We start from the raw sequence: 144,179 nt of genomic DNA on the forward strand, positions 1-144,179 counted from the left end.
GTTAGCAGTCATTGTACAGGAGGGGGAGGTGAGCTGTGACATCTTCTGTTGTGAATGGGGTATCCTGTGATATCTACTGGGATGTTATTGTACAGGAGGGAAAGGTGGTGAGTCTGTGCCAGGCTGCTAATTTAACCCCTTTACCCCCAAGGGTGGTTTGCACGTTATGGACCGGGTCAATTTTTACAATTCTGACCACTGTCCCTTTATGAGGTTATAACTCTGGAACGCTTCAACGGATCCCGGTGATTCTGACATTGTTTTCTCGTGACATATTGTACTTCATGATAGTGGTAAAATTTCTTTGATATTACCTGCGTTTATTTGTGAAAAAAACGGAAATTTGGCGAAAATTTTGAAAATTTTGCAATTTTCCAACTTTGAATTTTTATGCAATTAAATCACAGAGATATGTCACACAAAATACTTAATAAGTAACATTTCCCACATGTCTACTTTACATCAGCACAATTTTGGAACCAAAAATTTTTTTTTGTTAGGGAGTTATAAGGGTTAAAAGTTGACCAGCAATTTCTCATTTTTACAACACCATTTTATTTTAGGGACCACATCTCATTTGAAGTCATTTTGAGGGGTCTATATGATAGAAAATACCCAAGTGTGACACCATTCTAAAAACTGCACCCCTCAAGGTTCTCAAAACCACATTCAAGAAGTTTATTAACCCTTCAGGTGCTTCACAGGAATTTTTGGAATGTTTAAATAAAAATTAACATTTAACTTTTTTTCACAAAAAATTTACTTCAGCTCCAATTTGTTTTATTTTGCCAAGGGTAACAGGAGAAAATGGACCCCAAAAGTTGTTGTACAATTTGTCCTGAGTACGCTGATACCCCATATGTAGGGGTTAACCACAGTTTGTGCGCATGGCAGAGCTCGGAAGGGAAGGAGCGCCATTTGACTTTTCAATGCAAAGTTGACTGGAATTGAGATGGGACGCCATGTTGCGTTTGGAGAGCCACTGATGTGCCTAAACATTGAAACCCCCCACAAGTGACACCATTTTGGAAAGTAGACCCCCTAAGGAACTTATCTAGAGGTGTGGTGAGCACTTTGACCCACCAAGTGCTTCACAGAAGTTAATAATGCAGAACCGTAAAAATAAAAAATCATTTTTTTTCACAAACATTATCTTTTCGCCCCAAATTTTTTATTTTCCCAATGGTAAGAGAAGAAATTGGACCACAAAAGTTGTGGCACAATTTGTCCTGAGTACTCTGATACCCCATATGTGGGGGTAAACCATTGTTTGGGCGCATGGGAGAGCTCGGAAGGGAAGGAGCGCCGTTTGACCTTTCAATGCAAAATTGACAGGAATTGAGATTGGACGCCATGTTGCATTTGGAGAGCCACTGATGTACCTAAACATTGAAACCCCCCACAAGTGACACCATTTTGAAAAGTAGACCCCCTAAGGAACTTATCTAGATGTGTGGTGAGCACTTTGACCCAATAAGAGCTTCACAGAAGTTTATAATGCAGAGCCGTAAAAATAAAACAAAATTTTTTTCCCACAAAAATAATTTTTTAGCCCCCAGTTTTGTATTTTCCTGAGGGTAACAGGAGAAATTGGACCCCAAAAGTTGTTGTGCAATTTGTCCTGAGTGCGCTGATACCCTATATGTGGGGGAGAACCAGCGTTTGGGCGCATGGGAGGGCTCGGAAGGGAAGGAGAGCCATTTGGAATACAGACTTAGATGGAATGGTCTGCAGGCGTCACATTGTGTTTGCAGAGCCCCTAATGTACCTAAACAGTAGAAACCCCCCACAAGTGACCCCATATTGGAAACTAGACCCCCCAAGGAACTTATTTAGATGTGTTGTGAGAACTTTGAGCCCCCAAGTATTTCACTACAGTTTATAACGCAGAGCCGTGAAAATAAAATAAAAAATTTCCCCTCAAAATTATTTTTTAGCCCCCAGTTTTGTATTTTCTCGAGGGTAAAAGGAGAAATTGGACCCCAAAAGTTGTTGTCCAATTTGTCCTGAGTGCGTTGATACCCCATATGTGGGGTGAACCAGCGTTTGGGCGCATGGGAGGGCTCGGAAGGGAAGGAGTGCCATTTGGAATGCAGACTTAAATGGAATGGTCTGCAGGCGTCACATTGCGTTTGCAGAGCCCCTAATATACCTAAACAGTAGAAACCCCCACAAGTGACCCCATGTTGGAAACTAGACCCCCCCACGAACTTATCTAGATGTGTTGTGAGAACTTTGAGCCCCCAAGTGTTTCACTACAGTTTATAACGCAGAGCCGTGAAAATAAAAAATCTCTTTTTTTCCCACAAAAATTATTTTTTAGCCCCCAGTTTTGTATTTTCCCAAGGGTAACAGGAGAAATTGGACCCCAAAAGTTGTTGTCCAATTTGTCCTGAGTACGCTGATACCCCATATGTTGGGGTAAACTCCTGTTTGGGCACACGGGAGAGCTCGGAAGGGAAGGAGCACTGTTTTACTTTTTCAATGCAGAATTGGATGGAATTGAGATCGGTCGCCATGTCGCGTTTGGAGATCCCCCTGATGTGCCTAAATAGTGGAAACCCCCCAATTATAACTGAAACCCTAATCCAAACACACCCCTAACCCTAATCCCAACGGTAACCCTAACCACACCTCTAACCCAGACACACCCCTAATCCTAATCCCAATCGCAAATGTAATCCAAACCCTAACCCTAACTTTAGCCCCAACCCTAACTGTAGCCTTAACCCTAACCCTAGCCCTTACCCTAGCCCTAACCCTAGCCCCAACCCTAACCCTAGCCCTAACCATAACCCTAATCCTAGTCCCAACCCTAACCCTAGCCCTAACCCTAGCCCTAACCCTAGCCCTAACCCTAGCCCTAACTCTAGCCCTAACCCTAGCCCTAACCCTAGCCCTAATCCTAGCCCTAACCCTAGCCCTAGCCCTAACCCTAGCCCTAGCCCTAACCCTAGCCCTAACCCTAATGGGAAAATGGAAATAAATACATTTTTTTCATTTACTTTTATAGCGGGTTTTTTAGCGGATTTTTATGATTGGCAGCCGTCACACACTGAAAGACGCTTTTTATTGCAAAAAATATTTTTTGCGTTACCACATTTTGAGAGCTATAATTTTTCCATATTTGAGTCCACAGAGTCATGTGAGGTCTTGTTTTTTGCGAGACGAGTTGACGTTTTTATTGGTAACATTTTCGGGCACGTGACATTTTTTGATCGCTTTTTATTCCGATTTTTGTGAGGCAGAATGACCAAAAACCAGCTATTCATGAATTTCTTTTGGGGGAGGCGTTTATACCGTTCCGCGTTTGATAAAATTGATAAAGCAGTTTTAATCTTCGGTTCAGTACGATTACAGCGACACCTCATTTATATCATTTTTTTATGTTTTGGCGCTTTTATACGATAAAAACTATTTTATAGAAAAAAATAATTATTTTTTCATCGCTTTATTCTGAGGACTATAACTTTTTTATTTTTTTGCTGTTGTCGCTGTATGGTGGCTCGTTTTTTGCGGGACAAGATGACGCTTTCAGCGGTACCATGGTTATTTATATCCGTCTTTTTGATCGCGTGTTATTCCACTTTATGTTTGGCGGTATGATAATAAAGCGTTGTTTTTTGCCTCGTTTTTTTTTTTTTTTTCTTACGGTGTTTACTGAAGGGGTTAACTAGTGGGCCAGTTTTATAGGTCGGGTCGTTACGGACGCGGAGATACTAAATATGTGTACTTTTATTGTTTTGTTTTTTTTATTTAGATAAAGAAATGTATTTATGGGAATAATATATTTTTTTTTTTTTCATTATTTAGGATTTTTTTTTTATTTTTTTTTTACACACTTGGAAATTTTTTTTTTTACTTTTTTACTTTGCCCCAGGGGGGGACAATACAGATCGGTGATCTGCCAGTTTGCACAGCACTCTGACAGATCACCGATCTGTCTGAGAGCAGTGCAGCGTTACCAAATGCCTGCTCTGAGCAGGCACTTGGTAAGCCACCTCCCTCCCTGCAGGACCCGGATCCGCGGCCATTTTGGATCCGGGACTTACTGCAGGGAGGGAGGTAGGAGACCCCCGGAGCAACGCGATCACATCGCGTTGCTGCGGGGGTCTCAGGGAAGCCCGCAGGGAGCCCCCTCCCTGCGCGGTGCTTCCCTGCACCGCCGGCACATCGCGATCATCTTTGATCGCGGTGTGCCAGGGGTTAATGTGCCGGGGGCGGTCCGTGACCGCTCCTGGCACATAGTGCCGGATGTCAGCTGCGATAAGCAGCTGACACCCGGCCGCGATCGGCGGCGCTCCCCCCGTGAGCGCGGCCGATCGCGCTGGACGTAATATTCCGTCCTTGGGAATTAAGGCCCACCCCACATGGACGGAATATTACGTCCAATGGCAGAAAGGGGTTAACATAGGAGTCAGAGATGACTGCAGATAGGAGTTGTTTTGCAGGGACCCCCACCAATCTAGAAAGAGTCATTAAAGGCTTTTAAGCATGATGGTCGATTCTCTATTTTTGTCTCTGGAATTGTTGGAGATAGCTGAACACGGTACTTGGCTATCTCCAGCAGTTCCGTTGCTTTCAGTCTTAGCATTTATGTGCCTGATTCTCAAGTTGGGACAAGACATTTGAGAACTAGGATTGCAGGTAAGTTACATCTGATCCCTCTTAGCTCTGCTGATTGGCTAAGCGGTGTAATAAAAATAATAAGTGATCTAATAATGACAGTGCATGTGAGTGAGACTGACGCAATAGAAGGTGGCAATACTGTCCAGTATTATTAGGACATATATACAAGATGTAGGGGTTGTATAGCAAGATGAAGTGGTGCCAGATTCCCCTTAATGCACATTTTATAGGTCCATCCTCGTTAGTATAGTGGCTAGTTTCCTCGCCTGTCACACGTGAGACCAAAGTTTGATTACCCAACCTTGAGCCATTTTAATCCCAAAAATATAATTTGGGATATATGTCATTCAGGAAAATGTCTCCCGGCTCCAGATTTTCCAGGACAATTCCATGAGATGCAATGGAGGACTGACCCACTCATACTGCTGTATAGGATAGTCTCATCATGTCGGCTCCACCCTAAAAACAATTGTGATTATAGTTCTGATCGATCACGTGAGATGACGTGGCGTGACGTCATCACCCCACACTCTGTATTAGAAACAAGTCACAAAATGTAAAATAAAATTTAATGAACCGAGTTATAACTGTATTAAATATATAAACAAAGGAAACAGACGAAACTGGATCATCAAAATAGAACTCTTCTGTCCAGACGTAAAAGTAGGAATCTCTTGGCACCTCGTATATTCACATCCTATGTAATGAAGACACTTATAAAGGCACATAGGAGATGAACCGCACGCCTCTCTCCACAACATGGCGGCTTCTGATTGCAGGTACAAAAATATATATTAATTTTTCCAAGCACCTGTGTGTGAGGGCGTTTAGAAATGTGATAAAGTTGGCACCGATTTTCAGCTGTTTTTAACTCTTTAGTTAGTAAACCATTTCGTTCTGCATTTTCAGAATCCAATGTAAGGTGAAGTGGACGTCTTCATCCATGTGGCCCTGGGGTGAGGAGGGAAGAGAAAGATTCCTAGTTACATTGGACAATTACAGAAGGTTCCTAGGCAGAGGGTAACTAGGGCACATGTTATGCCTGATTATCTAGTATTCTAGTAATGCCCCTTTACATTTATAGACAGGCACACATCAAAATAGGGCGGCAAACAACCAACAATTCAGTAAAATGCTTGTTTGTCGTGTGGGATTATTTTTAAGCCTGCTTAAAAATTATCCCTCTCAACAGCACACTGCCCTATGTAAACAGGATTTGTGCTGCCGAAAAAATGCTATTCTGTGGCCACAGAACAATTATTCTGTGCGTACAGATTGTTCATGCGCCTGTCTATCCAAGCTAGTAAAGGAACAATCGATCAGCACGCATGTCACCAATCTCCAGGCAATCAACGGACTAGATCAGGGGTGTCAAACTGCATTCCTCGAGGGCTGCAAACAGGTCATGTTTTCAGGATTTCCTTGTACTGCACAGGTGATAATTTAATCACCAACTCATTATTTGTGTAGGTGATTAAATTATCACCTGTGCAGTTCAAGGAAATCCTGAAAACATGACCTGTTTGCAGCCCTCGAGGAATGCAGTTTGACACCCCTGGACTAGATCATCCCATGTAACAGGACATTAGAAGTCCTTGCACCATACAAACAAGCGATCTGTTTAGATGGGAATATAGCCAGAATGATCGCTTCTAGATTATTGGCTGCTCCAAATAGACCATTACTCAACACATTATCCATACAAATGTGATAAATTCTAGTAAAGCATATGTAGTGAAGCAAATTCCTTCAATGCGATGCATTGCACCAACACCAAGATACAAGGTGCCATTTATAATTTGAGGCCAGAGAAAACAAGTGCCAGGATCTAACTCGAAAAAGAGACTAATGCGGGTAAATGATTAACATTAGGGAATGGCATTGGCAGTGCTTACAAGCCTTGAGTCCCTGTAAGTCCATATGGACATTTTACAGGATATGTGTGCAAAAACCCTAGCAAGACTATAGTGAATAATGTTGTAAGACTCCTTGGATGAGGAGAAGACTATCCTCTGAATAACCAGCTTCAGATTCTTTTTCCCGTTCCCCCATGGTGCTCTGTACCTGAGCTGCGTTGAGGAGGTGCGATCTGTAAATGGAGATTATTTCCTGGTGACGTTTATTGGTATCCTGTTTGATAAAGAATATAACCGGAAAAGAAGCGTCAAAGTCACAGCTGTAAATGGATAAACGCATATCTAGGCATTATCTATGTGCTGTTGTTCTATGTTGTCAGACATTTAGGAAGGTTGCTGCTACATGGGCTGGAAGTTGCTAGTGTAAGACAACATCAATTAAATGGACATAGCAAAATAAAAATGTTGTACCTATTCCTATTTCTCGTATGTTGGAAACGTATTGAAACATATTAATATAATTGATGATGATATAATATTTACAACTTTGATATTTCACTGCAGGAGAAGCCGATATACAGTGACTTGCAAAAGTCACTCAAAAATCCACTTGTTGATTCTTCACCAAAAATTTACATTTGGTATCTTTATGTTTGAAGCATGATATGTGGGAAAAGGTTGAAAAGTTCCAGGGGGCCGAATACTTTCGCAAGGTACTGTAGAAGCCAACCACTGACTGTAATAAAAGGCTGCCCCCTGGTGGAGGAATGTTAATGGGAAAACAAGTCATATTCTGTAGATGTAAATTCAAATACTGTGATAATAAATCCTTTTCTGAACGTTTGTTTGAAAACATCAAGGTAGAGATAATTGCTATAAGCAAAAATGTCATTCCAACCATACCAATCGTGAAGTGCTTCAGGGCTCTCCCAAGCTGACAATGCGTCTGTAGTCAGCGACTTAATCACATACCTCAAGTTTGCTGGTCAATTCTTCGCATCGCTTATGTTGCAGGACGATTTCTTTAGTCAAGGACTCCACCTCCTTCATGGATGCCACAATCTTAAAAAGAAAGAAAGAATAATAACATTTAGACAAGTGTGCTGCACCAGTAAATTATATACAATTGCAAAATAAAGGTAGTTTGTCTGCAACTTTTTCACATCAAGGTTCACAACCATTTATTCTTGGTGTCATGTGAACAAAGGTGTTTCACGATAGTCTTCCTATGTTATAAAGTGTGACTCCACTCTCAGAGGTGGCTGGGATTAGGAGTAGTGATGAGAACAAGCGCTCGGGTATGCACCGAGTATAGCGAGTGCTCAAGTGAGATGTTCAAGTCCCCGCACCAGCATGTTTCGTGGCTGTTAGCCACAGACATGTGGGGATTGCCTGGCATACACGGACAATCCCCACATATTATGTGGCTGGCTAACAGCGGGCGTGGGGACTCAAACATGTCACTCGAGCACCTGCAATATTGTGTGAATACCCGAGCCCCCTAAGCAAACTCAAGTAAGGAGCACTTACGCTCATTACTATTTACGAGGTTAATGAGAAAGGGAAGTCTCACATCCCATTTTTTGCAGTGGTAGGCTTTTGATGACACATCTGCTTCTGTCCATCAATTTGCCAACATAACTAAAAAGCACTCAAAAACCTCACTCTATTTACATAGCCCCCAGTTCTTCCCGGTGATGGAAAGAACGTTTCGCTCACCTTCGCCTGTTTCTCCTTGGTATCTTTGCAGATATGTTCATACTTTTCATTAAGGTGACCATTTTCTTCCTCATACTTCTGGGATTTGATCCTCAGTTCATTGACTTCTTTGTTAAGCTCGTGAATTTTCCCCTCTAGAAGAACTCCCTTCTCCTTCTCAGATGAAAGTACTCCTTGGCAGCCCTCAGCTTCTATTGAAACCTGGATATATTTCTCAGAAAGACCCTGAACTTCAGCTTGTAAAGCTTGTATCTGGATCTCCAGACCAGTCCTGATGTGCTCAACCTCCTGGACCATGCTGGTTTCCTTATGTCGTAAAGTCTGTCCTTCTTCAGACTCTTGTTCCAGTTGTTGTTTCAGGACGATGACTTCTTCGCATTTCCCCTCCAGAGCAACTTTACAAGCCTCATTCTCATCCTTCATAGCTGTAACTATCCTTTCCAGGTCCACCAAGCGGTTCTCAAATTCTTCTTTTGGAATGGAGTTGGAAGTCTGAGCTGCCAATTGTTCTTTAAGTTCGACCACGCTGCCCGTTGTTTGGAACAACTTTTGTTTTACATCCTCCGTTTCCATGATCTTAGCATGCAACTGGTTTTTTATCTCATTGAGAATGTTTTTGTGTTCAGTCATTGATATAGTTTGCACCTGATCATCCAGAAGCTTGAGGTTTTCCTTCTGCAAAGCAGCCGCCTCCTGCATAGAATCGTTGTATTTCCTTACGAGGGTTCCAACATTCCAATATAACTCCTCCAAGATGTCAGAACTGAACATTTCTACAGATCTGCGGTTTTCATCCCGAATGATCTCTGGAGGAAAACTGTCCCGTAACACAATCATTTCATTCTGCTGAGCTTCCAATCTGGTGTTCAACTTCTTCAACTTGTCTTGTTCCGTCAGCAGCTCTTCTGACAGGACCAAGATCTGGTGTTTGTAGTCTTTGCATCGTTTTTCAGTTTCCTGTCTCATGGTATATTCCGACTGCATGCTTTCTTGCAGAGCGAGGAGCCCTTCTTCTAGATTCTGCTTTTCTTGAACGACGTGGTTCATGTGGGTGAGGAGATTGCCATGGGTCACCTTGAGAGATGACAACTGTGCTTCTAATTCTGTAATCTTCTGCTTTAAAGAGTCTGTGCTCTTTGCCAGGTCGTTGGCCTGTGCTGACCCACTCTCCAGCTGGTTTATGCTGTTTTTACTCTGGTGCAGGTCATTTGCGTGTAGGCAAGCTATGTTATTTTCTACTTGTCTGTAGTGTTCGTTGGTATTTCTCGATAGACGCTGCTCACTGCTTTGCTGCCCAGTGGCACCATTAATAAGTACAGGGTCTAAACTCTCAGTCCTGATAGCGACTACGTCCTGCTGCAGTCTCTCTACTGCCATCATGTAGTTCTCTAACCCTGTGACCAATGACTTCCAATCATCAACATTTTTTTTCAGGACATCTTTTGGCACATAACCGGAGCATCCTTGGGATGTTCCATTGCTTTGTTTTATATCTATATAAATGCAATTACTTTTCATTTTTTTAATTAAATAACTGAGTACATTGTGATCCGGTAAAGCTTGTTCATTTTCAAGTCTCTTTGGGTAGATATTGTCCACATTTTCTTCTTGCTCCTGTAGTTTCTGTAGAAGAACCAGGAGCTCTTCCTTTTCACGTGTGGCTTCTGAGATCTGTTCCTGCAGATCTTCAACCACTGTGCTCTGTATTCGCTTCCTCTTCTCAAACTGTGACAGCACTTCTCTCATGTTCTCCAGGTGACCCTCCAGCTCCGTCACTCTCCTGCGCGCACCTTCTTCCTTTTCTCTGGCAGCAGCTGCTTCACTCTGCAGACGTCGCATCTCTTCTTGGTGCAGTTTTTCCATTAATCCAGTCTTGGTAGATTTGGCATGTAGGTTTTCGATCGTTTCTTCTTGACGATTACGTTCTTTCAGCTGCTGATCTTTGAAGGACTTAACCTGCTCAAGAAGTTGTGTCAGCAGAGCATACGTGTCAGATATATGGTAATCTTCTGTCTTGGGTTTAAATTTTTCACTGTCACCCTCTAGTAGAATATCTAGTGTGTCAGTCAGGTCTCTGATTCGGCTGCATTCAACACTATGTTCCTCAGATATCCTTTCAAGTTCTTGAGTTTTCATCATCAGCTCTCCTTGAAGCCACACGCCACGTTTTTGTTCTTCCTCATATCTTTTCTTCCACATGTTGCCCAGCTCCTGCTCTCTGCTAGGGGCCTGACCAACAGCCTAAAATACAAACACACAGTTAATTAGATTTCAGTATGTGTTTTCTGTCTGTGCTCAGACCTACCCACACTTATCATCCTATACGCTATCTACTATATAATTGTCTAAGGGTCACTTCCGTCTTTCTGTCACGGATATTCATTGGTCGCGGCCTCTGTCTGTCATGCAAATCCAAGTCTCTGATTGGTTGCGGCAAAACAGCCACGACCAATCAGCGCCAGGCACAATCCAGAAGAAAATGGCTGCTCCTTACTCCCCGCATTCAGTGCCCAATGCCCGGCACCCGCATACTCCCCTCTGGTCACCGCTCACACAGGGTTAATGCCGGCGGTAATGAACCGCGTTATGCCGCGGGTAACGCACTCCGTTACCACCGCTATTAACCCTGTGTGTCCCCAACTTTTTACTATTGATGCTGCCTATGCGGCATCAATAGTAAAAAAATGTAATTTTAAAAATAATAAAAAAACAAAAAACCTGCTATACTCACCCTCCGTTGTCTGCTGAGCCGCTCGCGCCTGCCGCCATCTTCCATTCCCAGCGATGCATTGCGAAATTACCCAGAAGACTTAGCGGTCTCGCGAGACCGCTAAGTCATCTGGGTAATTTCGCAATGCAACCTGGGAACGGAAGATGGCGGCAGCCGCGCGCTCATCGCCTGCGCCAGAGCCTCGCTGGATTCGATCCCGGCGGGTGAGTATATAACTATTTTTTTATTTTAATTATTTTTTTAACAGGGATATGGTGCCCACACTGCTGTATACTACGTGAGCTGTGTTAGATACCGCGTGGCTCTGTGCTGTATACTACATAGGCAGTGTTATACACTATGTGGGCTGTGTGATATACTCCTTGGGCTGTGCTAGATATTACGTGGCCACTGTTATATACTGTGTGGGCTGCGCTATATACTACGTCGCTGGGCAATATACTACGTGGCTGGGAAATATACTACGTGGCTCTGTGCTGTATACTACGTGGCTGGGCAATATACTACGTGGGCCGGGCAATATACTACGTGGACATGCATATTCTAGAATACCCGATGCGTTAGAATCGGCCTCCATCTAGTTCCTCATAAACATCAGACTAGTTCATCTTGGATACATGACAGCTGCACACATAATTCCTACTTTTATTACTTCATGCAGACATACTTTCCGGCTTGTGAATGAGCACTTTCATTTTTGCAAGCTACCAGAGTAAAAAGACTTCTTTATTACACAAGTATATTTATAGAGGCGCGAAAAAACCGAGTTTGTGATTTGCAGGGGGCGGCAGACGAAAGATTAAATATTAGATGACGGGATTGTCACTACTGATGTGGGTGTGGTGAGTCAGTGTGTAATTATCTGTAACGCAAGCTGAGGGGTGGTTCATCCAGATCAGTATTTTCTCTCTCCTCTCCATCCATCTTTATGGTAATACATACCTTGGAGCCAGCAGGGCTGTCATGATTTCGATGCAGCTCTGCCAAGAAAATGGAACAAATATATTAGGATGTTTGTCTTTTTCTTTATGTACCAGTGTGATACATAATATGAGATGTTATTAATATAGAGCAGGGCAAAAATTAAGAGACCACTGCAAAATGTTCAGTTTGTCTGATTTTTCTCTTTATAGGTATATTTTTGAGTAAAATGTAAATTGTTCTTCTATTCTATAAACTTCTGACAATATGTCTTCGAATTTCCAAGCACTAAATTTTGTATTTATTTTCTGACAAAGAAAAATGCTCAAAATTACAAAAAAAATAAAAAAAGGCTTTCAGACCTCAAATAATGCAAAGAAGACAAGTTCATAATCATTTAGAAACAACAATACTAATGTTTTAACTCAGGAAGAGTTCAGAAATCAATATTTTGTGGAATAACCATGATTATTAATCACAGCTTTCATGCGTCTTGGCATGCTTTCCACCAGTCTTTTACACTGCTCCTGGCACAAATATGTAAGCAGTTCTTCTTTGTTTGATGGCTTGTGACTATCCGTCATCCTCCTGATTACATTCCAGAGGTTTCCAATGGGGTTCAGGTCTGGAGATTGGGCTGCCCATGACAGGGTTTTGATGTGGTGGCCTCTTAATTTTTGCCAGAGCTTTATATTAGTTATTTATTTTACCTTGTAAGTCTGACTGATTTAATATTAACCCTACGTGAAAATTCCCTCATGTGAACACTCTTCCAGATAAGTCTTTTTTTTTTTTTTTTTACAATAGGAGACCATCCACATCGATGTTCACACCCTTCCTGCCTTGAATAGTAAAGGGCATTGATTAGGATAGTGTATTTGTTCTGTAAATTATCACCATTATTTTTCCTCCGGTCCAGTGCAGTTTGGACCAGTTTTCTTAGCGCCTCGTCCCTGAACAGGCTGGTGTAATGCAGGGCATCGCAGCCTTTGCTATCGTGCAGTGTCGGGTCCGCTCCTCTGGTGATCAGAGTTTCGGCAGCCTGGATGTTGCCCTTCTCACAGGCCAGAAGCAGTGCTGTCCTGGAGATTGAAACAAAGAATGAGCGCCATCCCAGAAGTTGGAGGCTCTTCTAATCACTCAGTGGAGACACTCACTTCCTGTCCCGGTCACACAGGTCTACCCGAGCTCCTCGATCCAGCAGCAGAGAGCACACCGTTGGGTGGTTGCGTTGGGCGGCAATCATAAGCGGCGTCCTTCCATCCTAATGACAGGAAAAAGCAAAGTGGTTTAAAAAAAAAAAAAAACTTCAGTCCTGTATCATTTCTGACACAAAAAATTCCCCCCACGTTCTAGGATTGACCCTTCCTCTACATACTATATGGATAAACCACACAACCCCACAAACATCAGCCCTGTGAGTGTGGGACCAGCTGCAGACACCGATAAGGAGCCGCCTGGAATTTCCTGTTGGTCTGACACCAGAGAGACAGGCTGCACAAGGAAGAAACATAAGACAGGCCGAGAAATGGACTCACATCATCTGCAGCATCCAGAACTGTGTCTTCGGCATCACAGAAGAGGAGCACGCTGGAAACGCACCCTGAGGTGGCTGCGAGACAAGACGGAGAGACCCACAGCCGAATCAATATAGAGAATAAGGGAAGGAATAAGGGAAAGAATAAGGGAAGGAATAAGAGAAGGAATAAGGGAAGGAATAAGGGAAGGAATAAGGGAAGGAATAAGGGAAGGAATAAGGGAAGGAATAAGCGAAGGAATAAGGGAAGGAATAAGGGAAGGAATAAGGGAAGGAATAAGGGAAGGAATAAGGGAAGGAAGGAAGGAATAAGGGAAGGAATAAGGGAAGGAATAAGGGAAGGAATAAGAGAAGGAATAAGAGAAGGAATAAGAGAAGGAATAAGAGAAGGAATAAGGGAAGGAATAAGAGAAGGAATAAGAGAAGGAATAAGAGAAGGAATAAGGGAAGGAATATGGGAAGGAATAAGGGAAGGAAGGAAGGAAGGAATAAGGGAAGGAAGGAAGGAATAAGGGAAGGAAGGAATAAGGGAAGGAATAAGGGAAGGAAGGAAGGAATAAGGGAAGGAATAAGGGAAGGAATAAGGGAAGGAATAAGGGAAGGAATAAGAGAAGGAATAAGAGAAGGAATAAGAGAAGGAATAAGGGAAGGAATAAGGGAAGGAATAAGGGAAGGAATAAGAGAAGGAATAAGGGAAGGAATATGGGAAGGAATAAGGGAAGGAAGGAAGGAATAAGGGAAGGAAGGAAGGAATAAGGGAAGGAAGGAAGGAATAAGGGAAGGAAGGAATAAGGGAAGGAAGGAAGGAATAAGGGAAGGAATAAGGGAAGGAATAAGAGAAGGAATAAGAAAAGGAATAAGGGAAGGAAGGAAGGAATAAGGGAAGGAATAAGGGAAGGAATAAGGGAAGGAATAAGGGAAGGAATAAGGGAAGGAATAAGGGAAGGAATAAGAGAAGGAATAAGGGAAGGAATAAGAGAAGGAATAAGGGAAGGAATATGGGAAGGAAGGAAGGAATAAGGGAAGGAAGGAATAAGGGAAGGAAGGAAGGAATAAGGGAAGGAATAAGGGAAGGAATAAGAGAAGGAATAAGAGAAGGAATAAGAGAAGGAATAAGGGAAGGAATAAGGGAAGGAAGGAAGGAATAAGGGAAGGAAGGAAGGAATAAGGGAAGGAAGGAATAAGGGAAGGAAGGAAGGAATAAGGGAAGGAAGGAAGGAATAAGGGAAGGAAGGAATAAGGGAAGGAATAAGGGATGGATGGATGGATGGACGGACTCACCAGCACAGTGTAATGGTGTTCGACTGTGGAAATCTATGGAGTCTTCATGGGCTCCGCGCTAAAGGAACAAATGTCAGTAGAGAAAAGAATCAGACACTTTTAGGTAAAAAAAAAAGAAGTAAAGAATAACTGAGATTTATTTGGGGCATCCACAAATGTGAAGCACCCGACACCTACCTGCAGCAGAAGCTTCACACACTCGGGGTGACAGTTACTTGCTGCCAGGTGGAGAGCGGTACAACCTGCCGGAGGAGATACAGACCGTTACACATCAGAGACGAGGTGGCTGTAATGACTGTGACACAAAGGGAGATGAGGGGACAATAATCAGTGTAACACATGGAGTTTACCATCGTCGGTCTTGGCGTTGATCTCAACCTTATGGGATAAGATGACACTGACGCAGTCTACGAGTCCCCTGGAGGCAGCAAGATGGAACCTGTAGACAAGAGGACGTCAGTGGTGACAGATATTACTAATCCTCACATTGCACGGATTACAAGTAGCGTGTGTCTTGTGTGGGACACTCACATCTAGGTGTGTCTGACAGAATATTCCTTCTTAGAGGATTGTAATGATCATATTAATGACTTGTGCAGAAGCTGGTTATATACTATACAGCCTATGCTATAAAATCACAAAACAGAACGGCAGCCAATCACATTCCAGCTCTCGTCATTCCACTGAAATCAGAAACTGAAAGGGACAATCTGATTGGCTGTTTTGCTCGCTTCTCAAGCTGGGATATGGCTGGTGTTCACATCTGTGTTCTGCATTAATAAAAAAAAGTTATTATTACCTCCTATTTATAAGAAGGTGGAAACTTAAAGAAATATCACTCTTAATTGAACATTTCGAGGGATTCTTGTCATGCTTAATTTGAAGCAAACTGCCGCTAATGCCCCTCTGTCATGTGCAACCGGATCACATGTTCAATCTCTGGAATAAAAGCAGCAGCCAATCAGTTCATATCTAGTCCCATCACGTGTGATACTGTCTGCTGAGCCGTGTATCTAATCTTATCATGTCTGATACAGAGGATCTTACGCTGACTGTCCGTTCGGCCCGGTTTTGGTGGCACTAATCTGTTTCTTGGACAAGATGGAGGACACTTTCTTGGCATCTCCCTTTTCCACCGCTTCTAAAACCTTCTGGTCATGTCGGTTCCACTTATCCACCTGTCGAAGAGAGTGGACTGGTCACAGAAGAACAGAAATCAGAAAAAGTACACCATGTGCTGATGGGAAGCCATGAGGAACACGACCCACCAAGCCTCCCTGCAGGTTATTACTGCTTAGTCCATATTCCCTGACAGCAAGCCGGATTATTCACACAGTTGTGGAAATTAAACACAAAATCCAGAATTTAATGTACAGCAAAACCTTATATGTATATATACACACACACATGACGGAGGACTGAAGCCCAAAAGGGCAGTATATCCTGAACTGCCAGAAGAGGTACTGCTGAAAATAATGACACTGCGAATGATCAAGGTTCAGACTGCAAATCCCCAGTGATTGCTGCATATTTAAAATGAGCACATATAGACCAGGAACTCCCATATTATCACTTATTTTACATTTAATAAAGATCCTATTGTTCTCAGACAGGATACAGCAATTTCCTCAGAAAATAACAAATGAGCCTAGAATAGAAAGTACAGCAAAAAATATAATATTCCCATATATTAATAGAAGTATCAATACCTATGTGATAACTGAACAGTGCTACTAGTCCTGTCTACCAGGTGTAATTATCAGTATCTGTATATATACATTGCACAGTACCACTTCTCCTGTCCTGTATACTGGGTGTAATTCTCAGTATCTGTATTATTCTGTATATACACACTGCACAGTACCACTTCTCCTGTCCTGTATACTGGGTGTAATTCTCAGTATATGTATTATTCTGTATATACACACTGCACAGTACCACTTCTCCTGTCCTGTATACTGGGTGTAATTCTCAGTATCTGTATTATTCTGTATATACACACTGCACAGTACCACTTCTCCTGTCCTGTATACTGGGTGTAATTCTCAGTATCTGTATTATTCTGTATATACACACTGCACAGTACCACTTCTCCTGTCCTGTATACTGGGTGTAATTCTCAGTATCTGTATTATTCTGTATATACACTGCACAGTACCACTTCTCCTGTCCTGTATACTGGGTGTAATTCTCAGTATCTGTATTATTCTGTATATACACACTGCACAGTACCACTTCTCCTGTCCTGTATACTGGGTGTAATTCTCACTATCTGTATTATTCTGTATATACACTGCACAGTACCACTTCTCCTGTCCTGTATACTGGGTGTAATTCTCACTATCTGTATTATTCTGTATATATACACTGCACAGTACCACTTCTCCGGTCCTGTATACTGGGTGTAATTCTCAGTATCTGTATTATTCTGTATATATACACTGCACAGTACCACTTCTCCTGTCCTGTATACTGGGTGTAATTCTCAGTATCTGTATTATTCTGTATATATACATTGCACAGTACCACTTCTCCTGTCCTGTATACTGGGTGTAATTCTCACTATCTGTATTATTCTGTATATATACACTGCACAGTACCACTTCTCCTGTCCTGTATACTGGGTGTAATTCTCACTATCTGTATTATTCTGTATATACACTGCACAGTACCACTTCTCCTGTCCTGTATACTGGGTGTAATTCTCACTATCTGTATTATTCTGTGTATATACACTGCACAGTACCACTTCTCCTGTCCTGTATACTGGGTGTAATTCTCAGTATCTGTATTATTCTGTATATATACACTGCACAGTACCACTTCTCCTGTCCTGTATACTGGGTGTAATTCTCACTATCTGTATTATTCTGTATATACACTGCACAGTACCACTTCTCCTGTCCTGTATACTGGGTGTAATTCTCACTATCTGTATTATTCTGTATATATACACTGCACAGTACCACTTCTCCTGTCCTGTATACTGGGTGTAATCCTCAGTATCTGTATTATTCTGTATATATACACTGCACAGTACCACTTCTCCTGTCCTGTATACTGGGTGTAATTCTCAGTATCTGTATTATTCTGTTTATATACACTGCACAGTACCACTTCTCCTGTCCTGTATACTGGGTGTAATTCTCAGTATCTGTATTATTCTCTATATATACACTGCACAGTACCACTTCTCCTGTCCTGTATACTGGGTGTAATTCTGAGTATCTGTATTATTCTGTATATATACACTGCACAGTACCACTTCTCCTGTCCTGTATACTAAGTGTAATTCTCAATATCTGTATTATTCTGTATATACACACTGCACAGTACCACTTCTCCTGACCTGTATACTGGGTGTAATTCTCAGTATCTGTATTATTCTGTATATATACACTGCACAGTACCACTTCTCCTGTCCTGTATACTGGGTGTAATTCTCAATATCTGTATTATTCTGTATATACACACTGCACAGTACCACTTCTCCTGTCCTGTATACTGGGTGAAATTCTCAATATCTGTATTATTCTGTATATACACACTGCACAGTACCACTTCTCCTGACCTGTATACTGGGTGTAATTCTCAGTATCTGTATATATACACTGCACAGTACCACTTCTCCTGTCCTGTATACTGGGTGTAATTCTCAGTATCTGTATTATTCTGTATATATACACTGCACAGTACCACTTCTCCTGTCCTGTATACTGGGTGTAATCCTCAGTATCTGTATTATTCTGTATATATACATTGCACAGTACCACTTCTCCTGTCCTGTATACTGGGTGTAATTCTCAGTATCTGTATTATTCTGTTTATATACACTGCACAGTACCACTTCTCCTGTCCTGTATACTGGGTGTAATTCTCAGTATCTGTATTATTCTGTATATATACACTGCACAGTACCACTTCTCCTGTCCTGTATACTGGGTATAATTCTCAGTATCTGTATTATTCTGTATATATATACACTGCACAGTACCACTTCTCCGGTCCTGTATACTGGGTGTAATTCTCAGTATCTGTATTATTCTGTTTATATACACTGCACAGTACCACTTCTCCTGTCCTGTATACTGGGTATAATTCTCAGTATCTGTATTATTCTGTATATATACACTGCACAGTACCACTTCTCCTGTCCTGTATACTGGGTGTAATCCTCAGTATCTGTATTATTCTGTATATATACATTGCACAGTACCACTTCTCCTGTCCTGTATACTGGGTGTAATTCTCAGTATCTATTATTCTGTTTATATACACTGCACAGTACCACTTCTCATGTCCTGTATACTGGGTGTAATTCTGAGTATCTGTATTATTCTGTATATATACACTGCACAGTACCACTTCTCCTGTCCTGTATACTGGGTGTAATTCTCAGTATCTGTATTATTCTGTATATATACACTGCACAGTACCACTTCTACTGTCCTGTATACTGGGTGTAATTCTGAGTATCTGTATTATTCTGTATATATACACTGCACAGTACCACTTCTCCTGTCCTGTATACTGAGTGTAATTCTCAATATCTGTATTATTCTGTATATATACACTGCACAGTACCACTTCTCCTGACCTGTATACTGGGTGTAATTCTCAGTATCTGTATATATACACTGCACAGTACCACTTCTCCTGTCCTGTATACTGGGTGTAATTCTCAATATCTGTATTATTCTGTATATACACACTGCACAGTACCACTTCTCCTGTCCTGTATACTGGGTGTAATTCTCAATATCTGTATTATTCTGTATATACACACTGCACAGTACCACTTCTCCTGACCTGTATACTGGGTGTAATTCTCAGTATCTGTATATATACACTGCACAGTACCACTTCTCCTGTCCTGTATACTGAGTGTAATTCTCAATATCTGTATTATTCTGTATATACACACTGCACAGTACCACTTCTCCTGTCCTGTATACTGGGTGTAATTCTCAGTATCTGTATTATTCTGTATATATACACTGCACAGTACCACTTCTCCTGTCCTGTATACTGGGTGTAATCCTCAGTATCTGTATTATTCTGTATATATACATTGCACAGTACCACTTCTCCTGTCCTGTATACTGGGTGTAATTCTCAGTATCTGTATTATTCTGTTTATATACACTGCACAGTACCACTTCTCCTGTCCTGTATACTGGGTGTAATTCTCAGTATCTGTATTATTCTGTATATATACACTGCACAGTACCACTTCTCCTGTCCTGTATACTGGGTGTAATTCTGAGTATCTGTATTATTCTGTATATATACACTGCACAGTACCACTTCTCCTGTCCTGTATACTGGGTGTAATTCTCAGTATCTGTATTATTCTGTATATATACACTGCACAGTACCACTTCTACTGTCCTGTATACTGGGTGTAATTCTGAGTATCTGTATTATTCTGTATATATACACTGCACAGTACCACTTCTCCTGTCCTGTATACTGAGTGTAATTCTCAATATCTGTATTATTCTGTATATACACACTGCACAGTACCACTTCTCCTGACCTGTATACTGGGTGTAATTCTCAGTATCTGTATATATACACTGCACAGTACCACTTCTCCTGTCCTGTATACTGGGTGTAATTCTCAATATCTGTATTATTCTGTATATACACACTGCACAGTACCACTTCTCCTGTCCTGTATACTGGGTGTAATTCTCAATATCTGTATTATTCTGTATATACACACTGCACAGTACCACTTCTCCTGACCTGTATACTGGGTGTAATTCTCAGTATCTGTATATATACACTGCACAGTACCACTTCTCCTGTCCTGTATACTGAGTGTAATTCTCAATATCTGTATTACCGTATTCTGTATATACACACTGCACAGTACCACTTCTCCTGTCCTGTATACTGGGTGTAATTCTCAGTATCTGTATTATTCTGTTTATATACACTGCACAGTACCACTTCTCCTGTCCTGTATACTGGGTGTAATTCTCAGTATCTGTATTATTCTGTTTATATACACTGCACAGTACCACTTCTCCTGTCCTGTATACTGGGTGTAATTCTCAGTATCTGTATTATTCTGTATATATACACTGCACAGTACCACTTCTCCTGTCCTGTATACTGGGTGTAATTCTGAGTATCTGTATTATTCTGTATATATACACTGCACAGTACCACTTCTCCTGTCCTGTATACTGGGTGTAATTCTCAGTATCTGTATTATTCTGTATATATACACTGCACAGTACCACTTCTCCTGTCCTGTATACTGAGTGTAATTCTCAATATCTGTATTATTCTGTATATACACACTGCACAGTACCACTTCTCCTGACCTGTATACTGGGTGTAATTCTCAGTATCTGTATATATACACTGCACAGTACCACTTCTCCTGTCCTGTATACTGGGTGTAATTCTCAATATCTGTATTATTCTGTATATACACACTGCACAGTACCACTTCTCCTGTCCTGTATACTGGGTGTAATTCTCAATATCTGTATTATTCTGTATATACACACTGCACAGTACCACTTCTCCTGACCTGTATACTGGGTGTAATTCTCAGTATCTGTATATATACACTGCACAGTACCACTTCTCCTGTCCTGTATACTGAGTGTAATTCTCAATATCTGTATTATTCTGTATATACACACTGCACAGTACCACTTCTCCTGTCCTGTATACTGGGTGTAATTCTCAGTATCTGTATTATTCTGTATATATACACACACTGCACAGTACCACTTCTCCTGTCCTGTATACTGGGTGTAATTCTCAGTATCTGTATTATTCTGTATATATATACACTACACAGTACCACTTCTCCTGTCCTGTATACTGGGTGCAATTCTCAGTGTCTGTATTATTCTGTATATATACCCTGCACAGTACCACTTCTCCTGTCCTGTATACTGGGTGTAATTCTCAGTATCTGTATTATTCTGTATATATACACTGCACAGTACCACTTCTCCTGTCCTGTATACTGGGTGTAATTCTCAGTATCTGTATTATTCTGTATATACACTGCACAGTACCACTTCTCCTGTCCTGTATACTGGGTGTAATTCTCAGTACCTGTATTATTCTGTATATATACCCTGCACAGTACCACTTCTCCTGTCCTGTATACTGGGTGTAATCCTCAGTATCAGTATTATTCTGTATATACACTGCACAGTACCACTTCTCCTGTCCTGTATACTGGGTGTAATTCTCACTATCTGTATTATTCTGTATATATACACTGCACAGTACCACTTCTCCTGTCCTGTATACTGGGTGTAATCCTCAGTATCTGTATTATTCTGTATATATACACTGCACAGTACCACTTCTCCTGTCCTGTATACTGGGTGTAATTCTCAGTATCTGTATTATTCTGTTTATATACACTGCACAGTACCACTTCTCCTGTCCTGTATACTGGGTGTAATTCTCAGTATCTGTATTATTCTCTATATATACACTGCACAGTACCACTTCTCCTGTCCTGTATACTGGGTGTAATTCTGAGTATCTGTATTATTCTGTATATATACACTGCACAGTACCACTTCTCCTGTCCTGTATACTAAGTGTAATTCTCAATATCTGTATTATTCTGTATATACACACTGCACAGTACCACTTCTCCTGACCTGTATACTGGGTGTAATTCTCAGTATCTGTATTATTCTGTATATATACACTGCACAGTACCACTTCTCCTGTCCTGTATACTGGGTGTAATTCTCAATATCTGTATTATTCTGTATATACACACTGCACAGTACCACTTCTCCTGTCCTGTATACTGGGTGAAATTCTCAATATCTGTATTATTCTGTATATACACACTGCACAGTACCACTTCTCCTGACCTGTATACTGGGTGTAATTCTCAGTATCTGTATATATACACTGCACAGTACCACTTCTCCTGTCCTGTATACTGGGTGTAATTCTCAGTATCTGTATTATTCTGTATATATACACTGCACAGTACCACTTCTCCTGTCCTGTATACTGGGTGTAATCCTCAGTATCTGTATTATTCTGTATATATACATTGCACAGTACCACTTCTCCTGTCCTGTATACTGGGTGTAATTCTCAGTATCTGTATTATTCTGTTTATATACACTGCACAGTACCACTTCTCCTGTCCTGTATACTGGGTGTAATTCTCAGTATCTGTATTATTCTGTATATATACACTGCACAGTACCACTTCTCCTGTCCTGTATACTGGGTATAATTCTCAGTATCTGTATTATTCTGTATATATATACACTGCACAGTACCACTTCTCCGGTCCTGTATACTGGGTGTAATTCTCAGTATCTGTATTATTCTGTTTATATACACTGCACAGTACCACTTCTCCTGTCCTGTATACTGGGTATAATTCTCAGTATCTGTATTATTCTGTATATATACACTGCACAGTACCACTTCTCCTGTCCTGTATACTGGGTGTAATCCTCAGTATCTGTATTATTCTGTATATATACATTGCACAGTACCACTTCTCCTGTCCTGTATACTGGGTGTAATTCTCAGTATCTATTATTCTGTTTATATACACTGCACAGTACCACTTCTCATGTCCTGTATACTGGGTGTAATTCTGAGTATCTGTATTATTCTGTATATATACACTGCACAGTACCACTTCTCCTGTCCTGTATACTGGGTGTAATTCTCAGTATCTGTATTATTCTGTATATATACACTGCACAGTACCACTTCTACTGTCCTGTATACTGGGTGTAATTCTGAGTATCTGTATTATTCTGTATATATACACTGCACAGTACCACTTCTCCTGTCCTGTATACTGAGTGTAATTCTCAATATCTGTATTATTCTGTATATATACACTGCACAGTACCACTTCTCCTGACCTGTATACTGGGTGTAATTCTCAGTATCTGTATATATACACTGCACAGTACCACTTCTCCTGTCCTGTATACTGGGTGTAATTCTCAATATCTGTATTATTCTGTATATACACACTGCACAGTACCACTTCTCCTGTCCTGTATACTGGGTGTAATTCTCAATATCTGTATTATTCTGTATATACACACTGCACAGTACCACTTCTCCTGACCTGTATACTGGGTGTAATTCTCAGTATCTGTATATATACACTGCACAGTACCACTTCTCCTGTCCTGTATACTGAGTGTAATTCTCAATATCTGTATTATTCTGTATATACACACTGCACAGTACCACTTCTCCTGTCCTGTATACTGGGTGTAATTCTCAGTATCTGTATTATTCTGTATATATACACTGCACAGTACCACTTCTCCTGTCCTGTATACTGGGTGTAATCCTCAGTATCTGTATTATTCTGTATATATACATTGCACAGTACCACTTCTCCTGTCCTGTATACTGGGTGTAATTCTCAGTATCTGTATTATTCTGTTTATATACACTGCACAGTACCACTTCTCCTGTCCTGTATACTGGGTGTAATTCTCAGTATCTGTATTATTCTGTATATATACACTGCACAGTACCACTTCTCCTGTCCTGTATACTGGGTGTAATTCTGAGTATCTGTATTATTCTGTATATATACACTGCACAGTACCACTTCTCCTGTCCTGTATACTGGGTGTAATTCTCAGTATCTGTATTATTCTGTATATATACACTGCACAGTACCACTTCTACTGTCCTGTATACTGGGTGTAATTCTGAGTATCTGTATTATTCTGTATATATACACTGCACAGTACCACTTCTCCTGTCCTGTATACTGAGTGTAATTCTCAATATCTGTATTATTCTGTATATACACACTGCACAGTACCACTTCTCCTGACCTGTATACTGGGTGTAATTCTCAGTATCTGTATATATACACTGCACAGTACCACTTCTCCTGTCCTGTATACTGGGTGTAATTCTCAATATCTGTATTATTCTGTATATACACACTGCACAGTACCACTTCTCCTGTCCTGTATACTGGGTGTAATTCTCAATATCTGTATTATTCTGTATATACACACTGCACAGTACCACTTCTCCTGACCTGTATACTGGGTGTAATTCTCAGTATCTGTATATATACACTGCACAGTACCACTTCTCCTGTCCTGTATACTGAGTGTAATTCTCAATATCTGTATTACCGTATTCTGTATATACACACTGCACAGTACCACTTCTCCTGTCCTGTATACTGGGTGTAATTCTCAGTATCTGTATTATTCTGTTTATATACACTGCACAGTACCACTTCTCCTGTCCTGTATACTGGGTGTAATTCTCAGTATCTGTATTATTCTGTTTATATACACTGCACAGTACCACTTCTCCTGTCCTGTATACTGGGTGTAATTCTCAGTATCTGTATTATTCTGTATATATACACTGCACAGTACCACTTCTCCTGTCCTGTATACTGGGTGTAATTCTGAGTATCTGTATTATTCTGTATATATACACTGCACAGTACCACTTCTCCTGTCCTGTATACTGGGTGTAATTCTCAGTATCTGTATTATTCTGTATATATACACTGCACAGTACCACTTCTCCTGTCCTGTATACTGAGTGTAATTCTCAATATCTGTATTATTCTGTATATACACACTGCACAGTACCACTTCTCCTGACCTGTATACTGGGTGTAATTCTCAGTATCTGTATATATACACTGCACAGTACCACTTCTCCTGTCCTGTATACTGGGTGTAATTCTCAATATCTGTATTATTCTGTATATACACACTGCACAGTACCACTTCTCCTGTCCTGTATACTGGGTGTAATTCTCAATATCTGTATTATTCTGTATATACACACTGCACAGTACCACTTCTCCTGACCTGTATACTGGGTGTAATTCTCAGTATCTGTATATATACACTGCACAGTACCACTTCTCCTGTCCTGTATACTGAGTGTAATTCTCAATATCTGTATTATTCTGTATATACACACTGCACAGTACCACTTCTCCTGTCCTGTATACTGGGTGTAATTCTCAGTATCTGTATTATTCTGTATATATACACACACTGCACAGTACCACTTCTCCTGTCCTGTATACTGGGTGTAATTCTCAGTATCTGTATTATTCTGTATATATATACACTACACAGTACCACTTCTCCTGTCCTGTATACTGGGTGCAATTCTCAGTGTCTGTATTATTCTGTATATATACCCTGCACAGTACCACTTCTCCTGTCCTGTATACTGGGTGTAATTCTCAGTATCTGTATTATTCTGTATATATACACTGCACAGTACCACTTCTCCTGTCCTGTATACTGGGTGTAATTCTCAGTATCTGTATTATTCTGTATATACACTGCACAGTACCACTTCTCCTGTCCTGTATACTGGGTGTAATTCTCAGTACCTGTATTATTCTGTATATATACCCTGCACAGTACCACTTCTCCTGTCCTGTATACTGGGTGTAATCCTCAGTATCAGTATTATTCTGTTTATATACACTACACAGTACCACTTCTCCTGTCCTGTACACTGGGTGTAATTCTCAGTATCTGTATTATTCTGTATATATACACTGTACAGTACCACTTCTCCTGTCCTGTATACTGGGTGTAATTCTCAGTATCTGTATTATTCTGTATATATACACTGCACAGTACCACTTCTCCTGTCCTGTATACTGGGTGTAATTCTCAGTATCTGTATTATTCTGTATATATACACTGCACAGTACCACTTCTCCTGTCCTGTATACCGGGTGTAATTCTCAGTATCAGTATTATTCTGTATATATACACTGCACAGTACCACTTCTCCTGTCCTGTACACTAGGTGTAATTCTTAGTATCAGTATTATTCTGTATATATACACTGCACAGTACCACTTCTCCTGTCCTGTATACCGGGTGTAATTCTCAGTATCAGTATTATTCTGTATATATACACTGCACAGTACCACTTCTTCTGTCCTGTATACTGGGTGTAATTCTCAGTATCTGTATTATAATGTATATATACACTGCACAGTACCACTTCTCCTGTCCTGTATACTGGGTGTAATTCTCAATATCTGTATTATTCTGCATATATACACTGCACAGTACCACTTCTCCTGTCCTGTATACCGAGTGTCATTCTCAGTATCTGTATTATTCTGTATATATACACTGCACAGTACCACTTCTCCTGTCCTGTGTACTGGGTGTAATTCTCAGTATCTGTATTATTCTGTATATATACACTGCACAGTACCACTTCTCCTGTCCTGTATACTGGGTGTAATCCTCAGTATCTGTATTATTCTGTATATATACACTGCACAGTACCACTTCTCCTGTCCTGTATACTGGGTGTAATTCTTAGTATCTGTATTATTCTGTATATATACACTGCACAGTACCACTTCTCCTGTCCTGTATACTGGGTGTAATTCTCAGTATCTGTATTATTCTGTATGTATACAATGCACAGTACCACTTCTCCTGTCCTGTATACTGGGTGTAATTCTCAGTATCTGTATTATTCTGTATATATACACTGCACAGTACCACTTCTCCTATCCTGTATACTGGGTGTAATTCTCAGTATCTGTATTATTCTGTATATACACTGCACAGTACCCCTTCTCCTGTCCTGTATACTGGGTGTAATTCTCAGTATCTGTATTATTCTGTATATATACACTGCACAGTACCACTTCTCCTATCCTGTATACTGGGTGTAATTCTCAGTATCTCTATTATTCTGTATATACACTGCACAGTACCACTTCTCCTGTCCTGTATACTGGGTGTAATTCTCAGTATCTGTATTATTCTGTATATATACACTGCACAGTACCACTTCTCCTGTCCTGTATACTGGGTGTAATTCTCAGTATCTGTATTATTCTGTATATATACACTGCACAGTACCACTTCTCATGTCATGTATACTGGGTGTAATTCTCAGTATCTGTATTATTCTGTATGTATATACACTGTACAGTACCACTTCTCCTGTCCTGTATACTGGGTGTAATTCTCAGTATCTGTATTATTCTGTATATATACACTGCACAGTACCACTTCTCCTGTCCTGTATACTGGGTGTAATTCTCAGTATCTGTATTATTCTGTATATATACACTGCACAGTACCACTTCTCCTGTCCTGTATACTGGGTGTAATTCTCAGTATCTGTATTATTCTGTATATATACTGCACAGTACCACTTCTCCTGTCCTGTATACTGGGTGTAATTCTCAGTATCTGTATTATTCTGTATATATACACTGCACAGTACCACTTCTCCTGTCCTGTATACTGGGTGTAATCCTCAGTATCTGTATTATTCTGTATATATACACTGCACAGTACCACTTCTCCTGTCCTGTATACTGGGTGTAATTCTTAGTATCTGTATTATTCTGTATATATACACTGCACAGTACCACTTCTCCTGTCCTGTATACTGGGTGTAATTCTCAGTATCTGTATTATTCTGTATGTATACAATGCACAGTACCACTTCTCCTGTCCTGTATACTGGGTGTAATTCTCAGTATCTGTATTATTCTGTATATATACACTGCACAGTACCACTTCTCCTATCCTGTATACTGGGTGTAATTCTCAGTATCTGTATTATTCTGTATATACACTGCACAGTACCCCTTCTCCTGTCCTGTATACTGGGTGTAATTCTCAGTATCTGTATTATTCTGTATATATACACTGCACAGTACCACTTCTCCTATCCTGTATACTGGGTGTAATTCTCAGTATCTCTATTATTCTGTATATACACTGCACAGTACCACTTCTCCTGTCCTGTATACTGGGTGTAATTCTCAGTATCTGTATTATTCTGTATATATACACTGCACAGTACCACTTCTCCTGTCCTGTATACTGGGTGTAATTCTCAGTATCTGTATTATTCTGTATATATACACTGCACAGTACCACTTCTCATGTCATGTATACTGGGTGTAATTCTCAGTATCTGTATTATTCTGTATGTATATACACTGTACAGTACCACTTCTCCTGTCCTGTATACTGGGTGTAATTCTCAGTATCTGTATTATTCTGTATATATACACTGCACAGTACCACTTCTCCTGTCCTGTATACTGGGTGTAATTCTCAGTATCTGTATTATTCTGTATATATACACTGCACAGTACCACTTCTCCTGTCCTGTATACTGGGTGTAATTCTCAGTATCTGTATTATTCTGTATATATACTGCACAGTACCACTTCTCCTGTCCTGTATACTGGGTGTAATTCTCAGTATCTGTATTAGGTTACTCTCACACTTGGGTATCTTGGCTTTGAGGATGGCTGCATACTTCCTCCCTGAAGCTCCGCCCACTCTAGCACTTCTTCCATTTAGGTCCGCATACTTCTGCATGCGTCCTGCGTGCCTATCTTTAAAGGGAACCTGTCACCCCGAAAGTCGCGGGTGAGGTAATCCCACCGGCATCAGGGGCTTATCTGCAGCATTCTGTAATGCTGTAGATAAGCCCCCGATGTTACCTGAAAAAGGAGAAAAAGACGTTAGATTATACTCACCCAGGGGCGGTCCCGCTGCTGGTCAGGTCGGATGGGTGTCTCTGGTCCGCTGCGGCGCCTCCTATCTTCTTTCCATGACGTGCTCTTCTGATCTTCAGCCACGGCTCCGGCGCAGGCGTACTTTGCTCTGCCCTGTTGAGGGCAGACAAAGTACTGCAGTGCGCAGGCGCCGGGCCTCTGACCTTTCCGGCGCCTGCGCACTGCAGTACTATCCTCTGCCCTCAAGAGGGCAGAGCAAAGTACGCCTGCGCCGGAGCCGTGGCTGAAGATCAGAAGAGGACGTCATGGAAAGAAGATAGGAGGCGCCGCAGCGGATCGGAGACGCCCATCCGACCTGACCAGCAGCGGGACCGCCCCTGGGTGAGTATAATCTAACGTCTTTTTCTCCTTTTTCAGGTAACATCGGTGGCTTATCTACATCATTACAGAATGCTGCAGATAAGCCCCTGATGCCGGTGGGATTACCTCACCCGCGATTTTCGGGGTGACAGGTTCCCTTTAACATTGAGTACGCAGGACATGTGGATGCGTCGTTTTAACGCGCCCGCAGACATCTATCGGTGAATAATTATTTTATTAACAAAATCTTTTATGTATAACATGGCTAAAACTATGGTATAAAACCATTAGTTTAGAAAAAGGCTAGTAACCCGGGAAACTCATGGCCTGACGTAATCACACTGAACCATGATTAAGAACCAGTCGGTTTCAGACGCGTCAGGCCATGAGTTTCCCGGGTTACTTGCCTTTTTCTAAACTAATGGTTTTATACCATAGTTTTAGCCATGTTATACATTAAAGATTTTTGTTGAAATCATTATTCTCTGATGGATTTGTTGCTGGATACCTTTCCTTCTTTGATACCGCTCATTTGCTACTAACACGGACTTCTTTCCGTGCACGGCCATTGGATTCTACTGCGGGGAGCTGGATTTTTTCTACAAAGTTTTGTTTTTTTCCATTGTTGTTGGGTATGATTTTCATTATAATTTCCTCCTCAATGATTTATGGCGGAGGTGCATAATCCTGAAGTTTATAGACCAGGAACAATCCTAGAAGTGGTAATAATCTGACATCTGTTCTCTATAAGTGACGGCTTCGCCCATCTACCCGCCCACACTCAAATGTCTTATCACTCCAACAAACATCACCATCCGGGCAGCTGGTATAACCGCCACACTCTGACCTTATACAGTCAGGCATTGTAGGATTGTAGTTAGGTGTATGGGTGACAAATAATGCCAAAAGGTGATCATGATCTTCATTTTCATTAACTGAAATAGAAACAGGTGTGTTGGAGGCTTAAAGGGAACCTGTCAGCAGGATTGTGCACAGTAACTACACACAGTGTCAGGTGGGTGCCATTATACTGATTACAGTGATACCTGGTGATGAAATCCGTCTTGTGGTTGTTGTGTAATCTTTATTTTCAGTTTCAGTTAATGATATGCTCGTGCCCCGGGGCAGCCTCTGGATGTGGTGCTCTAATTAGGTATTCATGTGTATGGCTTCTGACAGGCACCTGCCCCCTAGTTTACATAATGAATATTATATGTACATATTGAAAAAAAATACGTAGGCGCGTCGGCGCCATTTTCAAATGAATTATTTATTTATTTTTTTTATATCAGGATAGCCTCAACAATATTAATTATAAAAACAGTACACATGCGATTATGCTGCAGTGCAGGGGCCACGGCTGGTGCCTGCATGCAGAAGCGTTTTTTTTTTAATTTGTATATATAATATTCATCATGTAAACTAGGGGGCAGGTCAGTGAGGGATCAGTGACCTGTCAGCAGTCTGCATTATGAATAGCTAATCAGAGCAAGAAGACTTCCACAGGCCGCCCCGGAGCACGAGCATATCATTAACTCAAAACTGAAAACAAAGATTACACAACAACCACAAGACGGATTCCATCACCAGGTATCATTGTAATCAGTATAACAGCGCTGACCTGACACTGTCTGTAGGTTACTGTGCACAATCCTGCTGATAGGTTCCCTTTAAAGCTCTTTTGAAGAAGCATCCAGAAGTGGACAACGTTGAGGACCGTAGATGCAGTGATTGGTCAAAGAAACACAGTGCACATCATGTTAACTTCCCTTTGAAATAGGAAGATGTCCGACAATGCCATCAGCTCAGAACTGGCAACCACCAGTGGGATCCAACGACACCAATCTACTGTTCAGAGAAGTATGGCCAAAAGTGGTCTTAATAGAAGCATTGCTATTAAAAAGCCATACCTTCCACATTGAAACAAGGCCAAGTCAGCTATGCATAACATGGGTATGAACTGGGGTGCAGGGAAATGGCAGCTGGTGCTCTGGCTGTAGCAGATGGTAGATTATACTCCGAAGGACTGGAAGGCAGCATAATAATGAGAGTCTGCAGGAAGCATGGTGGAGGATCCTTGTAAGGCAGATACTTACCCATCGTGTAATATCAGGTAGGCGACTGATTTCAGCGCAAAAAAGAACAAGAAGAGATGATACGACCCCACAGTGTCCTGATCTCAGCATCAAACAGTCTGGGATCACAAGAAGAGACAGAAGTGCCATATATAGAAGATCTGTGGTGGGTTCTCCAAGATGTTTGGAACGACCTCCTGCAGAGTTCCTTCCATATAGGATTATAGCAACCAATGAAATCTCCGCTTTCATTAAATGGTGGAGGGAACTATTCGCTTGCTATGGTTTCACTCCCGCCTTTTCCTCAGCCTCATTTTTTATGATATATGACACGCGCTTGCTCTAGTTTGGAGGTGACAATTATTAGACAATTAGTGTTTATCCCTGGACACAGATGTGACAAGTCACATACCATAAGTCTCCTCTCCTCTGCCCGAGGCCTCAAGGACATCAACACCAATTATGCTTAGATACAGTCACAAGTCATGCATGTCTACATGATAAAGTAAAATATCTAATTTTATCATGTGTGATACTGACTGCTGAGCTGCTGTATCTAAGCCTATCCTGTGTGATACTATCTCCTGAGCTGTGTATCTAATCCTATCATGTGGGATACTATCTGCTGAGCTGTGTATCTAATCCTATCCTGTGTGATACTGTCTGCTGAGCCGTGTATCTAATCCTATCCTGTGTGATACTATCTGCTGAGCCGTGTATCTAATCCTATCCTGTGTGATACTGTCTGCTGAGCCGTGTATCTAATCCTACCATGTGTGATACTGACTGCTGAGCTGTGTATCTAATCCTATCCTGTGTGATACTGTCTGCTGAGCTGTGTATCTAATCCTATCCTGTGTGATACTATCTGCTGAGCCGTGTATCTAATCCTATCCTGTGTGATACTGTCTGCTGAGCTGTGTATCTAATCCTATCCTGTGTGATACTGTCTGCTGAGCTGTGTATCTAATCCTATCCTGTGTGATACTGACTGCTGAGCTGCTGTATCTAATCCTATCCTGTGTGATACTGTCTGCTGAGCTGTGTATCTAATCCTATCCTGTGTGATGCTGTCTGCTGAGCTGTGTATCTAATCCTATCCTGTGTGATAGTCTGCTGAGCCGTGTATCTAATCCTCTCCTGTGTGATGCTGTCTGCTGAGCATTGTATCTAATCCTATCCTGTGTGATACTGTCTGCTGAGCTGTGTATCTAATCTTATCCTGTGTGATACTGTCTGCTGAGCATTGTATCTAATCCTATCCTGTGTGATACTGTCTGCTGAGCTGTGTATCTAATCCTCTCCTGTGTGATACTGTCTGCTGAGCCGTGTATCTAATCCTATCCTGTGTGATGCTGTCTGCTGAGCTGTGTATCTAATCCTCTCCTGTGTGATACTGTCTGCTGAGCCGTGTATCTAATCCTATCCTGTGTGATACTGTCTGCTGAGCTGTGTATCTAATCCTATCCTGTGTGATACTGTCTGCTGAGCTGTGTATCTAATCCTATCCTGTGTGATGCTGTCTGCTGAGCCGTGTATCTAATCCTCTCCTGTGTGATGCTGTCTGCTGAGCTGTGTATCTAATCCTACATGTCTCGTAGTATCCTGACTTTCCGTTGTGTAGTCAGCAGTTGCTTCATCGTCAGCCCATATTTACCGTTATTGATCAGTGTACAGACAGTCAGGTACGAGGTCAGGGGTCGGCCCTGACAATAGCTGCCATGTGCAGAGGATTAGAACGCACGTTCCTTGTACTGTTTACATCACAATCTGATTGGTCGCTACGGGCAGTGTCACACGTTGACTGTTTGTACTACTGTATTCCAACGCGTTTTGGTTACCGGAAACCATACAATGACTTATCTGGATGACAAGACTTTTCCCTTTTATAATAATCCGATCTCTTGGCCTCTAATAATAATCTTTATTTTTATATAGCGCTAACATATTCCGCAGCGCTTTACAGACATTATCTCTGAGTCTGATGCAGTCGCACATAAAAATACCGTATCCTAACCTTGTGACTGTCCACTCCCTGCCCAAACCCTGGCAATCTCCTGTAAGTTTTCTTCCACTCCGTTAACCATGAATCATTGCATTAAATGGGTATTGCCATCTTCAAGATCCTAACCTAATATGCAGTAGGTGTAAGAATAATAAATTTATTAGCAAATACCTCCAATTAGAAGTGTAGTATAGTTGTACTGATTCACCATGTCACTTACCCCATGTGCAGGGCATTGCAGTAGCTTCGGTATCCATGGTGATGACCACTCATATAGTGAAAGTTAGTTAGTTCTTAGTGGTCGGAGCCTAAGCTACTGTACCGCCCTGCACATGGGGTAATGAGAAGAACCATACTTCATTTGTAATTGGAGGTAATTGCTAATATTATTATTACACCTACTACATATTGGGATAGGATCTTGGAGATGGGAATATCCCTTTCACCATCATTCAACATACAGTTTGGATCAATCCTTATTAAAGGGGCTTCAAATGAGTGCCTATCTACTTGCTATGTCATTGATCGATGCTTGTTCTGCCCATGTGAACACATGTTAAGGTGGAGAGTGAAGAGGAAACTGGGCCCCTTACAGGAGCACATGGCGATTTAAAGGCCAGAGATGACAGATACATCTTCTATGCATGTGTAGCTATGGTCTGGGTAAGTAAGCAGCTCTGCCATAACGCCACACTGCCTTGAGGTTCCGAAATGAATCGATCTGGTTGTAATTATTGCTTTGTGCTCTTCTCCTACCACAAACAATCATTTTGGCATAAAAGAAAAAAGTAAAGAATTCTTTAATATCATGCGATTAAACCCTAAACAGTGCACAGTATGGAATGCGTCCGTGCTCCCGAGCCAAGTGCAGATTGGATTCAGATTTACAGGTTGGATCCAGATGTGGGAATGAAGCCCGAGTGTCCAAGAACACCGACCACAACATAGACAGACTGTAAAAGGACCCGCCCGGACCGCAAGTCTGCATGTGACCAGGCCTAACCAGCCGATCACCGCTGTCCTCACACAATCTCGCCAATAAACCAAGATTTTTGAAATTTCAAAATGGCAAATATAGGAGAGGATTCCATAACTGGGCAAAACTGGAATTACACAAGGGGGCATTCTTTGCGTCTGGAGGAGAGAAGGTTTTTCCACCAACATAGAAGAGGATTCTTTACTGTTAGGGCAGTGAGAATCTGGAATTGCTTGCCTGAGGAGGTGGTGATGGCGAACTCAGTCGAGGGGTTCAAGAGAGGCCTGGATGTCTTCCTGGAGCAGAACAATATTGTATCATACAATTATTAGGTTCTGTAGAAGGACGTAGATCTGGGGATTTATTATGATGGAATATAGGCTGAACTGGATGGACAAATGTCTTTTTTCGGCCTTACTAACTATGTTACTATGTTACACAGTATGGCAGACAGGGAGAGTGGCGCTCACTGCCATTGAGTTGGTTTCCTCTGGTAAGACTTGTCACGTCTGTAATGCCCACCCCATTCTTTTCTGCATCGATCACTGTTATAATCCACAATTAACGTGTTAGGACTGCGCCTCTATCCAGATCTTAGGGAACAACATTGCAAGAAGCAGTTTTCTTATTCCTCTTATGTCACATTTACTGGTAAAAAAAAACAACTTTTGGCGCCAGAAAATGTTGAACGCAACCTCTAATTAAGTGACAAACAGAGCAAGATGACATGAAAGTAAAATTGTACAGCCATGTAAAAAGAGGTATAATCGTGTTTACACAGAGAGGACGAAGCTGGAATCTAAGATCACAGGAGGCCGACAGCATATATTTCATCTATGGAACGGAATATAACTACTATAATACTGCCCCTATGTACAAGGATATACCTACCATAATACTGCCCCCTATGTACAAGAATATAACTACTATAATACTGCTCCTATGTACAAGAATATATCTACTATAATACTGCCCCTATGTACAAGGATATAACTACTATAATACTGCTCCTAAGTATAAGAATATATCTACTATAATACTGCCCCTATGTACAAGAATATAACTACTATAATACTGCTCCTATGTACAAGAATATAACTACTATAATACTGCCCCTATGTACAAGAATATAACTACTATAATACTGCTCCTAAGTACAAGAATATAACTACTATAATACTGAGCAATAGAGAGAAAATATGCGGCACTCACCCCAATATAGGAGTGGAAACGTGAGCTTTAATGGAGAAAATGAGTTAATACATACATCCGTCAGGACATCAGGTAAGCAGGAGGGTGCGGTATTGGAGCTTGGACGACGGCCGTTTCGCACGCTAGGTGCTTCGACGGGTCCAGTGCCGCATATTTTCTCTCTATTGCTCATATGGACTCTTAGTTCACATTTTGTATGCAGAGCACCGCAACCCCCAGCATTCGTGACACCTGACAGTTGGGATTCCGTTATCAGTCCTGATCATTGGATATTGTATCGCTCTAGTGCCGTCTTTTTCCATTTATTTTTACGGCTCAATATCTACTATAATACTGCCCCTATGTACAAGAATATAACTACTATAATACTGATCCTATGTACAAGAATATAACTACTATAATACTGCTCCTATGTACAAGAATATAACTACTATAATACTGCTCCTATGTACAAGAATATAACGCTCCTATGTACAAGAATATAACTACTATAATACTGCTCCTATGTACAAGAATATAACTACTATAATACTGCTCCTATGTACAAGAATATAACACTCCTATGTACAAGAATATAACTACTATAATACTGCCCTATGTACAAGAATATAACTACTATAATACTGCCCCTATGTACAAGAATATAACTACTATAATACTGCTCCTATGTACAAGAATATAACTACTGTAATACTGCTCATATGTACAAGAATATAACGCTCCTATGTACAAGAATATAACTACTATAATACTGCCCTATGTACAAGAATATACCTACCATAATACTGCTCCTATGTACAAGAATATAACTACTATAATACTGCCCCATGTACAAGAATATACCTACCATAATACTGCCCCTATGTACAAGAATATAACTACTATAATACTGCTCCTATGTACAAGAATATAACTACTATAATAATTCCCTCTATGTACAAGATTATAACTACTATAATACTGCCCCTATGTACAAGAATATAACTACTATAATACTGCTCCTATGTACAAGAATATAACTACTATAATACTGCCCCTATGTACAAGAATATAACTACTATAATACTGCCCCCTATGTACAAGAATATAACTACTATAATACTGCCCCTATGTACAAGAATATTACTACTATAATACTGCTCCTAAGTACAAGAATATAACTACTATAATACTGCTCCTATGTACAAGAATAAAACTACTATAATACTCCCCCTATGTACAAGAATATAACTACTATAATACTGCTCCTATGTACAAGAATATAACTACTATAATACTTCCCTCTATGTACAAGAATATAACTACTATAATACTGCTCCTATGTACAAGAATAAAACTACTATAATACTCCCCCTATGTACAATAATATAACTACTATCATACTGCCCCTATGTACAAGAATATAACTACTGTAATACTGGTCCTATGTACAAGAAAAAAACTACTATAATACTGCTTCTAGGTACAAGAATATAACTACTATAATAGTGCTCCTATGTCCAAGAATATAACTACTATAATACTGCCCCCTATGTACAAGAATATAACTACTATAATACTGCCCCCTATGTACAAGAATATAACTACTATAATACTGCCCCTATGTACAAGAATATAACTACTATAATACTGCTTCTAGGTACAAGAATATAACTACTATAATAGTGCTCCTATGTGCAAGAATATAACTACTATAATACTGCCCCTATGTACAAGAATATAACTACTATAATACTGCTCCTATGTGCAAGAATATAACTACTATAATACTGCTCCTATGTGCAAGAATATAACTACTATAATACTGCTCCCTATGTACAAGAATATAACTACTATAATACTGCCCCCTATGTACAAGAATATAACTACTATAATACTGCCCCTATGTACAAGAATATAAGTACTATAATACCGCTCCTATGTACAAGAATATAACTACTATAATACCGCTCCTATGTACAATAATATAACTACTGTAATACTGCTTCTAGGTACAAGAATATAACTACTATAATACTGCTCATAGGTACAAGAATATAACTACTGTAATACTGCTTCTAGGTACAAGAATATAACTACTATAATACTGCTCCTATGTACAAGAATATAACTACTATAATACTGCTCCTATGTACAATAATATAACTACTGTAATACTGCTTCTAGGTACAAGAATATAACTACTATAATACTGCTCCTATGTACAAGAATATAACTACTATAATACTGCCCCCTATGTACAAGAATATAACTACTATAATACTGCCCCCTATGTACAAGAATATAACTACTATAATACTGCCCCTATGTACAAGAATATAACTACTATAATACTGCCCCCTATGTACAAGAATATAACTACTATAATACTGCTCCCTATGTACAAGAATATAAGTACTATAATACTGCTCCTATGTACAAGAATATAACTACTATAATACTGCTCCTATGTACAATAATATAACTACTGTAATACTGCTTCTAGGTACAAGAATATAACTACTATAATACTGCTCATATGTACAAGAATATAACTACTGTAATACTGCTCCTATGTACAATAATATAACTACTATAATACTGCCCCCTATGTACAAGAATATAACTACTATAATACTGCCCCTATGTACAAGAATATAACTACTATAATACTGCCCCTATGTACAAGAATATAACTACTATAATACTGGCCCCTATGTACAAGAATATAACTACTATAATACTGCCCCTATGTACAAGAATATAACTACTATAATACTGCCCCTATGTACAAGAATATAACTACTATAATACTGCTCCTATGTACAAGAATATAACTACTATAATACTGGCCCCTATGTACAAGAATATAACTACTATAATACTGCCCCTATGTACAAGAATATAACTACTATAATACTGCCCCTATGTACAAGAATAGAACTACTATAATACTGATCCTATGTACAAGAATAGAACTACTATAATACTGCTCCTATGTACAAGAATATAACTACTATAATACTGCTCCTATGTACAAGAATATAACGCTCCTATGTACAAGAATATAACTACTATAATACTGCTCCTATGTACAAGAATATAACTACTATAATACTGCTCCTATGTACAAGAATATAACACTCCTATGTACAAGAATATAACTACTATAATACTGCCCTATGTACAAGAATATAACTACTATAATACTGCCCCTATGTACAAGAATATAACTACTATAATACTGCTCCTATGTACAAGAATATAACTACTGTAATACTGCTCATATGTACAAGAATATAACTCTCCTATGTACAAGAATATAACTACTATAATACTGCTCCTATGTACAAGAATATAACTACTATAATACTGCTCCTATGTACAAGAATATAACTACTATAATACTGCCCCTATGTACAAGAATATAACTACTATAATACTGCTCCTATGTACAAGAATATAACTACTATAATACTGCCCCTATGTACAAGAATATAACTACTATAATACTGCCCCTATGTACAAGAATATAACTACTATAATACTGCCCCTATGTACAAGAATATTACTACTATAATACTGCTCCTAAGTACAAGAATATAACTACTATAATACTGCTCCTATGTACAAGAATAAAACTACTATAATACTCCCCCTATGTACAAGAATATAACTACTATAATACTGCTCCTATGTACAAGAATAAAACTACTATAATACTCCCCCTATGTACAATAATATAACTACTATCATACTGCCCCTATGTACAAGAATATAATTACTGTAATACTGCCCCTATGTACAAGAATATAACTACTATAATACTGCCCCTATGTACAAGAATATAACTACTATAATACTGCTCCTATGTGCAAGAATATAACTACTATAATACTGCTCCCTATGTACAAGAATATAACTACTATAATACTGCCCCCTATGTACAAGAATATAACTACTATAATACCGCCCCTATGTACAAGAATATAAGTACTATAATACCGCTCCTATGTACAAGAATATAACTACTATAATACCGCTCCTATGTACAATAATATAACTACTGTAATACTGCTTCTAGGTACAAGAATATAACTACTATAATACTGCTCATATGTACAAGAATATAACTACTGTAATACTGCTTCTAGGTACAAGAATATAACTACTATAATACTGCTCCTATGTACAAGAATATAACTACTATAATACTGCTCCTATGTACAATAATATAACTACTGTAATACTGCTTCTAGGTACAAGAATATAACTACTATAATACTGCTCATATGTACAAGAATATAACTACTGTAATACTGCTCCTATGTACAATAATATAACTACTGTAATACTGCCCCCTATGTACAATAATATAACTACTATAATACTGCCCCCTATGTACAAGAATATAACTACTATAATACTGCCCCTATGTACAAGAATATAACTACTATAATACTGGCCCCTATGTACAAGAATATAACTACTATAATACTGCCCCTATGTACAAGAATATAACTACTATAATACTGCCCCTATGTACAAGAATATAACTACTATAATACTGCTCCTATGTACAAGAATATAACTACTATAATACTGGCCCCTATGTACAAGAATATAACTACTATAATACTGCCCCTATGTACAAGAATATAACTACTATAATACTGCCCCTATGTACAAGAATATAACTACTATAATACTGCCCCATGTACAAGAATATAACTACTATAATACTGCTCCTATGTACAAGAATATAACTACTATAATACTGCCCCTATGTACAAGAATATAACTACTATAATACTGCTCCTATGTACAAGAATATAACTACTATAACACTGCTCCCTATATACAAGAATATAACTAATATAATACTGCCCCTATGTACAAGAATATAACTACTATAATACTGCTCCTATGTACAAGAATATAACTACTATAATACTGCCCCTATGTACAAGAATATAACTACTATAATAGTGCCTCCTATGTACAAGAATATAACTACTATAATACTGCTCCTATGTACAAGAATATAACTACTATAATAGTGCCTCCTATGTACAAGAATATAACTACTATAAGACTGCTCCTATGTACAAGAATATAACTACTATAAGGCTGCTCCTATGTACAAGAATATAACTACTATAAGACTGCTCCTATGTACAAGAATATAACTACCTCCTATGTACAAGAATATAACTACTATAATACTGCTCCTATGTACAATATTATAAATACTATAAGTGCCTCCTATGTACAAGAATATAACTACTATAATACTGCTCCTATGTACAATAATATAACTACTATAATACTGCCTCTATGTACAAGAATATAACTACTATAATACTGCCCCTATGTACAAGAATATAAATACTATAATACTGCTCCTATGTACAAGAATATAACTACTATAATACTGCTCCTATGTACAAGAATATAACTACTATAAGACTGCTCCTATGTACAAGAATGTAACTACTATAAGACTGCCCCTATATGCAGTAATATAACTACTATAATACTGCCCCTATGTACAAGAATATAACTACTATAATACTGCCCCTATGTACAAGAATATAACTACTATAATACTGATCCTATGTACAAGAATATAACTACTATAATACTGCTCCTATGTACAAGAATATAACTACTATAATACTGCTCCTATGTACAAGAATATAACGCTCCTATGTACAAGAATATAACTACTATAATACTGCCCCTATGTGCAAGAATATAACTACTATAATACTACTCCTATATACAAGAATATAACTAGTATAATACTGCTCCTATGTACAAGAATATAACTACTATAATACTGCTCCTATGTACAAGAATATAACTACTATAATACTGCACCTATGTACAATAATATAACTAGTATAATACTGCCTATATGTACAAGAATATAACTACTATAATACTGCCCCCTATGTACAAGAATATAACTACTATAATACTGCACCTATGTACAATAATATAACTAGTATAATACTGCCCTATGTACAAGAATATAACTACTATAATACTACTCCTATATACAAGAATATAACTACTATAATACTGCCTCCTAGCTGTGAGGTTGTGTGTCTGTTGCTCTCCTGATGTCTGGAGCAAGCCCAGGGAGGGGCCACCCTGGGCGGGGAAGCTCCCCAGGCAAGGCCCAGGCTTCTCGGCCTACACTGGGACAAGGCTCCCAGGCCTCTCTGAATGGGAATGTTAATCCCAAAGCCACTGTGAGACCAGTGAATGCAGCGAGCCAAAGCTGCAGCAGTTCTGTGAAGGAAGAAAAACCAGCAAGTAAAGTTTTGGGAGGAAAATCTACTCCAAGTCCAGCAAAGAAGCCAGAAGGTAAAGTGTTGGTGAGTGATGTTCCACAGCACAGTATGAAGTCCTGTAACTCCCCGGTCAGTAAGCAGCCCCTGCCTGAGGCACAGGTGAAATCACTCTCAGGTGTGCAGATCACCTCTCCTGCTTCCAGGCAGAGACGGACGTCTTTGGAAAGACAAACTATCCAGGAGAACTTGCAGCAACAGGGCAGTGTGGCGCTGTCAGGACGCACCCGGTGACAGTCAGGTGGCAGCGATAAATCTGCTGCGGAGCCGGCATCCAGCCGAGGAGCCACAAAGCCATCTGTGGTGGAACCGCACAAGTCTGTGTTCAAAACCCCTGTTCCCGTGGTGAAGACAAAACCTGTGCAGCCGGCGCGTGCACCCGAGCTGCAGCTAGCGGACGAGATACCGGGACTTGTCAGAAAACTGGGTGAGTTACAGCAGCAAAAAAAAGCGCTGCAAATGGAAGTAGACTTCATCTATAGTCTAAAGACCACTAATCCTGCCAGTAATGATGTGTATGACCTGAGACTGAACACACTGGGGGTGCAGCTGGCAAGTGTGGTGCAGGACATTGAATCTGTGCTGGAGGGCATGGGGCCCCTGGCGGAGACCTACAGGAACCGGGAGCGGTTCGCCTCCTATAAGCAGGACTGTGCTGTAGAGACCAGGACCCCTGATGTTCAGGACGGGACCCCCCAGCAGCGGACACGGCCTGTGTTACAGGCTGCCCGCTTCTGCTTCCAAGAAGGAAAAAAACTGCAGCAGCAAGCAGCTGAGTGTGAACAGGAGCATGCACTTCAGACTCCAACAGAGGCACCACAGGTCCCAGAATGCCCCACGCAGGAGCAGGACAGTGTTTGTGAGACTGTTTGTGCTGATGAGGCCGAGGCTGAGGCTGAGGCACAGACTGGGGCTGGTGATGTTGTGCCCATGGGGTCGGGGGTTGGGGAGGTTTCACATTCTGTCATGGACGTGGCACTGTCTGATGATAATGATGCTGCTAATAATAATATGTATGATATGTGTGATTATCCCCCGTTACCATCTAGTCCACAAGGTGTGGCAGCCCCCCCTGCTGCAGACCCTCTCCCTGTCAGTCGGCCCAGTGTGACCCGGCAGGTGCCCCCCAGGAATGCCTGGAGCCGCGGCGCCCCATCCTTCACTTCCAGCGCCAGGTATACCGGCCAGACATTTAAGCGCATTAATGTGGTGCGGTTTAAGTACATAGGTGCCAAGGAGGATCTGCCACAGCGCAGGTATGTGGTGAGAGCTGCTATGCGGCCAGATGGGGTTTGTGGCAAATGAGATACTGGCGGTGTCCAATCTTCTGGACAGACAGGGCTACGAGGTCAGCTTCAAGCTGCAGTGTGACCTGGACAGGTTCTGGTCCAATTACCCCAGGTTCAGAGACGCTGAAGGCTGGAATAAATTTATATTGGTTCCTATCTCCAGGCCGGACACTGTTACAGTAAACATCACCTTCTGGAATGAGGCCGTTCCCCCACAGGACATCGAGGTGTGGCTCCGGAGACACTGTGACCTCGCCTCTGGACTCTCCAAGGTCAGAGATGAGGATGGTATCTGGACAATGGGGTGGAAAGCTGTGGTGAAACTGCGGCAATTTAATAACATTACTGCCCATTTACCCAACTCCTTCATTGGGAGGGAGAAGGGAAGATGTTATTACCCCGGGCAGCCCAGAAAATGCTTCAAATGTGGTGAGAAAGGTCATCTGGCCAACGCCTGTACTGTGGTGAAGTGCAGCCTGTGTGGGGATATCGGCCATGTCGCTGTGGATTGCCGGGATGTTAGGTGCAACCTCTGCGGTAAGATGGGCCACCCTCACAGGGACTGTCCAGACGCCTGGCATAATATCTGCAGAGTCTTCCCTGATGAGGCTGTACTGGCAGGGGCAGAGGCTCAGGAGGATGAGGATGTGGTGGCAGGGGCGCATGAGGGGGAGGATTTAATTTCAGGAGAGATGGTGACCAGCCCAGATGCCCAGCAGGAGTCCACTCATAAGCAGGGTATAGAGGGTGCAGAGGGGAACTTGGAGGTCGCTCCTCGGGTCCAGCAGCCTCAGGTAGCCCCCCCTTCAGCATCACTGTCTGAATCTGATGACTGGAGCGTTAATCACAATAAAAGGAAGAAAAAGAGCACGTCCTCCCGTAAACCTGAGGCAGAATATGACACCGGTCAGAGCACTACTAAGAAGGTTCAGAATTGTGCAGGAGTGATGGTTGTGTCCAACAAGTATGGAGTTTTATCGGAGTCTAATGATGATGATTATGAGACAGAGTTGAGGAAAGTTGATGCAGAGTGTGACAGGGACATAGAGGACCACCCTCCGTCAAAGCGGAAGCCTTTATCTGTGGACCCTCAGGTAGAGTCTGACATGGACACCGGTGGTGGACAGAACATCCCTGACTCATGATGATGGCAGTTACTGTGCTCCTTCTCTATTGTGTTGTGATGGCGGGGTTCTCATTAACACTAACCTCAAGTAATGTCAACAGTATTAAGGCAAGGAGGACGAGACATGTGGTGTATGAACATCTGACACATCTGGACACCGATGTCATTTTCCTGCAGGAGACACGACTGACATCTCTGGGGCTTATGAGAGAGGCTGAGAGGGAATGGCGGTGCGGTCCTTCTTTCTGGTCACTGGCTGTGGAGCCTTACGCCGGAGTCGCTGTCCTGTTTAACACCAATGATGTGACTGTGCATAGGATGACGGAGGTGGTCATGGGAAGATGTTTGGTCCTGGAAGTCACTATTCATGGGAGGCGACTCCGGCTTATTAACATCTATGGGCCACAGACAGTGACTGACAGGATTCAGCTATTTAATAACGTTAAGCCATACCTCTTCACTTCTCTTCCGGTGGTGATGGCAGGGGATTTTAATGCCATACTGACATCGGGTGACAGTTCCTCGGGCAGGACAGTGACCAGGGACGGTAAGGTCCTACATAACATTATAATGCAGGCTGGACTGACTGACGTTTTCGCACGGGGAGGTCGACAGCCAAAATTCACATATTCATGTTCCAACAGGAGCAGTAGGATAGATTTTGCTTTTGTGAGTCCTACTGAGGCTGTTGACACCCTGAGTGAGAAGGTCGTCCCTTACTCTGATCATCTCGCCTTGTGCTTCTGTCTGGGGACCTCTAACCGTCCGGACATTGGTAGAGGACTGTGGAAGCTCAATTCCAGTCTCCTGGATGATGCTTATGTTCAGAGTCGTGTCTACTCCCTTATCCAGCTTCATCTAGATAGGGTTGACTTCTATGATAACATGACCGACTGGTGGGAGGACGTCAAGGAGGATATCAGATCCCTCTTAAAGAGACTGTCAGTTAATAAAGGGAGGAATAAGTACAGCCAGTACCTAAAGCTGCGTAAAGAATTGGAGTCACTATATTCGGCGGGCGGGGATGACAAAGTGAAGATCGACCAACTGAAATCTGAGATAAGGCAGTATCAGTATAGTAGGTATACCTCCCTGGTTCTTGAACGGGATTATGGGTCCTTGGGGGCCCCTGATCCCTTTGAGAATTGCAGGGAGAGGGTAGTCAAAAAAATAGTCACGGGTCTCACTGACTTCCAGGGTGTATTGCAGGATTCACGGGAGGGTATCCTGGAGGTGGTGAGATCTTACTATGCTGACTTGTTTCAGAGGAAAGTTTTGGATAAAGATAAGATGGCTCAATTCTTGGAGGCAACTCCTGCGCCTGATACTAATGATCTGGACTTTTCTCCTTTGACAGCGGAGTTAACGGTGGAGGAAGTTAAGGAGGCTATTGATAAATTACATCTGAAGAAGGCACCAGGTCCAGATGGCATAACAGCAGAATTTTATAGGAAATTCAGAGACCTCCTGGCTCCAATCCTCGTGGATGTGTATAAAAGTTGTCTAGAAAATCACCTGATGCCTCCATCCATGAGAGTGTCCTCGTTGATTCTGCTGTCTAAAGGTAAAGAGCCGAGCGACATCAAGAACTGGAGGCCGATTGCCCTCTTGAATGTGGACAGGAAGATTCTAGCAAAGATCCTGTTTTCTAGATTAGTCTGTTTGTCCCCAGCACTGTTGGCAGGCTCTCAGTTTGGCACAGTAAAAGGGCGGAACATCTCTGGAGCAGTCATCTCGATACGGGAGATGTTTGAGAGATGTAAAGCTCTGCGGTGTGGGAAATATATTGTTAGTCTGGACCAAGCTAAAGCCTTTGACAGGGTTGATCATGACTATCTGTGGGCCACTTTGTCAAAGTACGGTATTCCGGGACAATTTGTGGATTGGCTGAAGACATTGTACAGAGAGGCGGTGAGCTTTCCTCTGATTAATGGTTGGCAGGGTGACACTTTTGGAGTTGAGGCAGGGGTGAGACAGGGTTGCCCACTGAGTCCCCTCCTGTACGTTTTTGCCCTAGACCCGTTTCTGAGGTCACTGCAGGAGTGTGATTTTCAGGGGGTGCCGGTCCCCCATTGCCTGCCTCTGAATGTTGTTGCCTATGCGGATGATGTGACGTTGGTGATCTCTAATCCTCGAGAGGTGCAGATGTTATCTGTGTCTATCAGAAGTTACTCAGAGGCCTCCGGGTCTCTGGTCAACCTTGAGAAGAGTCAAGCTCTGTGGACATTAGATACTGATCCCAGCTATGATCTGTGGCAGTTTGCCAAAGCCTCCACCCATATTAAGATCCTCGGGGTTATATTTGGGAGGAGAAATTGGAAGCCGGAAATGCAAAGGTTCAGCGATGGAAGAACTGGAGGCTGACCTACAGAGAAAGGGTCGCAATGTTGAAGACTTACCTGGTCCCTGTTTTCTTGTATGTCTCTGTCATTTTCCCTTTGCCAGAATCTTTCTCAGCGAGGCTCTTCAGCCTGTTCTTCCAGCTCTTGTGGGGGAATAGGTTGAACCTAATAAAGAGGGGAATAACCTACCTACGGCGGAGAGAGGGTGGGCTGGATATGTTGAATCCAAGGGTTTTCTTTGACTCCTTGTTTCTAAAGGTAAATTTTGGGAACATGGACTCAAACAGTAGCTCTCTGTGGGTAAATAGTATCAGGTACTGGATATTGCCTTTTGCAGAATCTTGGGTGCGAGGCGGCAGTCTCAAGAGGAGGAGATGGACAGGTGACCACCTCCCCCAGTATCTGGACTATGGTCTGAAGTGTGTTAGGAGGTGGGGACTGGAGAAGTCTTACATTGAGAGCAGTACGAGAAGAGACCTGTATGCTCATGTATGTAGGACTTTCTTTTACTCTCCACTGGCCCTGAGAGATTGTGTCACCACCACCCTGCAGGAAAGCCTTAGGTTCCTAAACGGGAAAAGACTTCCTCCTAAACTGTTTGACATCACTTGGCTTTCGCTGCATAGTCGGCTCTTTGTCAGGGGGAACCTGAAACACTTGAGTGTCTCCGATCGGAATTGTCCCCTTGGTTGTCAGCAGGAGGAGACTATGGAGCACTTTATATGTGATTGCAGGGGAGGGAGGAAGATCTGGGAGGAAGTGTCTGATAATCTAAAAATCCCCAGACTGCGGACTCTAAAGTATCCTGACATTATCTATGGTGTCCCCTCCACTGTTAGTAACATCGACAGAGAGACAATGTACATCATCATAAGTGTCGTCAAATACTATCATTGGCACATGAGAACCCGGGTGTCACTGCACAATGAGCTGTTCGATCACACCGCTGCGGCTGCTCAGGTTATGTCAGAACTCCGGTGGATAAAATCGCTAGAAGTTGGAAGGAGTCAGAGAAATATTAAGTTATGGAGCAATGTAAAATTCAGTTAGAAAATATGATATGACTTTTTTTTTTTTTTTTAAATTTTCTTCTACCTCCAGGTGTGGACACTTTAATTTATGTATCAATATGATCTGATTATTTAGTACTTGTGTATATATGACCAAAGTGAATTGTGTTTTGTAATTCTTGTAATTCTGGGTGATTTTTTGTTTTTATTATAATTGTATTTATGTTTGGTTTTTATAATAAAAATTGCCCCTATGTGCAAGAATATAACTACTATAATACTACTCCTATATACAAGAATATAACTAGTATAATACTGCTCCTATGTACAAGAATATAACTACTATAATACTGCTCCTATGTACAAGAATATAACTACTATAATACTGCCCTATGTACAAGAATATAACTACTATAATACTGCCCTATGTACAAGAATATAACTACTATAATACTACTCCTATATACAAGAATATAACTACTGTGATACTGCTCCTATGTACAAGAATATAACTACTATAATACTGCTCCTATGTACAAGAATATAACTACTATAATACTACTCCTATATACAAGAATATAACTAGTATAATACTGCTCCTATGTACAAGAATATAACTACTATAATACTACTCCTATATACAACAATATAACTACTATAATACTGCCCCTATGTACAATAATATAACTACTATAATACTGCTCCTATGTACAAAGAATATAACTACTATAATACTGCTCCTATGTACAAGAATATAACTACTATAATACTGCCTCCTATATACAAGAATATAACTACTATAATACTACTCCTATGTACAAGAATATAACTACTATAATACTGCTCCTATGTACAAGAATATAACTACTATAATACTGCCTCCTATGTACAAGAATATAACTACTATAATACTGCTCCTATGTACAAGAATATAACTACTATAATACTGCCTCCTATGTACAAGAATATAACTACTATAATACTGCCTCCTATGTACAAGAATATAACTACTATAATACTGCTCCTATATACAAGAATATAACTACTATAATACTGCTCCTATGTACAAGAATATAACTACTATAATACTGCCTCCTATGTACAAGAATATAACTACTATAATACTGCTCCTATGTACAAGAATATAACTACTATAATACTGCCCCCTATGTAAAGGAATGAGATAAATGTGTGCAGTAATCAAGTATGTTGTCTCCGATGTCAGGACACCGGTCAGAAGACAATAATGTCTCTACCTAAATATTATTACTAAGCACCAACGCCGATCACTGAGCAAACACCTCTCACTGGGACCCAGGCCACCCCGCACAGTGAGGACACCAGTGGATGCAGCTGAGGCGACCACCAGGCAGGGAGCTACTGTAGATGTTGCATGAAGTCCTCACATAACAGCAGATACCTGACCATCTCAGCTCTGCTATTTCAATAAGAACAATGCCAAACATGACCAGATATCGTCCAGCATATAACAAGTTAACCCCCTCATGCATGTCCTGCTATCCCCATCATGTACCTCAGAGATTCTTCAGCCAACTCACATTTTGCAGTAAAGTAATCCAGGACTACCACCCCCATCCTCACATCACAGCAACAGGAGTCACATGACTTACAGGGAACTGAGAGGTGGAACAGGAGAAGATCTTCTTCATGTTGGAGAAAGTGCAAAGAGGAACCTGGAGCCGAAGACTAAGAAGAGCTCATCCTGCCCAAGCCACAGAGAGCACAGCCTGAGAGACATGCCTCCCCGGGAAATGGGTGTCACCACCGAGCGTCCTCCCCCAGCACCCAGATTAACACCTGGAGCGCCGCAGTCACCCTGCGCTGATGTCAGCTGGTCACTGTACTCACTGTTTGTACCCCTAGAGTCATCATTATCCCGCACCCCAAGTGTCAGCGTCATTATCCTGTACCCCGAGTGTCAGCGCCATTATCCCGTACCCGAGTGTCAGCGCCATTATCCCGTACCCCGAGTGTCGGCGTCATTATCCTGTACCCCGAGTGTCGGCGCCATTATCCTGTATCCCGAGTGTCAGCGCCATTATCCCGTACCCCGAGTGTCGGCGTCATTATCCTGTAACCCGAGTGTCAGCGCCATTATCCTGTACCCCGAGTGTCAGTGCCATTATCCCGTCTCCCGAGTGTCAGCGCCATTATCCTGTATCCCGAGTGTCAGTGCCATTATCCCGTCCCCCGAGTGTCAGCGTCATTATCCTGTACCCCGAGTGTCAGTGTCATTATCCTGTATCCCGAGTGTCAGTGCCATTATCCCGTCCCCCGAGTGTCAGCGCCATTATCCTGTATCCCGAGTGTCAGTGCCATTATCCCGTCCCCCGAGTGTCAGCGTCATTATCCTGTACCCCGAGTGTCAGCGTTATTATCCTGTACCCCGAGAGTCAGCGTCATTATCCTGTACCCCGAGTGTCAGCGTCATTATCCTGTACCCCGAGTGTCAGCGCCATTATCCTGTACCCCAAGTGTCAGCGTCATTATCCTGTACCCCAAGTGTCAGCATCATTATCCTGTACCTCGAGTGTCAGCGTCATTATCCTGTACCCTGAGTGACATTATCCTGCACCCCGAGTGTCAGTGTCATTATCTTGTACCCCAAGTGTCAGTGCCATGATCCTTTACCCCAAATGTTATTATCCTGTACCCCAAGAGTCAGCGTCATTATCTCGTAGCCCAAGTATCAGCGTCATTATCCTGTACTACGAGTGTGTCATCATCCTACATTATTCTGTACCCCTAGTGTCATTGTCCTGTACCCCAGTGTCACTCTCCTATACTCCGAGTGTCAGTGTTTTGTTTTTTACCCTGAGTATCAGTGTCATTATCCTGTACCCCAGTGTCAGTGTCCTATACTCCCAGTGTCAGTGTTTTGTTTTGTACCCTGAGTGTCAGTGTCATCATCCTGTACCCCCTGTGCCCGTGTCATTTTCCTGTAACCCAAGTTTTATTTTCCTAGTATCCTGTATAGAGCATGTTCAGTGGGTGTGAGCGGCTCACAGTGGGGTGTTCATTGTCTGTAGAGGAGTGGGCGCGCTCAGGAATTTGTGTTGGGAGATGAACTGATGATGAGGTGACATGAAGCAGGAAATCTGGCACTACTCTGACACTGAAGTCATGCTGTATATTTTGCATACAGGGTGTGCACTGACACCGCCATTTTACATGTTGCGCAATGGTTCTAAATCTAAAATTATGGGGTTTTTTTTATCAGTCTCATTTAAAAACATTACAGCTTTATATATACGGCTCACATGCAAACCTAAATGTCTCCATGGTTACAGACTACAATCAAACCTTGCGTAGTCAGACCCTTCAGTCCTGTATTCCTCACATTGGTCTGCATAGTAGCTGCATACACAAAGTATTAGTGGAATTTCAGTGCTGTGTTTCCGACTCTGCACATCCCGTATTTAGCCGTAATCACAGGCTGCTAGTAGAGTGGTGTTTGGCTGCGTGCCCACGATTAGGAATAGTAGAGTTTTGGATGCAGGGTATTCTCGCTGCGTTCTGCATTATGCACTTGTCTTTGGAAATTTGGAGATTTATCTCATCGAACGATAATCTATTGTGGAAAACACGTAGCGGAGACTACCGCCTCCGCTACACAGATTGACATGCCGGGACTCGTACATAGAAGCACAGTGGGCCGGAGATTTCTAGAAATCCATCCACTGTGCTGTAATGTAGAACGCACGGACAATACGCTACTATTCCTGATCGTGGGCACGCAGCCTTATTAGGGTTGAGATGGCCACAGCAGCTACAATCTGAATTCAGGCATAACACTGATAAAACCCTCAATCCAAGGCTTCAAAAATATGGTGAGCTTCCACCGACCATGACGACTATCCTAAGGGCCACAGATAACCGCCTAAGCAGATAAGAGGTTAACCTGGATACGCTGGGGGCTATGAGGCGGCCATATGTCCCTGACGAACAGGGCCGGGCGTGCCCGGCAGGTGATGATGGTGTACTCTTTATTACCTAGCTGAAGTACTGAGGCCCAGAAACAAAACACCCCGTCACAGGGTGTCAGCGACCGAAACTGGAGCACGCAGGTCGGGGCATGTAAGGAGAGGAGGGCACCCTGCACGTGGGGCGGGTGATACATCTGCAACCTTCCCAAATATTCACTGTAGATAGAGGAAGGCTGCAGATGTCCAGGATGGGAGATGTCCCCGATATGGTCTGCAGATCTCTGGGGAGGGCGGTGGTGTAATCACCTGCAGAACAAGCACAGAACAAGCACTTTATATCTGGGTTTTGGAATTGTTGATTTTGGAGCAGGTCGTGGACTTAGACACTCGCCTGTATCCGTCTGATTGTGATTTACAAAGCAAAGAACGTTGCATGCAAATACTGAATGTCATCATCAGGCGTCAGGACATTTACAGTCATGGCCAAATGTATTGACACCCCTGCAATTCTGTCAGATAATACTCAGTTTCTTCCTGAAAATTATTGCAAACACAAATTATTTGGTATTATTATCTTCATTTAATTTCTCTTAAATGAAAAAAAAACAAAAAGAATTGTCCTAAAGCCAAATTGGATATCATTCCACACCAAACATAAAAAAGGGGGTGGACAAAAGTATTGGCACTGTTTGAAAAATCATGTGATGCTTCTCTAATTTGTGTAATGAACAGCACCTGTAACTTACCTGTGGCACCTAACAGGTGTTGGCAATAACTAAATCACACTTGCAGCCAGTTGACATGGATTAAAGCTGACTCAACCTCTGTCCTGTGTCCTTGAGTGTACCACATTGAGCATGGAGAAAAGAAAGAAGACCAAAGAACTGTCTGAGGACTTGAGAAACCAAATTGTGAGGAAGCATGAGCAATCTCAAGGCTACAAGTCCATCTCCAAAGACCTGAATGTTCCTGTGTCTACCGTGCGTAGTGTCATCAAGAAGTTTAAAGCCCATGGCACTGTGGCTAACCTCCCTAGATGTGGACGGAAAAGAAAAATTGACAAGAGATTTCAACGCAAGATTGTGCGGATGTTGGATAAAGAACCTCGACTAACATCCAAACAAGTTCAAGCTGCCCTGCAGTCCGAGGGTACAACAGTGTCAACCCGTACTATCCGTCGGCGTCTGAATGAAAAGGGACTGTATGGTAAGAGACCCAGGAAGACCCCACTTCTTACCCAGAGACATAAAAAAGGCAGGCTGGAGTTTGCCAAAACTTACCTGAAAGAGCCTAAAACGTTTTGGAAGAATGTTCTCTGGTCAGATGAGACAAAAGTAGAGCTTTTTGGGCAAAGGCATCAACATAGAGTTTACAGGAGAAAAAAGAGGCATTCAAAGAAAAGAACACGGTCCCTACAGTCAAACATGGCGGAGGTACCCTGATGTTTTGGGGTTGCTTTGCTGCATCTGGCACTGGACTGCTTGCCCGTGTGCATGGCATTATGAAGTCTGAAGACTACCTACAAATTTTGCAGCATAATGTAGGGCCCAGTGTGAGAAAGCTGGGTCTCCCTCAGAGGTCATGGGTCTTCCAGTAGGACAATGACCCAAAACACACTTCAAAAAGCACTAGAAAATGGTTTGAGAGAAAGCACTGGAGACTTCCAAGGTAGCCAGCAATGAGTCCAGACCTGAATCCCATAGAACACCTCTGGAGAGATCTAAAAATGGCAGTTTGGAGAAGGCACCCTTCAAATATCATGGACCTGGAGCAGTTTGCCAAAGAAGAATGGTCTAAAATTCCAGCAGAGCATTGTAAGAAACTCATTGATGGTTACCGGAAGCGGTTGGTCGTAGTTATTTTGGCTAAAGGTTGTGCAACCAAGTATTAGGCTGAGGGTGCCAATACTTTTGTCTGGCCCATTTTTGGAGTTTTGTGTGAAATGATCAATGATTTGCTTTTTGCTTCATTCTCTTTTGTGTTTTTTTCATTTAAGACAGATTAAATGAAGATAATAATACCAAATAATTTGTGTTTGCAATCATGTTCAGGAAGAAAATGAGTATTATCTGACAGAATTGCAGGGGTGTCAATACTTTTGGCCATGACTGTATATGTGGCCATAAAAGTCACTGCTCGCCCCTATACCCTCTGACGAGGGACCCCGACATTGCCAGATGGGTCCAACAGAGGGGACCAATAGTAATTATGGGCAACCTAATCCCAGAGGAGACCCAGAAAAGGAGCCCCTAAACACTTGGGCATCTGAAGCTCACCAGTGCCTGCTCATGTATCTAAACTCCTCCATATCCAAGACTAGCACCGTGCCCAGGTTATACCAGCTGTACATATATAATTACATACAGGAGAAACCCAGGTTATACCAGCTGTACATATATAATTATATACAGGAGATGCCCAGGTTATACCAGCTGTACATATATAATTATATACAGGAGATGCTCAGGTTATACCAGCTGTGCATATATAATTATATACAGGAGATGCCCAGGTTATACCAGCTGTACATATATAATTATATACAAGAGATGCCCAGGTTATACCAGCTGTACATATATAATTATATACAGGAGATGCCCAGGTTACACCGGCTGTGCATATATAATTATATACAGGAGATGCTCAGGTTATACCAGCTGTGCATATATAATTATATACGGGAGATTCCCAGGTTACACTGGCTGTGCATATATAATTATATACAGGAGATGCCCAGGTTATACCAGCTGTACATATACAATTATATACAGGAGATACCCGGGTTATACCAGCTTTACATATATAATTATGTGCAGCAGATGCTCAGGTTATAGCAGCTGTACATATTATATACAGGAGATGCCCAGGTTATACCAGCTGTACGTATATAATTATACACAGTGTGAGATAGTGCTCACTAGCGTATTGGGGAATACCCGTTTGGCAGCAGGATAAACATAGACAGGCACGTTTTTTTTTACATAAATAGTCCATGTGGTTTACTGCCCACTCAGCATAAACCACGGAAGGCCATGTTCCACATCACAGACCTCACATAATACTTAGCACTTCACAGTATACGGCTTTGAAGCACAGTAAGTAAACATGCAGGACCTTACTTTGTCCAGTTGTCCTGGGTGACTGCATGCCGCAAAGTTCAGTAACTGACCTTCATTAAGGCACATAGTCCTTTCCCCATACCCGGGGTTACCTCATAGGAGCTCCTGCTCCACAGGCTGACTCCTCGTCAGTCCATGGTCCTCACCACAGGTGACCTGTCTGGGTGATATTCAGGACGGCCGTCACCCGGCTGGGACCGTCCAACACCCCAGGCCACCAGTACCAGAGTCCCTCCACGTGCTCTTCAGGGAGTCAACACTCCCAACACTTAGGCTTCCAGGACCTTCCAGCACAGAACCACTCAGGTCCACACTCAGAGAGCATACAGGAACATGTGACCCACACCCTGGTCACATTATGTACCTGTAACCACTCCCACAGGTGAGGTATGGATCACATGGGCTGGTCACGTGATCCTGTCATCATTGCAGGTTCTCAAACACCCGCAGTGCCGAATAGGATAAAGGGGGTACAGTGAGCACCCTCACCCAGTGGTGAGGTATGTGGGTAGCCAGACCCTCCCATCTCTCATAGCTACCCGAAACCCGGACCCAGGTGCACTAAATGCCATGTTTAGTGCTCACATGCACTAAAGACAAAATACTCCGGGTTGCATTGTAGGGAGCATCTCCCCATATCAAGGGAGACTCACAGCGCAGAAGCCCTCCTCCTCTGCGACACATACCGGCCATTCACCACAATACCAGACACTGTCTCACTATCCCCATTATGCCTCCATGCATGTCCTGGGGAGCACATACAGCGCCCCCTAGCTATAACAGGGGTCACTGCATCACAACAGGAGATGCTCAGGTTATACCAGCTGTACATATATAATTATATACAGGAGATGCCCAGGTTATACCAGCTGTACATATATAATTACATACAGGAGATCCCTAGGTTATAGCAATTGTACATATACACTGTATATACTCGAGTATAAGCTGACCCGAGTATAAGCCGAGACCCCTAATTTTGCCACAAAAAAAACTGGGAAGACTTAATGACTCCAGTATAAGCCTAGGGTGGAAAATGCAGCAACTACCGGTAAATGTCAAAAATGTTGGTAAATGTTGAGGGCAGAGGAAAGTACTGCAGTGCGCAGGCGCCGGAAAGGTAAGAGAGGCCCGGCGCCTGCGCACTGCAGTACTTTGCTCTGCCTTCAACAGGGCAGACAAAGTACGCCTGTGCCGGAGCCGCGGCAAGAAGACCAGAAGAGGACGTCATGGTATGAAGATGGGAGGCGCCAGAGCGGACCTGAGACACTCATTTGACCGGACAGCAGCGGGACCGCCCCTGAGTGAGTATAATCTAACGTCTTTTTCTCCTCTTTCAGGTAACATCGGGGGCTTATCTACAGCATTACAGAATGCTGTAGATAAGCCCCTGATGACGGTGAACTTACCTCACCATCGATTTTGGGGGTGACAGGTTCCCTTTAAGAGACAATTTGCACATAAAATTTCCCAGAGAAGCATTGCATGGCCTATAAGTCTCCTTACACCAGATGGCACTCTCCACGAGCAAACTGTTTTACTCCACAGAGCCCCATCGGAGGCCTCTCATCCATCCAAATCAGAACGCTTGCTTTGCACTGAGGAGGAGTAAACACTCTGAAACACGTGCCTACGAATAAAGTGCTTGGTCTGGCTATTATGTCAAGTGTCAAGATTAGTCAAAGGGTCCATGTTGACTTAAATTGGTCCTTCCGATAGGTGGTGCTAGAGTTCAAGCTCTTTTTCTCTCTGAAGAGCCAATTTGCATATTTAATTTCCCAGAGGAGCTTTGCATGGCCTAGTCCTGCTTGGCGCTCTCCACGATGAGATGTTGCCTAGAGACATCAATCGTTGTGTTATCCTGCCTATCTAGTCTCCAGTAGAACAGAAATGCTGCCAGCCATTATGACTCCACCCTTATTTAGTCATACAACGTGAATTTTCTGTTAATCAATTTGCACAGCAATGCTGTAAAGTGAGTTTTCCGCCATGTTACAGTTGGCCCTCTAGTGGCACAGAGTTCTAATTTCTTTTATTTCTATAATTTCCTAACCCTGTGTCTGCACGTAAGATTGCAGTGAATCATTTTAGCGCATGGGTTGGGAGCAATCATAGAGGGATTGTATGGGGTCTCATTCATGTGCTGACTGGCCGAGATAAGAATCCTATTCACCGCACATTGCTCCAGGGGGCTCCTGACGGAGATCAGCAGATGGAGGGAAGAACAAGACTTATACTATTTTTTTATAGCTGGCAATTACAAGGAGAGCCGTAGTGGGGACCTCATAGCTTCCAGCATAGGAATGCTGAGACTTTTAGTTCTACACAAACAGGTTCTGCAATGTCTTCTCAGTCCATGCTATAACTCATCTCATGATGGCCAGGAAAATAAATAGGATCTGGTAAGTAAATGATTGTTTAAAACATTGAAAATCAAAGCCATAGTGTTTCTGGTGTAGAAGTTGCAATATCTTCTACTAATCCTGAGTTACATCCTGTATTATACCCCAGAGCTGCACTCACTATTCTGCTGGTGCAGTCACTGTGTACATACATTACATTACTGATCCTGTACTGATCCTGAATTACATCCTGTATTATACCCCAGAGCTGCACTCACTATTCTGCTGGTGCAGTCACTGTGTACATACATTACATTACTGATCCTGAGTTACATCCTGTATTATACTCCAGAGCTGCACTCACTATTCTGCTGGTGCAGTCACTGTGTACATACATTACATTACTGATCCTGAGTTACATCCTGTATTATACTCCAGAGCTGCACTCACTATTCTACTGGTGCAGTCACTGTGTACATACATTACATTACTGATCCTGTACTGATCCTGAATTACATCCTGTATTATACCCCAGAGCTGCACTCACTATTCTGCTTGTGCAGTCACTGTGTACATACATTACATTACTGATCCTGAGTTACATCCTGTATTATACTCCAGAGCTGCACTCACTATTCTCCTGGTGCAGTCACTGTGTACATACATTACATTATATTACTGATCCTGTACTGATCCTGAGTTACATCCTGTATTATACTCCAGAGCTGCATTCATTATTCTGCTGGTGCAGTCACTGTGTACATACATTACATTACTGATCCTGTACTGATCCTGGGTTACATCCTGTGTTATACCGCAGAGCTGCACTCACTATTCTGCTGGAGCAGTCACTGTGTACATATATTACATTACTGATCCTGAGTTACATCCTGTATTATACTCCAGAGCTGCACTCACTATTCTGCTGGTGCAGTCACTGCGTACGTATATTACATTACTGATCCTGAGTTACATCCTGTATTATACTCCAGAGCTGCACTCACTATTCTCCTGGTGCAGTCACTGTATACATACATTACATTACTGATCCTGAGTTACCTCCTGTATTATACTCCAGAGCTGCACTCACTATTCTCCTGGTGCAGTCATTGTATACATACATTACATTACTGATCCTGAGTTACATCCTGTATTATACTCCAGAGCTGCACTCACTATTCTGCTGGTGCAGTCACTGTGTACATACATTACATTACTGATCCTGAGTTACATCCTGTATTATACTCCAGAGCTGCACTCACTATTCTCCTGGTGCAGTCACTGTGTACATACATTACATTACTGATCCTGAGTTACATCCTGTGTTATACCCCAGAGCTGCACTCACTATTCTGCTGGTGCAGTCACTGTGTACATATATTACATTACTGATCCTGAGTTACATCCTGTATTATACTCCAGAGCTGCACTCACTATTCTCCTGGTGCAGTCACTGTGTACATACATTACATTACTGATCCTGAGTTACATCCTGTATTATACTCCAGAGCTGCACTCACTATTCTCCTGGTGCAGTCACTGTGTACATACATTACATTACTGATCCTGAGTTACATCCTGTATTATACCCCAGAGCTGCACTCACTATTCTGCTGGTGCAGTCACTGTGTACATACATTACATTACTAATCCTCAGTTACATCCTGTGTTATACCCCAGAGCTGCACTCACTATTCTGCTGGTGCAGTCACTGTGTACATATATTACATTACTGATCCTGAGTTACATCCTGTATTATACTCCAGAGCTGCACTCACTATTCTGCTGGTGCAGTCACTGTGTACATACATTACATTACTGATCCTGTACAGATCCTGAATTACATCCTGTATTATACTCCAGAGCTGCACTCACTATTCTCCTGGTGCAGTCACTGTGTACATACATTACATTACTGATCCTGAGTTACATCCTGTATTATACCCCAGAGCTGCACTCACTATTCTGCTGGTGCAGTCACTGTGTACATACATTACATTACTGATCCTGAGTTACATCCTGTGTTATACCCCAGAGCTGCACTCACTATTCTGCTGGTGCATTCACTGTGTACATATATTACATTACTGATCCTGAGTTACATCCTGTATTATACTCCAGAGCTGCACTCACTATTCTGCTGGTGCAGTCACTGTGTACATACATTACATTACTGATCCTGAGTTACATCCTGTATTATACTCCAGAGCTGCACTCACTATTCTGCTGGTGCAGTCACTGTGTACATACATTACATTACTGATCCTGTACAGATCCTGAATTACATCCTGTATTATACTCCAGAGCTGCACTCACTTTTCTCCTGGTGCAGTCACTGTGTACATACATTACATTACTGATCCTTAGTTACATCCTGTATTATACTCCAGAGCTGCACTCACTATTCTGCTGGTGCAGTCACTGTGTAAATACATTACATTACTGACCAGGAAAGCAGAAAAATATGCGGCACTCACCCAGAAGAAGCTGTATTAACGTGCTCTTTATTGGAACAAGAATGTACATACATCCATTTAGGACATCATGTGGACCCGTTGAAGCACATTTAGTTGCGAAACGGCCGTCGTCCAGCCTCCATCACCGCACCCTCCGCTCCACCTGATGTCCTAAATGGATGTATGTACATTCTTGTTCCAATAAAGAGCACGTTAATACAGCTTCTTCTGGGTGAGTGCCGCATATTTTTCTGCTTTCCTGGACTATATATCTTTTTGCTTTTTATGCAGAGCACCAATATACCCATAGCTTACGTGACGCCTAGTTGTCAGAAGTTGTGAAGTCCATAGCCTGTGTGGTGTTGTACTCTTGTGCCATCCAAGTGCTTCTCTTTTTCGTGTTCATTACATTACTGATCCTGAGTTACATCCTGTATTATACCCCAGAACTGCACTCACTATTCTGCTGGTGCAGTCACTGTGTACATACATTACATTACTGATCCTGTACAGATCCTGAATTACATCCTGTATTATACTCCAGAGCTACACTCACTATTCTGCTGGTGCTGTCACTGTGTACATACATTACATTACTGATCCTGTACAGATCCTGAATTACATCCTGTATTATACTCCAGAGCTGCACTCACTATTCTGCTGGTGCTGTCACTGTGTACATACATTACATTACTGATCCTGTACAGATCCTGAATTACATCCTGTATTATACTCCAGAGCTACACTCACTATTCTGCTGGTGCAGTCACTGTGTACATACATTACATTACTGATCCTGAGTTACATCCTGTATTATACTCCAGAGCTGCACTCACTATTCTGCTGGTGCAGTCACTGTGTACATACATTACATTACTGATCCTGTACAGATCCTGAATTACATCCTGTATTATACTCCAGATCTGCACTCACTATTCTGCTGGTGCAGTCACTGTGTACATACATTACATTACTGATCCTGGCAGACGCGGTACTGAATAAGGAACGCGTCTCTGACTGGGGAGCACACAGAGAGCTGCACGAAAAGGTGGTCTGTGCCAGATCCCCCCTAGCATCACTCCCCCTTAGTGATGCATTAATTGGAAGACCCCCAGCCGGCCAGTGGGCACTAGAGGGGAGGGGTCCTACGGCCACTCCTACAGGGGTTAAATCCAGGTGTCCGGCCGAGAACTTTCTCTTTCACTCTCGGCAGGACACCTGGAAGCTTTTGTCTGTCCCTGCTGTGATGTCGGACCCCCTTCTTGTTGAGGCCCTGCTGAACAGAGCGGTGCAGGAAGGTGAGCACTGGCTTCAGGCCGTTTTCATAGGCAGCAGGGCTCACCTCCCTGGGCCCTCTCCTGACCCCCTGCTCACTGTTCCCTTGTCCGGTCCAGAAAATTTGTCCTCCCTCACGCCTGCGTCTCCGGGTCCCCCCCCCCAGGCCTAGGTCACCCCCGCTGCGTGCCAGCACGCCGGCTCCCGACGGGTTGGAGGTCGGAGCTGTACAGAGCCATGTGCGAAGGCTCTCTGCTGCCGGCTGTTCTCCCTTACCCCTCCGCCATCGAGCCCAGCTCACCTCCAATACCTTCGGGAGCACCAGCACCCTGCGGTCCGTCGTTTGGTCCGGCCCCGATCGCTGGGCAGGGGCCCCTCTCTGCGCCGCTGTCGGTGACGGGCCCCTCGGCTGTAGATGGTCTGGGGGCCTCTCGAGGGCGGCGGGGTAGAGCCGGGCGTCGCACCCGTCGGAGGGTGGCCGGCATCTCCTCGCCGGCTCTGGTCCGGACTCCGGTGGGGGCAGAGGGAGGCGATGGGCAGCCGGCGCCGGTGGCTCCGTCCCGGCTGTGCGGGGCTACATCCGGCGGCGCCCGGCGGCGTGCGGTGTCGACCCCTTCCCCGGCCGCTACGGAGAGGCCGGTGGTGGCGCCGGGTGGCGGGTGATCCGCCCGCTTGCCCCGCGCCCCGGAGCGGCTCCAGGTCGGGGAGGGGAGGGCCTCGCAGCTGCAGGCTTCTTCCGGAGGCCTCGGACACTGCTCGGAGTGCTGGGGAGGCTCCGCCCAGCCACTTCCGGTCCCCGCCCACCCACTTCCGGTCGCGGCAGATCAGCGCTGACCACAGCGCTGGCCAGTCCTCGGTTGCCTTCCCTGCGGGCACATATACGCCGCCCGCAGGGGGTAACCTGGGGGCTGGTTTTAATCCCTCACTTTCCCCACAGTGCGCTGATCGGTCGAAATCGACCGATCAGCGTGCTGATTTGTCACCTGGTCTGACCTCCAGCCTACCCCAGGCAGACGCAGCCCTGATGCCTGTACGGGGGTATCAGGGGTCAGGCCAGAGAGGTCACAGGGCGGCTGAAGAGCGCGTTGTTCGGTCCCATGGGACCGAGCAAGGCGCTCAACAGCCGCGCAGCGGGAATCACGGCGACATCGCAGTAAACGCACCAAGCACAGACACATCCACACCTCCCCCCACTGCCCAAAACCTAAATAAAAATTATCCGGTAACCGCCGCCCCGTCAAATCCCAGCAATGGGGAGGAATATGGTTACCTACTGACGCCCCCCCCTTCCGATTAGCGTTACAGGACCATCTACGGCCAATTATCCCCCTCTGTCTACTGATAGAATCCCCCCCATTGCACCGCATAATAACGGCGGATAACTCCCGTCGCCGTTCCCGCCACTCCTCTAAACGCCCCTCCCGTCACCGTCGCAGACGCAGCTCCCATAGGAGCCGCCGCAGATCCCGGGCCACAGGATGGCTGTCATCAGCAACATCCGAGGGGTCCGAGGTGTCGCTAAGTCCGGATAAGAGTCATCGTGCACGTGGCAAGTCCTCTAAATCGTGGGCACCCTCTAGGGCTTTCAGCCGGGGAGAACAATCCCCCGCGGCTTCCAGCCACAACAACCACCACGCAGCGGGAGCCAGAGTTTCCCCGTCCTGCGACATCACCCTGTCAACATCTGCGGGGGTTCCTCCAGGATCGGTGTACACTCGTCCAGAATCACGCAGCGGTGAGTGTTAGCCAGGGAAGAACAATCCCCCGCGGCTTCCAGCCACGACAACTGCAATGCAGTCGCTGAAGACAGAGCCATTAATCCGCCACTATGTGGTAGTAATCGGGCTCCAACGCACGATATTCAGTGCATCGGCCAGCACATCGGCCAATCCCTCGCTGTAGCGGGAGCCAGAGTTTCCCCGTCCTGCGACATCCCCCCGTCAACATCTGCGGGGGTTCCTCCAGGATCGGTGTACACTCGTCCAGAATCACGCAGCGGTGAGTGTTCCAAGGGTAGCGAATCAGCCAGGGAAGAACAATCCCCCGCGGCTTCCAGCCACGACAACTGCAATGCAGTCGCTGAAGACAGAGCCATTAATCCGCCACTATGTGGTAGTAATCGGGCTCCAACGCACGATATTCTGTGCATCGGACAGCACATCGGCCAATCCCTCGCTGTAGCGGGAGCCAGAGTTTCCCCGTCCTGCGACATCCCCCCGTCAACATCTGCGGGGGTTCCTCCAGGATCGGAGCACACTCGTCCAGAGTCACACAGCGGTGAGTGTACCAAGGGTAACGAGGAAATCTTACGTTACAGGGTTAACATAAAGGAAATGGAGCTAACTTCAGCGGTATAGGAGTTACGCCTACAACTATCACATCCAAACGGATAAGTGGTGAACAAAGATCTGGATCAAAAATAGCTTTAACTATAGATCAGGAAACTAGACAGAAAATCAGGAGCAACGATTATATTGACATATGGTCGCTGTTATCAGCGGACCAACAAACGGTGGATAAAGCTAACGATAGGGTTTTCGATAGGGGGAGATCAAAAATCGGATTAACCATGAATAATTGGCTCCAGGCCTTCGTAGTATTGGGCTGTATTATGGGTGGCCCCCTGGCTAAAGCTTTACCCCAATAAGGAAGCGGCTCAGCAACTGCAATCAGGCTTCTCCGACGGGTTCTTTATTCCCTTTAGGCTAACAAGAACGCCAACCCTATCCGATAACCTAAAATCGGCTCGCGAATTCCCAAAATTCTTAGACAAAAATTGGGAAGGAGGTAGAATTGGGTAGAATAGCAGGCCCCTTTAAGTCGCTCCCCTTCAAAAACATTACAATTTCTCCGTTAGGCATCATACCAAAAAAGGAACCCGGTAAATACCGTTTAATCCATCATTTTCACCCAAAGGGCGATTCGGTTAACGATGCTATTTCCCCAGAAAAAGCTTCTGTCTCGTATGTGTCTTTCGATACAGCGGTAGAACTAGTCCGGGCAGCCGGACCAGGCGCCCTGCTAGCCAAATACGACATTGAATCGGCATTCCGTTTGCTACCCATGCACCCCGAATGTTTCCACCTTCTGGGCTGCAAAGTGGACCAACACTATTACTTCGACATGTGCCTCCCGATGGGATGTTCCATCTCATGTCACTATTTCGAGCTGTTCAGCACCTTCCTAGATTGGGTAGTTCAGTACGAAACGGGCAGTAAATCCCTAATTCACTACCTCGACGATTTCCTGTTCGTCGGCCCCAGTGATTTTAATCTCTGCTCCGATTTACAAGAAAAATTCAAATCTATCTCACTCAAATTCGCCGTGCCATGGTCACAAAAAAAAAACAAAAAAAAAAAAACATGTAATGTATTGCCCTTCTTGGGCATCGAAATAGATACCAACATGATGGTGTTCCGCTTACCAGAGGATAGAATACAAAAAACCCAACAAATGTCGAAAGGCTTCCGCGAATTTAAGAAGGTAACCCTACAGCAAATGCAGGCGTTATCGGGTTTACTGACGTTCGCCTGCCGCGTAATGCCGGCCGGCAGAGCATTCTCACGCAGACTATCTTTGGCAACAAAAGGCGCTTCTCAGCACGGCCATAGAATTAGGCTCACTCGTTCGCTAAAAGCAGATCTGCTGGTATGGCAGACGTTCCTACATTCGTACAACGGTCACACGTGCGTCATGGTTAGAGAGATCGCAAGCAAAGAATTAGGGCTGACATTAGGGTGGAACAAAACAGAGGGTTTTGCAACAATCTATAAAAAACAATGGTGCCAATCTGATTGGCCAGAGAATTGGACGACAACAAAGTGGGGGCAAGACCCAGCCCTATGGGAATTGTTTGCGGTAGTAGCAGCGGTGGAGATATGGGCCGATCAGTTGAGAAACATGAACATTCGTTTCCAAACTAAAAATACGAAAACAGCGAAGAGTTTAAATCACATGTCTTCTTCATCCTTGCCCATACTCGCTCTCTTGCGCCGGCTCGCACTGATATGCCTTGAAAACAATATCTGGTGTAGAGCCACCGTGGTGGCGGAAGTAGATGATAATATCATTAACCCATTGTTGTTTTCCAATTGGCAGGCTTTCAGAATCCAGCAGCCCAACGCGCAACCCTTGGGTATCCTGTGTCCACTGTCCCTGTGGGATACAGTGGACAATCATTGATGCCCTTAATCCGGGCCTAGCAGGTGTATGGTAAGGCTTGGGAGGAGTGGCGCTCACTAATTCAGCCAGTTCAGCTGATGGCTGAGTGGTTAAGCTCTTTCACTGAAGAGTGGGAAACATGGGTTCTATCCCCAGTAAAAGTAAATTTCTTCTTTATTTATTGGTAGGCCAGTCGACGAATGCGACGGAGCACGAAGCGCGGTTACAAGCGAATTTTTATTACGGATGAGGGAAGGCTCGGCGTCGGGTACCTCGGCACAACGGAAATTATCGGGGCTAGCATTTTTCTTTCAACTATTGGGATGGGTAGACGTAACTAAGTCCTTCTGCATAAGACAAGCCATAAAAGGTGGGAAAAGGCTTCAGCCAAGCCAAGAATGTCGCCGCCCCATTTCACTGAGACTATTGCAGGAACTGATTGCTGCGTCGGAAGGAGGCCTAATTAATGAGGGCATAGTTATATGCAGCGACGCCCTGCGCATATATGCAGCGACGCCCTGCGCATCAGGGTTCGAAAGTCCAAATGCGATCCCACCGGTAGGGGCACATGGGTCCTAGTTAACTCTACAGATGGCCCAGCTTGTCCGCTAAAAATGGTTAGAAGATACGCCGGGATAAGACACGCTGGTAGATTTTTTCTTCACTCATAAAGACATGTCCCCTCTGACCAAGTACCAATTCCAGGCAATGTTCAAGCTATGCTTGGGAAAAACCGGTGCTAATCCAAAGGAGTACGGAACACATTCGTTCCGCATAGGGGCGGCCACAGCGGCAGCTAAGGCAGGAGTGTCAGAGGCCGAGGCGCAGAGAATGGGTCGCTGGAAGTCCGCATACTTCGCCAGATACATAAGACCTGACTTGCTTTATTAACATGTGTTGTCTCTTACAGGGGTGGAAGTGTGGGTTGTAGGAGATTCCTACGTTTACTGGGCCAAGGAGAGGGCCAAACTGCGGCCAGGAGGAACAAATCTTTACCTCCCGGGCATAAAAGTTAACTGGAGGGGTATCAGAGGCCTCCAGTGGAAACAGGTGTTCAAGGAGATGGTTGGCATAGCAAGGAGGGCGGAAAGCCCTGTGGTAATGGTGGTACACACGGGTGGCAATGACCTTGGCAAACAAAAGGTGGCCGAATTGTACAAATGGTTGACAACGGATATGGATACAAAAGGTGGCCGAATTGTACAAATGGGTGACAACGGATATGGATTGGTTCAGCTGTCTTTACAGGAACATGATCCTGGTGTGGTCGGATATAACACCACGGGCCGTCTGGCGAAGAGCAAGAGATAAAAGAGCCATAGAACGGACAAGGGGTAAATTCAATGCTCGGATTGGAAAATATGTGAGAGGAAGAGGCGGTATCGTGATTCGTCACCTCCCGTTACAAGGGGATAACACGCCACAATTAAGACCGGACGGAGTTCACCTAACGGACATTGGCCTCGATATTTTTCTGTCTGGTTTACAGGATGGGGTTGAACAGGCCCTAACATCGAGGGGTGGGGTCGGAGTCCCGCGTAGATAATACACGGGATCCTCCGTGGCGGAAAAAGCGGAGGAGGGCAAAGGTTGTAACCGCTCGTTGGGCCAATTCCCCTGTCGATCACGGACAGGAGCTCGGCGCGAGCCGCTCGTTACGATATGTAATTGCCCTTTCTCCGATTATTTAATTAATAAACTGTGACCGACCTGTTCAACCCACCTAGGACTGTGTGTGTTTCATTACGGGACTGATGGGAGGGGGGAAGGCACTGGTTACGACACCCAGGTCTCCACAGTCTGGCAGACGCGGTACTGAATAAGGAACGCGTCTCTGACTGGGGAGCACACAGAGAGCTGCACGAAAAGGTGGTCTGTGCCAGATCCCCCCTAGCATCACTCCCCCTTAGTGATGCATTAATTGGAAGACCCCCAGCCGGCCAGTGGGCACTAGAGGGGAGGGGTCCTACGGCCACTCCTACAGGGGTTAAATCCAGGTGTCCGGCCGAGAACTTTCTCTTTCACTCTCGGCAGGACACCTGGAAGCTTTTGTCCCACCCACCCTCCCTTTTAAAGGCTAATTATGATACTAACCCGCAGGAGAATGTAAATGTGTGAATTATGTTGTAAGTTTAAAAAAAAAAAAAAAAAAAAAATTAATTATTACGTATGTTGATAGAACTAAACCCTGGTAACCTTTATTAAGTCACAGCGGAAAAAGCGGAGGAGGGCAAAGGTCGTAACCGCTCGTTGGGCCAATTCCCCTGTCGATCACGGACAGGAGCTCGGCGCGAGCCGCTCGTTACGATATGTAATTGCCCTTTCTCCGATTATTTAATTAATAAACTGTGACCGACCTGTTCAACCCACCTAGGACTGTGTGTGTTTCATTACGGGACTGATGGGAGGGGGGAAGGCACTGGTTACGACACCCAGGTCTCCACAGTCTGAGTTACATCCTGTATTATACTCCAGAGCTGCACTCACTATTCTGCTGGTGCAGTCACTGTGTACATACATTACATTACTGATCCTGTACAGATCCTGAATTACATCCTGTATTATACCCCAGAGCTGCACTCACTATTCTGCTGGTGCAGTCACTGTGTACATACATTACATTACTGATCCTGAGTTACATCCTGTATTATACTCCAGAGCTGCACTCACTATTCTGCTGCTGCAGTCACTGTGTACATACATTACATTACTGATCCTGTACAGATCCTGAATTACATCCTGTATTATACTCCAGAGCTGCACTCACTATTCTCCTGGTGCAGTCACTGTGTACATACATTACATTACTGATCCTGAGTTACATCCTGTATTATACTCCAGAACTGCACTCACTATTCTGTTGGTGCAGTCACTGTGTACATACATTACATTACTGATCCTGAGTTACATCCTGTATTATACTCCAGAGCTGCACTCACTATGCTGCTGGTGCTGTCACTGTGTACATACATTACATTACTGATCCTGTACAGATCCTTAATTACATCCTGTATTATACTCCAGAGCTGCACTCACTATTCTGCTGGTGCAGTCACTGTGTACATACATTACATTACTGATCCTGAGTTACATCCTGTATTATACTCCAGAGCTGCACTCACTATTCTGCTGGTGCAGTCACTGTGTACATACATTACATTACTGATCCTGTACAGATCCTGAATTACATCCTGTATTATACTCCAGAGCTGCACTCACTATTCTGCTGGTGCAGTCACTGTGTACATACATTACATTACTGATCCTGAGTTACATCCTGTATTATACTCCAGAGCTGCACTCACTATTCTGCTGCTGCAGTCACTGTGTACATACATTACATTACTGATCCTGTACAGATCCTGAATTACATCCTGTATTATACTCCAGAGCTGCACTCACTATTCTGCTGGTGCAGTCACTGTGTACATACATTACTGATCCTGAGTTATATCCTGTATTATACTCCAGAGCTGCACTCACTATTCTGCTGGTGCAGTCACTGTGTACATACATTACTGATCCTGAGTTACCGCCTGTATTATACTCCAGAGCTGCACTCACTATTCTGCTGGTGCAGTCACTGTGTACATACATTACTGATCCTGAGTTATATCCTGTATTATACTCCAGAGCTGCACTCACTATTCTGCTGGTGCAGTCACTGTGGACATACATTACTGATCCTGAGTTACCTCCTGTATTATACTCCAGAGCTGCACTCACTATTCTGCTGGTGCAGTCACTGTGTACATACATTACTGATCCTGAGTTATATCCTGTATTATACTCCAGAGCTGCACTCACTATTCTGCTGGTGCAGTCACTGTGTACATACATTACTGATCCTGAGTTATATCCTGTATTATACTCCAGAGCTGCACTCACTATTCTGCTGGTGCAGTCACTGTGTACATACATTACTGATCCTGAGTTACCGCCTGTATTATACTCCAGAGCTGCACTCACTATTCTGCTGGTGCAGTCACTGTGTACATACATTACTGATCCTGAGTTATATCCTGTATTATACTCCAGAGCTGCACTCACTATTCTGCTGGTGCAGTCACTGTGTACATACATTACTGATCCTGAGTTACCGCCTGTATTATACTCCAGAGCTGCACTCACTATTCTGCTGGTGCAGTCACTGTGTACATACATTACTGATCCTGAGTTACCGCCTGTATTTATACTCCAGAGCTGCACTCACTATTCTGCTGGTGCAGTCACTGTGTACATACATTACTGATCCTGAGTTACCGCCTGTATTATACTCCAGAGCTGCACTCACTATTCTGCTGGTGCAGTCACTGTGTACATACATTACTGATCCTGAGTTACCTCCTGTATCTCTTTTTATTATAAAAGTACCAAACAAAACTTACAGGCAAAGCTTACAGACAAACTCAAAACAAATTATTTACAATCCCCAAAAAGTCCAATGTCCAGCAGATTTATACAAACAAAATGTTCCTCCATTTCATTAATACCCCCAGCAAGGGAAGAGACCTCAACCTATATCCTTTTTCCCCTCATACACACATACCCACGCATTCATCCCTAGAAAAATAAACAAGTCGGCCAACTGCCCTAAACAAAGTAAATAGGCCACCTGGCCGAACTTAATCATATATTTTTATATATTTTTAAATTTTATATATTTTTTTTTTTTTTTTTCCTCCTAAACTATACCACCACCATTCCCCCAAAGGTCCCACGAAAGTTTGTGGCCTATCACACCAGGTCCCACGAGAGTTTGTGGCCTATCACACCAGGTCCCACCAAAGTTTGTGGCCTTTCCTATACAGCAAGGTCCATAAAAGTTTATGGCCTTTTTTTCCTCTTCTTGGCATCCCGCCGGACGTCCATTCTCCAAAACCCATCCCCCCACCCCCCAAGAAACCCCCCACCCCACCTAAACTAAATCCCCCTACACGCATCATAATACACATGTAACATATATATACAACCTTATAATAACATATCAATAATAACATAATAATAATAACCACTACACACCTTAACCATGACCAAAGAACAGGCCCAAGTTCAATGCTTGCAAGCCCTATACCCAGGTTACCAATTACAAAACAAAAATCTGTAAGTGAGGGTTACAGCCCACCACCAGGAACTGGAGACCAGAGGCTCTCACCCTAATCTACCGCACATCACCCTGACCCTCCCTAACAACACAAAAGAGAAAATCCTGTCCCTATAACCCTACCAATCTCACCCTACCTGCCCCTATCTGTCCCTCACTGACCCTCACTACCAACCTAATACTAACTACCTGTCCCTAAAGACTGTCCCCATCTGTCCCTCCCTGTCCCTACACATCTATCTGACCCTACAAAATAAAGATAAAAGGATAAAACTCAACCCTATCACAGGCACACAGAACCTAACTCTCCCTAGGGCACATTAAAGGAGAAACCCCTCCATAGAAGAGAGGCCCTCCCTGCACCCAGCCTCTCAAACTCCAGCAAGCGCACTTTTGCCAGGTCACCCAGGATGTTCCTAATCACCTCTTCCCTGGGGAGGACTTTCCGCTGAGTAGACACTAGACACCGTGCATTCCACGTGTGGAACCTAGTTACTAAACTAACTAAGAAAACAGTGCCCCGATCTCGGCCACCAAGGGACCTGAATGCCCCATAGGCCCACTCCGCATAGGAAAGGCCTGCCAGCCTGGGCCAGCCAATGGAAGCACCCACCCTGCTATAGACCTCTGTATTAAAGGGACACCGAAGCAGGAAATGCTCCATGCTTTCAAGCATGCCGCCACACTCCTCGCGGGGACAATCCCGGTCATCAGATCGTCTGCACTTCAGGTTGTCCCTCACATACAGCTTCCCATGGAAGCAGCGCCAAGCCAAGTCCCAAAACTTCAAGGGGATCCGCTTAGAGTTCAATAACCCGAGCCCCACCTCCAGATCCCAGCTTGGGCAATCCCTGAGCGCCAGGGGCTTCTGAAAGTGGGTCAACAGGACCCTATTGTCAAGAAACCTTCTCAACATGGTCCTGATCTCCCACACTCCCAGACCCCACCGACGGATCACCTTCAGAACTGGGGTAGCATAAGCCGGAAGATGCCCATGAGGTGTACGAAGGTCCTTCACCTGCCCTCCTGTCTCCCATTCCTGGAAGAAAGGCCGAAACCACCCCCTACAGGAGAATACCCACAGAGGAGCCCTCTCTAACCAGAGGTTGGCGATGTTTGCCTTAAGAAAGGTGTTTACTAGAAACACCACTGGGTTGACCATACCCATCCCTCCTAGTCTCCTCGTGCGGTACGTGACCTCCCTCTTGATTAGGTTCAGCCTATTTCCCCATAATAATTGGAAAAACAGGCTGTAAACCCGTGTCCAAAGAGGCTCTGGCAAGATGCAGACGCTGCCCAGATATATTAGCAAAGGAAGCAAATAGCCCTTGGCAAGACTAACCCTTTCCCTTAGGGTCAAAGACCAACCCTTCCACTGATTCACCTTCTGAGCGGCAATCTTAAGTCTGCCCTCCCAGTTTTGCTGGGGATAGTCCCCCGGGCCGAAACTGATGCCTAATATTTTTGCTGTGGCCTGAGGCCCTGGAAGGGTGTCCGGGAGATCAAAACTTGGATCTCCCCCTCCCAGCCAGAGACTCTCACACTTGTCCCGGTTGATCATGGATCCGGATGCCACCGAGTAGCGTTCAACCTCAGACATCACCCAATCTGCCTCCTCTCTCGAGGATACAAAAAGGGAAACATCGTCAGCGTACGCCACTACCCTCAAGGCGGCCTCAGGATCCGCCTGGTCCATCCTGACTCCCACCAACGGTCCACGCTCCACCCTCCTTAAAAGGGGGTCGATCGCAAACACGTATAACAGTGGGCTCAGAGGACAGCCCTGGCGGACACCAGACCTCACCTCAAAAGGGTGTCCGACCCAACCGTTCACGAGCGGAAAAGTCTCTGCCCCATTGTATAAAACTCTCAACCAATCAACAAACCTCCCAGGCAGACCATATCTCAGAAGGACGGACCAGAGGTACTCATGGTTAACCCGGTCAAAGGCCTTCGCCTGATCTAAGGACAGCAAGTACCCCTTCCAGTGACCCGCCCTGCCCTGCTCCACTGCCTCCCGGACACCGAGCACAGCACTAAATGTACTGCGGCCTGGAACAGAGCAGTGCTGGGCCCCCGAAAGGAGCCGGGGCGCAAACTGCACCAACCGATTAAAAAGCACCTTTGCCAGAACCTTTCGGTCCGTATTGAGAAGCGCTATGGGACGCCAATTCTCAATACGGGACGAGTCTTTACCCTTTGACAGGATAATCAGGGCTGACTTCCTCATTGAACTGGGCAGAATGTCCGAGGAGAGACACTCATTAAACATCTCAGTCAAGAGGGGGACCAAAGAGTCCCTAAAAGTCTTGTAGAACTCGGATGTTAAGCCATCCGGACCGGGCGACTTTTTGGGCCGGAGCCCATCAATCGCCCGTCTCACTTCCTCTTCCCTGATTGCTTCTGTCAAAACATGAAGAGAGGGGTCATCCCCTGGCTCAGGGATGGTTTCAGTCAGGAAAGCCGACATCTCATCTCGATCAGGATCCCTCCTCCCCAAGAGGTGCAAGTAGAAGGATCTGACCACCTCCAGAATCCCCGATTTGGATCTGTTCAGGGACCCCGTACTGTCAATCAGTCCTCTCACCATCTTACAATTCACTGACAACCTGCAGTTTCTGTAAGGGTCGGGTGAGCGGTACCTCCCGAAATCCCTCTCAAAAACCAAGGATGTGTGCCTATCATACTGGCACCCCTTGAGCAAGGTCTTCACCCTGGAGATTTCCTCTCGGTCCCCTCCAGTCGAGACGAGCTGCTCGAGTTTCCTCCCCAGCTCCCGATACAGGCGGTACCTGTTCAGGCCCCTGAGGCTCGAGAGCTGACGGAAGAACCCCGCGACCCTTCTTTTGAAGATCTCCCACCACTCAGACTTACTGCTACAAAGACCCAAGAGAGGTACCTGGCTCTGAAGAAATTCCTCAAAGGACTGTCTTACTTCCGCCTCTTCCAGAAGGGACGAATTCAGCTTCCATAGGCCTCTCCCCATGCGGGGGGTCTCTGTAACATTCAAAGTAAAGAAAATGAAACAGTGATCGGAGAACTCCACCTCAACAGCGGACACTGCAGAAGAGACGGCTTCCTCCTTTAACCCTGCTGTTCTGTTCGGTCTGGGGAGACCTATTTTGAACTTTGGTATTTTTTGGGGTGTTCAAGGATGCGGTTCTGAAACTTGTGGTTGATTGACTTAAATGAGGATGGGTCGGTCGGCCACGGGTTTCAGAGCCGCATCTTGAATATTTTAAAGAATATTGAAGTTCAAGGTCGGTCATTTTTGACCAACAGAACAGCAGGGTTAAAAAAAACCTGTCTATCCTAGACCTACTGCTTCCCCTAAAAAAGGTGAAACCCCCGTGACCTGGGGTGTGCCGGATGTGGACATCCACCAGGCGAGCTTCGCTTACTATGCTATTCAAGGCTACGCTATCATAAGCCAGCCGGTCTCCGGGGCCTCCCCTATCACGGAGTCTGGTTACAGTATTAAAATCCCCACCGAAGACCACCTGCCGGCTTGTAAAAAGATAGGGCTTGATCCTCAGGAAGAGACATTTACGGTCCCACTTAGATTGCGGGCCATAGATATTGATGAGCCGAAGCTCCTGTCCCCTCATGAAGACGTCAAGGACCAAACATCTCCCCATTTCTACCTCAATCACCCGTCTGCATTCCACCTCCGCGGTCTTAAAAAGGACCGCTACCCCGCTATCCGGCTCGGCCGCAAGAGACCAGTATGAGGGCCCACTCCTCCATTCCCTCTTTGCTTTGTAGATGGACCCCAGGTCCGTTAGTCTGGTCTCCTGCAAAAATAAAATATCAGCCTCAACCCGGGTGAAAAAATCAAAGGCCGTAAATCTAGCCGTATCTGACTTTATGCTGGCGACATTAATTGACGCCAGAGTCAACGGGGTAGGTTCCGCCATCATGGGTGATTGAGTTAGATGGCCTGTTTTTTAACCGTACCCCCTGATTTCCTCTTCCCCTCTGAGGAGGAGCCCGATTCACCCCTCCTCTTTAAAGACACCGAGGTGTCCATATTCTCCTTTACAGTACAGGACTTCCCAGAAATAGATTCCTCGCCCCTGGACCCCGAGGTAGTCCCCCCCCCAGAGGAGTGTGAATCCCCCGGAGGACAGACCTCACCATTCCCCGAAGGCACCCCAGATGTTGCGTCCGGCCCCTCACCCCCGACCTCCGACACAGCAGAGTCATCGAGGGCTTGGAACCGATTGGAGAGGGGGATCAGAGGGGAGTCGGTGAGCCCTTCCGTAGGCACCCCAGTGGCCGGGGGGGGGCTTAGATTTTTTAGCCTTGTTCTTCTTCTTCTTCCGACTCTTACCGGTACGATTGTCACCCGTTTTTTTAGGCTGCTCCACCACCTCTTCATCCAGACTTTCATACTGGGAAGAGTTATCAGAAGCAGCCAACTCCTCCCTCTCCATCCTCCGGATCTCCTCGCTCACCGCCTTCTCCCCCAGGGCCTCAGAGGCTTCGGCTGCCGCGTCCAGGCTGGGGGCAGTCATCACCCCAGTTGCCTGAGGCTTATCCTGCCCCCTGCCCTTACGACGCCTCACCTGTTGCCACTGGTGGGCAGATGTACCAGCCTCGCCTTTCCTCACTGACCCCTCAGCTCCCCTCAAGCCTCCACCCTCAGCCCCAGCAGAAGCTGCACCACCAGGGACCCCCCCGGGGCTCCCCCCTGCCGGGCCAGAGATGGTGCTGGAAAAGGAACGGGGGCAGCGGCTATACGGGTGACCTAGGTCACCACACAGGTGACACCTAATGTCACCACAGGCTGCGGCAAGATGGCCTACCCCGCCACACAAGGCACATTTCTGCACCTTGCAGCCTGCGCTGAAGTGGCGGGGATCACCGCACCTGTGGCAGACCTTCGGTTGCCCCTGGTAGAAGATCTGGATTCTGTCCCTCCCCAGAAATGCTGAGGAGGGGATGTGGGTGACCGTACCTCCTGAAACCTTCAACTTTACCATGAAGGTCCAGCCCCCTGACCAAATGCCAAACTCGTCCCTATTTTTCTTAGGGACCTCGGTGACATCCCCATAACGGGAAAGCCACGTCATTATGTCGACCCCAGAGAGTGACTCGTTACCTGTCAGAACGGTCACCCTCTTTACACTATTTTGACGAGACACCGCCTGCACGGCAAAGTCTCGCCAGCCGGGCTCCCCCTTTGCCAGTTCAAAATTCGACCAGAAAAGCTCCAAGCCCTCCGGCCGAACAAAACTGACATCGAAGAAGGAGGTGCCAAACAGATGAATCAGGGCAAAGATGTCCGTTGCCCTGAAGTCCATCTTCAGAAGGAGCTCCACAACCCTCGCTCTTGGCGGGCACGCTTCACTGCCCCTCCACCGAAGACGGACCACATTCCGCCTGGCCACCCCCTGCCCGGCTGTCGGGAGGGACCAAACCGTTTCCCCTTCCCTTTTATCTTGGAAGGCAGCCAGGCCGTGTCTATCCAGCCAAAAGGCCAAGTCCACCACTCTTCCCTCTACTTCGATCGTCCGTTCTCCCTTTTTGAGGGCCTCCAGGAAACGGCGCCGCAAGACGCTATCCCTGAGGTCCAGAGGCGAGGAAACCCCTTGATTAGGCCCCGAGGCTCCAGCCACCACCCCCGAATAACTCAGAGGACCTGTGGCCGGGGGGGCAGATGGACCGAGCCCCTCCCCCCTTCTCCCACTACCATCAGACACCGTACTCACACTTGCCACGATATTCACACTTGCCACCTCAGACGCACTACCACTCGCATCCTCAACCACAGACACTTCCATACCCACACCCTCCTCATCCACTCCATCAGTCACCCCACTCTCACTCACATGCACACTGGGGTCAGTATTATTTTGCCTCACCTTTTGGGTATTTCCAGGTTTTGTTTTCCCACTGCTACCGCCACCTACTGGTGGCATCTTCCCTGCTGGGGGGTTTGGAACACACAGTGCTACTGTCCCTTTAAGAGTCCTGCTGCCATTGGGTTTAAGCAGCACTGTCTTACCTTCCACCACAGCAGGCACAGAGCTTCCTCCCTCACTGGCAGGTAGGAAGTCAGGAGCAGACCCGCCTCCAGCTCCATCCTGCCTTGTGGCCAGAGCCCCCACCGCAGGTAAGCCCCCCGACACAGGGGACCCCGCCAGGCAGGCGCCCTTGCTGCTATCTGCTGCAGCTGCAGTTCCTGCACCATTGCTGACCGCAGCTAAGACCATTTTTTTTTCTTTGGCTTGGGAAGCCACGCCCCCAGCCTCCAGCCGCACAGCACAGCTATCCAAAGCTGCTCCTACATGGGCAGCGGGTGCCGAGGAGGCCACGCCCCCTGAGACCGGCCGCAGCGGGACCCCCAGAGCCGACCCAGAGCTGGATCCACCCCCAGGAATCCCCCCAGCGGTACCAGTCCCCCGAGGCACAGCACCCCCCACCACCACACCCTGGGCCACAAACAGCCTGGCCACAGCAACTCCAGCGGCTGGCCCCAGGCTAGGCCACTCCCCCTCAGCATCCACCAGCGGCGGTGCCCCCAATGCAGGAGACCCCGACTTCACCGCAGACCCCGCCAGGGGAGCTTCCACCATTTTCTTTTTATGAGCCTGTTCAGCCGGAGCCGCAGGCCCCTCACCCTTTACTTTACTAGGTGCCTGGGTCCCCAGAAGCGATCCAGCTTTAACGGATCCGTAAGTGGGGGACCCGGACACCCCAGCGCTCACCGCCGGAGATGCGGTCCCGGCTGTCACTCTCCTGCCCACCACTGGGCCGCCCTCCACATCATGCTCCATATCAGACACATCACTACCCCCTCTGTTACCACAAACAGAGGCAGCGCCCTGCGTGTCATGGCCTGTAATCTCCCCGCTCCCTCGCTGCGGACCCACAACAGAGGCCGAGCCGGGGTGGGTAGCGGGTGCCGCACAGCGGGACCGGGGGGCCCCAGAGAGGGGGACATACACAAATTTCTGCACAGTAGATGTTTTCTGCTTATTCCTCTTCTTAGCCTTTCTCTTCATCCCCCTCCTGGTTGCCTCGTCCTCGCAGATCTCATCCCCGAACCTCAGCTGGTTAAAACGGACCGGGGACTCGATCTGCCGGATCTGCTGCATGACGAGGCAGCCCCCCTCACTGCTACTACTCCCACCATCCTCATCCTCCCCTTCGCTCCCGCTGTCCCCTGAAGGGCCAGAATCTGATGGGAGAGCCACCTGCTCGGGGGCTATCCCGCTATGCGACGCCTGGAGATCTCTTACCAGGCCACCAGGCGGTGGGTAGGGCACGACCTCCTCCTCGCATTCCTCTTCCTCATCATCCTCCTCCACCACCTCCTCCACCACCTGGCCGGAGCTCCGTGACCCCTCCAGAGCCCCACCGGCCATGGCTCTGAACCGGTCATCGTTCTCCAGCTTTTCACGGAAGGCCCCGCTACCATCCAGGATCTCACATCTCCGGCTTTCCAGGTCTTGTATGGATTTCTTGATCTTCTTGACCGCGGCGGATAGCTCGGCCTTCTTATTGCCGGAGGCCCTGTCAGACCTCTCCTTAGCTACCCTCAACTCCCCCCAGAGGGATTTTAGCTTCCTTGAGGCGTCCTCATACTCGCAGAGGTGCGCATGGACGCGGGAACCATAGACCAGGGCGGATTCTCTAGCCGCCTTGGTGCCCCAACCAAGAGGCACCGCTGCAGCACCCCTGCTCGTACTCGGCCTACCTCCGGGGGAAGGAGCCGCCGCGGCGTCAGGGGTCCTCTGGGTCTTCGTGTTGGATCCTTGGCCAGATCTTGTGGCCCTAGCCGGAGTTGGAGTCCTCCCACCCCCCGCCGGCTTGGACCGGGAGGTGGGAGCCGGGGGCCCAGCCCCGGAGGCCAGTCCCAAAATGAGCCTTCTTTCCTGGGAAGGGGGCAGACAAAAAGTCCTGGATGGAAAACTTTACCTCCCTTCCCAGGAGCTCTCTCTAGGCAGCACACAGAGCACACGGCAAACAGGCTCCGCCTCTTCCTGTATGACACCCCAGAGCTGCACTCACTATTCTGCTGGTGCAGTCACTGTGTACATACATTACTGATCCTGAGTTATATCCTGTATTATACTCCAGAGCTGCACTCACTATTCTGCTGGTGCAGTCACTGTGGACATACATTACTGATCCTGAGTTACCTCCTGTATTATACTCCAGAGCTGCACTCACTATTCTGCTGGTGCAGTCACTGTGTACATACATTACTGATCCTGAGTTATATCCTGTATTATACTCCAGAGCTGCACTCACTATTCTGCTGGTGCAGTCACTGTGTACATACATTACTGATCCTGAGTTATATTCTGTATTATACTCCAGAGCTGCACTCACTATTCTGCTGGTGCAGTCACTGTGTACATACATTACTGATCCTGAGTTACCGCCTGTATTATACTCCAGAGCTGCACTCACTATTCTGCTGGTGCAGTCACTGTGTACATACATTACTGATCCTGAGTTATATCCTGTATTATACTCCAGAGCTGCACTCACTATTCTGCTGGTGCAGTCACTGTGTACATACATTACTGATCCTGAGTTACCGCCTGTATTATACTCCAGAGCTGCACTCACTATTCTGCTGGTGCAGTCACTGTGTACATACATTACTGATCCTGAGTTACCGCCTGTATTTATACTCCAGAGCTGCACTCACTATTCTGCTGGTGCAGTCACTGTGTACATACATTACTGATCCTGAGTTACCGCCTGTATTATACTCCAGAGCTGCACTCACTATTCTGCTGGTGCAGTCACTGTGTACATACATTACTGATCCTGAGTTACCTCCTGTATTATACTCCAGAGCTGCACTCACTATTCTGCCTGTGCAGTCACTGTGTACAACATACATTACTGATCCTGAGTTACATTATGCATTAATAACATGGTGAATCCAAACGTTGACCCCTAAGGTCAGCTATCAGACAGTGACCTCCGGCCGGACAGGATCTCCTGGGGTGAACCTCGGACATTACACCCCGGACACTATTGTAGCAGTGCAGTATAATAGATCTGTAGGTGTCCCGGGCTGGCTGGTTGTGTACACAGGTGCTAGGTAGAATGAGTCCTATTCTGTACACAGCGCATACTCTTACACAAAGGCCTTAGGGACATGTTGAAAAGCCTTTTGTGTCGTGTAACACAATCTTAATGCGTCGCTCAGTGCGGATTCACATTATAAAGAGTCTCGGCCATTTTGTGCCAGCCGGGGGCAACCTGAAAGAAATAGAGCTCAGCCTCCACCCAGCACCTGGAGGGGCAGGAGAATCCAGAAACCCAACATGTCCGTCGGAGGATATATCACACGGGAATGACAGCACTGATGTGGTACCTGTGCGGTATACAGCAGTCCAGCAGTTCTAAAATAGGTTCTGTGCGGATCTCAGATCATAGTGGACAAATGCCACCGTTACAGAGAGGGGTCACCAACACTGTGCTGACCCCATAACTGCAGAATCCAGACGTCGTCAGGTATAACATCAGCACCAACACTGCCCCTGCCGGGAACTTCATGGCTAAATAACTACATGCAGCCTTACATCACCAAGCACAATGCCGAGCGTCGGATGGAGTGCTGTAAAGCCGCCACCACTGGACTCTGGAGAAAACGTGGTCTGTGCAGTGAAGCTGCGTCTGATGGAGGGGTCTGGGTTTGGTGATTCCAGGAGAACGTTACCTGCCTTGCCCAAGTCAATAGCGGTTAATAACATCTTGCCCAATATTTAGATCAAAGTATTCAAGAAAGCGCAGACGCCCCACATATAGTAAGGAGGTCTTCTGTGTAACCACCATAACAGTGATTACTCCCTCAAAAAGTGTTTCTTTCAGTGTAGATATATAATAATGGTCCCATCCGGGCACCCCTCATCTGAAAAAGTAATTCCCCATGGGAAGAAAAATCATTATATTGGAACAAACATCATACACCCCGGCACAGATCGCAGGACGAGATTACTGCCTTTAAGGCTACGTCCCCATGATCAGGAATAGCGATGCTTTGGAGACAGCGTATTTTCACTGCGTCCAAATCGCTGCGTTCTAATTGCCGCACTTGTCTGTCATCCAATTGGTCAAAATCCACAGCGGACACTAGGTCCTTCTACAGAGACTGGCATGCTGCGGCTCGTAAACCCGCACTGTCGGGCATGGGATTTCTATAAAGCCCATTCACACTGTGCTGTAATGTAGAACGCAGCGTTCTGGACGCAGCACAGGATACGCTGCTATTTCCTGACCGTGGGCACGCATCCTAGGGAATCCTGCCATATCCTGTACAGTGGCTGTGGTAAATCGCTCTGCCCTTCACACCAACATAACATGTCTAGGAGAACAGCGCCCCCTCGTGGGCAAACATGGAGCTTTATCCTACCAGTTAAATAAGCTGTACTGGTTTTACTGCTGAAAAGTAAGGTACAAGATAATAGTGATGGGAAATCTAGTTCATTTTGGTGATTAGTTCACCATGAACTAGTTCACTGAAAAGATTAGTTCAAAAGATTAGTTCATTTAGCTCAGTATTTCTCTGGATTCTGCTGAGAAGAGATGGATCAGTTCTAGTTCGTTGCACGGAAGCTGTGGCTCCTAGGATGAGTTATAGTTTTGTTAAAATGATCAGAAATAGTTAATACATCTGATCATTACATAACAAACTCTTGTTAAAGGGGTACTCAGTCTGGAGAAAAAAAATTCAAAAGTTATTTATTCAAGTTAATAATTTCTTTTTTTTTCTTTGTGAAATATTTATTATTATTAATATTATTTAAATGGCGTGACAGATTACCCACAGAACCGCAAGCTACACTTATCACCTTTGAGCAGTAGGAACATTTTGCTTTCTTCTCCACTAAGGCTATGTGCACACGTTCAGGATTTCTCGCAGAAAATTCCTGAGAAAAACCGGACATTTTCTGCAAGAAATCCACAAAAAAAACCACACGCGTTTTGCCGCGGTTTTGACACGTTTTTGCTGCGTTTTTTTCCGGACACTTCCCAATGCATTTTGTAGTGGGAAATCCGCAAAAAAAACGCAAAATTAATGAACATGCTGCGTTTTTTACCGCGATCCCTTTTTTTTTAGCGGAAAAAAACGCATCATGTGCACAAAACACATGCATATTTTTTTGTGGTTTTATAGCGTTTTTATTGTGAGAAACCGCGAAAAAAACGCAATGTGTGCACACAGCCTAGGTGTGAAATGATTCCATACCTGGCTTCTCTTTCTCTTCAGTGTATTATCTGCGCACATTACGGTCACTTGCAGTCTCTGGTATTGAGCACTGAGCAGTCAGACAGGATTCGTTTCCTGTCCTGGGAGGAGCTGATAGGGAATGCATCATGTCATGTGACCTGTGAACTAACTGAACTATGTGAACTAAATGAACTAGATGTTCTGTATTGAGGCTGATCCTCTGCAGGAGGCGGATCTTATCACAGACTGGTGAGGGGCATGAACCACCACAGAACACTCTCTCACACACACATGATCTGTGTCCGTCTACTGTACAATTTCAGTTTGTATTATTACTATTATATTTGTATTTCCTATTTGATGTGTGGTATAGTGTTTTACTAACTTCTTTTCCAGCATCAGGAGCTATAAAGAGCAAGTGTGAGACCAGGGATCTTCAGTGTGAGGAGCTGTGTGAGGGATCACTCTCTGTCTCCTCCCACTTGCTGTTTAGTTCACAATGAACTAATCTCTGTCAGGATGGTGAACTAGATGAACTAGTTCACTCTGAAGATTAGTTCATTTTGAACTACTCACTCACTAACTACCCATCACTACAAGATAACTACCCTGCCACTCGGGGTACAGGGTAACTACGCTGCCACTCGGGGTACAGGATAATGACACTGGGGTACAGGATAATGACGCTGCCACTCGGGGTACAGGGTAACTACAATGCAACTCGGGGTACAGGATAATGACACTGGGGTACAAGATAATGACACTGACACTCAGGGTGCAGGATAATGATGCTGACTCAGGGTGTGGGATAATGACACTGACACTCAGGGTACAGGATAATGACACTGACACTCGGAGTACAGGATAATGACGCTGACACTCGGGGTACAGGATAATGACACTGACACTCGGGGTACAGGATAATGACACTGACACTCGGGGTACAGGATAATGACACTGACACTCGGGGTACAGGATAATGGCACTGACACTTGGGGTACAGGATAATGACGCTGACACTCAGGGTACAGGATAATAACACTGACACTCGGGGTACAGGATAATGACACTGACACTCGGGGTACAGGATAATGACGCTGACACTCAGGGTACAGGATAATGACACTGACACTCGGAGTACGGGATAATGACGCTGACACTCGGGGTACAGGATAATGACACTGACACTCGGGGTACAGGATAATGACACTGACACTCGGGGTACAGGATAATGACACTGACACTCGGGGTACAGGATAATGGCACTGACACTTGGGGTACAGGATAATGACGCTGACACTCAGGGTACAGGATAATAACACTGACACTCGGGGTACAGGATAATGACACTGACACTCGGGGTACAGGATAATGACGCTGACACTCGGGGTACAGGATAATGATGCTGATACTCGGGGTACAGGATAATGACACTGATAGTTGGGGTACAAGATAATGACACTGACACTCAGGGTACAGGATAATGACACCGACACTCGGGGTACAGGATAATGACACTGACACTCGGAGTACAGGATAATGACGCTGACACTCGGGGTACAGGATAATGACGCTGACACTCGGGGTACAGGATAATGACACTGACACTCGGGGTACAGGATAATGACACTGACACTCGGGGTACAGGATAATGGCACTGACACTTGGGGTACAGGATAATGACGCTGACACTCAGGGTACAGGATAATAACACTGACACTCGGGGTACAGGATAATGACACTGACACTCGGGGTACAGGATAATGACGCTGACACTCAGGGTACAGGATAATGACACTGACACTCGGAGTACGGGATAATGACGCTGACACTCGGGGTACAGGATAATGACACTGACACTCGGGGTACAGGATAATGACACTGACACTCGGGGTACAGGATAATGACACTGACACTCGGGGTACAGGATAATGGCACTGACACTTGGGGTACAGGATAATGACGCTGACACTCAGGGTACAGGATAATAACACTGACACTCGGGGTACAGGATAATGACACTGACACTCGGGGTACAGGATAATGACGCTGACACTCGGGGTACAGGATAATGATGCTGATACTCGGGGTACAGGATAATGACACTGATAGTTGGGGTACAAGATAATGACACTGACACTCAGGGTACAGGATAATGACACCGACACTCGGGGTACAGGATAATGATGCTGATACTCGGGGTACAGGATAATGACGCTGACACTCGGGGTACAGGATAATGATGCTGATACTCGGGGTACAGGATAATGACACTGACACTCGGGGTACAGGATAATGACACTGACACTCGGGGTACAGGATAATGGCACTGACACTTGGGGTACAGGATAATGACGCTGACACTCAGGGTACAGGATAATAACACTGACACTCGGGGTACAGGATAATGACACTGACACTCGGGGTACAGTATAATGACGCTGACACTCGGGGTACAGGATAATGATGCTGATACTCGGGGTACAGGATAATGACACTGATAGTTGGGGTACAAGATAATGACACTGACACTCAGGGTACAGGATAATGACACTGACACTCGGGGTACAGGATAATGACACCGACACTCGGGGTACAGGATAATGATGCTGATACTCGGGGTACAGGATAATGACGCTGACACTCGGGGTACAGGATAATGATGCTGATACTCGGGGTACAGGATAATGACACTGACACTCGGGGTACAGGATAATGACACTGACACTCGGGGTACAGGATAATGACGCTGACACTCGGGGTACAGGATAATGACGCTGACACTCGGGGTACAGGATAATGACGCTGATACTCGGGGTACAGGATAATGACACTGATAGTTGGGGTACAAGATAATGACACTGACACTCAGGGTACAGGATAATGACACTGACACTCGGGGTACGGGATAATGACACTGACACTCGGGGTACGGGACACTGACACTCGGGGTACAGGATAATGACACCGACACTCGGGGTACAGGATAATGATGCTGATACTCGGGGTACAGGATAATGACGCTGACACTCGGGGTACAGGATAATGACGCTGACACTCGGGGTACAGGATAATGACGCTGACACTCGGGGTACAGGATAATGACGCTGACACTAAGGGTATATGATAATGACGCTGACACTCGGGGTACAGGATAATGACGCTGACACTCGGGGTACAGGATAATGACACCGACACTCGGGGTACAGGATAATGATGCTGATACTCGGGGTACAGGATAATGACGCTGACACTCGGGGTACAGGATAATGACGCTGACACTCGGGGTACAGGATAATGACGCTGACACTCGGGGTACAGGATAATGACGCTGACACTAAGGGTATATGATAATGACACTGACACTCGGGGTACAGGATAATGACACTGACACTCGGGGTACAGGATAATGGCACTGACACTTGGGGTACAGGATAATGACGCTGACACTCAGGGTACAGGATAATAACACTGACACTCGGGGTACAGGATAATGACACTGACACTCGGGGTACAGTATAATGACGCTGACACTCGGGGTACAGGATAATGATGCTGATACTCGGGGTACAGGATAATGACACTGATAGTTGGGGTACAAGATAATGACACTGACACTCAGGGTACAGGATAATGACACTGACACTCGGGGTACAGGATAATGACACCGACACTCGGGGTACAGGATAATGATGCTGATACTCGGGGTACAGGATAATGACGCTGACACTCGGGGTACAGGATAATGACGCTGACACTCGGGGTACAGGATAATGACGCTGACACTCGGGGTACAGGATAATGACGCTGACACTAAGGGTATATGATAATGACACTGACACTCGGGGTACAGGATAATGACACTGACACTCGGGGTACAGGATAATGGCACTGACACTTGGGGTACAGGATAATGACGCTGACACTCAGGGTACAGGATAATAACACTGACACTCGGGGTACAGGATAATGACACTGACACTCGGGGTACAGTATAATGACGCTGACACTCGGGGTACAGGATAATGATGCTGATACTCGGGGTACAGGATAATGACACTGATAGTTGGGGTACAAGATAATGACACTGACACTCAGGGTACAGGATAATGACACTGACACTCGGGGTACAGGATAATGACACCGACACTCGGGGTACAGGATAATGATGCTGATACTCGGGGTACAGGATAATGACGCTGACACTCGGGGTACAGGATAATGATGCTGATACTCGGGGTACAGGATAATGACACTGACACTCGGGGTACAGGATAATGACACTGACACTCGGGGTACAGGATAATGACGCTGACACTCGGGGTACAGGATAATGACGCTGACACTCGGGGTACAGGATAATGATGCTGATACTCGGGGTACTGGATAATGACACTGATAGTTGGGGTACAAGATAATGACACTGACACTCAGGGTACAGGATAATGACACTGACACTTGGGGTACAGAATAATGACACTGACACTCGGGGTACGGGATAATGACACTGACACTCGGGGTACGGGACACTGACACTCGGGGTACAGGATAATGACACCGACACTCGGGGTACAGGATAATGATGCTGATACTCGGGGTACAGGATAATGACGCTGACACTCGGGGTACAGGATAATGACGCTGACACTCGGGGTACAGGATAATGACGCTGACACTCGGGGTACAGGATAATGACGCTGACACTAAGGGTATATGATAATGACGCTGACACTCGGGGTACAGGATAATGACGCTGACACTTGGGGTACAGGATAATAACGCTGACACTCGGGGTATACGATAATGACGCTGACACTCGGGGTACAGGATAATGACACTGACACTCGGGATACGGGATAATGACGCTGACACTCAGGGTACGGGATAATGGTGCTGACACTCGGGGTACAGGATGACACTGAAACTCTGGGTATGGGATAATGGCGCTGACACTCGGGGTACAGGATAATGACACTGGGGTACGGGATAATGACGCTGACACTCAGGGAACAGGATCAAGACTCTGACACTCAGGGTACAGGATAATGGTGCTGACACTCGGGTTACAGTATAATGACGGTAACACTTGGGGCACAGGATAATGGCACTGACACTTGGGATACAGGATAATGATGCTGACACTCGGGGTACAGGATAGTGATGCTGACACTCGGGGTACAGGATAATGGCACTGACACTTGGGGTACAGGATAATGACGCTGACACTCAGGGTACAGGATAATAACACTGACACTCGGGGTACAGGATAATGACACTGACACTCGGGGTACAGGATAATGACGCTGACACTCAGGGTACAGGATAATGACACTGACACTCGGAGTACGGGATAATGACGCTGACACTCGGGGTACAGGATAATGACACTGACACTCGGGGTACAGGATAATGACACTGACACTCGGGGTACAGGATAATGACACTGACACTCGGGGTACAGGATAATGGCACTGACACTTGGGGTACAGGATAATGACGCTGACACTCAGGGTACAGGATAATAACACTGACACTCGGGGTACAGGATAATGACACTGACACTCGGGGTACACGATAATGACGCTGACACTCGGGGTACAGGATAATGATGCTGATACTCGGGGTACAGGATAATGACACTGATAGTTGGGGTACAAGATAATGACACTGACACTCAGGGTACAGGATAATGACACCGACACTCGGGGTACAGGATAATGATGCTGATACTCGGGGTACAGGATAATGACGCTGACACTCGGGGTACAGGATAATGATGCTGATACTCGGGGTACAGGATAATGACACTGACACTCGGGGTACAGGATAATGACACTGACACTCGGGGTACAGGATAATGACGCTGACACTCAGGGTACAGGATAATAACACTGACACTCGGGGTACAGGATAATGACACTGACACTCGGGGTACAGTATAATGACGCTGACACTCGGGGTACAGGATAATGATGCTGATACTCGGGGTACAGGATAATGACACTGATAGTTGGGGTACAAGATAATGACACTGACACTCAGGGTACAGGATAATGACACTGACACTCGGGGTACAGGATAATGACACCGACACTCGGGATACAGGATAATGATGCTGATACTCGGGGTACAGGATAATGACGCTGACACTCGGGGTACAGGATAATGATGCTGATACTCGGGGTACAGGATAATGACACTGACACTCGGGGTACAGGATAATGACACTGACACTCGGGGTACAGGATAATGACGCTGACACTCGGGGTACAGGATAATGATGCTGATACTCGGGGTACAGGATAATGACACTGATAGTTGGGGTACAAGATAATGACACTGACACTCAGGGTACAGGATAATGACACTGACACTCGGGGTACGGGATAATGACACTGACACTCGGGGTACGGGACACTGACACTCGGGGTACAGGATAATGACACCGACACTCGGGGTACAGGATAATGATGCTGATACTCGGGGTACAGGATAATGACGCTGACACTCGGGGTACAGGATAATGACGCTGACACTCGGGGTACAGGATAATGACGCTGACACTCGGGGTACAGGATAATGACGCTGACACTAAGGGTATATGATAATGACGCTGACACTCGGGGTACAGGATAATGACGCTGACACTTGGGGTACAGGATAATAACGCTGACACTCGGGGTATACGATAATGACGCTGACACTCGGGGTACAGGATAATGACACTGACACTCGGGATACGGGATAATGACGCTGACACTCAGGGTACGGGATAATGGTGCTGACACTCGGGGTACAGGATGACACTGAAACTCTGGGTATGGGATAATGGCGCTGACACTCGGGGTACAGGATAATGACACTGGGGTACGGGATAATGACGCTGACACTCAGGGAACAGGATCAAGACTCTGACACTCAGGGTACAGGATAATGGTGCTGACACTCGGGTTACAGTATAATGACGGTAACACTTGGGGCACAGGATAATGGCACTGACACTTGGGATACAGGATAATGATGCTGACACTCGGGGTACAGGATAGTGATGCTGACATCTGGGGCACAGGATAATGACACCGATACTCAAGGTAGAGGATGTTGTGAAGATGGTAGAATCTCATACCAAGTTAAAATGGAGCAGTTTCCCATACAACCAGAAAGGTTGCAAATGCTAAATATAAAGAAAATGGGATGTGATTGGCTGCCAAGATCAGTTGTGATGATTGGTTGCTATCATCTATATCAATTAACCCCTTCCCGACCTTTGACGCCATGTAGGCGTCATGAAAGTCGGTGCCAATCCGACCCATGACGCCCATGTGGCGTCATGGAAAGATTGCGTCCCTGCAGGCCGGGTGAAAGGGTTAACTCCCATTTCACCCGATCTGCAGGGACAGGGGGAGTGGTAGTTTAGCCCAGGGGGGGTGGCTTCACCCCCTCGTGGCTACGATCGCTCTGATTGGCTGTTGAAAGTGAAACTGCCAATCAGAGCGATTTGTAATATTTCACCTATTATAACGGGTGAAATATTACAATCCAGCCATGGCCGATGCTGCAATATCATCGGCCATGGCTGGAAATACTAATGTGCCCCCACCCCACCCCACCGATCGCCCCCCCAGCCCCCCGATCTGGCCGGTACACTGCTCCGGCTCCCCTCCATCCAGTGCTCCGCTCCCCCCCGTGCTCTTGTCCGTGCTCCAATCACCCCCCGTGCTCCAATCACCCCCCCTGCATTCCGATCCACCACCCCCGTGCTCCGTTCCACCCCCCGTGCTCCATTCCACGCCCCCCGTGCTCCGTTCCACGCCTGCCGCGCTCTGATTCCCCACCCCCCGTGCTCCGATCCCACCCCCCGTGCTCCGATATCCCCCCCCCCTGGGTCCCCCCCCAACCCCATCATACTTACCGATCCTGCCGGGGTCCCGTCCGTCTTCTCCCTGGGCGCCGCCATCATCCAAAATGGCGGGCGCATGCGCAGTGCGCCCGCCGAATCTGCCGGCCGGCAGATTCGTTCCAAAGTTCATTTTGATCACTGAGATAGATTATATCTCAGTGATCAAAATAAAAAAAAATAATAAATGACCCCCCCTTTGTCACCCCCATAGGTAGGGACAATAAAAAAAATAAAGACATTTTTTTTTTTCCACTAATGTTAGAATAGGGTTAGGGGTAGGGGTAGGGGTAGGGGTAGGGTTAGGGTTAGGGGTAGGGTTAGGGGTAGGGTTAGGGCTAGGGTTAGGGTTAGGGCTAGGGTTTCGGTATGTGCACACGTATTCTGGTCCTCTGCGGATTTTTCCGCTGCGGATTTGATAAATCCGCAGTGCTAAACCGCTGCGGATTTACCGCGTTTTTTTCTGCGCATTTCACTGCGGTTTTACAATTGCGATTTTCTATTTGAGCAGTTGTAAAACCGCTGCGGAATCCGCACAAAGAAGTGACATGCTGCGGAATGTAAACCGCTGCGTTTCCGTGCAGTTTTTCCGCAGCATGTGTACAGCGATTTTTGTTTCCCATAGGTCTACATTGAACTGTAAACTCATGGGAAACTGCTGCGGATCCGCAGCGTTTTCCGCAGCATTAGCACATACCTTTAGAATTAGGCTATGTGCACACGGTGCGGATTTGGCTGCGGATTGGCCGCTGCGGATTCGCAGCAGTATTCCATCAGGTTTACAGTACCCTGTTCCTCAATAGGAATCCGCAGGTGAAATCCGCACAAAAAACACTGGAAATCCGCGGAAAATCCGCAGGTAAAACGCAGTGCCTTTTACCCGCGGATTTTTCAAAAATGGTGCGGAAATATCTCACACGAATCCGCAACGTGGGCACATAGCCTTAGGGTTAGGGTTGGAATTAGGGTTGTGGTTAGGGTTGTGATTAGGGTTATGGCTACAGTTGGGATTAGGGTTAGGGGTGTGTTGGGGTTAGTGTTGGAGGTAGAATTGAGGGGTTACCACTGTTTAGGCACATCAGGGGTCTCCAAACGCAACATGGCGCCACCATTGATTCCAGCCAATCTCGTATTCAAAAAGTCAAATGGTGCTCCCTCACTTCCGAGCCCCGACGTGTGCCCAAACAGTGGTTTACCCCCACATATGGGGTATCAGTGTACTCAGGATAAACTGCGAAACAATTACTGGGGTCCAATTTCTCCTGTTACCCTTGTGAATCTAAAAAAATGCTTGCTAAAACATCATTTTTGAGGAAAGAAAAATGATTTTTTATTTTCACGGCTCTGCGTTGTAAACGTCTGTGAAGCACTTGGGGGTTCAAAGTGCTCACCACATATCTAGATAAGTTCCTTGGGGGGTCTAGTTTCTAAAATGTGGTCACTTGTGGGGGGTTTCTACTGTTTAGGCACACCAGGGGCTCTGCAAACGCAATGTGACGCCCGCAGACCACTACTTCCCTTCTGAGCCCCGACGTGTGCCCAAACAGTGGTTTACCCCCACATATGGGGTATCACCGTACTCCGGAGAAACTGGACAACAAATATTGGGGTCAAATTTCTCCTGTTACCCTTGGGAAAATTAAAAAATTCTGGGCTAAATAATTATTTTTGAGGAAAGAAAACGTATTTATTATTTTCACGGCTCTGCATTATAAACTTCTATGAAGCACTTGGGCGTTCAAAGTGCTCACCACACATCTAGATAAGTTCCTTTCGGGGTCTAGTTTCCAAAATGGGGTCACTTGTTGGGGGTTTCTACTGTTAAGCCACATCAGGGGCTCTGCAAACGCAACGTGACGCCCACAGAGCATTCCATCAAAGTCTGCATTTCAAAACGTCACTACTTCAATTCCAAGCCCCGGCATGTGCCCAAACAGTGATTTACCCCCACATATGGGGTATCAGCGTACTCAGGAGAAACTGGACAACAACTTTTGGGGTCAAATTTCTCCTGTTACCCTTGGGAAAATAAAAAATTGCAGGCTAAAAGATCATTTTTGAGAAAATAATTTTTTTATTTTATTTTCATGGCTCTGCGTTATAAACTTCTGTGAAGCACTTGGGGGTTCAAAGTCCTCACCACACATCTAGATTAGTTCCTTTGGGGGTCTAGTTTCCAAAATGGGGTCATTTCTGGGGGATCTCCAATGTTTAGGCACACAGGGGCTCTCCAAACGTGACATGGTGTCCGCTAATGATTGGAGCTAATTTTCCATTTAAAAAGCCAAATGGCGTGCCATCCCTTCCGAGCCCTGCCGTGCGCCCAAACAGTGGTTTACCCCCACATATGGGGTATCAGCGTACTCCGGACAAACTGGACAACAATATTTGGGGTCCAATTTCTCCTATTATCCTTGGCAAAATAGGAAATTCCAGGCTAAAAAATCATTTTTGAGGAAAGAAAAATTATTTTTTATTTTCATGGCTCTGCGTTATAAACTTCTGTGAAGCACCTGGGGGTTTAAAGTGCTCAATATGCATCTAGATAAGTTCCTTGGGGGGTCTAGTTTCCAAAATGGGGTCACTTGTGGGGGAGCTCCAATGTTTAGGCACACAGGGGCTCTCCAAACGCGACATGGTGTCCGCTAACAATTGGAGCTAATTTTCCATTCAAAAAGTCAAATGGCGCGCCTTCCCTTCCGAGCCCTGCCGAGTGCCCAAACAGTGGTTTACCCCCACATATGAGGTATCGGCGTACTCGGGAGAAATTGCCCAACAAATTTTATGATCCATTTTATCCTACTGCCCATGTGAAAATGAAAAAATTGAGGCGAAAAGAATTTTTTTGTGAAAAAAAAGTACTTTTTCATTTTTACAGATCAATTTGTGAAGCACCTGAGGGTTTAAAGTGCTCACTAGGCATCTAAATAAGTTCCTTGGGGGGTCTAGTTTCCAAAATGGGGTCACTTGTGGGGGAGCGCCAATGTTTAGGCACACAGGAGCTATCCAAACGCGACATGGTGTCCGCTAACGATGGAAATAATTTTTCATTCAAAAAGTCAAATGGCGCTCCTTCCCTTCCGAGCCTTACCATGTGCCCAAACAGTGGTTTACCCCCACATGTGAGGTATTGGTGTACTCAGGAGAAATTGCCCAACACATTTTAGGATCCATTTTATCCTGTTGCCCATGTGAAAATGAAAACATTGAGGCTAAAAGAATTTTTTTGTGAAAAAAAAGTACTTTTTCATATTTACGGATCAATTTGTGAAGCACCTGGGGGTTCAAAGTGCTCACTATGCATCTAGATAAGTTCCTTGGGGCGTCTAGTTTCCAAAATGGGGTCACTTGTGGGGGAGCTCCAATTTTTAGGCACACGGGTGCTCTCCAAACTTGACATGGTGTCCGCTAAAGAGTGCAGCCAATTTTTGATTCAAAAAGTCAAATGGCGCTCCTTCCCTTCCAAGCCCTGCCGTGCGCCCAAACAGTGGTTTACCCCCACATATGAGGTATCAGCGTACTCAGGACAAATTGGACAACAACTTTCGTGGTTCAGTTTCTCCTTTTACCATTGGGAAAATAAAAAAATTGTTGCTAAAAAATAATTTTTGTGACTAAAAAGTTAAATGTTCATTTTTTCCCTCCATGTTGCTTCTGCTGCTGTGAAGCACCTGAAGGGTTAATAAACTTCTTGAATGTGGTTTTGAGTACCTTGAGGGGTGCAGTTTTTAGAATGGTGTCACTTTTGGGTATTTTCAGCCATATAGACCCCTCAAACTGACTTCAAATGTGAGGTGGTCCCTAAAAAAAATGGTTTTGTAAATTTCGTTGTAAAAATGACAAATCGCTGGTCAAATTTTAACCCTTATAACTTCCTAACAAAAAAAAATGTTGTTTCCAAAATTGTGCTGATGTAAAGTAAACATGTGGGAAATGTTATTTATTAACTATTTTGTGTCACATATCTCTCTGGTTTAACAGAATAAAAATTCAAAATGTGAAAATTGCGAAATTTTCAAAATTTTCGCCAAATTTCCGTTATTATCACAAATAAACGCAGAATTTATTGACCTAAATTTACCACTAACATGAAGCCCAATATGTCACGAAAAAACAATCTCAGAACCGCTAGGATCCGTTGAAGCGTTCCTGAGTTATTACCTCATAAAGGGACACTGGTCAGAATTGCAAAAAACGGCAAGGTCTTTAAGGTCAAAATAGGCTGGGTCATGAAGGGGTTAAGGGAAGCCCTCCTCAGACATTGTGGGGGCGTCACAACCAGGCACCAGACCTCTATCTGTGGACAATAAGGGTAAGTTCCACGTTCCGGATTGCCGGCGCTTTGGACGGAGCGGAAAACTCGCTCCTCCCAAAGCTCCGCCCCCCTCTATACGCGCGGTGATTCCGGATGTGTTCATTGCACACATCTGGAATCTCCGCACCCCATACATAGGGCCCTGTGATTTACCTTGCAGCGACGGAGCGTCGCTGCAAGGTAAACAGACGCGCTGCATGTCCGAAAACGCATAAAATCCCCTCCACTATGCTGTAACATCTGGACGCTGTGGGTTGAACGCTCCGGTTGTACGCAGCCTTCAATCTGCATCTAATCCAGATGTAATCCGGACAGTGGACACGCACCCTAAAACTTTCACCCTCATTATCCATGAACTGCAGCGATATTTCCTGCCCCTGTCTCTCCCTTCCCCACACTGATAGGTCTGCTTCCCATCACTTGTCTGATGACTGCACTATTCCTGTGCACTGTTGTGTAGAATATGTGACGCCTCCAATACTGTGTTAGGCTGCTGTCACACTATCAGTATTTGGTCAGTATTTTACATTAGTATTTGTAAGCCAAAACCAGGAGTGGGTGATAAATGCAGAAGTGGTGCATATGTTTCTATTATACTTTTCCTCTATTTGTTCCACTCCTGGTTTTGGCTTACAAATACTGATGTAAAATACTGACCAAATACTGCTAGTGTGACGGCAGCCTAATACTGAGCCTGATGACACCGGAGGAAAGTGGGTGGCTGCTCTGCTCGTCTATTCGGATCCACCACTGAGGACTCACAATTTTGTCTATTTTGTTTGCTATGTGTAACTTCTCCCCATGGTAGCAGGTTTGAGGAATTTCCTGGGGTTGTCGACAGATGATGTTTATTTGGGGTTTAAATAACTGTTTGGTGTCAACAAAAAAAACCCAAAACATTTCCACAGAATTCCCATCAGCCACTGCATCTTGGTACTGTACTGACGGGCCTCATAATCATAATGAGGTTCTCAGCACTGGGATCTGTATCATAAACTTCCTGACACTCATTCTGTCGAGGGATCATTACGGTTGTCTTCTCCTGGCCGGTAAGAGGCAGCAAGTCACAAAGAGTTAGATGTGAGATTGTAGACTGTGAGCCCTCGCAGACAGGGCCCTCTCTCCTCCTGTACCAGTCCTGACTTGTATTGTTCAGGATGATTGAACGTGTTTTTATTATGTACACCCCTCCTCACATGTAAAGCTCCATGGAATAAATGACGCTATAATAAATAATATTAATGTGAGGGCAGTGTCTCTGAACCATATGCATGTAGTACACTTATGCCCCCTTCACGCCAGGTCGTACTCGTCACCCTCTCCGCAGACCCTTGTGTCCTCATGCCACCTCTCCTGTTTTACTCACCGCTGACGGGCTGTATGTCTGCTTGCCGAATAAGGTCTGCCACTTCCTCATTGCTGCCATGCCCTCCTCGACGATCCTCCCTGGCATACAGGTGGCGATGGCAGACACCGGCGCTACCTGCAGACAAGCTCAGCCGACTCACATTTAATAGAGGCGAAACCTTTCCTGGCAGCAGGACTATGTAGGGGGGCAGGGAGCGATTCTCTGTGTGCGGACACCTGCCGTCATAACACAATGACACATTACTTGGATCCCTCCCACCGAATGGGTCTGAATATCCCAGAAGTCACCGCTTTGTGGCTATTGGTGGGTTAATATCTTCCTTAGGACCATTCTCATTTCAGCAGATTCATCCCATTTAGGACACCACTTCTTGACCTCCAACTTTTGTAAGGTTGTACGTGGTGGGATGACCAGGAGGGGCGCTGTGGGACCGCTCACAGCACGACTATTTTAAGCCTCTGACAATCGCTCCGAGGGACGCCCTTGTGTATGATAATAGCAGGGTTGGGCTGAGTTACACAATATGGTGGTGATTATTTAACCTTTTCCTTCCCGTGTTAAACTTAGAAAAAAAAGACCTCAGGTCACCACCATGCTTCGAGCAGTAGATATTACATTGTCACGCTTACACACAGAAGATCGGCTTTGATCTACGTTCACACAGGACTTTCCACAGCAAAAAGTCCCACAACTAAATCTGTATAAAAAAATAACAGTCGGGATTTTGTTTCTGATTTTTCCTCACTGTATCTGCAGAAACTCTTTGCTTTCAGATGTATTGATTTAACGGTCTGCTCGATCTCAGGCCATGGTGACTTCATGGATGAACAAACTGTAGGAAGTCCGATCTCATGCAAGCCTAGATATGTCCATCAGGGTCTTCTCTGTTATCTTTATAGTATCAAGCCATGGGTTGCTGGTCTTCCTCTTCGCCTTGTTCCTTCTATTCCAACAATGATGTCCAGTTTATACTGCAGATTTTCTTGTGGATTTGCTGCTATTGTAATCCCACCGAGAATTGCCAAGCTGCAGACTTTAAAATCAGAATCTAGTGAGGAAAATGATCACTAAGGTGCAGATGAAATCTGTACGGGGTTACAGCGACAGTGTGGAGCCAGATAACCGCACCATCTGATTATTGCTCCTACTCTGCCGCTGAGAAGAAGCACTTCTTAATTTTTAATGTGTTTATCCCCTCTGGCAGAACAATAGTTAATCGGCCATGTTGGAAATCTCTATGCTCACAGCAGTGCTCGGGTTAGCCACTCCTTTTCCCTTTATAATCTACGCTCTGGTACTAATCCTTGTCAGAGCTAGCATTTGCTGCATGGCTAATGGAGGGAGAGGAGTTTGTATGAGAAGGAGAGTTGGAGGAGTTATCAGTGACTGTTGCTTGGTTTGTATGCATGGTAATTCCTTATCCTACTCTATTTTTGTTTATTCCCCTACCTCTACACCCCGGTACATTACTCTGTTATATGTGAGTGAATAGTTTGTATGCCTGGAGTTTTCTGTTAACCCTTGTCTGTGTTGCCCCGTTTGTCTGGTTGGTGTACTACGGTGCACAGTAGCACCCCCTCTTCCCTGGATGGGGGAAGAGAACAGACGGAGGGCTAACTGAGGGGATAAGGCAAGGGTGGAGGCCCCGGCATCTTCACCATCTGAAGTATCCCGGGGAGCAAGGTGCCCCCTAGTGTTAGGGACAGGGAAGTCCCAGATCACCCGACAGCTGTGCCATGAATGACAGCAGACTTTCCACATGGGGACCAACACACATCACGGCATTTCCGCACTTTACGTTGCAGACTGTGCATATGATTTTGTAAAATCCCATCCCTGATGGTGGCACCGTTATACTATTGTCAGCAAATGCCAAACAGGAAAATCCGGATATTTTTTCCTTAGAAATACAATGAGCATTTACTGCGAAGGGTAGAGCCTTGCTGACTAATCCTGAGTCATGGACTGAGACTGGTTTTGCTGTGAGACACTGACTTCCCGGGTGCTGAGGATGTAAGAATTTGGAGCGTTTACCCTCATGACATGTAATTAGTGATGAGTGAGTAGACTCGTTGCTCGGGTAATCGCCGAGTATTTGTTATTGCTTGGAGACATAGTTTTCATTGCCTGCTGGACTGGCTGAATACATGTGGGAATTCCATAACAAACAGGTATTCCTCACATGTATTCAGCGTTTCTGGAAGCCGTAAATCATGCAACTGAGGTGATGAAAACTAAATCTCCGAGCAATAACAAATACTCGGATATCTCCCGAGCGTGCTCTGGAAAACCCGAGCGTGCTCTGGAAAACCCGAGCAACGAGTATACTCACTCATCACTACATCTAATGTGTTATATTTACAGTGAGAGACTCATGTATATAGCGGTATGTGATGACAGGGTTAGCCCACATTATTTTTAATATGTCCTTTATATGTAATCTTTAAGTGGTTTTCCATTTTTGGAGCTTGGAGTGTTTAGGGTTCCTTGTATCTGAGAGGCAGAGATGTCATTGGGTGCCATGCCTGTGAGAAAGCTTGGTCTTATGGTATAGGGCACCACAAGAGAAAGCGGAGAAGTGAGGATGTTGGATATTACAGGAGACCACTAGATGGGCTATAGAGGGGACCATTGACTTACACTGCGTGCAGAGTTATTAGCCAAGTTGTATTTTGATCACATGATACTTTTTATACATATTCTGCCACCGATATACGTGGATGAGATGTGTCTGAGGGATGTGATCACAAATCGCTATATAAACAATGGCAGGTAGCGTTACTCGCCAACCTGTGCCACCAGTCTCTATCAGCCGCGCGTGGTGATCCGGAAGGATGATGCAGTGATACAGTCAACAGGTTTATTTACAGTACCTTGGTGAGAGTGAGGACTGTAGGTTAGAGCTGTTACAGAATCACCAGATAGAGATAATAGAAGCTTCAGGTTAGAGGTAACAAGAGAATCCTTTCTCCAGCTCTGCAGCACATGTGGGATCCAAGATGGCACGGAGTACAAAACAGGAAGAGAAGGAAAAAGATAGGAGGAGCTAAAGACAGAAAGGTGTTGTGGGAAAATTCCATAACAAATATTACAGTGATATAGCAAACGGCCAGTAGATGGCAGCAAAGTATAACAAATGATAGAACCAGGCTTATTAGCACTACATAATGTCCATGTATGGCTGAAAGTCTATCATAATAAACTGAGCAGCACACTCCCCGTCTGAAATCCTTGGATTTCACTATACCATAAGTCTCGAATTGGGAGTGTTCACCAGAAGTGCATGGAGGGATACCTCAACCTGTAAGATAAAAACAACGCATGCAATGCAACAATAACATATTGAATAACAAGTCTAGAACGATTTCTTGAAGTAATCCAAAGGATAACCCATCTTCGGATTGGAGAAGCCGCGCTAGGCCAAACTGTCTCCAACCCATTTGTAATCCAAAGGTCGAAGTTCCTTGAAAGAGTTCCTACTGATTGAATGGATAATCAATCCTCAACCGGTATGAGTAAAATAATCTCTGATATAGGCCTAATGAAAGTTTTGGGGTCACCTTGCTTAGTAACTGTCACTTCTACCTTGCGTACCTTGCCATCATCACTTGGAAAGGTTTTAGATATAAGTCCCATAGGCCATTTGTTTCTTTCCTCCTTCTGGTCTTTCATGAGGATAATATCTCCTACTTGTAAATTTGGCTTTACTTGTTGCCATTTTCTTCATTTTTGGAGAAGTGTCAGGTACTCCCTCTTCCATCTATTCCAGAAACAATTAGCCAGATGTTGCACATATTTCCACCGTCTCTGATATTTGTTACCAGACACAGAGTCTTCAGGCGGGTTAGGAACAGTTCCAAGTTTCTGGGTGAGGAGAGTTGCCGGAGTGAGAATTGTAGGAGATTCTGGATCCGTAGATATGGGTACAAGAGGTCTTGAGTTTACTATAGCAGAGACTTCTGCTAAGAAAGTGGTCAAGGTCTCGTGAGTGAGTCTTGAAAGATTTGAGTCCATCAGCATAGATTCCAGTTCCTTGTGAAAAACATTCTGCTGCACATTGCGTATCACAATGAGTTCACTCAGAGCAATGTCTTCAGCAGAGAGAGTCTTATGGCAGATATGACAACCATGACAATCAGTGTTACTGTCCTTATTGCGATAGCATTGTACAATGTGTACTAACCTTGCAATGGCACGAACCAGCCTCGTCCATCTTGAGAAGCGATCAAAACGCTGACAGTCCAAGCCAACCTTCTCCTTGAATTTGGTGATGAAGGTGCTGACATCAGGACGGATCTCTGGGTCGACATCTGGATCCTCAAGGCTGAAGCTGTCTTCAACGGCAGTCTCTTTGCACTGTTCGTGAAGGAACTCCGGTCCGGTCAACCAAGAAGAGCTTGCGAAGGCACCAATAGACAATGGTCTAGTAGCAAGGTCCGCAGGGTTAAGATGGGATGGGACGTGCTGCCATTGCTGGGGTTTCGAGGATTTCCTGATCCTTTCCACTCGGTTACTGACATAGACGTAGAAGCGTTTCGTCTGGTTGTATATGTAGCCTAGAACTACCTTACTGTCTGTGTAGAATTTTGTGTCATCCACGTGAATAGCTAGTTCGCTCTGTATGAAGTCTGCAATCTCTATGGCTAGTACAGCCCCACAGAGCTCGAGTCTGGGTATGGTGTGCTCGGGTTTAGGAGCCAGTTTAGCCTTTCCAAACAGAAATCCAACATGGGCTTCATTATTAGAGTCTACAACCTTCAAGTAAGCGACAGCGGCAATAGCTTCAGTGGAGGCATCAGCGAATACATGAATCTCCTTCCTTTGACTTGTAGTTAGGGATGCCGGAGTGTAACAACGTGGTATGTGGATCTTATCCAAGGCGCAAAGAGATTCTCTCCATGACTTCCACTTTAGTTGTTTGTCTGCAGGGAGTGGTATATCCCAGTCCTTAATGTACTCTGAGAGTTGTCTCAGCAGGAGCTTGCCTTGTATAGTCAGGGGTGCGACAAACCCAAGTGGATCATATAGACTGTTCACCACTGACAGAACCCCACGCTTAGTAAATGGTTTTTCTGCACCACTAACCTGAAAGCTGAAGGAGTCATTTAGCAAGTTCCACCTCAGGCCTAGACTTCTCTGTACTGGTGGATTGTCTGAGCCTAGGTTCAAGTCCCTAAATTCTGCGGCATGATCATTAGGGTGAAAGGCCTTCATGACAACAGCACTATTGGAGGCAATTTTATGCAATCTTAAATGAGCTTTAGAAAGCATACCTTGTGTCCGTTTGAGCAGATCTGTGGCTTCTTCCGCCGTGGGCAGGGATTTAAGACCGTCGTCCACGTAAAAGTCCTTTTCAACGAACTGTTGGGCATCCTTCCCGAACTCTGCTGCACCATTGGAGGCGGTCCTACGTAGGCCGTAGGTAGCAACTGCAGGAGAAGGACTGTTTCCGAAAACGTGCACCTTCATGCGGTATTCGATCATTTCCTTGTTGGTGTCGTTGTCTCGGTGCCATAGAAAACGGAGATAATTTCTGTGATCTTGTTGCACGATGAAACAATGGAACATTTGTTCGATGTCGGCGGTAATGGCGACCGGTTCCTTTCTGAATCTCATGAGCACTCCAACCAGGTTGTTAGTCAGGTTCGGACCAGTGAGGAGAACGTCATTCAGAGATACGCCGTCATGTTTGGCGCTTGAATCGAACACCACCCTGATTTGTTTCGGCTTTCTTGGATGATACACTCCAAAGGAAGGTAGATACCAGCATTCTTCATCAGCTTGCAATGGTGGAGCTGGCTCTGCGTGATCATTGCGAAATATCTTGTCCATAAAAGCTATGAAATGTTCTTTCATTTCAGGCTTGTTCCTTAATGTTCTCTGCAGTGAGATGAATCTAGATAAGGCCTGTTCTCTGTTGTTAGGAAGCCTGGTCCTTGAAGCCTTGAAGGGTAAGGGAGCCACCCAGCGGTCAGATTCATTTTTGAAGAATCCACTGTCCATGATTTTAAGAAACTCCTTGTCTTCTATGGATAAGGCGACTTTGTTGTCATCTTTTGTTGTGTGAAACACTGTTCTCCCTAAGTCATCACCGTAGGGAGTGGGAATGATGTCAGGCTCCTGGATGCAATCAGAGAACCTCTCTTTCACTTCGTAGTGATGAAGGCATGGCTTAAAGTGAGTTGCTCGACCATTTTGGAGCACATACGTTTTACAGGCGTTGACTTCGGATGCCTTGTGACTCCTATCCAGACATACATCGCCCACGATTACCCAGCCTAGGTCGAGTCTTTGGGCGTATGGAGCATCATCTGGGCCGTTGCATTGTTGGCGTACCTTGTGGACCTTCAGAATGTCCCTTCCGAGTAGGATTAGAATATCAGCATTCATGTCCAGAGGAGGAATTTCATTAGTCAGGTGCCTCAAGTGGCGATGATGAAGTGCGGCTTCCGGAGTGGGAATCTCCTCCCTGTTATCAGGTATCTGGTCACATTCAATTAGGGTTGGCAAGGGTATATGCACGTTTCCCTTGATTGAAGAGACTATGCACCCAGAGGCTCTCCTGCCAGAAGTCTCAATACGACCAGAGCAGGTGTTGAGGATGTATGGAGTCGTTTGTCCCTTTATGTTGAAGATCTCAAAGAATTTGGGCCTTGCTAGAGATCGGTTACTTTGCTCATCTATTATGGCATACATTTTGGAGGCCTTGTCGGGTTGTTCTTCTGGATAGACCTCAATCAGACATACCTTGGCACAGCATTTAGGATCAGTCCCTTCTCCACATTCCTCAGTACATGAGGAGGAAACAGCGGTTGCAGTTGGGTCAGGGACCTGTGGCTCCTCGCCATGCTTTTGAGCAGGGTTAGATGCTGCAGAAGGTTGTGAGTTGTATGGAGCTAGCGTGGGATGCGTGGCTGTGACGTGTTTATCACTGCTGCATTCAGTGCACTTAATGGCGGCCTTACAGTCCTTAGCGAGGTGGTCTGAGGAGGTGCAACACTTATAACATATCCCAAGCTCCTTAAGGGTATCTTTACGTTCCTGCAAATTCCTTGCTCTGAATCCACGGCATTCTTTAAGTGGGTGAGGCCTTTTGTGGATAGGGCACATACGGTTATTGTCCATGACTTTAGGAGCAACATTAATTGTCTTAGTGAAGGCAGGTGTAGTAAGTGGAACGTCAGTCTTTCTCACAGATACTGTGTTCCTTGAATCTCTACGTTTGGCAATGTTATCATACCTTGTAGATGATGATGATGCTGGTGGAGTAGGCTCAGCGAAGTCAAAGCTGGGATCATTCTTCTTCCGAGCTTGGTCACTGATGAACCTGGAAAAATATGAAAAGGGGGGAAAGGACACATCATGCTGCCTTTTATACCGTGAGCCGTGGTCTGCCCATTTATCCTGCATGCCGTGTGGCAACTTGGACACTGTTGGATTAACGCCATGAGCAGTATCTAGGTAGCTCAGTCCTGAGAGACGTGGGTCTAATTTTGCCAATTCTATTTCCTTTAGCAGGTCGCTCAGATCTTGAAGTTTTCTATTGTCCTTGTTAGTTATCTTTGGGAAGGTTTGCAGTCTTTTAAATAAGGCACATTCTATAGCTTCTGAGCTGCCATAGGTTTGTTCTAGTCTCTCCCAGGCTGCAATAAGACCTGCATCTGAATAGTCCACATGAACTGCCCTTATTGTCTTTATGCGCTCTGCTGATTCAGGGCCTAACCAGTTAACAAGCAAATCCAGTTGTTCCTTGCCGGTAAGATTAAGGTCCTGGATCACTGCTTGAAAGGTGGATTTCCAGGCTCTATAATTCTCAGCACGATCATCAAACTTTGAGAGACTAATGTTTATTAACTCCCGGCGAATCATGTATCTGGCGAAGTCAGACATATCCGATCTCCCGGTCATTGTTGCAGGATGAACTTGTGGTATCCGTAGGGAATGTAAGTTCTCTGGCTTATATGACTGCGACAAATCAGGACGAAATGATGCGGCATAAGGGTTAAACTGTGGTTTAGTCTCTATAGGTTCTGCTGGCTGTGGCCTAAATTGTGAGTTAGTGCTGGAAGTTACCTTGTCGGCAGTAAGTGGCGACATTTCTTGACTTGCGGGCGCATCCGTGTTAGAAACTGGAGGTGGTGCTGGTGCAGATGTTACATGTCTTAGCACGTAGTCTGAAGTTCGATCAACTGCGTCTTCCATTTCTTCTGGAATAAGACAGTCCGGATTATCATCTTGTCCCAGTGCTTGTTCAAGGACCTTCAGTTTAGCAAGGGCTGTTGCTTCTTCCCTTTCTGCTTGGAGTATTTTTAATTTCCTTTGAGCTTCCATCTCATTTCTTTGAGCTTCCACTTCCACTTCAGCCTCCCTTTTAGCAAAGGAGCTTTTTACTCTAGCTTCCTCTGCAGCTGCACGGATCTCCAGTAGCTTGTCGGACAATGTTGACTTCCTGGAGTGAGATGATCTGGAAGACCGAGCTGTGATTTTGGTCGATGTTGTGCGATGTGACCTAACCTCTTGGAGGTGAGCAATGCGGAGTTCTGCTTTATCCTGGGCATCTCGCACTAATGAGGTCTTTTCTTGGAGAAGAGTTTCCCTTTCAGTTACTTCTGCTGGGGCATCTTCCATGTCACAGTTACTCAGGAATGTGATGTGCTTTGCAGACAGTCTCTGGTAGCGATCATAGGCGGCAGATAAACTCTTCAATGTGGCGGTTAAACCTGCAGCGTCACTGTGGTAACGTGGAAGAGCTGCTAAATAGTGATCAACTCTGCCCCATAAATGTTCTAGGTTATCATGGAACTCGTCTCTAGTAGTCTCAAAGTTCTCTCTGGCCTTTTGTGTCGGCTTGGTTACACGTTTGGGTCGTACGTTCTGCTCTGCAGTAAGTGTGGACTCTGCTCCTGCAGCATCTATGGTGTCGGGAACCTGATGTGCTTCACTTGCAGATGGGTCCACGGTGCCCTTTGTGGACATGTTTTAGCTAAGATGGCGGACGGTTAAGACTTGCTAGCAGACAATGCATGTGCACACAGACACTGTAGACTTAGGTCTCTTGTTACTATTCTGCCACCGATATACGTGGATGAGATGTGTCTGAGGGATGTGATCACAAATCGCTATATAAACAATGGCAGGTAGCGTTACTCGCCAACCTGTGCCACCAGTCTCTATCAGCCGCGCGTGGTGATCCGGAAGGATGATGCAGTGATACAGTCAACAGGTTTATTTACAGTACCTTGGTGAGAGTGAGGACTGTAGGTTAGAGCTGTTACAGAATCACCAGATAGAGATAATAGAAGCTTCAGGTTAGAGGTAACAAGAGAATCCTTCTCCAGCTCTGCAGCACATGTGTATTCCAAGATGGCACGGAGTACAAAACAGGAAGAGAAGGAAAAAGATAGGAGGAGCTAAAGACAGAAAGGTGTTGTGGGAAAAATGCCATAACAAATATTACAGTGATATAGCAAACGACCAGTAGATGGCAGCAAAGTATAACAAATACACTAAATGATAGAACTGAGCATATTAGCACTACATAAATGTCCATGTATGACTGAAAGTCTATCAGAATAAACTGAGCAGCACAATACATGTTGTCCTACTCCAAGCTGTTCAGGCTTGAGAGCCAACTACCAGTGCCATTTGCCACCAGTTTTGCCATATTTCAGAGCTGCAACGTTACTGGAGTAACAAAAAGCACAAGGTGTGCGATACTCAGGGACATGGCCAAGGTAAGGAAGGCTGAAAAACGACCTTTGAACAAGAAACATAAGATAAAACGTCAAGACTGGGCCAAGAAATATTTTAAGACTGACTTTTCAACTAATCTTTATTTATAATAATCTTTATTTTTATATAGCGCTAACATATTCCGCAGCGCTTTACAGGTTGCACACATCATCGCTGTCCCCATTGGGGCTCACAATCTAAATTCCCTATCAGTATGCCTTTAAAATGTGGGAGGAAACCGGAGTACACGGAGGAAACCCACGCAAACACGGAGAGAACATACAAACTCTTTGCAGATGTTGTCCTTGGTGGGATTTGAACCCAGGACTCCAGTGCTGCAAGGCTGCAGTGCTAACCACTGCGCTACCGTGCTGCCCAAAGGTTTTATGGACTGATGAAATGAGAGTGACTCTTGGTGGACCAGAGGCTGGATCAGTAAAGGGCAGAGAGCTCCACTCCAACTCAGAAGCCAGCAAGGTGGAGGTGGGATACTGGTATGAGCTGGTATCATCAAAGATGAACTTGTGGGACCTTTTCGGCTTGAGGATGGAGTGAAGCTCAACTCCCAGACCTACTGCCAGTTTCTGGAAGACAACTTCTTCAAGCAGTGGTACAGGAAGAAGTTGGTATCGTTCAAGAAAAACATGATTTTCATGCAGGACAATGCTCCATCACATGCCTCCAACTACTCCACAGCGTGGCTGGTCAGTAAAGACCTCAAAGAAAAAATAATAATGACATGGCCCCCTTGTTCCCCTGATCTGAGCCCCATAGAGAACCTGTGGTCCCTCATAAAATGTGAGATCTACAGGGAGGGAAAACAGTCCACCTCGCGGAACAGTGTCTGGGAGGCTGTGGTGGCTGCTGCACGCAATGTTGGTTGTAAACAGATCAAGCAACTGACAGAATCTATGGATGGAGGCTGTTGAGTGTCACCATAAGGAAAGGTGGCTATATTTGTCACTAATTTTTTGGGGTTTTGTTTTTGCACGTCAGAAATGTTTATTTGTAAATTTTGTGCAGTGATATTGGTTTACCTGGTGAAAATAAACAAGTGAGATGGGAATATATTTGGTTTTTATTAAGTTGCCTAATAATTCTGCACAGTAATAGTTACCTGCACAAACAGATATCCTCCTAAGATAGCCAAATCTAAAAAAGACCCCACTCCAACTTCCAAAAATATTAAGCTTTGGTATTTATGAGTCTTTTGGGTTGATTGAGAACATAGTTGTTGATCAATAATAAAAATAATCCTCTAAAATGCAACTTGCCTAATAATTCTGCACGCAGTGTAGTAACCTGAGATGATGTTTCTTTAGTTTTATTCTATAGCATTATTCCCACTGTGGGGACCCGAACCGTTCCTGAGAACAGGATTCTTAAAAGTACTGGTGGAATGGGGCAGTGGCTGTACATGGTCCATTTATTTTCCACCGGACTGAAGAACTTCCTAACACAGAGTATGAATGGAACATGCGCAGCATCGATTCTAAGGCCGGCCTCACACTCAGCGTATAAAAATACGGTCTGTTATTTACGGCCGTAATACACAGAAAACTGGGAACTTTTCAGAATATTTTCCCACGCTTGAGTTCATATGAGGACATCCAGCAGAGGGCGCATCACCGCAACTCAAGGTAACTACAGGTCATTCACCTACATTCCATTCATTCGCTGGGTTTTTACAAGCAGGGGCGGCTGCATTAGCAGGCTTCTGCTTGTAAAATTAGTTAACCCTTTCAGATGGATTTACAGCGTGGGACGTGACTGATCGTCGTAAGGTATGGAATATTGTTGTTTGTTTTTTTTACATTTGTTCAAGGTGACAAGGGTCTTCAGGTGGATTACCAGTATCTACAGTATAATATAACGCTGGGAGCGTCACTCTGTCCGAAGCCTTTATAGACTGCGCAAGCGCCGGCGCAGTCTGGGCCTCACAGAGTGACGCTCCCAGGAGATCGCGGTATGCGTAAACACTGAACGCACACCGCGATCTCCACCGGAGAGTCAGGGACCGCCAGGAGGGTAAGTATATTCACCTGTCCCCCGTTCCAGCGCTGTGTGCGGCTCCGTCTCCCGGGTCCTCTGCTGTGACGTTCCCAGTTCAGAGGGCGCGATGACGCGCTTAATGCGCGCCGCCCACTGACTGAACAGTCACAGCCAGAGGAGCCGGAAGATGGCGGCGCGCAGCGCTGGAACGGGACAGACAGGTGAGTATAGCAAGTGATGGGGGCCTGAGCTAGCGGTGACTCCGGCACCTGACCCCCACAGCGCGCCGGTGTCCCCGCCTGCTCAGGCCCCCAGCACTCGGCGCCCAGCGACGATAGGTGAGAATGTTTTTTTTTTTTTTTTTTATATATGGCAGCAGCATACGGGGCATATACAGTATAATGGAGCATCTTATGGGGGGCATATAATACAATGGTGGCGCAGGATCGGAGCAGCACATGACAGAACGGGGGCACAGGATGGCAGCAGCACATGACAGAATGGGCGCAGGATGGCAGCAGCACATGACAGAACGGGCGCAGGATGGTAGCAGCACATGACAGAACGGGGGCGCAGGATGGGAGCAGCACATGACAGAATGGGGGCGCAGGATGGCAGCAGCACATGACAGAACGGGGGCGCAGGATGGCAGCAGCACATGACAGAACGGGCGCAGGATGGGAGCAGCACATGACAGAACAGGGGCCCAGGATGGGAGCAGAACATGAAAGAACGGGGGCGCAGGATGGGAACAGCACATGACAGAACGGGCGCACGATGGCAGCAGCACATGACAAAATGGGCGCAGGATGGGAGCAGCACATGACAAAACGGGCGCAGGATGGGAGCAGCACATGACAGAACGGGGGCGCAGGATGGCAGCAGCACATGACAGAACGGGCGCAGGATGGGAGCAGCACATGACAGAACAGGGGCGCAGGATGGGAGCAGCACATGACAGAACGGGGGCGCAGGATGGCAGCAGCACATGACAGAACGGGCGCAGGATGGGAGCAGCACATGACAGAACGGGCGCAGGATGGGAGCAGCACATGAAAGAACGGGGGCACAGGATGGGAGCAGCACATGACAGAACAGGGGCGCAGGATGGCAGCAGCACATGACAGAACGGGCGCAGGATGGGAGCAGCACATGACAGAACGGGGGCGCAGGATGAGAGCAGCACATGAAAGAACGGGGCACAGGATGGGAGCAGCACATGACAGAACGGGGGCACAGGATGGGAGCAGCACATGACAGGATGGGAGCAGCAAATGACAGAATGGAGGTGCAGGATGGGTGCAGAACATGTCAGAATGGAGGCGCAGGATGGGTGCAGCACATGTCACAATGGGGGCGCAGGATGGGAGCAGCACATGACAGAATGGGGGCGCAAGATGGGTGCAGAACATGTCAGAATGGAGGCGCAGGATAGGTGCAGCACATGTCACAATGGGGGCGCAGGATGGGTGCAACACATGTCACAATGGGGGCGCAAGATGGGTGCAGAACATGTCAGAATGGAGGCGCAGGATGGGTGCAGAACATGTCAGAATGGGGGCGCAGGATGGGAGCAGCACATGTCACAATGGGGGCACAGGATGGAAGCAGCACATGACAGAATGGGGGAGCAGGATGGGTGCAACACATGACAGAATGGGGGCGCAAGATGGGTGCAACACATGGCAGGATGGGGGCGCAGGATGGGTGCAGCACATGACAGGATGGGGACGCAGGATGGAACAGCACATGTCAGAATGGGGGTGCAGGATGGGAGCAGCACATGTCAGGATGGGGACGCAGGATGGAAGCAGCACATGACAGGATGGGAACGCAGGATGGAGCAGCACATACCAGGATGGAGACCATATACCAATATAGATGCTCGCCACCCGGGCGTAGAACGGGTTCAATAGCTAGTAATAAAATATTACAACAACCTGTGTATTTATTTAATTAAAATACTTTGTAATAATGTGTGTGTGTTTTTTTAACCATTTCATACTATTGGATTAATAATGGATAGGTGTCATAATTGACGCCTCTCCATTATTATTCTGGCTTAATGTCACCTTACAATAGCAAGGTGATATTAACCCTTCATTACCCCATATCCCACCGCTACACAGGAATGGGAAGAGAGTGGCCAAGTGCCAGAATAGGCGCATCTTCCAGATGTGCCTTTTCTGGGGTGGCTGGGGGCAGATTTTTTAGCCAGGGGGGGCGCCAATAACCATGGACCCTCTCCAGGCTATTAATATCTGCCCTCAGTCACTGGCTTTACCATTCTGGCGGAGAAAATTGCGCGGGAGCCCACGCCAATTTTTTCCGCGATTTAACCCTTTAATTAGCTAGAGCGCCCAGATTTTGCACATACACACTACTAACATTAGTAGTGTGGAATATGCAAAAAAAAGGGATATGAGATGGTTTACTGTATGTAAACCATGTCTCATATCATGTTGAGTTTGAGAAGGAGATAGGAAAAGCCGGCAATTGAATTACCGGCTTTTAAGCTATCTAGCGCTGTATGAAATATTAATATATATACATATATGTGTCTCACTGACATATAAATATATATATATATATACATATACCCCTATACTATGTGTAGACATTTATCTTAGCTATTCTAACCTGTCAGTGTGATTATACTGTACACCGCACTGAATTGTCGGCTTTTCGCTAGAACACCGCTGCGTATTTCTCGCAAGTCACACTGTTGGTCCGTGTGTAATCCGTATTTTTCTCGCCCCCATAGACTTTCATTGGCGTTTTTTTGCGCAATACGGTGACAAACGCAGCATGCTGCGATTTTCTACGGCCGTAGAAGACCGTATAATATGGATCAGTAAAATACGGCAGATAGGAGCTGGGCCATAGAGAATCATTGTACCGTATGCAATCCGTATTTTCTCCACCTCTCATACATCCGTAAAACTCGCTAGTGTGAGGCTGGCCTAACAGGACAATGTTAAGGCTGGCGGAACACACCAAATAATTATAAGGATGGTATAAGGTGCGTTCGCAACCCGGGGTCCACCGTGCAGAGATGACACATGCTGCTCGGTAATGGCAGACAGTATATGGCGGTATAATGTGAACACACGCGGGTTAGCTTCACCTGGTATGTAAGGAAGCGAACCCTGTTGCGTCACAGGGCCGCAATACCGCAGAGTAAACGCTAGTGTTTGGTCACAGGACTCTGCCCCATGCCACAAGGACATGGGTTAGTGTTCCTCTAGACCCACTAGCGTTCGGCGCCACACCTGCAGTGTCGGGAACAAACCTAAATGATTTACCACACTGAGTGCGTGCAGCGCTGCTCTGGCGGACGCCACTAACCACCCTAACTAGGGCCAGGAAAGCGCACTATTTGCGCAAGGCGCCACACTGGCGGTTGCTGCTAATTGACACTGTGTACTTGTGCCTAGTGCTGGATGGCACAGTCTGGCGCTAAGTAGCTCAATCACCCAAGTACATTCAACAACAATAGGGATGGGAATGATTCAGTCAGATTCAGATTCAGTCACACATCCACACACACACAATTTCTGATTTATACTAGCACAACGCATGGCCGAGGGGCCATGCAAACCTTTTATATCTGTAGCCTTCCAAGACCTCCCTAGTGCTCCAATCAGAGCTGCTACAGGACCTGAGCATGTGACTCCCGACCACCAATGAGAGGTCATACTGTGGGCATGCTCAGTAGCAGAAAAGCAGGACAGTCCCTGGAATGTCTGTTCGCCGCTGATCAATGCTGATTGCTAGGGTAGAGCGAAACGGATCGGACAAATTGAAAAATCGACAACTTTCAGCAAAGTCGGGTTTCATGAAACCCGACCCGATCCTAGTGTGGGATCGGCCATGAGGTCGGCGATCTTCACACCAAAGTCGTGTTTCGTATGACGCTTTCAGCGCAATTTTTCAGCCAATGAAGGAGGACGCAGAGTGTGGGCAGCATGATGACATAGGTCTCGGTCCCCACCATCTTAGAGAAGGGCATGACAGTGATTGGCTTGCTTTCTGCGGCGTCACAGGGGCTATAAAGGGGCGTGTACGCCGACCGCCATCTTACTTCTGCCGATCGTAGCATAGGGAGAGGTTGCCGCAGCTTCATCAGAAGAAGGGATATAGTTAGGGAGGGAAGATTAACCCCGAAACTGCTTGTGCTGTAGCAATTTCCACTGTCCAACACCACCTTTTCTTTGCAGGGACAGTGGAGTTTATATTTTTGTGCATCAGCTCTGTAGCTTACTAGGCTGCCTTATAAGGCTCCCTGATAGCTGCATTGCTGTTTGTACGCCGCTGTGCAAACCAACTGCTTTTTTTAAAAGCAAAAATCCTGTTGCTCCTTTCTGCACAGTTCTCTTGTTTATTTGTCCACACTTTTGTGTGCAGCAGTCCTTTTTATTGCTGCCATACTTTTCCTGAGATCATTGTAGGGAGATTGAAATTGTACTACAGTCCTTGTATTTTTTCATATATCTTCCAGCCACTTTCTGCCACTTAGATTCCGTTGTTTTATACACTGGGCCTGAGTTTTGGGTCAGTCTCCCCCCTAAAAAAGGGAGATTCAAATTCTCACAAAGTGGATCTACTGCAGTCCTGTTAGTTTGGTGTATGTCAGCCAGCCACTTTCTGCCACTTATATTGCGTTGTTATATACACCGGGCCTGAGTTTTGGGTCAGTCTCCCCCCAAAAAAGGGAGTTTCAAATTCTCACAAAGTGGATCTACTGCAGTCCTGTTAGTTAGGTGTATGTCAGCCAGCCACTTTCTGCCACTTAGATTGCGTTGTTATATACACTGGGCCTGAGTTTTGGGTCAGTCTTCCCTCAAAAAAGGGAGATTCAAATTCTTAACAAGTTTATATACACCTTCTACCTTGTTTCACAGTACCATATAACGGTTGTTATTTTGGTTAGATTTTCCAAAAAAAGAAAAAGTCTCGTGGAAGAGGCCGTGGGCGGTGGTTGCCAGCTGGTACTGATGGTGGTGGTGGTGGTGCATCTGGTGGTAGTGGCAAAAGCACAATAGCACCTAAGGCTGGAGGTGTTGAGCCAGCGTCATCATCTGGCTACACAAGGCCTCGAAGGCTCCCCTTTCTGGGAGTAGGAAAACGGCTTTTAAAGCCGGAGCAGCAGGAAAAAGTTTTGGCTTTCATTGCTGACTCAGCCTCTAGCTCTTTCGCTTCCTCTTCAGAAAGTTCCAAATATAAAAACAGCGAGTCGTCAGTGGATGCTCCTGGTCAGGAACAAGACGTTTCCTTGTGTCCTTCACCCAAACCAAAAGTGAAGGATGCATCAGGCGACACTACAGGTGTCCATGGAGCTCTTTACACATACCGTGCCTGGGTTAGAACGGGAAATTGTTAACTGCCCATTACAAGATGAATCGGACATGGAGTGCACTGATGCACAGCCACAGCTAGATTATAATGCTGTTCCATTGACTCAGATCACTACATTGCCCTCGCAGTGTACTGAGCCAGAATCTGACCCTGGCCAGGTCCCGAACGCTATAGCACCTTACACGGAGACACAGAGGAAGGTGCACATGACATTGAAGAGGAGGTGATAGATGACCCAGTTGTTGACCCAGACTGGCAACCATTGGGGGAAGAGGGTGCCGCTGCCAGTAGCTCAGAAGCACAGGAGGATGATCCGCAGCAGCCATATACATCGCAACAGCTATCATTTGGCAGGCCCGTATCAGGCCAAAAAAGGTTTGTCAAAAACAAAAACAGTTTTAGGACAGCATGGCCATCCGGTGAAAGTAGCACAGCACATAGTAGGAAGAGTGCAGTGTGGGAATTTTTTAACCAAGATCCGAATGATCAGTCAAAAGTTTTCTGTAAGAAATGCTCAAAGACCTTTAGTAGAGGGAAGAATCTTCAAAATTTAAATACAACGTGCATGCTTAGACATTTAACCAGCATGCACTTGCAAGCCTGGACTAACTACCAAACGTCCCATACCGTTGGTGCACCTGCTCTGAATGAAGGTAGTCAGCAACACTACATTGCTTCCCTCACAGTAAGCCCACCGGTTACCACACCACCTGCAGCAAATGTGGAGGTATCGTCGCAAGGCCAAAGCAGTCAGGGAATCACAAGGTTATTGGTAGGAAACACTGTATGTAGGCCAACATCGAGAATACCATCACCAACCCTCTCTCAATCCGCCATGTCCACCACCACCACTGCTAGTTCCATCATATGCACCTCTCCAGTCCTGCTCACCCTACAAGAGACTCTCGTTAGGAAAAGAAAGTTCTCATCCGCGTACACAGGGTTTGAGCGCCCACATTGCTAGACTAATCTCGTTAGAGATGATGCCCTACCGGTTGGTTGAAAGCGAAGCTTTCAAAACCCTGATGGCCTACGCAGTACCACGCTATGACCTACCCAGTCGACACTTCTTTGCGAGAAAAGCCATCCCAGCCCTCCACCAGCATGTCAAAGACCGCATTGTCCATGCACTGAGGCAATCAGTCAGTAGAAAGGTGCACCTCACAACAGATGCATGGACCAGTAGGCATGGCCAGGGACGTTACGTGTCCATCACGCCACACTGGGTTAATGTGGTGGATGCAGGGTCCACAGGGGACAGCCATAGTGGGGCAGTTCTGCCTAGCCCACGGTCTAGGAAACAGTTGACTGTAGGCGTTCGCCACCCCTCCTCCTCCTCCTCCAGAAGCGAAAGCTCGTCCACAGAGCGCAGTCGTACGACCACTCCATCCGCAGCTGCCAGTGTTGCACACGAGGTGTCCCATTATCGAACAGCTAGTGGTAAGCGTCAGCAGGCTGTGATAGAAATGAAGTGTTTGGGTGACAACAGACACACCGCAGAAGTTCTGGCCGAGTACTTGCAGCAACAAACTCAGTCATGGCTGGGCAATGTACATCTTGAGGCAGGCAAGGTAGTCAGTGATAAAGGAAGGAATTTTATGGCTGCCATAGCCCTTTCAGAACTTAAACACATACCTTGCCTGGCTCACACCTTGAACCTGGTAGTGCAGTGCTTCCTCAAAAATTATCCGGAGTTACCAGCCCTGCTCCTGATGGTGCGAAGACTTTGCTTGCACATCCGCCGGTCGCCCGTACACTCCAGCCGTATTGCTGAACCATTAGCGATCGCTGAATCTTCCCCAGCACCGCCTAATAATCGACGTTGCAACAAGGTGGAACTCCACACTGCACATGGTTCAGAGGCTGTGCGAATAGAGGCGTGCTGTGATTGATTTGTGGGAGGATACACATACATGGGCAGGCAGTTGGATGGCAGACATGGAGTTGTCTGGTGTGCAGTGGTCGAAGCTCCAAGACCTCTGTCATGTCATTCAGTGTTTTGAGGAATGCACACGGCTGGTAAGTGCAGACGACGCCATCATAAGCATGAGCATCCCACTAATGCGTCTGCTGATGCAAAGTTTGACGCACATTAAGGAGCTGGTATCTGCAGCCGAGAAGGAGGGAAGCCTTGATGACAGTCAGCCATTGTCTGTTCAGGGAACTCTCCTGGGTGAGGTGGCGGACGAAGAGGAGGAGGAGGAGGATGATGGGGATGAATATTTATGGGAGAAGGATGCTTCACAGGGGGCAATAGAAACTGGTGGCGTTGCAAGGTCAGGTACAGGGTTTTTGCGAGACACAAGTGATGTTGATTTGCAAGAAAGTGCTCCTCAACCCAGCACAAGCAGTGAATTGACACCTGGAACATTGGCCCACATGGCTGAGTATGCCTTGCGTATCCTAAAAAGGGACCCCCGCATTATCAAAATGATGACCAATGACGATTACTGGTTGGCCTGCCTCCTGGATCTACGATATAAAGGAAAATGACAAAATATCATGCCACATGAGAACCTTGAGCAAATATTGGCTACCAAAAAAGCAACTCTTGTAGACCGTTTGGTTCAGGCATTCCCAGCACACAGCGGCGGTGATAGATCTCACACGAGCCGTAAGGGGCAACATGGCAGAGGTGTTAGAGGTGCACAAATCTGAAGTGGCGTTGGACAGAGGGGTTTTATGACCAGGTTGTGGAGCGATTTCGCAATGACCCAATTGTTTCAAAGTGACAGGAGACAGCATTTGTCCAGTATGGTTACGAACTACTTTTCCTCCCTTATCGATGTTCTCCCTCACAGGTCATTCCCCTTTGATTACAGGGCATCTAAAATAGACACCTGGCCTGAATTGGCAGAATATGCAGTACAGGAACTCGCTTGCCCTGCTCCTAGTGTGCTATCAGAAAGAGTCTTCAGTGCTGCTAGTTCAATACTGACTGAAAAAAGGACACGTCTGGCTACCCAGAATGTTGATGATCTAACCTTCATTAAAATGAACCAATCATGGATTTCAAATTATTTTGCCCCACCTTCTCCTGCTGACACATAGCTTCCCTGAAAAATGTCTTGCTTTTGGCCTCCTCTTACTGACTTCTCCAATTCCGCCATTTGCAGCTGCTGAATGTCCACCATAGGCCATTTTTATACCTCCCTAAATGGGCTGACTCCCCCCACAGGGCCGTGGTCACCACCTGGCGCAAGCACTCGTGCGAGTGCCGTTTTCCTGGACAGGTGGTTGCGCTCACTCTTGGGCGACGGTACTGGCACAGAGTCCCTCATAGTACAATGAAGTGTCTCTGACGGTGGTAGTGCACAACCAACATCTGATACACCGTTGTAATATGAGGGGCCCTGTGCCAGTACCGCCGCCCACGAGAGAGTGTTCCCCCCCCAGCTCGAACAGTGCTCCACCACTTGCAATACTTACCTCTCCCTGCTCCACCACTGTGTAGTCTGTGCTGTTAAATCCTTCAATGGCACTGCCAATACAAATTTGTTGAAATGATAGATGATAGTTAAAATATACAGGGGCCCTGGCCTCCATTTAGACCAGTTAATACTTTGCGCCTACTACCACTGTCTGCTACTCAGCAGAGGAGCCCACCCAAGTACCTAGCTATGCTGCCTGTTTAGTTATGTTACCAATTTTGAACTGAATTTAGCCTACTTTTGTATTTTGGGCCTACTACCTGTGTCTGCGCCACTCATTACAATTGTCCTCCACAGAACAAAGCTATGCCGCCTGTTTAGTCCTGTTACCAATTTTGAACTGAATTTAGCCTACTTTTGTATTTTGGGCCTACTACCTGTGTCTGCGCCACTCATTACAATTGTCCTCCACAGAACAAAGCTATGCTGCCTGTTTTGTCCTGTTACCAATTTTGAACTGCATTTAGCCTACTGTTTTATTTTGGGCCTACTAACTGTGTCTGCGCCACTCGTTACAAATGTCCTCCACTGAACAAAGCAATTCCGCCTGTTTAGTCGTGTTACCAATTTTGAACTGAATTTAGCCTACTTTTTTATTTTGGGCCTACTAACTGTGTCTGCGCCACTCGTTACAATTGTCCTCCACAGAACAAAACTATGCTGCCTGTTTAGTCCCGTTACCAATTTTGAACTGAATTTAGCCTACTTTTGTATTTTGGACCTACTACCTGTGTCTGCACCACTCATTACAATTGTCCTCCACTTAACAAAGCTATGCCGCCTGTTTAGTCCTCTTACCAATTTTGAACTGCATTTAGCCTACTTTTGTATTTTGGGCCTTCTACCTGTGTCTGCGCCACTCATTACAATTGTCCTCCACAGAACAAAGCTATGCCGCCTGTTTAGTCCTGTTACAAATTTTGAACTGAATTTAGCCTACAGTCCCGTTCCCAATTTTGAACTGAATTTAGCCTAGTTTTGTATTTTGGGCCTACTACCTGTGTCTGCGCTACTTATTACAATTGTCCTCCACAGAACAAAGCTATGCCACCTGTTTAGTCCTGTTACCAATTTTGAACTGAATTTAGCCTACTTTTGTATTTTGGGCCTACTACCTGTGTCTGCGCCACTCATTACAATTGTCCTCCACTTAACAAAGCTATGTCGCCTGTTTAGTCATGTTACCAATTCTGAACTGCATTTAGCCTACTTTTTTATTTTGGGCCTACTAACTTTGTCTGCGCCACTCGTTACAATTGTCCTCCACTGAACAAAGCAATTCCGCCTGTTTAGTCCTGTTACCAATTTTGAACTGCATTTAGCCTACTTTTTTATTTTGGGCCTACTAACTGTGTCTGCGCCACTCGTTACAATTGTCCTCCACAGAACAAAACTATGCCGCCTGTTTAGTCCTGTTACCAACTTAGAACTGAATTTAGCCTACTTTTGTATTTTGGGCCTACTACCTGTGTCTGCGCCACTCATTACAATTGTCCTCCACTTAACAAAGCTACGCCGCCTGTTTAGTCCTGTTACCAATTTTGAACTGCATTTAGCCTACTTTTTCATTTTGGGCCTACTAACTGTGTCTGCGCCACTCATTACAGTTGTCCTCCACTGAACAAAGCTATGCCACCTGTTTAGTCCTGTTACCAATTTTGAACTGCATTTAGCCTACTTTTTTATTTTGGGCCTACTAACTGTGTTTCCTCCTCATCCTGCCCATTGCCCAGCCACTGCTAGATGAGTCTGCTGGTACATTAACCCAGGCCACTACATTCCCCTTTCACTCTACACAGTCAGAATCTAACCCTGCTGAAAGTCAGGTTTCCCTTCCCGCATACTATACCACCTTACACGGGGACAAAGAGGAAGGTGCAGATGAAAGTGCAGGTTCCTTCATCAGGTGGGGGGGCACACTCGTTGGCACTGGCACAGGGCCCCTCACAGTACGCAAAAGTGTCTCTGGCAGTGGGAGGCGCCACCCGCCGTCAAACACACCGCCGTACTATAAGGGGCCCTGTGCCAGAGCCAACTAGTGGGCCCCCCTGCTTGCTCAGGATCACAGCACTTACAAAGATGAAATACTTACCTCTCCCTGCTCCACTGCCGTGACGTATTCCGCGTTTCCTGGGCCCACGAAAATCTTGAGCCAGCCCTACCCCCCCCCCCCACAACTTTAGCCAAATGACCCCCTGTTTTCAATGCCTAACTATTATTAAAAAGTAAATTAAGATTGACAAGCTTAAGAAATAAGAATTGATGTTTTTGGCATTAAAATGGGCACTGTAGGTGTTTTCCTGTCCTCCACTCACTGCCGACTTTGATTCCCCATTGACTTGCATTGGGTTTCGTGTTTCGGTCGGCCCCCGACTTTTCGAAATAATCGGCCGATTTCACCCGACCTTTGACAAAGTTGGGTTTCGTGAAACCCGACTCGATCCTAAAAAAGTAAAAGTCGCTCAACTCTACTGGTTACAAAGGCTGAGCTTGGAATGGCAGCTGTAACCAAACGCTGAGCCAGACGCTGGGACTGACATCTCCGCTGAGCAGGCTCCACTGCGGCTGAGGAAGAATGGGAGACTGCAGTGGACATTGTTTGAGATTCCCGCTGTGCAGCGATGGTAACTTGACACCTAACAGACAATAGCAAACTTTGTTCTTGGATCCATCCCCCTGGTCTCAACTGAAAATTATCACTTTTCCTGTGGATCGAAAATACATATTTAATAACTGTAATTTTTATTGAGTTTTATAAAATTTAGCAATCAAAAATAAGGCCTAACTGACAATTTGACAAACAAACTAGGACATCAGAAAGAATGAAGCACAATGAGGATAAACTGTTGAGAGACGTTTCCCCCTAGTGGCGTCAAAAAATATTGCTTAGTGAAACAGTAAAAGACTAAAGATCCAATAGAAGTTATAGTTGACGTCAAATTAAGCCATAATCATATTGATAATATAATTCGTATTTAATAACAACTCTCAATAAGACAACACAGGGAGGGGAAAAGAAGAAGAAACCTTTTAAGAGACCGGGAAGGTCCTAACTGTTATTTTGAGCCCCAAAATAGTCAATGGGCAATAAATGTAAGCATCATCAGGAAGTAGCTGTGCAAGCAACCGAACTGAAGGAAAAAGTGAATACGCAGGAGGGAAGCATATTGAGAAAAATGACCTGAGGGGACAGTAAGCAATCACTCTGCTATTTGAGAGAGAACTGTGCATAGGAAAAACGACCGCAATCCAACCATTGGTTGCGCGCGTGTGTGTGTAAGCAGGTTGCGGGATGCAGTGACAAACAGGAGGCAGAGGAAGGGTTAATAAATTTAACAGTTTTAATTTAACAGGGGGTTAACTCCTCGCAGGGAGATGAAGGGTTAAACGGGGGGAATAAACAGTTCTATTGCAGAGTATATGCAGAGTTAATGTCTAAGGTAACGGCATGTCTTTTGTACACTTACCGTGTCAGAAGTTCCTCAGGCTGCAGAGAATACTTGGAAGTCTGTAGCGCCAACAAACTCTGGTGCAGTGCTTGTCCAGGAAGGTCCTGCTGGTAACGGTGGTCCGTCTTTTGGCGGCAGCGGTCGGTCTCTGGCACCTTCTGCTGAGTCCCTAGTCTATAAACCCATGCGGCCGGAGCAAACAAGGCTGCAGTACCTTTGAAATCCAGTGGAAACGGTTGCGGAGCAAGTGGCAGGGAAGGCCGCAGGAGTCCGTCCGGGACTCGGTTCTCCTGCCTTGTCACATGTGCGGTACTCAGTCGTTGAGCGCACTACGCTACTCTCTCCGACTACTGCAGCATATGGCACCTCTATCTCCATGCAAAGCAAGGCACACACTGAAGGCTGGTACACAATTGTATACTCATACTATCATAGTTGTATAATGCGACCAGCCTCTATATGGAAAAAGTGTAGGACACACTAATGCTAATAAGCACAACCACTAAGAAAATAGTGTACAAGTCCAAAATACGTATAAAAATATATATTTATTTGAACAAACAATAGATAATAGACAAAGTCAGCAAGGTAGGAGACGTGAACAAAACCTCATGGAACCTGGGAAGTGGACAATGATCCCCAGATGGTAATAACGTAAACACCAGGGCCGTATTTAGAGTTTCTGCTGCCCTAGGCACTTTTAGTGCTGCCTCCCCCTTTGGTGAGTATAACACTATCGGCAGTGACTTTGGCAAAAATCGCTGATGTGAAAGTCGCCTTTTGCAGCAGATCCGACAGTTTTTCCGCATCTGCCGCGTAATGGATCACTTAGGGCAACACTGCATTCGGCCTCATTCATTCCCTATGGGACTTACAGACATGTGCGGCACTTGCGGTTTTGCCGCCATCCGGCAAATGCGGTACTTGCAGCAATGAGAAAAAACACTACTAGCAGTGTTTTATGTATCATCGTAAGTGCAAAACCGCAATTGCCGCACATGTTCGCAAGTAGCCATCACTACCTGTCCCTGCACCTTGCTAGCTCATCCCTATCCAACCCTCCCTGACCTATAACTACACTATAAAGCTTCAGAAAAGCAATTTATTAACTGACATATTCCTATGATAATGAGGGCTCTAGGCTACGGCGTAGACTGGGACGGGCAGTGTCCGGGTCTCCATCCTCTCTGTGCACACCCTCAGTCCCTGCCTCACTGCCTGTGCACAGACCTCCCTCCACCGGACCCGGTAATCGCCGCTCGCAGTAGGATACCGGCAGAGGTGTATCTAGGGTTTCTGGCACCCGGGGAAAGAATTCATTTTGGTGCCCCCCCTCCGCCAAGGACATATGTGATTTGCACACTCAGTCATGTGCCCACGAGCTCCTCTCCCTAATGCTCTCAATGTTCAGTGAAAAACTAAGAGAAGCAGAAGAGAAGCTCGTTGTCACAGGACCATAAGAGTATGTGTCCACGTTCAGGATTGCATCAGGATTTGGTCAGGATTTTTCATCAGTATTTGTAAGCCAAAACCAGGAGTGGAACAATTAGGGTCTGTTTCCACGTGCAGGAAACGCTGCGTGTCTGACGCTGCATAGAGCCGCAACGTCAAACACGCAGCGTCCAGATGTTACAGCATAGTGGAGGGGATTTAATGAAATCCCGTCTCCACTATGCGTGGTAACACGCACGCGGTGGCCCTGCGACTCCGGACATGCTGCGCGTCTTTTCAGATCGCAGCATGTCCGTACATCTTGCGGCGACGCTGCGTCGCCGCAAGATATAGCACAGGGCGCTATGGTGGGGTGCGATGATGCCGGATGTGTGCTGTGAACACATCCGGCATCATCGCGTCCCAGAAAGGGGGCGGGGCTTACCGCAGAGCGGCTAAGCCGCTCCGGCGATACCGCCGGCCATCCTGAAAGTGGACACATAGCCTTAGAGGAAAACTATAATAGAAACATATGCACCACTTCTGTATTTATCACCCACTCCTGGTTTTGGCTACAAATACTGATGTAAAATACTGACCAAATCCTGATGCAATCCTGAACGTGGACACATACTCTAAGTCTGAAAATCGCATATGAGTGACGTGTCCATGTGACGACTACTGGAACTTGCAGAGCTGAATCCTGACATCGCAGCTTCTGAATTCTCACAACGCATGCACTGCACACTTTTAGGATTCTCCCTTGCCGGTGGACAGTCATGTCAGCACAAGTATGTGATTTGTATACTTCTGACCACATTCCGACTAGATGTGCCCGGCCTCGCTCAGTTCATTTTCATTGACGGAGGTCACGCATGTCTAGTCAGCACATGATCGCATTAATGTAAATCCCCAGCATGAGAGAATCCTGACAGCGTGCAGTGTGCACTGTGAGAATTCAGAAGTCTGCAGTCACAAAGAATGACTGCAGACTCATCACAAGCCTGGACATCCCCTTTAAAAGGGACTCTGTCACCTGAATTTGGAGGGAACAATTTTCAGCCATAGGGGCGGGGTTTTCGGGTGTTTGATTCACCCTTTCCTTACCCGCTGGCTGCATGCTGGCTGCAATATTGGATTGAAGCTCATTCTCTGTCCTCCATAGTACACGCCTGCACAAGGCAAGATTGCAGATTGTGCAGGTACAGTATGTACTACGGAGGACAGAGAATGAGCTTCAATCCAATATTGCAGCCAGCATGCAGCCAGCGGGTATGGAAAGGGTGAATCAAACACCCGAAAACCCCACCCCTATGGCTGAAAATTTTTCCCTCCAAATTCAGGTGACAGTGTCCCTTTAAATCTCCTAGCATATATAAAAACATGAGAGTTAGCATCACAAATAACATTTACATCCAGGTACCTGATAGATGACGTCGCCTCTGGAGCCGTTCTCCTTTTCTTCATCTTGTCCAGATCCCATGATGAGTTTTTTCTCATCCACAGCCGTCTCTGCAGACTTCCATCTTCGCCGCTCTTTTGCAGAAAGTCTCCACATGACGCCCTTAAAGATACAAGTGTCATTATAATGCTCCCAAATAAAAAATTGCCCCTCACTATATTGTCTGCACAAAGTATGACCCCCACACTGTCCCTCTTATGGTACATGCTCTTCACACTGACCTCTCCTTTCTATACCGGTCCCCTCTTCACACTGTCCTCTCACACTGTGTCCCCCTTATAGGGCCCAGTATTTATACTCCATATTTATACTCCATCCTCCCACACTGCGTTCATGCCTCCCCCATCCTCCCACCCTGCGTTCATGGCTCCCCCATCCTTCTCCCCTGCAAGCATGGCTCCCCCATCCTCCCACTCTGCGTTCATGGCTCCCCATCCTTCTCCCCTGCGTTCATGGCTCCCCCATCCTTCTCCCATGCGTTCATGGCTCCCCCATCCTCCCACTCTGCGTTCATGGCTCCCCATCCTTCTCCCCTGCGTTCATGGCTCCCCCATCCTTCTCCCCTGCGTTCATGGCTCCCCCATCCTCCCACCCTGCGTTCATGGCTCCCCCATCCTCCCACCCTGCGTTCATGGCTCCCCATCCTTCTCCCCTGCGTTCATGGCTCCCCCATCCTTCTCCCCTGCGTTCATGGCTCCCCCATCCTCCCACTCTGCGTTCATGGCTCCCCCATCCTCCCACTCTGCGTTCATGGCTCCCCATCCTCCCCTGCGTTCATGGCTCCCCCATCCTTCTCCCCTGCGTTCATGGCTCCCCCATCCTCCCACCCTGCGTTCATGGCTCCCCCATCCTTCTCCCCTGCGTTCACGGCTCCCCCATCCTTCTCCCCTGCGTTCACGGCTCCCCATCCTTCTCCCCTGCGTGCACGGCTCCCCATCCTTCTCCCCTGTATGCACGGCTCCCCATCCTTCTCCCCTGCGTTCACTGCTCCCCATCCTTCTCCCCTGCGTGCACGGCTCCCCATCCTTCTCCCCTGCGTGCACGGCTCCCCATCCTTCTCCCCTGCGTGCACGGCTCCCCATCCTTCTCCCCTGTGTGCACGGCTCCCCATCCTTCTCCCCTGTGTGCACGGCTCCCCATCCTTCTCCCCTGTGTGCACGGCTCCCCATCCTTCTCCCCTGTATGCACGGCTCCCCATCCTTCTCCCCTGTATGCACGGCTCCCCATCCTTCTCCCCTGTATGCACGGCTCCCCATCCTTCTCCCCTGTGTGCACGGCTCCCCATCCTTCTCCCCTGTGTGCACGGCTCCCCATCCTTCTCCCCTGTGTGCACGGCTCCCCATCCTTCTCCCCTGTGTGCACGGTTCCCATCCTTCTCCCCTGTATGCACGGCTCCCCATCCTTCTCCCCTGTGTGCACGGCTCCCCATCCTTCTCCCCTGTATGCACGGCTCCCCATCCTTCTCCCCTGTATGCACGGCTCCCCATCCTTCTCCCCTGTGTGCACGGCTCCCCATCCTTCTCCCCTGTGTGCACGGCTCCCCATCCTTCTCCCCTGTGTGCACGGCTCCCCATCCTTCTCCCCTGTATGCACGGCTCCCCATCCTTCTCCCCTGTATGCACGGCTCCCCTTCCTTCTCCCCTGTATGCACGGCTCCCCATCCTTCTCCCCTGTATGCACGGCTCCCCATCCTTCTCCCCTGTATGCACGGCTCCCCATCCTTCTCCCCTGTATGCACGGCTCCCCATCCTTCCCCCTGTGTGCACGGCACCCCACTTTTTTTCCCTGTCATACTTACCTCTCACCGGCGCGCAGCACAGAACTTCCTGGCATCTCAGCGTCTTCCTTCCTGTCTTCAGCGGTCACATGGTAGCGCTAATTAAGGGTGATGAATATGCGCATATTCATCACCCTTAATGATCGGTACCATGTGACCGCTGAAGACAGGACGCGCTGCAGGCGCTGAGACGCAGTTGCAGCCACCGCTGGAGGAAGGTGAGTATTACGTCTTCAGGGAGGGAGGGAGGGGGGCGGGAAGGAGGGAGGAGGGGGGGGGCGGGAAGGAGGGAGGGAGGAGGGGGGGCGGAAACTTGACCCCGGAGTTTTATAAAAAAAAAAAAAATAAAAAAAAAGAAAAAACCTAGCTCAAGGGCGCCCCCCCGCATCCCGCCGCCCTAGGCACGTGCCCTCAAGTGCCTAGTGGCAAATACGGCCCTGGTAAACACCCCACAAAAATTGTGGGATGTTAAGGTAGGCACACATGTAAAATGATCGCGCACTGTCAAAGGGTTACATGAAGATAATAATATAATACTCAACAATAATAATATAAATACCCATAGGCAGAAGCAGGTACAGGTGATGAAAGTGAACATACCACAATGAAATAGGGGATCACGCCAACTCCAGCCCACCCCAACGCGCGTTTCGGTGAAGTCCTTCCTCAGCAGTCATGGAGCGCACGGCACCTCTCAGCTCAGCGGTCCCTCTACAGATGGCGGGGCCCAACCAATGCAGCCTGTTGCGGGGGACGAGAGCGTGCCACTCGCTACTTCGGGTTGGCACCAAACTCCCTGCTGCTGCATGCGCTTTTCTTTTTATGTAATTCCGCCTCCCCAGGTCATCAGGTTGGTCCGGCTCCTCATTTCTTCCCCGGGGAAACAAGGGACGCAGCCTTTACAGTTCCGGAAACCGCAAGCAGGTACCCGCAGCCCAGTCCCAGTCTTTCTCCTTGCAAGTGCATAACTGAATTCTTAAGTCAAAATATATCGATCATAACGGGAGTCAAAAAGTGGTGAATATACAGTACAGACCAAAAGTTTGGACACACCTCATTAAAAGATTTTTCTGTATTTTCATGACTATGAAAATTGTACATTCACACTGAAGGCATCAAAACTGTGAATTAGCACATGTGGAATTATATACTTAACAAAAAAGTGTAAAACAACTGAAAATATGTCTTATATTCTAGGTTCCTCAAAGTAGCCACCTTTTGCTTTAATGACTGCTTTGCACATGCAGCGCCCCAGAGTTCTGGTTCGTTGCAGTGATGTTATTCTTCCACCAGGGAGAGTGATGTTACATCTGAAGGCAATGAAGGAGATCTTCTGTCCAGGTATCACAACCACAAAACACACTTCACACTCCAGACCGCCAGGGGGAGCCATGCTTCTATCTATTAGGGCACTCCTCACACTTAGGTAAAACTGGTGGGTTTGTTAGGAAGTCAGACAGAAGCTGACTGGGCTTCACCCATACAGAAGCTGACTGGAGAGAGTAGGAGATAGTCAGTGACTCCCGACCGAGTTTGGCAGAGGCTGATTGGAGTGGGTTCCAGCCAGCTCCAGACTGCGGCCTGTGGAAGGTGAAGGTACATGGAGCTACGCCTGCATCCCATGCAGCAGCATCCTAGGAAAGGACACAAAAGGAATTGTGTTGCAGTGAGTGAGCAACGAAGTCATAGCAAAAGGAGAGGAACATCAGAGGGAGACCAGCTAGAAGCAGGCTGCCTCCTTCTGAAGCGCACTACCGGTAGCCAGAACACAGAGGGAGTAAGGATCTCTATGCTGTTACTTCAGAAACTGGCAGGACAGTTGATTCCACGTCGGCTGCCCGACCATATACCCAGGAGACAGGGTGGCAACTTGTGGGGGCTGGGCCATCTCTAGGGTCCCTATAAAAAGCCTCAGGCCACCAGTCATACGGGTTTGTCCTATCCGTCAGGGGGACAGAGAGAAGAGACTTAACATCTGAAATAGTTGTGAGGACCTTACAGAGTTGCTCAGCAGGGAAGTACTACAACGCCCAGGCGCTAGAGGAAGGCTATTGAATTCCACCTGGATAAGGGGACTCTGAATTTGCCTTCAGACCGGCCGGACTCTGCCTAACCTGTGGTCCCTACCCTGGACTGTGGATGCTGAAGCCTTCAGTAAAGGTAAAGAAACTGCAACCTTGTGTCCTCGTTATTCACTGCGCCTTACATCATCCACCATCCACCATCTACACTTTGGGAAGCCCTGGGGACATGCTTCACCTGTGGGAAGGTATACCATCTAGCTGCCATAACATCACCCCAGCGGACCCCTAAGCAGCATCGGTCACCCTGACCGAATACCACAGGTGGCATCACGAACATTATCCCTTTAAAAACCTTTCCCCCACTATTCACCGCGGACGTTTCCCTAGGGCCACGGACCGGGTCAGCCACGTGACATCCCCACTGAGTACAGAAGAAGGGCCCGGATCCGAGTATCCCACGGCCCTGGCGGGGCGCAGCATAACTTTGGCATCACGAACAGGATCTACTTAAGCCTGAAAATCGGATCATGTGCGCCTAAGGACTGTGCCAGAATCGTATTTGAACTGTTTGCGTTTAAAGACTATGTATTGCCCTTTACACCAAGATTCCCACCAAAACCGCCGCCATTACAGTGCCATGCGGCATGAAGGAGGAGTGGGGCGTGTCATCGTGGGCGTAGCCTGGAAGAACGGCGCGAAAATGGAGCCAGCCCCTCACAGATACTACTACGTCAGAAAAATATGCCCATCAACCAAAGGAATCCACCTCCTAGTCTGGGATGGTGGAGGAAGAAGGAACCGCCCTCCAGAAGAGGAGGAGGGGGAGAACACCCGCAGTGCTGTCCACCAATCAGAAGCCGAAGAGGCCCCGCCGCCATGTATGAACTTGAAGGTTCTTGGCGCGGAAGTCGAGGAGCTGTGTCGCCAGCTTTGGAAATCCTGGTACCGCGCAGCTGCCAGCGTCCATGACTGCGTATCCCAAGATGGGACCTTCGAGATACTACGCCAATCTTACCCCCTGATCCTTTTACCAAAGACATGTTTCTACCCCTAAATTAAGACATGACAATTATTTCTTTGGATAATTTGGTCACAGCTGCCATTTTATTAATAACAAACATAAACAACCATTTATACATTTGTATAAAACTTGAGGGGAGGGTTCTTGGAGCTAATAAATCTGGCACCTAATAGGCAAAAGCCTAAACCAACTTGAAGCGAAAACCCTTCTTTACCCTCAGCCGTAACCACCAGCTCGAGGGCACCATGTAACCCGTTTACCGGGCAAACCAACCCCAAAGCTCCCGAGGTAAAATCCCCGTCCAGAGCCAGTAAACCAAAGCCAGATCAGCCCCATAAAACCAACTCCAAGAACCCCGCCCCCCGCCAACCACGAGCAGCACTGAACACCTCAGGCTCGCGAGTGCCCCACCACCGCCATGGCCCTCTCCACCCCTTCCTGAATTGCCAACATCCACAAATCCAAGCCAATATCGTTCAAATGAACGCCATCATTCCACCAATAATTTCCCACACCAGCTTCCAACTCAAAATGGCGAACCGCCACCCCCCCATTACGGGAAACAAAACTCGCCACGGCCCTATTCAGCTTTACCCGGGCCCTATTGATCCCCTTCATAGAACGTACTGCCCTCCACGTTTTCCTGGGCACGATGTCCGACCAAACCGTAACCATCCCTGGGAAGGATACCCATAATCTTAAAAAATCGTACCTGATATCCCTAATTATCTCTCTCACCGGCTTAGACCCCAAGTCATTCCCACCCAAATGTACAACTACAATGTCCGGGGAACGATCCAAACTAGCAGAGCGTGCAAACTCGGCCAGTAACCCACGCCACAACATGCCCCGAAAACCCAACCATCGGACCACCACCGCATCTCTCTGAAAACCCAATTGCCTACCATCTTGTCTAACATCGGCACGAATTGCCCCCAAATGCACAAAAGAATGTCCGAAAATCCACGCCAGAAGTGGGGTCCGACCTGCAAAATACAACGATAATTAATATCCCCACCAAGCAAGTAACAAAATCAATTACGCACATAGGATAAATAACGATTCGACGACCACCTGCCAATACGCCGAATAACCTCCGGTCCCAGACCCAAACCAGCAGCCTCAGATGCTGCTCCAATTCGAAATGAATGCGTCCCAAATGACAAGGGGTCAAGGCCTAAGAATGTCAACGCCTGTCTCAATACTGCCGTGAACTGAAACCGCGACAAAAACTCACCTTGACGGTGCCGTAACAGTGGGTCAGACCTGTCCGGCTCGAGCCCCCAATAATCCTCCAAACACCGATGAGGGCACATCGAACCCCCAACCACCTTCCCTAAAACCACACGTCTTCCTTTTCCCAACTGATCGGTCTTCGACCGCCGAATCCAAAAGGCAATCCCACCTGACCAAAATTCAATATCCTCCGCCAACAAACCCCCGGCTTTCAACCTGTTAGGGGACACCAGCTCACCTATTCTCAACGCCCCGAAAAAAGCCAACGAAAAAGCCAATCGAAACAGAACAGCCTCAAACTAAGAACTACAAACTTCCCGCAACGCTTCCCCCAAACGCTCCAACGTCCCGAAAGATATGGGCCTTCGCGTATCGCAAGTTGAATAACCCTTCCGAATACCTTTTAACGCCTGCCGAATCAAGAAATCTTTAGTAACATCCACGGCACCCTGGAGATTAAAAACAAAAGCTACACCAGCTATAAATTTGTTCAGTTTCGACAAAGACCAACCCCATTCCTCCGCCGACCCAATCAAAAGCAAAATCGCCATCACACTGTCACCATCCGATTCAACTGAACCCAACTGCTCCAACCACCCTTCCCACAAATGCCATGATGCCTCATAACCTGACCATGTCCTTCTGGACACCGAGGACTGTATCAGCCGACCTCCTCGTCCGCAACAATCCGCCACAAATGAAAAGGGCATGTCGTTCCTGCATCCTCCGCTTCTGGAGCCAACTCCCGGAAACGTTCCCACTGCAAACGAGACAAAGCATCCGCTATAGAATTTTGAACGCCGGGAACATGTACAGCCGAAATCCATGTATTCAACTCCAAGCACCGCAAAACTAATTCCCGAACCAGTCTGATTACCGGGGGAGAGAACGAAGAAAGACTATTGATCACCGACACCACACTCAAATTATCACAATGAAAACGTATTCGCCTATCCTTAAAAGTACTGCCCCAAATGAACACCGAAACCACAATTGGAAACAGCTCCAACAACGCCAAATTTTTAGTGAAACCAGCTTCATGCCACCAATCAGGCCATCCTCCAACACTCCATTTACCAGCACAATAAGCCCCGTATCCAACACTACCAGCCATGTCCGTAAAAATTTCGCAATCAAAATCATTCAAATCCTCCTGTTGGATCAGTGCCCTACCGTTATAATTGTCCAAAAAACGCCGCCAGACTACCAAATCCTCCCTGTGTTCTTTGTTCAAACGTACAAAATGATGTGCTGACCGCACTCCAGCCGTAGCCCTCGACAATCTCCTACAAAATATCCTGCCCATCGGCATAATACGGCACGCAAAGTTCAAACGCCCCAACAGTGACTGCAGCTCTTTCAACGTAACCTTGCGCAATTTTTCGCATCTCATCACCTCCTGCCATAAAGCCAACAGCTTCTCCTCAAGCAAGCGGCACTCCATCTTCTCCGAGTCTATGAGAATACCCAAAAAACTCAAAACCGTGCCAGGTCCCTCCGTTTTTTCCCGCGCTAAGGGCACACCAAACTGTCCCGCCACCCATTCCATCGTAGCCAACAAATTGCCACACAACAATGAATCCGGGGGGGCCAACAAACAAAAAATCATCTAAGTAATGAATAAGACGGAACCTGGGAAACATCCCGAACAACCCACTCCAAAAAAGTACTAAAGGCCTCGAACAGCGAGCAGGAAATCGAACAACCCATAGGCAAACACCTGTCCAGGTAGAACCCCCCGTTCCAAAAATATCCTAACAGCGGGATACTATCGGGGTGAACCGGTAGCAAACGAAAAGCCGATTCAACATCTGTCTTAGCCATTAATGCACCTGTGCCATACCTACGCACCCATTGCACCGCGGCATCAAAGGAGGTATAAACCACAGAACAGAGCTCTTCAGCTATGCCATCATTAACTGACTGGCCCTTTGGATATGACAGATGCTGAATAAGGTGAAACTTATTAGGCTCTTTTTTAGGGACAACCCCCAGAGGCGAAACAACTACCCCCTCCACAGGTAAATCACTAAACGGCCCCGCCATGCGCCCTAACTCCACCTCCTTCGCCAATTTAGCCGTAACCACATCCGCCTGAAGGTTAGCCGACCTCAAATTCTTTTTTGAAAAGGGGATGGTATGAGCCGGATGAGGAATCCGAAAACCCTCCGAAAAACCATCCCACAATAACCTAGCCTTTTCCTTATCCGGATACCTACTTAGATAAGGGGCCATCTTTAGAACCCTCACTGGTGTCACCCCCTTGACCGCCTCCCACTGCTGGTTTGCCCCTTGCTTTCTTGAAACATTTGGCCACTCCGTGCGAGGCCCCTCCACAGTGAGAACAGACATGCTTGAACTTGCATGTACTGCCGTATTTGCACTGGCCTTCATTGAACTGCCAACACGTCCCTGTTTTGTCCTTAGCCCCTTGTGACCCCTGTCCCCCAGCTCCCTGTCCTGACTGCTGACCACTACTCCCTCCCCTCCCATGAAAGGACTGCCCAAACCGCGTCGGAGCCATAACCTTCAACCACAACCCTATGTCTTTTTGGTCCCATTTTATCTCAGGCCTAATCGCCTTTCTTTGCCGAAACTGCTCGTCATAGCGTAACCACACCTGGCCCCCATAGGCCCTATATGCCTCTCCTATCGCATCCACATAGCAAAACAGACCTGCACAGTTCTCCGGAAACTTTTCCCCAATAACACCTGCCAAAATGAAAAACGCCTGCTGCCAATTCACAAACGTCTGCGGTATTAATCGCCAACGCCTCTTTTCTTCCTCCTCCTTTTTACTATCCTCCTTCTTACCCTTGTCTAAATTAAACTTCTCCAGGGGCAGCAGGGAGAAAATCTCTACATATTCATCTTTCCATATTTTTTCCTTAACCTCTTTCTTTAAATGAGCCCCCAATGGCCCTTCAAAACACACATAAACCTCCCCCTTAGCTCTATCATCCAATTTAATCCTATCCCCTTTATCCTTGTCAGTCTGTACCGACACCGACACCCCTGCCGTCGACGCCTGCTCTACACCACTCGCCCTATCGGACCCCGCTACCACTCCCGAACCAGTACCAGATGCCGGCAACCATGCACCTACCGGAGACGACCGCACACTATCACGGCCCTCCCCATCCAATCTCCTCAAAATCTGGGACATGCCCGCCAAAAGCTCCCTGACCCCCGGGACCCCCCCAGTGCTAGGCCCTCCACTCCCTGCCAAATCGACCCCCCCGTACCAGCTATCCCCAGCCCGAGTACCACTATCCCACCCCACAACAGAATTATTCTCATACTCACTAAGCTGCGCAGGTGCTGTGTCTCCGCCAGCCGTGCGATCACCGAACTCCCGCGGGTTGCTCCTGGAACCGGAATCCTCCGCGCCGCTGTGTTGCTCCTGGCCCACGCCCCTGGCCTCCTCGTCACCAGGGGGGACCGGAGCAAGCGAACTGGAACTCTCCCTGGACCTCCTGGGTGACCTGGACCTGGCCGCCGCCAGCCCGACTCCGGACCTGTCTTCTTGCTGGGCTCTGTGTCATGATCTGGTAATTCAGTACCACAATGGACATAGGAGTCAGAGCACATACAGTGACCTGACAATAACCCAAAAACATAGAACGAGCTCTGAGACGTGGAAATTCTGCTGACCGCAATCCCTAATCCTCTCCAACCACACTAAAGGCAGCCGTGGATTGCGCCTAACGCTCCCTATGCAACTCGGCACAGCCTGAGAAACTAGCTAGCCTGAAGATAGAAAATAAGCCTACCTTGCCTCAGAGAAATACCCCAAAGGAAAAGGCAGCCCCCACATATAATGACTGTGAGTTAAGATGAAAAGACAAACGTAGAGATTAAATAGATTTAGCAAAGTGAGGCCCGACTTTCTGAACAGAGCGAGGATAGGAAAGGTAACTTTGCAGTCAACACAAAACCCTACAAACAACCACGCAAAGGGGGCAAAAAGACCCTCCGTACCGAACTAACGGCACGGAGGTACACCCTCTGCGTCCCAGAGCTTAAAGCAAGCACGAGAAAACAAATAAGCAAGCTGGACAGAAAAAAACAGCAAACAAAAAGCAAAAGCGGAACTTAGCTATGCAGAGCAGCAGGCCACAGGAACGATCCAGGAGGAAACAGGTCCAATACTAGAACATTGACTGGAGGCCAGGATCAAAGCACTAGGTGGAGTTAAATAGAGCAGCACCTAACGACTTCACCACATCACCTGAGGAAGGAAACTCAGAAGTCGCAGAAACCACTTTCCTCCACCAATGGAAGCTCACAGAGAGAATCAGCCGAAGTACCACTTGTGACCACAGGAGGGAGCTCTGCCACAGAATTCACAACAGTACCCCCCCCTTGAGGAGGGGTCACCGAACCCTCACCAGAGCCCCCAGGACGACCAGGATGAGCCAGATGAAAGGCACGAACAAGATCGGGAGCATGGACATCAGAGGCAAAGACCCAGGAATTATCTTCCTGAGCATAACCCTTCCACTTAACCAGATACTGGAGTTTCCGTCTTGAAACATGAGAATCCAAAATCTTCTCCACAATATACTCCAACTCCCCCTCCACCAAAACCGGGGCAGGAGGATCAACAGATGGAACCATAGGTGCCACGTATCTCCGCAACAATGACCTATGGAATATGTTATGTATGGAAAAAGAATCTGGAAGGGTCAGACGAAAAGACACAGGATTAAGAACCTCAGAAATCCTATACGGACCAATGAAACGAGGTTTAAACTTAGGAGAGGAAACCTTCATAGGAATATGACGAGAAGATAACCAAACCAAATCCCCAACACGAAGTCGGGGACCCACACAGCGTCTGCGATTAGCGAAACGTTGAGCCTTCTCCTGGGACAAGGTCAAATTGTCCACTACATGAGTCCAAATCTGCTGCAACCTGTCCACCACAGTATCCACACCAGGACAGTCCGAAGACTCAACCTGCCCTGAAGAGAAACGAGGATGGAACCCAGAGTTGCAGAAAAACGGCGAAACCAAGGTAGCCGAGCTGGCCCGATTATTAAGGGCGAACTCAGCCAAAGGCAAAAAGGACACCCAGTCATCCTGATCAGCAGAAACAAAGCATCTCAGATATGTTTCCAAGGTCTGATTGGTTCGTTCGGTCTGGCCATTAGTCTGAGGATGGAAAGCCGAGGAAAAAGACAAGTCAATGCCCATCCTACCACAAAAGGCTCGCCAAAACCTCAAAACAAACTGGGAACCTCTGTCAGAAACGATATTCTCTGGAATGCCATGTAAACGAACCACATGCTGGAAGAACAATGGCACCAAATCAGAGGAGGAAGGCAATTTAGACAAGGGTACCAAATGGACCATCTTAGAGAAGCGATCACAGACCACCCAAATGACTGACATCTTTTGAGAGACGGGAAGATCTGAAATAAAATCCATAAAGATATGTGTCCAAGGCCTCTTCGGGACCGGCAAGGGCAAAAGCAACCCACTGGCACGAGAACAGCAGGGCTTAGCCCAAGCACAAATCCCACAGGACTGCACAAAAGTACGCACATCCCGCGACAGAGATGGCCACCAAAAGGATCTAGCCACTAACTCTCTGGTACCAAAGATTCCAGGATGACCAGCCAACACCGAACAATGAACCTCAGAGATAACTTTATTCGTCCACCTATCAGGGACAAACAGTTTCTCCGCTGGGCAACGATCAGGTTTATTAGCCTGAAATTTTTGCAGCACCCGCCGCAAATCAGGGGAGATGGCAGACACAATTACTCCCTCTTTGAGGATACCCGCCGGCTCAGATAAACCCGGAGAGTCGGGCACAAAACTCCTAGACAGAGCATCCACCTTCACATTTTTAGAGCCCGGAAGGTACGAAATCACAAAGTCAAAACGGGCAAAAAACAGCGACCAACGAGCCTGTCTAGGATTCAACTGCTTGGCAGACTGGAGATAAGTCAAGTTCTTATGATCAGTCAAGACCACCACACGATGCTTAGCTCCTTCAAGCCAATGACGCCACTCCTCGAATGCCCACTTCATGGCCAGCAACTCTCGATTACCCACATCATAATTTCGCTCAGCAGGCGAAAACTTCCTGGAAAAGAAGGCGCATGGTTTCATCACCGAGCAATTAGAACTTCTCTGCGACAAAACAGCCCCTGCTCCAATCTCAGAAGTATCAACCTCGACCTGGAACGGAAGCGAAACATCTGGTTGACACAACACAGGGGCAGAAGAAAAACGACGCTTCAACTCTTGAAAAGCTTCCACAGCAGCAGAAGACCAATTGGCCACATCAGCACCCTTCTTGGTTAAATCGGTCAATGGTTTAGCAATACTAGAAAAATTGCAGATGAAGCGACGATAAAAATTAGCAAAGCCCAGAAACTTTTGCAGACTTTTCAGAGATGTCGGCTGAGTCCAATCATGGATGGCTTGGACCTTAACAGGGTCCATCTCGATAGTAGAAGGGGAAAAGATGAACCCCAAAAATGAAACCTTCTGAACACCAAAGAGACACTTTGATCCCTTCACAAACAAAGAATTAGCACGCAGGACCTGGAACACCGTTCTGACCTGCTTCACATGAGACTCCCAATCATCCGAGAAGATCAAAATGTCATCCAAGTACACAATCAGGAATTTATCCAGGTACTCTCGGAAGATGTCATGCATAAAGGACTGAAACACTGATGGAGCATTGGCAAGTCCGAATGGCATTACTAGATACTCAAAATGGCCCTCGGGCGTATTAAATGCAGTGTTCCATTCATCGCCTCGCTTAATACGCACAAGATTATACGCACCACGAAGATCTATCTTGGTGAACCAACTAGCCCCCTTAATCCGAGCAAACAAATCAGATAACAACGGCAAGGGGTACTGAAATTTAACCGTGATCTTATTTAGAAGGCGGTAATCTATACAAGGTCTCAGTGAACCATCCTTCTTGGCTACAAAAAAAAACCCTGCTCCTAATGGTGACGATGACGGGCGAATATGCCCCTTCTCCAAGGACTCCTTCACATAACTCCGCATAGCGGCGTGCTCAGGCACAGATAAATTAAACAGTCGACCTTTTGGGAATTTACTACCAGGAATCAAATCGATAGCACAATCACAATCCCTATGCGGAGGTAGGGTATCGGACTTGGGCTCATCAAATACATCCCGGTAATCAGACAAGAACTCTGGAACCTCAGAAGGGGTGGATGACGAAATAGTCAGAAATGGGACATCACCATGTACACCCTGACAACCCCAGCTGGACACAGACATGGATTTCCAATCTAATACTGGATTATGGACTTGTAGCCATGGCAACCCCAACACGACCACATCATGCAGATTATGCAACACCAGATAGCGAATAACCTCCTGATGTGCAGGAGCCATGCACATGGTCAGCTGGGTCCAGTACTGAGGCTTATTCTTGGCCAAAGGCGTAGCATCAATTCCTCTCAATGGAATAGGACACTGCAAGGGCTCCAAGAAAAACCCACAACGCCTAGCATACTCCAAGTCCATCAAATTCAGGGCAGCGCCTGAATCCACAAATGCCATGACAGAATACGATGACAAGGAGCAGATCAAGGTAACGGACAGAAGAAATTTTGACTGTACCGTACCAATGGTGGCAGACCTAGCGAACCGCTTAGTGCGCTTAGGACAATCAGAGATAGCATGAGTGGAATCACCACAGTAGAAACACAGCCCATTCAGACGTCTGTGTTCTTGCCGTTCAACTCTGGTCAAAGTCCTATCGCACTGCATAGGCTCAGGTTTAAGCTCAGGTAATATCACCAAATGGTGCACAGGTTTACGCTCACGCAAGCGTCGACCGATCTGAATGGCCAAAGACATAGACTCATTCAGACCAGCAGGCATAGGAAATCCCACCATGACATCCTTAAGGGCTTCAGAGAGACCTTTTCTGAAAATAGCTGCGAGCGCACCTTCATTCCATTGAGTGAGTACGGACCACTTTCTAAATTTCTGACAATATACCTCTATCTCATCCTGACCCTGACACAGAGCCAGCAAATTTTTCTCTGCCTGATCCACTGAATTAGGCTCATCGTACAGCAATCCGAGCGCCAGGAAAAACGCATCAACATTACTCAATGCAGGATCTCCTGGCGCAAGTGAAAATGCCCAGTCTTGAGGGTCGCCACGCAAAAAAAAAAAAATAATTCTCACATGTTGAACTGGGTCACCAGAGGAGCGAGGTTTCAAGGCCAGAAACAGTTTGCAATTATTTTTGAAATTCACAAACTTGGCTCTATCACCATAAAACAAATCAGGAATAGGAATTCTTGGTTCTAACATAGGCTTCTGAACCACCAAATCTTGAATCTTTTGTACATTTATAACGAGATTATCCATTGAAGAGCACAGACCCTGAATGTCCATGTCCACACCTGTGTCCTGAAACACCCAAATGTCTAGGGGAAAAAAAAGGCAAAACACAGTGCAGAGAAAAAAAAATGGTCTCAGAACTTCTTTTTTCCCTCTATTGAGAATCATTAGTACTTTAGGCCTCCAGTACTGTCATGATCTGGTAATTCAGTACCACAATGGACATAGGAGTCAGAGCACATACAGTGACCTGACAATAACCCAAAAACATAGAACGAGCAATGAGACGTGGAAACTCTGCTGACCGCAATCCCTAATCCTCTCCAACCACACTAAAGGCAGCCGTGGATTGCGCCTAACGCTCCCTATGCAACTCGGCACAGCCTGAGAAACTAGCTAGCCTGAAGATAGAAAATAAGCCTACCTTGCCTCAGAGAAATACCCCAAAGGAAAAGGCAGCCCCCACATATAATGACTGTGAGTTAAGATGAAAAGACAAACGTAGAGATGAAATAGATTTAGCAAAGTGAGACCCGACTTTCTGAACAGAGCGAGGATAGGAAAGGTAACTTTGCGGTCAACACAAAACCCTACAAACAACCACGCAAAGGGGGCAAAAAGACCCTCCGTACCGAACTAACGGCACGGAGGTACACCCTCTGCGTCCCAGAGCTTCCAGCAAGCACGAGAAAACAAATAAGCATGCTGGACAGAAAAAAACAGCAAACAAAAAGCAAAAGCGGAACTTAGCTATGCAGAGCAGCAGGCCACAGGAACGATCCAGGAGGAAACAGGTCCAATACTAGAACATTGACTGGAGGCCAGGATCAAAGCACTAGGTGGAGTTAAATAGAGCAGCACCTAACGACTTCACCACATCACCTGAGGAAGGAAACTCAGAAGCCGCAGTACCACTTTCCTCCACCAACGGAAGCTCACAGAGAGAATCAGCCGAAGTACCACTTGTGACCACAGGAGGGAGCTCTGCCACAGAATTCACAACAGCTCTGCCATGAGCCCCAGCCGCTGCCACACTGCGCCCCCTCCATGCTGAGCCAGGCTGTGGGGTTGAAGTACGCCTGCCCGTCGCTCTGCCTCTTGACGCGCCGCCCCTGCCAGGCACCCGGGGTGAGTCAAACCCCGAGTTACCTGCCGCCACACCGCTGCTGCACACCAGCCCCGCCGCCGCTCCCTGGGATCTTCTCCTCATTGCCGGTGACGTCGCCGGCGCCGCAGACACCGCCGCTGCTCGCAGGGTACCGCTCCTGCTCATCGCCGCCATATTGGCACTTTGACCCGGAACTCCAGCAGGCACTTTCGGTGCGGCCTGCACCTCTCTCCGGGCCTGCGCCGCCGCTGCTCCTGACCGCCACCCAGCGCCAACAGCACCGGCCTGTGGATTTCTGCCGGAGGACGGTCCGGGGAAGGCAGGTGACCGGCGGCCCGCGCCCTCCGCAGGGTCCCGAGAGGGGCTCCGTGGCCGGCGGCTGCCGCGCCCTCCACGTTCCGGGGACAAACGCTCCGGGGGACGGGTCCTCCTGGATCTGGTCCCTTGGGCTCCCGGACTGCCGAGCAATGAAGCCAGCTGGTCCTCCAGCCAGCCGCCTCACCGAGACCGCGCCATTTCCCTCAGCTGCCCGAGTATTTCATCAACTGAGGACATCGTGCACGTCTTCTCAGCTCGGATACCAAAAGGTAATGACCCCCATTCCTGCACTTTTCCTACAACCCGCCCCCCTAAATCATGGACCACCCCCTTTCCCTCCCCATCCCTTAAACCAATCACCCTCGTCCCTGCACTATTTCAAAAATTGCTCTCCTACATTCCCCTGGTAACGCAGTCATGGGGGCTTTCATTTGACTGCGTTCCTACAGCCCCCCCCCCCCCCCGCTGGAGCAGCAGCGCAGCCAGCCGACGGAGCCACCACCTGCAGTGGAAGAGACTGGCACCGGAGACAGGCAAGCAATCCGAACCTGCCCCGGCCACCAAAGAGACCCTCCTAGTGCCCATCATCTCCCTGCCATCGCCACCTAGAGACTTGGAGCCGTTATCATCAGAGGCTCCACATTGCCCAACACCGCTCTCATCTGGCCAGTTGAGGGAAACAATAACTGCCGCCATTCCTGAAAGAGCACCTATCATTCTGTGCTCCAGATGTGCTGGTGCCCTGGTGGAGCAAAGAACTGTGAGCACACAGACCCCTATCCAGAGTGAGGACGCACTCTACGTAGTACCCGGTGGTAGCCGATATCCCACAGGACTACCTCCACCAGTGCTACCCCCAACGTGGAACCAATAAGCCTCGAAGCCCTGAAAACTGTATATAGTTTCTAAAAGCTTTTCCTTTTTGCTGCTTAAACCCGTCTAGGGTTATTTCTTAAAGGGGTCCCACGTTAAAGGGATCCTATGTTTTAGTTGCATCTGTTTTTGCACAAGTTTCTACTTTTATCATTGTTTTAAAAGAACTGCGGAATCATGCACTGTGCATGATTGGAACTTGCTTGTATATAGTTTGCACCTTCTTAAAGGTGCTCTCTACTGGTTTTACAAGAAGAAGCTTTTGTGAAGAAACTGTTCCTGATGACATCGTGAAAGTTTCTATTGTTTTAAAGTTTATGACTGACTTGTTGATTGTTTGCATTACCTCAGAGAAAGACTTGAGTTTCCTCTTAAAGGGAATGTTTGTTTGTTGCACTGTTGTGAGTTCCGTTCTGGAGCGCCCTCCTGTGGTTGCTAATGGTGTGTTTGCAAGTTCTGCCCTTGGGCTCCCTCTGGTGGTTTCGAGTGGAACTGCTGCTCCATTAGGTAGCTGTAGTAGCTGCCTTCACTAATCGCCTTGCCTGGGTTTGTTATTTAAACCTGCTCTGGGCTTTAGTCCATGCCTGCTGTCAATGTTCTTGGTTGGATTTGATTCTTCCCTTGGATTTCTCATATGGCCAGTCCTTGTCTGCAAAAGATAAGTTTTGCTAGTTTGTTTGTCCATTTGTTTGGACTCTATTGCTTTGCATTTTGTCTCTTTTGTCCAGCTTGTCACTATGTCTTATTTCGGCTAGCTGGAAGCTCTGGGAAAGCAGATTTGCCCCTCCACACCGTGAGTCGGTGTGGAGTTCATTTTTGTAAACTCTGCGTGGATTTTGTAGTTTTTAATACTGACCGCACAGTATCCTTTGTTCTCTGTCTATCTAGTTTAGTATTTGCCTCCCCTTTGCTGAATTCTAATTTCATTTCTGTGTTCATCATTTTCCTCTCCTTTCACAGTCAATATTTGTGGGGGGGCTATCTTTCCTTTTGGGGGTTTCTCTGAGGCAAGATAGCTTTCTATTTCCTTCTTTAGGGGTAGTTATATCTTAGGCTGTGACGAGGTGTCTAGGGAGTGTCAGGAACATCCCACGGCTATTTCTAGTTGTGTTGTTAGGATTAGGGACTGCGGTCAGTAGAGATACCACCTTCTCAGAGCTCGTTCCATGTTGCGTTTTAGCCACCAGGTCATTTCAGTGTGGCCTCTTAACCACCAGGTCATAACATTGCACCTTGCTAAAGAGTGATAATGTTGCCTTAAAGGGAACCTGCCACCCCGTTTTTTCAGTACGAAATAAAAATACTGTTAAATAGGGCCTGAGCTGTGCGTTACTATAGTGTATTTTGTGTACCCTGATTCCCCACCTATGCTGCCGAAATAACTTACCAAAGTCGCCGTTTTCGCCTGTCAATCAGGCTTGTTAGGTCATATGGGCGTGGCGACATCGCAGTTTCTTCCCCCAGATCTTGCATATATTTCCGTTGGTGGCGTTGTGGTTTGCGCATGCCCATCTTCTGAATCCACTGGGCAGGAGAAGAAAAAGCGCGCGATCGGCGCTATTTCCCTGGTGATCTGTGGGGGCGGCCATCTTCCTGAGGCTGCGCGTGCGCATATGGAGTCCTCTGCTGCTCGGGGCTTCAGGAAAATGGCCGCGGGATGCCGCGCGTGCGCAGATGGAGATCGCGGCGGCCATTTTCCTGAAGCCGAGATGCGAACTCGGCATCAGGAAAATGGCCGCAAGATCTGGGGGAATAAACAGCGATGTCGTCACGCCCATATGACCTGACCAGCCTGATTGACATGTGAAAACGGCGACTTCGGTAAGGTATTTCGGCAGCATAGGTGGAGAATCAGGGTACACAAAATAAACTATAGTAACGCACAGCTCAGGCCCTATTTAACAGTATTTTTATCTCGTACTGAAAAAACGGGGGTGACAGGTTCCCTTTAAGAAGTTAGATAGCAATAATGTTTACATAGCAGATAATATGTAGCTAGAAGGTCAGACAGTGATAGAATGTTTTATAATGTTGAGAATAACATGTTAAACTGCTGTACTTTAAATAAAATGATAGGTTTTAGGAAAAGAAATGCAGTAGGCCGGTGGGGGTAGACAGATAGTCCTGCATGTGTAGAAGAAAAGATAAAGAAAATGTTGATTTGCACTTTAAGGGTTAATGATAGTATACCCTTGGAGGGTACTTGCACTTAGTAGATAGAATACCTGTACGGGTAATTGTGTTTCATAGTTAGATAATAATTGTTTTAGTAGCGCGCGCAATGTAAATATGTTATTGTTTCCAACATTCAAGTGTTCTCACCTCCCATAAAGGGAAGCTTATTATATATTAACTTGTTTTATAGCATTTTAAAAATTTTGCATGTCTTTTGCTGATGTATTGTTGTTTTCTTTTTCCCAGTCCAGGAGTACTGGATTTAACGGGGGGTGCAGCGCCCCAGAGTCCTGGTCCGTTGCAGTAATGCTATTCTTCCACCAGGGGGAGTGATGTTACGTCTGAAGGCAATGAAGGAGATCTTCTGTCCAGGTATCACAGCCACAAAACACACTTCACACTCCAGTCCGCCAGGGGGAGCCATGCTTCTATCTGTTAGGGCACTCCTCACACTTAGGTAAAACTGGTGGGTTGGTTAGGAAGTCAGACAGAAGCTGACTGGGCTTCACCCAGACAGAAGCTGACTGGAGGGAGTAGGAGATAGTCGGTGAGTCCCGACCGAGTTTGGCAGAGGCTGGTTGGAGTGGGTTCCAGCCAGCTCCAGAATGCGGCCTGTGGAAGGTGAAGGTACACGGAGCTGTGCCTGCATCCCATGCGGCAGCATCCTAAGAAAGGACACAAAAGGAATTGTGTTGCAGTCAGTGAGCAACGAAGTCATAGCAAAAGGAGAGGAACATCAGAGGGAGACCAGCTAGAAGCAGGCTGCCTCCTTCTGAAGCGCACTACCGGTAGCCAGAACACCGAGGGAGTAAGGATCTCTATGCCCTTACTTCAGAGACTGGCAGGACAGTTGATTCCACGTCGGCTGCCCGACCATATACCCAGGAGGCAGGGTGGCAACTTGTGGGGGCTGGGGCGTCTCTAGGGTTCCTATAAAAAACCTCAAGCCACCAGTCATACGGGTTTGTCCTATCCGTTAGGGGGACAGAGAGAAGAGACTTAACATCTGAAATAGTTGTGAGGACCTTACTGAGTTGCTCAGCAGGGAGGTACTACAATGCCCAGGCGCTAGAGGAAGGCTATTGAATTCCACCTGGATAAGGGGACTCTGAATTTGCCTTCAGACCGGCCGGACTCTGCCTACCCCGTGGTCCCTACCCTGGACTGTGGGTGCTGCACCTGCCCGACGTGCGGCAGCATCCTAAGAAAGGACACGGAGGGAATTGCGTTGCTGAGAGTGAGAAACAAAGTCATAGCACAAGGAGAAGAATCCAGAGGGAGTTCTGCCCTGCAATAGGCTGCCTCCCTCTGAGGCGCAGAAGCCGGTAGCCAGAACACCGAGGGAGTAAGGAACTCTATGCTTTACTTCAGAGACTGGCAGGACAGTTAATTCCACGTTTGCTGCCCGACCTTACACCCAGGAGGCACGGTGGCAACTTGTGGGGGCTGTGGCGTCGTAGGGTCCCTGTAAAAAGCCTCAGGCCATCAGTCATACGGGTTTGTCCTATCCATACCATCTGTGGGACAGAGAGAGAGAAAGAGACATAACATCGAGAACACGAACATCAGTTGTGAGGACCACACCGAGAAGCTCAGCAGGGAGGTACTACAACACTCAGGCGCTAGAGGAAGGCTACTGATTTCCACCTGGATAAGGGGACTCTGGAATTGCCTTCAGACCGGCCGGACTCTGCCTGCCCTGTGATCTGGTGCTCTGGACTGTGGATGCTGAAGCCTTCAGTAAAGGTAAAGAGACTGCAACCTTGTGTCATCGTTATTCACTGCGCCTTACATCATCCACCATCTACACTTTGGGAAGCCCTGGGGACATACTTCACCTGTGGGAAGGTATACCATCTAGCTGCCATAACATCACCCCAGCGGACCCCTAAGCAGCGTCGGTCACCCTGATCGAATACCACAGGTGGCATCACGAACATTATCCCTTTAAAGGCCTTTCCCCCACCATTCACCGCGGACGTTCCCCTAGGGCCACGGACCGGGTCAGCCATGTGACATCCCCACTGTGTACAGAAGAAGATCCGAGTACCCCACGGCCCTGGCGGGGCGCTGCACACACTCTTGGCATTCTCTTTATGAGCTTCAAGAGGTAGTCACCGGGAATGGATTTCACTTCACAGGTGTGCCCTGTCAGATTTAATATGTGGGATTTCTTGCCTTATAAATGGGGTTGGGACCATCAGTTGTGTTGTGCAGAAGTCTGGTGGATACATACAGTTAGGGCCAGAAATATTTGGACAGTGACACAATTTTCGCGAGTTGGGCTCTGCATGCCACCACATTGGATTTGAAATGAAACCTCTACAACAGAATTCAAGTGCAGATTGTAACGTTTAATTTGAAGGGTTGAACAAAAATATCTGATAGAAAATGTAGGAATTGTACACATTTCTTTACAAACGCTCCACATTTTAGGAGGTCAAAAGTAATTGGACAAATAAACATAACCCAAACAAAATATTTTTATTTTCAATATTTTGTTGCAAATCCTTTGGAGGCAATCACTGCCTTAAGTCTGGAACCCATGGGCATCACCAAACGCTGGGTTTCCTCCTTCTTAATGCTTTGCCAGGCCTTTACAGCCGCAGCCTTCGGGTCTTGCTTGTTTGTGGGTCTTTCCGTCTTAAGTCTGGATTTGAGCAAGTGAAATGCATGCTCAATTGGGTTTAGATCTGGAGATTGACTTGGCCATTGCAGAATGTTCCACTTTTTGGCACTCATGAACTCCTGGGTAGCTTTGGCTGTATGCTTGGGGTCATTGTCCATCTGTACTATGAAGCGCCGTCCAATCAACTTTGCAGCATTTGGCTGAATCTGGGCTGAAAGTATATCCCGGTACACTTCAGAATTCATCCGGCTACTCTTGTCTGCTCTTATGTCATCAATAAACACAGGTGACCCAGTGCCATTGAAAGCCATGCATGCCCATGCCATCACGTTGCCTCCACCATGTTTTACAGAGGATGTGGTGTGCCTTGGATCATGTGCCGTTCCCTTTCTTCTCCAAACTTTTTTCTTCCCATCATTCTGGTACAGGTTGATCTTTGTCTCATCTGTCCATAGAATACTTTTCCAGAACTGAGCTGGCTTCTTGTGGTGTTTTTCTGCAAATTTAACTCTGGCCTGTCTATTTTTGGTATTGATGAATGGTTTGCATCTAGATGTGAACCCTTTGTATTTACTGTCATGGAGTTTTCTATTTACTGTTGACTTAGAGACAGATACACCTACTTCACTGAGAGTGTTCTGGACTTCAGTTGATGTTGTGAACGGGTTCTTCTTCACCAA

At 46.1% G+C, this 144,179-nt stretch overlaps 1 protein-coding gene across 4 annotated transcripts; it reads right to left on the reverse strand.

Moving 5' to 3' along the window:
• Positions 1-5,184: 5,184 nt before the first annotated feature.
• Positions 5,185-95,194, reverse strand: ANKRD35 (ankyrin repeat domain 35). Of its 4 annotated transcripts, none has more exons than XM_069728793.1 (13): positions 95,120-95,194; positions 15,722-15,852; positions 15,025-15,113; positions 14,852-14,916; positions 14,675-14,732; positions 13,395-13,468; positions 13,014-13,120; positions 12,754-12,938; positions 11,878-11,915; positions 8,205-10,445; positions 7,458-7,547; positions 6,694-6,759; positions 5,185-5,580 (listed from the first exon to the last, which is right to left on the reverse strand). In XM_069728793.1, the coding sequence occupies exons 1-13, from the start codon at positions 95,177-95,179 to the stop codon at positions 5,509-5,511; spliced, it is 3,276 nt and encodes a 1,091-aa protein (XP_069584894.1). In that variant the 5' UTR covers positions 95,180-95,194; the 3' UTR covers positions 5,185-5,508. The 4 variants fall into 4 exon arrangements, with proteins under 4 accessions (XP_069584894.1, XP_069584892.1, XP_069584891.1 ...); XM_069728791.1 differs by lacking the exon at positions 95,120-95,194 and adding an exon at positions 81,560-81,606; XM_069728790.1 differs by lacking the exon at positions 95,120-95,194 and adding an exon at positions 49,566-49,693.
• Between the last annotated feature and the right edge of the window lie 48,985 nt (positions 95,195-144,179).

Source organism: Ranitomeya imitator, chromosome 1 (assembly GCF_032444005.1).
Source record: "Ranitomeya imitator isolate aRanImi1 chromosome 1, aRanImi1.pri, whole genome shotgun sequence".
NCBI classification, from domain to species: Eukaryota; Metazoa; Chordata; class Amphibia; order Anura; family Dendrobatidae; genus Ranitomeya; species Ranitomeya imitator.

Bases quoted from the DNA above. Each gene is read 5' to 3' on its own strand.
- ANKRD35 (XM_069728793.1), bottom strand. From the start codon at position 95,179: ATGGCAGCAATGAGGAAGTGGCAGACCTTATTCGGCAAGCAGACATAC. The intron at 10,446-11,877 runs GTATGTATTACC...TTTGTATTTTAG, and splicing joins ACAGCCCTGCTGGCTCCAAG to GCTGTTGGTCAGGCCCCTAG. The intron at 5,581-6,693 runs GTACAGAGCACC...TCCTCACCCCAG, and splicing joins ACCTCCTCAACGCAGCTCAG to GGCCACATGGATGAAGACGT.